Source organism: Rousettus aegyptiacus, unplaced genomic scaffold (assembly GCF_014176215.1).
Source record: "Rousettus aegyptiacus isolate mRouAeg1 unplaced genomic scaffold, mRouAeg1.p scaffold_m13_p_3, whole genome shotgun sequence".
NCBI lineage: Eukaryota > Metazoa > Chordata > Mammalia > Chiroptera > Pteropodidae > Rousettus > Rousettus aegyptiacus.
Genome location: NW_023416306.1, coordinates 167,226,037 through 167,367,562, shown reverse-complemented (window position 1 = coordinate 167,367,562; position 141,526 = coordinate 167,226,037). Strand labels below are relative to the sequence as shown.

General features: G+C 52.3%; 1 protein-coding gene, 1 long non-coding RNA gene and 1 pseudogene across 6 annotated transcripts in view; all 3 read left to right on the top strand.

The window, feature by feature from the left end:
* Nucleotides 1-7,630, top strand: part of LOC107516320 — a 14,781-nt gene extending 7,151 nt beyond the window's left edge. Inside the window, exon 3 of the long non-coding RNA XR_001598269.2 lies at nt 5,865-7,630. This is a non-coding gene — a long non-coding RNA (uncharacterized LOC107516320). The remainder of the gene's footprint in view (nt 1-5,864) is intronic.
* Nucleotides 7,631-17,444: 9,814 nt separating this feature from the next.
* LOC118600911 lies at nt 17,445-17,560 on the top strand (annotated as a pseudogene).
* Nucleotides 17,561-27,432: 9,872 nt separating this feature from the next.
* On the top strand, nt 27,433-126,540 carry CLMN (calmin). 5 transcript variants are annotated; one of them, XM_016155959.2, is made up of 14 exons: nt 27,433-27,582; nt 85,060-85,121; nt 90,108-90,203; nt 91,911-91,994; nt 95,776-95,868; nt 97,572-97,762; nt 99,390-99,583; nt 100,476-100,558; nt 104,504-106,168; nt 109,971-110,167; nt 114,339-114,399; nt 115,031-115,101; nt 115,494-115,590; nt 117,113-126,540. In XM_016155959.2, exons 1-14 carry the CDS (start codon nt 27,501-27,503, stop codon nt 117,275-117,277), a joined length of 3,141 nt encoding a protein of 1,046 aa, XP_016011445.2. In that variant the 5' UTR covers nt 27,433-27,500; the 3' UTR covers nt 117,278-126,540. The 5 variants fall into 5 exon arrangements, with proteins under 5 accessions (XP_016011445.2, XP_016011464.2, XP_016011463.2 ...); XM_016155977.2 differs by lacking the exon at nt 27,433-27,582 and adding an exon at nt 44,434-47,980; XM_016155968.2 differs by lacking the exon at nt 27,433-27,582 and adding an exon at nt 68,960-78,039.
* Nucleotides 126,541-141,526: the final 14,986 nt, after the last annotated feature.

The following is a 141,526-nucleotide window of genomic DNA, read 5'->3' as shown; positions in this document are numbered from 1 at the left end:
TATACTTCCATTTCCTCTCCCCTAGGCTTTGTACTAATTTGTCACACATTTTCACTTCTAAATATTTTATAAATCCCATAATATATTATATTTTCACCTTAAACATTTAATTATCTTTTAAAGAGATTTTTAAAAGAAAAAATATATGTCTTATATTTACTCACATATTTATAATTTCCAGTGTTCTTCATTCATTTAAAAATACTATGTCGACTATTGCCAAGGAGGTGGAGCAATTAGAATTCTCACGCACTGTTGGTGGGAATATAAAATAGGGTAACCTCTCTGGAAAACAGTTTGGGGGTTTCAAGCTAAAAGCACACCTACATATGATCCAACTATTCTGCTCCTAGGAATATACGCAAAACGGGTATCAGCATATTTTCCATATAAAGACCAATATAAGATTGTTCATGGCAACTTTGTTTGTAATATCCAAAACCGGAAATGGATAAACAAACCATGGTGTGTCTATATGACAGTACTTGGTGACAAATAGGAATGTTATTGACACCTGTGACAATATGGATGAAGCAGAAAATAATTACGCTCTAAGAAAAGAGCCAGAAAGGAAAACGGAGGACATTCTGTGAGATTCTAATTGTATGAAGTTCTAGAACATGCAAACTGTTCTACAGTGACAGAAAACAGATCAGGAGTTACCTGGGGATGGAGGGTGGGAGAGGAAAATGCATTTCAAAGTAGCATGAAAAAACTTTTAGGGGGTGATAAGTAACCCCATTATCTTAATTGGGGTGATTTTTTAATGGTTGTTTACATATATCAAAATTCTTCCAAGTTTACACTTTAAATATGTATAATTTACTGTAGCCAATTATATATCAATAAACTGTAAACATTTATTAAATGGACTTAAATCCAATTGGATATAGCAGAAAAAAATGATCAGTGAATTTGAACAATAGGAAATATCCAAACTGAGAAAATAACAAGGAAAAGAAAAAATAAAAACAGTGAAGAGAGCCTAAATGATCAGAGGTACAGATCCCACAAGCTAACATATGTTTAATCAGAGTCTCAAAAGACAAGGGTGAAAAAAGGGGACAGAAAAACTACAGGAGAGACAATGGGCACATTTTTTCTTTTCAAATTTTCAACAATCCACACATCCAAAAAAGGTCAACAAACCCCAAGCAGGAAAAATATGAAGAAATCCATATTACCATCAAATGTCTGAAGAACAAGAATAGAGAGAACATCTTAAGAGCATCTAGCATTTTTTGTGAAGATACATTAATTACGGGAAACAGTAATATAATAGAAGTGACAGCTGCCTTCTCAATAGAAACGTAAGAAGACAGAGGACGATGGAATTACATCTTTAAAATGCTAAAAGAAAATAACTGCCAACCTAGAATTCTATCTATCTTCCAAAAATACAGGGGAGTCAAGACATTTTCACTAGAATTCTATCTATATTCCAAAAATACAGGGGTGTCAAGACATTTTCAGATAAACAAACACCGAGAGAACTTGCCGCCAGCAGAGCCACACTGCGAGAAACGGTACAAGAAATTCTTCGGGCTCCAGGGAACGGACGCAGATGGAAACACAGATCTGAAGGAAGGGGAGGGCGTGCTGGGAACATTCGTCATGTGGTACATACGAATGACTTTTTTCTTGATTTCTTTAAAATGTGGTTAAGCATTTAAAGAAAAAAAATCACATGCGGGGTTTATAATTTATGCAGAAGTACAATATATGACAAGAAAAGCACGAAGGACAAGAGAATAGATTTATGGCACTGCTGTTCTTGCATTTTACATGAAATGGTAAAAGATTAATTTGAAGTAAACTGTAATCAGTTCAGAGTGCAGATTATGATACCTAAAGTGACCCCTAAAAGTAATGCAAACACTGAAATGGCAATAGAGGAGAGAAAATGGAATGCTATAATTACTCTATTTGCCCCAAAAGAAATCCTGAAAGAAGAAATAAAGAAGCAAAGAGGGAAAGAGAGAAAAAGAAAACAAATGGAAAATGGAGGCTTATACCCGATCACATCAACGATTCCTTTACATATAAAATAAACATTCCCATTAAAAGACAGTGGTTATCAGACTGGATCGAAGAGTAAACTATAAAAAATAAAAGCAGGACCCCAGCTCTATGCTGTTAACAGAAAACTTTATAATGAAGAAAATAGATCTGAAAGTCAAATGACAGAAAAATATGTAGAACATGAAAATACTGAGTATGAAAAAGCTAGTGTGAATGTACTAATACCAGATCAAGTAACTTTCACAAGAAAGGGATAATGCCAGAGAAAAAGAGGAACAGTCCACAATAGTCAAAGGATCAATTCATAAAAAGAAATCATAATAACCTAATTTATATTGTATGGATAAGAAAGCTTTGAAGCAGGTGAAACAAAAATTCACAGAATTAGAGGGAGAAATAGGCAAATCCATAACCATAGTCAGAAATCTTAACAGTTACCCTGTGAATAACCGATAGAACCAGGACCAAGACTCGGTAGAGTGAGGCACTCATCTTGGGTGCAAAATTTAAGGGGCACCTAGAAGGCTTATAACCAAAATAAATACTATTCTGAGGCAATGATTTTTTAAATCAAAATTAATGCCAAAAAAGTCCGTAAGGAACAAAATGTCAAATTTTTAAATAATTACAGAATCAGCATTCCTGATTTTTTTCTTTTGCCTCAGGCTACAGTATGGATGAAAACAGTGCTATTACTGACCCTTCTTTATTTAACACTTTCATATTTTCTTCAGTACTTTTACTCATGAGTCAGAAAAAATCAAGCAGGGAATTAGAAAATATTTTGAACTGAATAATAATGAAAATATGACAGTAAAATATGTGGGATGCAGCTAAAACACTTCTACCTTTCGATGCTTACCTTATTAAAAAAAAAACAAAGTTTTAAAATCAGTAAACTATGCTTTCATGTTAAAAAGCTAGGATAAAGGAGCATATTAAACTTTAGTCATAAACATGAGTAGAAATCAAGAAAATAGAAAATGAACAAGCAGTAGTAAAAATTAGCAACGCCAAAAGTTGTTTCTTTGAAAAGATTAATGAAATGCATAAATCCCCAGCTAGACTGACAAAGAAAAGAGAAAAAAAAAAAAAAACGAGAAAACCCCACAACTTACCAACACCAGGAACGGAAGAGGGAGCATTACTATAAATATTATAAACATTAAATGGGTGATAAAGAATAATTTTACGTGAAAAAATTTAACAACTTAGTTGAAATGGACCAATTACTTGAAAAACACAGCCTATTAAAGCTGACTCAGGAAGAAATAGAAAATCTGAAATTAATTAGTCCTGCTCTTGCACAAGCCCCCTGTCCCTCCAACTCAAGGCTTCAGGTAACTTTTCTAGACCCTGCACAGCTTATCTCTCAGGATTCCCTGGTACCCGGTCCCTGTCCTGGGATAGCTAGTAAACAAACATTATCGTTTGCTATATTTTACTTTATAGATTTATGTCAGTCACCCTTGGGATGTTTGAGGTTTGCAGGAGGGCTGCACTCAGACCTGTCCTGAGTGTGGCTCACGCTGGCCCAGCCACCTTCTCCTATCTGGCCCCTGGGGACTAGTACAGCTAGCCAGGAGGGTCCCAAGATTTATGTCATCTAGTATATATTTGTTCCTTCATCAATTCGGAAAAAGTTTATTGAGTATCTATTGGGTGCCAGGCACTGCGTTAGGTTTTAACACCTAATTACCTTAATTCAGTGATCCCCAACCTTTTGGCCCCAGGGATTAGTTCTCCTATGAGAATCTAATGCCCAATGATCTGAGGTGGAGCTGAGGCGGCGATGCTAGCGCTGGGGAGTGGCTGTAGATACAGACGAAACTTCGCTGGCTCACCCTCCCGCTCACCTCCTGCTGTGCGTTCCTAACAGGCTATGGATGGTACCTGTCCATGGCCCAGGGGTTGGGGACCCCTGCATTAATTAATGAGCAATTATTTGATCGTTTATGTTCATTCTTATTAAAAATAGGACCCTTGGTGAGGGACATAGTCCATCATTATGACATTGTTTCTATGGAGAAATCAGATTTGTTTGATGTCATTTCTATGCAGTATCTTTGCGCGGGGATTCAAGTTTATTAGAAACTTGAGGGATGTCTGTATTCTATTGAGGCAGTAGAGTCATGTATGATATGATTTAGAAAGCTTTTTAACTAAAAATGACTTTAAAAAATTGTCGAGATTTTAAAAGAACTGTCAGTTTTCCAAGAAATAAATATCTGTGGAGGCAGATTCTTGAACGGTAAGCTTCTAGACTGTCAGCAGCATGGGCTTCACCTGCCGTGGCGTCATCAATCGCACAATGCCTGGGGAGTGTGGATGCTGTTGATGCTGGACAGAGCCTGGATCGGCGTCAGGCGAGCAGGCTTTAAATGCCAGCTCTGCCAGACGAGGCATTTCACATGTGACAGCCGCCATCGGGCTGTTTGAGGCTTGCAGGAGGGCTGCACTCAGATCTGCCCTGAGTGTGGCTTACGCTGGCCCAGCCACCTTCTCTTACCTGGCCCCTGGGGACAGGTACAGCTGGCCGGGAGGGTCCCGAGAATACCTCCTGGTGCTCTGTGCCCTGGTCCCACACCCGCACATGGTGCAGAATCCACCCCTAGTGACTCGAGAACCATCGTAAACTTTTAAGAGGAGAGGGAGCTATTTGTAGGTTTAGAATAAGACCCATGTCTATACCTGCGTGTGCACTTCACCACTGGTAAAGGCCTACCTGTTGTCCCATTTAATCTTCACAACCACCTGCTAAGGGCCTTAGAAAGGTATGAGTCACATGCCCGTTTCTCAGAAGGAAAATGTGACTTGCCTGGGGGCCCACAGTCATCGGCACAGCTGGGACTGCAGAGCTGCCCAGGTCTGTGTCCCCCATGCCACCGGGCTATGCAGAATTCAGTTGTTCCTCTCTGGTCGGGGAGGCTGATGTGCAAAATTGCTGCAGTTGCTAGAGGCTCAGCCATGTAATGGGCATTTGTAAATATCACCGGAGCCAGGTGGGGCTAGTAAAATGTTAAACAAATAAGGGCTATCTCTGGGATAGGTTGTTCCTATAGATCGTTTCCTGGAGTCCCATCCAAGCAGGTGAGACGGCGGGGAGGGGTTGACCCTTCTGTAAAGAAGCACAAAGCAGCTCTGGGAGTGGCGAGATTTTACAGATGGGCCTCTGGTTTCCTCTCTAAACTTGTGTAAACATCTGAAAGGCGTTGTCGGAGGGCCGGAGTGCTATTTCCTGGGATGCCGGGGCTCTTACGCTCTTACCGTGAGGAGGGGGTGCGGGGCGGCTCTTCTGCACTGAGGTTTTGAGGTTTTCCCACCGGGCGCTGTCTCCTCCCGCCCCTGCCCCTGCTCCTCTGAGCCGTGCAGATGACCGAAACGCTCAAGCCCCATTTCCAGGGGCTCGTGTTTCTAGACGCCTTGTTTCACGTGTCTCCGGGGACTCCCGACCCGTGGGCGTTTGGCTTTTCCTCTCTACCTGCGTGGAATGTTTCCTTTTTGAAGCAGAAATCTGGGTGGGCGTCTTCCTGCCCTCTCTCTTCCCCTCAGCCACACTCTGGGGTACATTTCCGACCTTTCGCATCTCTTGAATTCCTCCTGGCATGTCCATCCCAAGGGCAAGGTCTAGGTAGCCAGACCCACCCCAGGACTGTTACATCACCTCAGCTCTCACCCCGTGGGGGCCCCAGATCCAGCTTTGTAGGGGAAGGGGGCCAAATTCCTACCGCCTCCTCCCTCCCAAGCCACTTCACGGGGACATAGTTCGGGGGTGGCGGGAGCAGCCTGCTTGTCCTGAGAGCCGCTCCAGTCGAGTCTCTTTTTCTGCCCTTCCACCCCAGGGAGGTCCATCAACCTGTCCTATATTGAAATTATGGAGCTGCCACAAGCCCCCTACCACTTCCAATCTATCCTCTCAACGCCATCGTGCCTCAGTTTCCTCATCTGTAAAATAGTAAGAAAAGAACTGACGTCATTGGAGTGCTTGCTGGGCAGCCTATAACTGCCCTGTCACGTGACAGAGCTTGAAGGTAAGTGCGAAGAGCTCCCCAACCCCTTCCACAGTCTTTCTCAAACCTGCCCTTTGGGGCCAGTCCCTGCCCGCTGTTGAAATCTTGGCCAGTCTTCATGGCTCATCTGCTCACTCTAGGATAATACCACTACTGATGATAATCCTACGGTCACAGTGGTCTCCTGACCTCATTTGAATAACTATTATGTTGATTCAGTGTAATAATAAAAACTCTTAATTTCGAAGTTAGAGCTTCTCTCCCCTTGGCCAGGGCCTGATGCAGGGAGCAGAGGGCGGGGGCATTGTGGTCCCTGGGGAATGTTCTTACACCCCTGTCCCATTATCAACACCAGGACGGTTGTGCTGCCAAAGCCACTCCTACAAGCCTCCAAAAGCCCTTGAAATTTTTTAAGGATGAGTCACGCACCTGCCCACTGTCTCTCTGACGCTATGGAAGCCACATGACACGTTCTCTGAGATCCTTTTGAAGCCTCTCCAACTAGCATTAGGTGAGAGAGAAGCTCCGCCCACCTTTCTCTGATTGGAGGAGGGGGCAGGGGCGGGAGGTAGGGCGGGGCGCAGCTTGCAGGGACCCTGTCGTGGAAGGAATCCTCAGGTCCCCCGGCTTCTTCTTGGGGTTCTGGTGGATGAGCAGAGCAGACAACGCTCATGAATCAGGGTCAGCCACCTCCTGGGAAGTTCCGCCTCGTGGTCTGGTGCCCACTCCGGAACGTGGGGGGTCTGTTCCTGAGCCATCATCTTGCGGCCTTGATAATGGGGAATGAAAGAGTTCCGCCTAAATGCTACAGGACACGGTATTCTCCTCGTTTAAAAGAGCCTAGCACACAGCAACCATGTCACAAATGTCACTATTCAACGGCCTGAACAAACGTTAGCTAGCGCTACCATTACCACTAATAATTACTATCCTTAGAGGCCCAGACTCAGCCCTTGACGGTCTTCCCTCCATTTGTGGTCTAAGCCCTCCAGATGCCTTGCGGTTTCCTGCTTTCGTCCATGCTCTTTCATCTGCCCTGGACGACTTCCCGTCCCACTTAAGTCTGGAGGACTTAACCAGTTCCTTCGCTCGCCGGTCAACCCGTGGCCATAGTGGCCGTGCGTTCCAACATCTCCAGAGGAAGCCGACCGCGCTCTCATTCTGACTCTCCTTGCAGCATCTAACCTGCCTCCATTTTGGCTCCAACCCCCCACTGCGTGGCCTTCCCGTACTGTCATGTCCCCCCACCCCCAAACACACCCCCCCACACACACACACACAACTTTGAACCAGGTCTTATGCTTTTCCATAGCCCTAATGTACTTGTACTCAGCAAGGATGGTTGAATGAATAAGCGATAAGTGAATGGACCCATCTGGGAATCAAAAAAACCAATCAATCAATCAATCAATGTGCTAAAAAAAAGAAGTGAAATTCTCCTTAGTGACTCTTGCCCTAAGTTACCACTCCCACTAAGCACTTCGATGAGGCTTTGGTAGCTAAAATGCAGCAAAGGGAATATAGTCAATAATGTTGTAATAACTTATGTATGGTATCAGGTGGGTACTAGATTTATTGGGGGAATCACTTTGTAAGTTATATAAACGTCCAACCATTCTGGTGTCTACCTGAAACTAATATATAATAGTGTATGTCAACCGTAATTGAAAAATAAATTTTGAAACATCCTCACCAACAGTAATAAAATACAATGAAGCTCAGGGATTTTCTCTGCATAAAAAAAATTTTCCCTGAGCCTCATTTTCTACCTCATTCACCTGAAAATATAGACCAGTGAGTGATAGCGAGAGTGTGGTTCACAGCGGGGCTTCATAGCGAAGCATCCAAGTACCATGACTGGCAAATCGCAGGATCGTGAGGCCGTTATAACTGGGCTGAGTGATGATGGTTTTTCCTTCATTTTTCTCTTGGGTCGTCACTTCTGTGATTCAAGAGGTATTAGGGGCCTCTTCCCTGTGGAGCACCAGTAACCAATGTGAGTGCTGCGTCTGACAGTGAGCATGCCCTGCGCTTGACAGTGTGTGAAGGGAATTCATCCACCCAACTCTCACGTTCAGTCAACAGCCTTTGGACGTCCAAATCGCCAAATCTAATGGTCCATTTTCGTCCTCATCTTCTTGGTAGCATTTAACATGGTGGATCACTGTTTTGTTCTCCACCTCGAAATACTTTCTTCATTCCGCTTTAGCCATACTGGACTGCGGCTGATACTCAAACACACAAAGCTAGTGAGTGCCCTCTTATGAAAAGTAGCATCCCTGTTCCCGGTGCTTACTCCTCTGCCGATTCATGCCCTTTGCCGTGTGACCTCGCAGTTGCTTTCACTAGCAGTCGAGTATACTCCTCTGGGTGCTGAGCTTGACCGTGTCTTGTGCTTTGGTCAATGGAACATGAGTAGAAGCTACAGTGCCAGTTCCAAACCTACGCCCTGAGGGAACACACCTCTTTCTGCCTGTCCTATTGCTCTCCTGTCTCCTACTTGAGACCATCCCCTCCCTCACCTGCTGATTCAAAGAGGTTGAGAGACACAGATATGCAGCTTGGAGCCAAGCCCAGCTGAGGCCACCCGAGTCCAGCCAACCACTAGCTGGCCTGCAGAGGCATCATCCAAAAGAAATCATTGTTGATTTAAATGACTGATTTTGGGGATGTTTGTTATACAACATCATTGCGGGAATAGCCGACTAATACAAAGTCATCACCTTCTGCCAGAAAACCTTCTCCCCGAATACTCGCATGGTTCACATCCTCCTTCCAGTTGTTGTTCACATGTAATCTCTTAAGAGCAGCCACCCCGAGGCACTCTGTCCAGACAGCCCCAGCTCAGGCCCTCACTCCACCCATCCTTTGCTCTTTGTGTTTCTTCGTAGCACTACGGCCGCCCTGCATTTTATTAACTATCTATCTATTTGTTCATTCAGCCTTCCATAAGAGAATGGAAGCTCTGTGAGGACGGCGTCTTCATCATTGGTCGTTACCTGTCCCCAGTGCCCGGCCCAGTGTCTGGCACTTACTGGGAACTTCAAAAATATTTGTCGATTAAACAGAGCAATCGGTGTCTTCTCCTTCGTCCCCGCCCTCCGCGTTTCCAGCACAGGGAGAAAATGAGCAGCTCGAAAGCCACGTCCCTGTCCCTGCTTGCCAAGGTGGGGCTGGCACAGAAGCACAAAGTGACCAGCCATCAGGCGAGGTGAGCGGAAGGGAGCAAACCGAAGCAAAGAATCCGCAAGCTCCACAAGCTGTCGCGCCAGCACCTGGGAAAACTGCTCTGTCAAGATGGCGATCGGGTGCGAGCCAGCGCGTGCCCATAAAAGCGCGTCCCCAGTTCATCCCTTCCTGATCCCTTTCTGGGGCCTCACTGCCGAGAACATGCCCCCGGCAGGAGCCAGCGACCCATCGGTGCCGCGCTGTGCGTTTGCCAAGCACCGCCCACAAGCCTGAGCTTCCCAGAGACTCAGCAAGGTCCACGAAGAGGGGGAGAGCCAGCTAGGTGTCTGGCTCCGGGTTGGCCCTTTGTGGGCTTTATGACATCAGTTTTCCCCAGATCTTGCCAGGTAAACATCGTCATCACTATTTACCGAGGAAATTGCAGCCAGGTTGGTTAAAGAGCCCTGAAAACTCGCCCAAGGCAACTGGGATTTGACCCCCGACCCTGCTGATGCTGAAGCCCACATGATTAACAGCACAATAGAAGTCCCTCTGCCCTGAGCAAGAAAGGGGGGACTGCTCACAGAGCTGGTGAGCCCCCACAGTCTTAGAGTGGGCACTTTCTCACCATGTGTTCCCGGGGCCAGAAGTTCATTTCGTGGAAGCGTCGCATTGAACCTGACCTGCTCACTGTGAATTATTTTTGAGGTCCTAGGTAGACAAACAGAGCACTCTTACTTGCAGCTTTAGATCCTAGCTTCCTCTCGAAATGCTTAGATAAAGGCGGGGGCATAGCACCCACATACACCTATAAATATAGGTATAGACATAGTTTAAAGATATATGATTCCAAAAAAGAAAGGAAGTGGCCATAGAGCTATTTAGGGGGACTTGTCATAGAAGGAAGAGAGAGAATAAAAATCACCTGGCTTCTGCAAGGAACTAGCACAGCAGTTTGCAGAGTTACTTACCCAGAAGCCTCTGTCTGGCAAGAGGAAAAACACACTGCAAACAGTTTCTTGTTAAATAACTTTCCTAACTTCAGTACAAAGGTCTCTGGGTGTGTGCCCAGCCACCTCAGCCCAGAGGGAGGGCAGCAGTGGGCAGTGCGGTGAGGGAGGGGCAGGATTACCTCCAGTTCAGGTCAGTGCTCACCCGCTCACCAGCCTGAGCTATAAGAGGCAGTGGGTCCTGAAGCAGCCCTGACATTGAAACCTGCTTGTGATTTTGTGTGGCTTTGCAAGCCTCCCGGGCTGGTGGCCCATTGCAGCGCTAAGAGCATGCGCTTTGGTGAACAGGCCTGGTTCGGATCTTGGCTCTGCCCTTCACTAGAGGTGACTGAGCAAAAGGGTTTTACCTCCCAGGGTCTGGAAAGTGCAGGTAATAGTGTCCACCTTGCAGGACTACGTGAGGAAGGAATGAATGAGAGCATGTACGTAACACGCAGGGACCCAGAGCTCAAAGCAACACGGAACATTGCGCTGACTTGCTGCCGATTTGGACTCTTGTAGTTGGATGTGGACCTTCTTTAGTTCAAGCTAATATTAAAAATGATTGCCTCTCTTGAACTTGACCCCAGGTCAGGAAGGGCCGGTGTCGCTGTTTGTTACTGCGTGCTAAATAACAATAATCCTCCTGCTGCTCCCGAAGCGCCTTCTCACTGGCGTAGCTGTTAATCGTGAGGATGTTGCGTCCTGGGCTGCGTCCTGAGAACCTGCCCAGAGCCGCCCGCAGGGGAGCAGGAAAGGTTTGGTGGCAGGAACATGTGTACGCCAGCAGCTGGGTCCGGCCCTCAGGGGACACTCTCGCCTGTGGCCCTGCAGACACTGTCATCGGCAAGGCTCCGGCCCCTAGAGCCACCATAGGTAGACTCAGGGTTTGAAGCATAACGCCAATGACGACTTCTCCAGGAAGCCCTCCCATCCCTCGGTCAGAATGAATCCCCCTGCCCTGTGCTTCCACGGCCCATGGGTTGGGCCCTAATCATTTCGCTGATGGTGGCAGTCCCCTTTCACGGATGTCAGGTACTGTAGCAATGGCCGCAGTGAACCTCCCCGTGGGGGAGGGAGGAGCCTCAGGACGGTCGCAGCTATAAAGCGGTGACATCTGACCTAGGTGTTAGCAGAGCCGTCCCGCTGCTGGCTGGGCCTAGACCGCGGCGGGAAGCAGGGCAGGCGCGAGGAGACTGTCAGGAAGCAGCTGGCACCATCTCTGTGAGACGATGGTGGCAGCGAAGGCGGGAAGACGTGGCTGGATTACGGATTGTCTTTTTAGGTAAAATCGACAGGGCGTCCTAGGCAAAGACTGAGTACCCACATACGAAGATCTGGAACACCTGGCGGGGGCTAGCGAGTGTGATAGACAAAGAAAGACCGAGGACCTGGTCCCTGGGGCTCGGAGACACGGGGCTGAGCCTTTGCACTGCGCCCGGCTCTCTGTATGATGCGCTGTGGGGGGCCACGGATTTGAATGAGACCCCATTCCCATCCTCAAGGAGCTAAGCGCCTCGTAGGGAAGGCGGCGCTGGATCTCACCCGCAGATCCTAGGAGCCGGGCGACATGGAAACAGCTCTGACCTTAAGCCAGGCAAACCTGGGCCGGACACCACTCACCACCACACACCTGCCACCTCCAAGCCGGCCATGCCTTTCCCCTGCTCTGCCACTCTCTTGAGCCTCCGTGTCCTCCTCTGTGAAACGGGGACAATTACACATCCTGGCAGAGAAGGTGCTGAGAGGTTTTAGGAAAAGAGCAGTGCTCAGTGACCTGTACTTTCTATAATTTGCTGGCATGTTCCCCCCGGCTCTCAGTTCTGGAGGCGCATTTTCACACGTCACATCAGTCGGGTTTCCAGGAACGGGCCTGGGGACCCCCCTTGCCCTTCGCCTGGCCGGCCTCCATGGCCGATGCTGCCTCGGGAGGGCTGGGGACGTCTGGTGGCAAGGTCAGGGCCACGCTACCCCTTGGAGTAATTGAAGATGACAATGGTATTTGTGCCTCTCAGAGACTGGTAGAGATCAAAGGCAGCACGAAGGGGCTGTTGCGACAGGCAGGAATTCCCTGGCAAATGCCACCAATTACGGAAAATTGGCTGCAGTTATGGCCATTACCAGGAAGGGCAGCCTGGCTTCTCCCAAATGGCTGCCAAGGTGCATTTCTGACAGCGGGAGTAAGAGCTGTCCCCTGCCAGGCTGGCAGCGGGGGCAGTGAGAATTCCAAGGGCTCCCACCTCCCACAGCTCAGGCCGCGGCATGGATGGCTGGCCCGGAGACAGGCGAAGGGTACTCTGGGAATGTTCTCTGGGCAAATAGGAAGCAGGGCTCCTGGAAAAATATGTGGGAAGAGTAACTGAGCTCTACAGACCAGCAGGGAACATCATGCTGGGCTCAGGGCTCTGTCCGCATCGGCTGTAGCTGGGCCTCAGCAGAACGGTGGGCATCGGCCCTCTGGCCTTCGGGTACTGACCAGGGGGCTCCGCTGAGGATGGCGTGTCAGGGGAAGGTTTCACTTCGGGCATGAGAATGAAACATAGGATCCCGAGCCAAGCGATAGGGCCCTGCTGGTGTCTGACCCCCACTCACCGCCTTCTTGTCCAGGCAGTGACTAGAGAGAGGGTCCTCAAGAACATGGACAGCCAGAAAGTGACCCTCAGAGCAACGTGGGGGGCACGTTTAGAATTCCAGGAGGTACCAAGGACAAGGGGCTGGTTATTCCTTCCAGAGAGACTAGATGTAATGAAAAGACCATTATCTTTCCACAAAAAAAAACACGTATACTGCTGTCTCCTGACTGGTAAGCAGCTGGTGCTCGGAAGTCTACTGCAGCATCCTGAAACAATAGCACGGCTCGGTGTCAGGATGCTTTTGGCTGCAAGTAACAAGACACCTATTTGATGGCGGCTTAAACGATGAAGGTAATGGTCCTCTCTGCGAACGGCTGAAAGGGACTGAAGGGGACTTTTCCAGGGCTGCGTCATCCCAACCTGTTTCTCGGCCGGGCCAGCTACGTAGTTCGCAAAGCCTGATGCAATGAAAATGCAGGGCTCTTGTTTAAAAAGCAAGCAAGAAAAAAAAAGCGCTGTAAAAGGTACTAAAGTACAAAATAGTTTCCTTCCTTCCGTAGTATCTTTCTCAAACTGCCATAGTGTTTTCAGTTGCTATGTAACGTCATGCTTCCTCACCACGGCACACAGTGAGTCGGGGGTCCCTGCTGCGAGACTGGCCGTGGTGGCTGCTGGGGTCCTCTCCCCCCAGCCATAGGACTGACACGCAGCGACATGGCTGGGGACTGGAGCACCAGGCGGGGAGCAGAGGGCCCAGACCCCTCCCAGGAAATGGGGGAGGCGGTGGGAGGCGGGGCCACGTGTGAACCCAGGCTCCGAGCCTCCAGCACGTGCCTCGCTGTCCCACCGGACTTCACTTACGGCACACAAATTCAAAGGTAAAATTATTTGGAATTTTAAGATGGCAACCACGGAGCATTAAACCCCAAGTTTGGGGCCCTTTAGAGGGGCTGCACGAGGCGCAGGCCCACGAGGCAAGTCCCCTGCCTCCTCTCTGCACATTGCACCTTCAGGTAATGACACCCACAGGTGGGAAGAAAGTGGGCTTTATTCACAGCCTCTTATTTTTTTTCCAGAGAAACACATATTTCCCCAAAGCCCCCAGAGAGGCCAATGAAATAAGAGAGACACTTTTTACTGTCATCTCATTGGCCAACCTGGGCCACACGGCCACTGATAGCCGCAAAGGAGTCTGGGAAAGTAAGTATCTAGAATTTGGAGCTTCTGTAGGGAGAGATGGGCTATGAAGAACGAGGCTGGCAATGGCTGCCGTGTAGACAATCAGGAGTGTAGGCCACGGGAATTGCTCATCAGAGCCGGTGCTCATGACCTTGATCTGCTTTAGGCTGGCGGATCATCGCAGTGAGGCGTTTAGACCCACAGACCTGCAAAGGGAGCAGCATGGGAAACGAAGCGTTCGCCAAAGGAACGCTGTGCGTCAGGTTCACGGACACAATGCGTTTCGCTCTCCCCGCGATCTGCGGGATGGACGGTACTAATCCCACTTTCTGTAGATTAGGAAACTGAGACTCGGCGCCAGGTAAATGGTCCCGTGTCACACAGTAAGTGAATCAAGTGAAAACGTGAGAACACGAACCCGAATTCATCTCAGGCCTTTGCCACAGGCCTCGTCTAGTCGATTACACGTTGAGGACGAGGAAGTTTGGGTGACTTGCCCAAGGGGCCAGAGTTTGGGGGAGGCACATGAGAGAAGCCAATCTGGTTAACTTGTGTGGGAAAGGGCAGGCCCGCGGGGGTCTCAGAACTGCAAGGAAAGCGAAGGACCAAATAGACAGATAAGGCTGCCTGGGGGTCGGCATGGGTCCGGGCAGAGGGGAGTCCAATCATTAGGAACAAAGAGGGTCTCCTTACACACTACCCCTGCCCCTTCCTCCGCCCGGGGAAATCGGCCTCAGCCATTTTTAGTGCTTTCCACCATTTGCTTGAGATAAAAACTCTGATTTTTGAGAGAGAAAGTGTCTGGTGGGCTGAGCTGGGTCTGGGACCCATTCCTCAGCCAGAGAATGAGGGTGCCTTGACTGGTAATCCTACCAGCCAGCCCATCACTGGGAAGAGGCACCTTCCCCAAAGAAATCAGGGTACTGTTATCGGGCGGAGTGGGGACCAGTGTTGAACAGGAGAAATGAACACACGTCTACTGCGCTTCCCCCTTCTGGAGGCCCGGTCTCCTCATCTGTGACGAGGACAAACAACGAACCAAACGGTGACGCTGATTCAGCAAATGCCTGGACTGGCACAGGACAAAGGCAGCTGCTCGTATTATAATCCAAGGGGCAGCTCGAGATGTGGAGACCATCCCTCACGTCGGTGACAGTTAACACTGGTTGGGCGGTCGTGTTGTTGGAACTGGGTAAGGACTGGATGTTCACGGCAGCTCGTCCGAGTCCCGAAGGCGTTTCCTTCCCTGAGAAAGGGTCGGTCATCCAGCGGTTCACTCTCATTGAATCCTCACAGCCAACCCCTTTTTCCAGATGGGAACGGAGCCTCAGAGAAGCTAAACAGCTCGCTCGTCGTGGGCGCCGCTGGGTACAACTCAGGTGCATGCGGTGCCGATTCCCGGTGACAGTCACAGTTCAGGGGCCATGCTGCATGTTCAAAGGGAGCGGCCTGACTCACCGGGTATCCCACCGGGAGGGCGGCCTCCTGCGGAATTTATCAATGAGTCTTAGGCTCCTGGAGGCCTCCAGATGGTTCTGCTTTTCCTCTGACAGTAGTATGTGGATTCACTTGGAGTCATTTTGGGGGTGAACAAGTTACCAGATGCTGGCACATTGCCTCCCCCTCACTCTTCCTGAAAGGTATGAAGCTTTAATTTTTGCTTTGCTTAAAAAATAATGGTTCTGGGGGCGGGAGGACATGTAAAAATCAAAAGAAAATCACAGGCAACTGTGCAGGGGATTCTCGGTTTCCAGATGCACGTCGACCAAGCTCAGGAAACGGCCCTCCTCGTAGCAGAGGCTGCCAGAAACGCTTTTCGACCATGGGACACACTGGCGGAGAATTGGCGAGGACTCTGCCTTCTCACCTGGGGCCAGTCACTGGATTTAGCAGCTTTTAAGAAACAAACCTCCATCACTGCCAATTAAAAAGGACATCAATTTTAAAGGAAAGATGTTACAGAAGTCTGGCCACATGGCCTCGCTGAAAAAGGTCACCCTTTCTCAAAAGTGTCTGCATGCCTTTCCCTCCCGAATTAGGCACAAGCGTGTGGGTGAGAGCCAGCCTTTGCTATCAAGTGGCTGGCCTCTGTCACTGCACAGGACCCAGAGTTCTCCTGGCGAAGACATCCATTGGCAAGACAAGTCCACTCATTTGCACACAGCTGTGGGTAGGGAGCAGGGTTACAGACTTTTCTGGTACTGGGGCCTCACTTAGAGAATGTGGAAAATGTGATCATCTCTCTCCCAACCACAAATCTCCTGCACATGCTATTTCATGACTGTGTGCATTTTCGACAGCCAAGCAAATTGGGGTGCATGCATATTGCAGCTTCTACAAGCAAAGAGAAGTTGGACATTGGAGTGGACGTCTACCATGCTCCACCTAGCCACCCCTCGCTCCCCACCAATCCCTGGAAACCACAGACATCTGCTGCCTGCATGGTTTTGACTTTTCCAGAATGTCATATAGTTGGAACCCGACAAGTATGTAGTCTTTTCAGATTGGCTTCTTTCACTTAACTTAGTAACATGCGTTTACGTTTCCTTCCTTGGTGTCTTTTCATGGCTTGATAGCTCGTTTCCTTTTTTTAGCGCTGGATAATATTCCATTGTCTGGATGTACCACTGTTTGTTTATCTACTCACAGTGGTATGTTTTCAACAAATACATATTAAGCATCGAGAATTGTTCCTGGCACATAGCAGGCACACAGCAAGGGCCACTTGCTGTCCTTCATGGCATCTGACAAGCATCTTTCAGGGCAATGTCACTCTGAGACAAGCGCAACCGTCTTCTGAAAACAGGACCCCTCGTAAGAGCAGGACCCTGAGTGAGGGCAGGGGCCGGAAGGCAGAGGGTGGCATGGGTCCAGTTGGAGCTGTGGCCTGAGCACTCCTCCAAAGGCGTGAAGCCCCTGGGTTCACAGGACTCTTAAACTTGGTTCACACAGACAGGGAGGTCCTACGAGGTCCCAGTTGGCCACCGCGTTTCTTACACACAGCTCATTTTACCGATGAGAATATTTGCAACATCTCCTATGCTAATTAAACCTGATGCCGATTTACCAAAGCCATATTTGACACCTGCTGTGATTCTTGATTGTGTTACTTCCAACACTGACCCTAAGGTGTAAGTTAAAGGAAACCAGGGCATCCGCACGCATCCGGACTGGCAGTTCTAAAGGCGGGCACAGATGCGTGGCAGGTTTATCATGGGATGGATCTCACGGTATGTCCCCTCCCTTGTGGGCCTCGGGAACTGGCTGTCTCCGTAAATGGTCTCATTACCCTGGGGTGGTCACAAGCCCTGGCTGGAAGGTGGGCAGGGAAATGAGAAGGAGGGGCTGGGCAGGCAGCGAGGAAGCACACTGCCTCATCCAGGAGTCCTGGGCTGCCCTGAGTTGTGTGACCTTAAAAGTCCCTTCTCGGATAGTGTAGCAGTTAGCACGTCTGCTTTACACATAGGCCCTGGGTTCACACCCCAGTGGAGCCATGGTCCGTGGTCTAAGGGCGTGCCACCTTGAATGAGCCCGACATCTGATCTCAGAAGCTAAGCAGGGTCGGGCCTGGTTAGTACTTGGATGGGAGACCACCTAGGAAGACCAGGTACTGTAGGCATAAATAATAAGAAATACATTTTTACAAAAAGTCCTTTCTCCTCTTGAGAATTAAGCTCATCTCTGTTCTGAACAAGTAGGCAGGGCTCGCCTGACATTCCATGGAAGATGTGGCCATTCGCTGCCCACAGGAGGGTAACCCGGTCACTTGCAAGTCTGCCCCAGAGCCCAGTCATTCTGGGTCAGACCCTTGCTCGCCAGGAGAAGGCAGGCTTCCCCTCCATCCTGTCAGCTGCACCCCGTCTGCCATGTCCAGAGGTCAGAACCCCAGGTCTTCCAGCTTCAGCCCCCAAGAGGGCAAGCTGCTAGCACCCCAAACCCCCAGCTCCAGGGCCTCTTCAGCTCCTGCTCCCCTCACAGAATCCACTTCCACCTTCAGGGGTGGGTGACAGTCTGGGGACTCCTGAGCCAGACTGACCTACACCAAGGCCAGTGCCACCTCTTCCTGTGGCTGGTCATGGACACAGAGCTTCCTTGAGCCCCAGGGTCTCATTTAATAGCAATAGCAATACAGCCGACTTGGATACCTCACAGCACTGGCGGGGCGTTCGAGAGTGTAAGGGGACCTGTGTTCATGACCATGGGGGCAGTGGGTGCCAGGGATGGCTCGAGCCAGGCGGATGTTCAGGAGGAAGAGATGGGGGAGACGGTTGCTTGAGATGAGATGGGGTGGGGGAACCTCAAAATGCCTGTTGAACACACTGAGAGCTGAGCAAGCAGAAGAACGAAGGTGGGGGGAACAGCATGAGCCGAGACACAGAGGCTAAAATAAGGACAGTAAGTTTGGGGGACACGGAGGGCACCCAGCCTCCCAGAGATGGTCCGGTCTGCTCTCTGCCAAAGCAGCGCCTCCATTTTTTCCAGGACTTCTTCCCTCCATCCCTCTCTTCCTTTTCTGCCTTTTCTTCTTTCTATTTCCTTCTCCAAATCCTTACTAGGGCACATTACGTCCCAGCCACTGTGCTGGGCACAGCGGAGACACACCTGTCCCTGCCAGTACAGAGTTACAGGGAAATGGGAGAGGAAGATAAGGAACGGCTCGCCGTAAACGGACCATTACAGCGGGGGAGGGCCGTGGAGGGCAAGTTCAGGGAGCACCGAGCAGAGCGGGAAGCTCCTCTCTGCGCGGGGCGGGGGCAGGGCGGGGTGCCGGATGTCTCAGCAGACGAGGCCATAATGATTCCTCCCATCCGGGGGCGGAGTTTATTTCTTCACCTCTTGAAGCGGAACCTAGTCACGTGACTTGCTTTGGCCAATGCACGTTAGCAAACGTGACACCAGCAGAGGCCTGAGAGGCTCGCCCTCTTGGGGGCCCTTGGAATCCTGACATCATGACGTGATGAGCTCCAGCTAGCCTGCTAGAGAGGCCACGTGGAGGGGGACCGAGGTGCCCCCACCCACAGTGTGCCACTGCCGCACGGAGGCGGCCACCCTCGAGCATCCAGCCAGCGAAGGTGCCTGCTAACTGCTGACACACGAAGCGAGCCCAGGGGAGACCAGCACCAGACCTACCCAGGCTGGCGGCCAGAGCGTTGTTGCTGGGAGTCACTACATTTTGGGGGGGCTGTTTGTTACACAGCCGAGACCGACTAATGCAGCAGGAAACGGGCTCCCTAACGAAGGAAGTCCGAGTTAGAGCCGAACACCGAGGGGGAGCCAGCCAGGGGAAGACAGAGAGAGGCCGGGGGGCTCCCGGTGGAGCAGGGTGCGTGGAAAGCCATCTGGCAGGAGGCAGGGGGGTGGGTCGGGAGGGGGGGCACTTCTATTTTTTTTTTAACACTTTCTTGAGCATACACCCAGAGCAACGTGCGACTTGATGGACTAGGACATAGTGAACGAACACTGTTTATGGCGTAACCAGATCCACATAAGAAGGAAACCATGACCAGCACCCCAGGGGACCCCCCGTAAGCCCCTTCCCATCTGCCACCTCCCTCCAAGGCGGACCATTGTCCCGACTTCTGTCACCGTAGGGAGAAGAGTCCTTAAACTTCCCGGGAGCTTCACGGACTTCGGGCTTGCACGCGCTGCGGTCCCGCGGGGCGCCCTCCCCCGCGTCCGGCTGCTCTCGCTCCGCGCTATGGTCCCGAGGTAAGCCCATCTCGTTCTTTCACTCTTGCCGACGAAGCCCGCTGTTTATCCGTCCTGACGAACACTGGGGTTGATTCGGCTGTCGATAGGGACGCCACGCCGCCGTGAGTCCTCCTGAGCACATCGTTTGAGGACTGTGTGCCTGTGCGTTTCTGTTTGGCATAGACTAGTGATGGAATTGTCGGGTGTGGGGTTCGCGTGGAAAGCAACGCTTCTGAGGAACTGAAGGGGACAGGTGGTTCGTGTGGGGGGAGGGGCGTCAGGGGTGAAGCGAACCCTGCTGAGGGCCGCGAACATGGTGAGGAGGCTGGTTTTTCGTGAAAAGCGCGATGGGAAGCCAAGGAGTGACAGGCTCTGATGACATTTAAGATTGTTCTATGGGCTGTGTGGGGTGTGAGGCTGGCGCTGTCGTGGGGTGGGGGGTGGGGTGGCGGGCAGGGAAACAGGCCGGCGGGGATGTGGGGAGCAGTGGTGAGAGACGGTGGTGGCCTGGACCAGGATACCCGCGCGGAGACCGCGACAAGGGGGCGGCATCCTGGTCATCTAGGACAGCGTGACACAGCATCGTGGCTTAAAACCGCAATGCACTTTCTCCCACAATGTTGGGATCAATTGGCCTCTGCTGAGAGGTTCTCACTTGGGGTCTCTCATGCAGGTACAGTCGAATGCAAGCCGGAGCCGGAGTCATTCAAAATCAGCTGGGCCGAAGATGGCCTCAGGCTCGAGATGGCTTTTCTAACCCAGGTGCTTGGTGCCTGGGACGGGCTGGCTGGAGCTGGCTGGAGCAAGCTGTTTCTCTCTCTCTCTCTCTCTCTCTCTCTCTCTCTCTCTCTCGCTCTCGCTCTCTCTCTCGCTCTCGCTCTCTCTCTCCCCCTCTGCCTCTCCTCGTCTCTCGCCCCAATACCTAGCTTGGCTTCCTCACAACATGGCAGTTTCAGATTAAATGGCATTAGATGCCAGCTGCTCCCCACCTCCCCAGGCAGAAGCTGCCAGGCTTCGTATGGCCCAGCCTCGGAGGCCCCAAGCATTGCTTCCGCCACGTCGTCTCGGTCGGCAAGTGGCGAAGTCGAGGCTGGAGGGAAGGGGAATGACACTGGACCTCTCTGTGTGGGGACAGCGCGCACGCATGTACCGGCAGGCAGGGCGGGGGCGTCCGTCTCTGGACACTGGCTAGCAAGGATGGATCTGGAGATCGGACGGCACGGACAGGACTTGTCACTGGCTTCAACGAAGGCCTCTGGCCTTTCTCCTTTGGAACCTCCAGGTTAAAATCCATTCGCGCAGCACGGAACATATGTACTTGTCCGGCACAGCCACTCTGAGGGTTCTTCACGAAGGTGTCGCTGCCCTTTGAGATGCTCAGGTGTCCGAAGTGGAATTGCGTCCCAGCATTTCCCACAGACATGAGAAACCTCCCTGCAGAGAGCAGTGGTGAGATTCTTCTGTTCCTGACCTAGCAGGGAAAACTCGTCCTCAACAGTCTTGTTCACCTGAGGTCGATGATTGGCTGGACTCGCTCACCGGTGTCTCTGCAACCTGAACTGCTCCACTTAGTACCTGCAGCCAGTTCCAAAAGGTCAAGGGCTACTGACGTGAGGCGAAAAGGTCAGACTTGGTTTCTGCACAATTTCTAGAGTCGAGTCCCTTCTCTGCTGACCTACGAGGGACCATGTTACCTTGGGGAACGTTATTGACTTTCTTTTCTGTCCTTAGTTTGGTTCATTAAGGAGATCGGGATGACAGCAGTACCTCCTTCAAAGCGTTGTTGAGAAGATTAAATGAGATAATGCAAAGTGCTTGACAGACTCCTCTGTGAACAGTGAGTTCTTGGTAACTGAGCTGCACGGCAGACACAAGATGTACAATAAAGTTGTTGAAATTGTTGTGCTTCTACGGGGAATGTCAGCTCAAGGGGCTGGCCCAAGGGGTTTTATTTGATTTTGTTTATTATTTTATATTTGATTTTATTATTATTATTATTATTATTATTTTATTTTACACAAAGCCGTGGCTTTTAAACTACCCTTCCTGGGGTTATCATCAGCAAAGTTTGCTTTCGGTTCCGAATTGTTTTAAAAATCATCCACGCGTTTCTGCAGCGTCATTGCAGACAGCTCTCAGAGGGCTGCTCCTCTCTCTGCAGTATCCTGCCTGGCCGCACATCTTCGCGTCGCTGATACCTCTCACTTTGTGGGGGAAAACTTTTTTATCATTTGCTTTATGGCAAAATGTACACTCCTTAAAGTGTTCTAATGCCTGCCAAAAAAAAAAAAAAAAAATGAGCAGAGCTGTCTCCAGGGAAGCAGCCTTTGACTATTCAAACCTGGAAGAAATGAAGGGTTTTATTTGTGGAAATTGGGACATCCGGTGCTGTCTACTTAGGGAAGCAGGACTTTTTTTTTTTAACCACCCATCAACACCTCCACACAGCAAAAAATTAATAAAATCCCAGGGAATACATTAATATTTTATATTTCAGGTAATCTCGCAAGTTCAGGGACAGTTGTTCTTCTGAGTGCGGTTCATTTTATGCTATAAAAATGATCCAAATCTTACTAAACTACCTCTTCTCTATTGGCATATCTTTGATCTCACAGCAATCCTGCCAGATAGGGACTCTGGCCTCATTTTACAGTTGAAAGCACAAAGGCCCAGAGAGGTTAAGAACTCGCCTAAGGTCACACAGCTCCAAGTTTCGCTGCCTGCCCACTACCCAACACACCACATGTCCTCCCTCCATCCTTTTGCTGGAACCTGGATTCCTTCCGTTTCTCAGCATCTTTCTCTGCCACAGCCTGTTTATCATGTCCTACAGTATTCCTGGAGGCAGGCAGCAATCCATGGAAATTTAGCAAGAAAAAAAAAATCAGCAGACAGCCAGACGCCTGGCATTCCTAAGGCAAGGAGGAGGCTCTGAGTCTGCTGAGAAGCTCGGGGCTCAACGAGTGTTGAGAGTCACTGCTTGGTGAACTTTAGATAGAATTTGTTTATTCACACATGCAACTAACATTTATTGGGCATCTTCTGTTATGTCCGGCATGGTGCTGAGCTTTGGTGATAGAGAAGAACGGGCAGCCCTGCTTGCAAGGCATTCTCAGGTTTACAGTGATGTGGGTATAAGAGTCACACACTCAAGTACTGGAAACAGCAGCATACGACAGCAGCTGCCAATTCCTTAGCTAGCCTCCAGGGACTGTCCACTCCACTGCCTAACTGACCGGAGAATCCAGCTCCATGGCCACTGCTCGGGTGTAAGCCACCACCATCTCACACCTGTGCCGCTGAGATTGGCAAGGTCTCCCGAGCGCCTGCCTACACCTCTGACCCTCTCTCCACACTATAAGGGACAATCTGACCCAAGTGAAGCCTCCAAAGCTTCCTCTCTGTCCTTACAACAAATTCCTAAGTCCCGAGCCAGGATCCCTCAGTATAAGTATATATTCTGGGTTGTCCACTCTTGGGTCTTAGCACAGTGCCAGGCCATGGGTGGGCATTCAATCAATGTTTGTTAAGTGAATATACCAGGCTGGGGTGGGTGCGTCTTTACACCTTGTGACATCATAATGCAAAACCCCTGCCCAGGAGACATTCTTGGTCTATTTGAAGAATAAACTCTTAACTGGATTTACTTTGAAATTCCTAGCAGTTTTTATATGCTAGTGACTGCTATGATTTTAATGTAGCTAATATATTTTTTTAAATGTTATATAAACATGACAATAGATAGGTAGATAAGGCTGCTACCAAATGGCCCTATTAGTCTGGTCCTTCGCATAAATCCAGTCATATTCGGGACTAATGTGGGTGGGTAGTAGAGGCTACAGGGCAAAGTCTGGTTTGGCTTTATTCTGTGACCTTGGGCAGTTTATTAAGCAGCTTTAAGCCTCAACTAAAAAGGATCCCTGCCTCATTGGCCTAACACGGTCACTGTGAAGACCAGCACTGGCTGAGGAAGGGCTGTGCACACGCGAGGGGTCACGGCAGCGACCAGAAGCGGCAGCTTCCCGCCATGGGAAGCCCCCACCCCCTCCTCTCCTGGAAATGGCTGGGAAGGTACGCTGAGGTCGCCTTCGTTCTTACTCTTTCCCAAAGGAGGTCCGGGATGTGAGATGCAAACCTTCTGTCCAGTGTATCTGCCTGCAGTCATCCGTCCCCACGGGCAGAGGCAGCAAGGACCAGACGTTTGAGAAGTCCTTACGTAGGGAGGGATGCTGAATCCAATGATCTCCAAGCTTCAGACCAGGAAAGCCCTGCGATTCTCTCCCTTTCCCTTGGCAGGGGCGCGTTTTAAACAATGACAAGGATCCTCGCAGAATTGGACGACTTCTGAAAAATCCAATTCTGGAAACTCCCAGGAAGCCAAGATTTCAGTCAGAGCACTTTTTCTTCCCCAAAATAGAAGCACAAAAGAAAAATAGTACTGTTAAGTCACGCAAGAGAGCAAATAACCTAACCCTGCCACTAGACAGAACTCCGGACCCAGGAGGCTGTAACTCACCCCAGGGAGAGGCATGTCGCAGCCTGGCACCTGCCCGGGGCCCAGCAGCATGTGCTTTGCCCAGTGCCAACACGCAAACTTTATTTTTGTTTTTATTACTCTTCAGTGACTGTGCGATACAAACATTCTTTTGATCGCCAACCTAGAATTTTACTTGGGCCTAGGACAGAGGGGTCAACTGTCACTTGGTCCCTGCTTTCAGATCTAGATTGAGAGTCTATCCATTCATCTATCCGTTCATTCAATATTGAGACCTCTCTCTGTGCCAGGCTGTGTGCTAAGTGCTCAGAGGAAGAAATCAATGATACAGAGCCCTTGTTCTCAAGCACCTCAGAGTGTATGGGGGAAACTATCAAGTAAATATAATTACAGTGCAACATGGACACAGGACAGCAGGGTTCCTGGGCTAGTATGGGAGTGTACTGAAAATTATGAAAATCGTATAAGACAGGGATCGGCTGGGCCTGGGATGTTAGAGATGGTTCTCTTAGGGACTTGACTGAGCAGGAGTAAGCTAGGTAAAGGTGAAGAGCAGGGAGAGAGGATGGGAAGGGCGTTTCAGAGAGAGCGGAATGAGCAGAGGCTTGGAGGTGACTGGGTGTGACCAGGACCTGCGCAGCAAGCAGTTCCATCTCTGTATCGAAAAATATACAACCAGGATCAATGGGCGAGGAGGTGGCACAGGACAGATCAATGACGGTAGAGCCCAGAGACACCGAAAGAAAAAAGGGGGTGATATTGACACGTAGCTCAATGAATATTCAAGTACTTTTGAGAGGCCGGCCTCACGCTTGGTGCTGGCCCAGGCTCTTACTCCATTTCAAAAACCACCTAAAATTCTCTTTCCGCGTTAATGAAAAGAAGTTATTTAGGCTGATAATCTAACATCTGGTACATGATTGGTGCTCAGTCCATGGTGGTCATGGTCCTTCCCTCCCTGGGAGTTGTGGCGGACAATGCAATGTTCCCCAAAGATGCAGTGCTCGTCACAGGAACCTCTGCCTCGTGAGAAAAGGCCCCTCCCTGCGGCTAACTCCCGCACCGCACTATTCCAGAGCCTTCTGTTCCCCCAAGCCCCGCCGACTGACGGAGTTAGGAAGGCTGGTCCTCTTGGCATTTTGCTTTAGAAAGAAAATGATTTTCAGCCCAACTTCGCCCCATAGCAATTACGGAAAATAAATGGCAGTGTAAAAACGGGAGATGACTAACAGATGGGGCAAAATCAGGTGACGCCTGGCTACCAGCTCCCTGCTCTGCGGGACACAGAAGCAGACCCTGCTCCCTGGAGTGTGAAATGACCACACGCTCTCCCATCAAACTGGGAGAAGGCGGCTCCCGCCTCAAGCCCGGGGGTGGGGGGCCTGTGTGCAGGCATCCATGAGGCCCCGTCGGCTCCATCAGGCCTCCAGACCTGCGAATGAGGACAGCAAAAGCAGGCTGGGGACTCCTGGAAAGGGCCTCAAGAGATTAAACAAGAACATATTGCTTTTCTGTCTGATTGCAAAAATATGTGTTCGTGGTGGGAAACACGAACAAAGGAAAGAAAAAGTAACCTGGAGCTCTGTACCTGGACATGACCCTCGTGTTCAGCCTCTGGATAAACGTCCCACCAGCGAGTCAGCTCTCCAAGCACTGACAGCCTGTCCCTGGCTGCGCCCCTGGTACCTAGCAGAGGTTAGCGCATTGGAGCCACCCAGGACCTGTTTCCACTGATCCACGTGTGTCCCTTTAACATTCCAGCTCAGTTCCAGGGCCAGTCCTGGGAGACCGCTCCTAGCCCCATCCAGGTCCCACTAATCCCAAGTTGACGTTCTCCTTTCTGGAATTCACTTGCGTCTGTAATTATCTTGTTTCCTTGTTTGCGGGATGTCCAGTTCTCTCTGGCCCCAGGAATGTACCTGAGGGTAGACTCGCTCACCTCAGGGCCCTGCCTCAAGGGCACAGGGTCTGCTCACTTGTGCCTCCCAGGGTTACTTGTGAGGGAGGAGCCTATCCAACCCCTTGGTAGTATTTCAGTAGGTGAACCCAGCAATGATGATCACCGTTCATGTTTAAATGCTCAGTGAACTCTGGCTATTTTTTCTCCACATATAAGCCACCGTGTGTGTGCGTGCACACGCGCGTGTGCATGTGCGTGTATACATGAGCTTTCGTGCTTTGCAAAGGGTCATAGTTCTGGGCTGGGGGCTGGGGCCCCATGCTCCCAAACTCATTTCTCGGCCTTGGGCAAATTCCAGAAATTCACTTTTTCCATGTTTATAAAACCAATAAAGAACTCTGCCTGAGGTAGGCTGTGAGCTCCAAACGAGATAAGATCCTGGAACTGTCAAGAGTCAAAAGAAATAGTACAGAAACACACGCGTGCGCGCACGCACACACAAACACACACAAACGCACACCCCATGGGAAAGACCCACACTCGTTTTCAGTAAAGCCTCAGAGGGCGACTTGGCGGCGACTCGTCGCGGCCCAAGACTCCATGGAGTATCCCAGCTCCCATGGAGGCTGCTGCTCCTCACTGTCCCCAGGACCTGGGCCACGTCTCAACGGGATCCCTGAGGAAAAGGTTCCCAATATCCAAACCCAGGAAAGAGGTCCTTCTCGCTATGGCCCCCCAATACGGAGACAGGGGAGGGCCTGTCCTAATTTAATTTCCACATTCGTTCGTCCCCTGCCCAGGCCCTCGCCGCTCCCCGAGGTGCCCTCAGCGTCGTAAGGACACGGCTCCGCCCCTCCCCTCCGCAGGGGGCTGCCTTTCCGACTGTCGCGGGGACACGGGTCCTTCTTCAAAGGATGTGTGTGTAGGAGAGGGTCATCCGCGGGACAGGAGGTGGCGGACGGCGTTGAGAGCAGGGGCGGGAGGGGACGCGCCCTCCTGGACCAGGTCCTGGGACCTGCGGGCTCACCCTCCACCCCCAGTTGCGTCACCCCGCCCACCGCCCCCTGAGACATCACAATCTGGGGCCGGGACCTCGCGCCTCATCACCGCCCGTTTGCAACCAAACAATCCACCCAACAAACACCCCAGAAAAAAAAAAAGGAAACCGACCTGAGCCCAGCCTCCCTCCCCGCCCCGCCCCTCCCCTCGCCCCCCGGGGCCCCCGCCCCCGGATGGGGGAGTGAGCGCGAGCCGGGCGCCCTGCACCCGCCGCCCCGCGCCCGCCTGCTGCCCGCCCGCGGCGGGGGCGGCCCGACCGCGCGCCCGCCCCGCCCGCGCCCCGCCCGCGCCCGCCGCTCCTCCCGCTCCGCGGCGCCCTCGCCGGGTGCGTGCCGCTCGCGCGCCCGCCCGCCTGGCTCCCCGCGCCCGCCGCCCGCGCCCGGCCCGGCGCCCCGGCGCTCCCGCCGGCGCTTCATGGCTGCGCAGGAATGGGACTGGTTCCAACGCGAGGAGCTCATCGGACAGATCAGCGACATCCGCGTCCAGAACCTGCAAGGTAACGCGCCCCAGCCTCTCCGGAGAGGACCGCCGGGTCGAGGTCGCCCCGGGAGCCGACTCCCACCCGCGCTGCCCCGCTGCCGAGACCTGACCCCCCCCCCCCGTCCCTGTCACCTCCCGTGTGGCGGGTGTTCGAGACACCCGCCCCCGAACCTCAGCATCGCCGGCCCTGGCCAGGTCGCCCAGGGGTTGGGAGGCACACGTGTGTGTGTATGTGTGTGTGTGTGTGTGTGTGTGTGTGTGTGGTGGGAGGTTCCCATTTTCTCTGCGGGGACGTCACGGCTCCCCTCCAGCCAGAGCTTCGAGTTTGGAGAAGTTTGTACGTGGGCTCTTGGGGGCGGTGGCCCAGGTCACGGCGGGGAGGAGAAAGTGCGTCTACGTGTGCGAGTGCGAGTTCGCACACTTGCGGAGTCCCTCGGAGGCGAGGGGCATTGAATGGGGGGCGGCGCCTCCGGGGGGGGGGGCAGGGGCGCGCATCTGCGGGGTCCGGAGGGCCCAGAGCGCAGGCCCGCGGCTTTCCTCGAGGACCTGCCGCTGGCCCGGGGCTAAGCCGGGCCGAACGCGCGAGGCCCCGCCCGCCGGGGCGCGGGGCGCTGGGACCCGCGTCTCCCTTGAGGCGAGGTGAAAGAGAAACTCCGGAGGCCGGCGCGTCTGGCAGGGCGACGAGTGGCTCCCACCATAGCCGAAGTGTATTTATCTTTCAGAGGGGCTTGTTCGTTGTGGAAACTTAGTACAAAAATATTTAAAGGGAAAAAGTCACCCACGATTGCCGCCTCACCCACCCACGCGCCCATGGAAAGCTGCTTTCCCTGGAGGTGTGTTTGCAGCCTCTCTCTTTTCACGTGTGAACTTCGCAGAACCGGACAGAGCTCCATTTCCGGCCTCTCTTCAGGCACCTGGACTTGGGCAGGGGAAGTTTCTGTAGCAGCTTCCCCTGCAGGCTTGAGTTTCTAGAGATTCCAGGATTCTGAGCTGGGAGGCGTGGAGGCGGGAACAGAGAGGTGACGGGGGCTGTGGGTGCCAACACCCTCAGCAGTTGCCATGCCTTTAACCGCTGGGGGTTGGGGAGCCCCAGCAGACAGGGGGCAGTCTGGGGGGTGGCGGGGCAATCAAGTTTAAACATTACATGATGGAATGTTTTCCTGGGCTTCCACGTGGACCTGCTCCACCCCTAGGCTGGGCAAGGACAATGCAGACAGAGGTGACCTGAAGTGGGGAGGGAGCCTAGTGCAGTGGCCGCTGGAAACTGAGTTTGCTCTGGGCTCCCCTCATCTCCTCTGCCCATGAATTGTGTAAAAGGGGGAGGATCGGGCTGGAGATGGTAAAAATGATCCCTTTTGGGAATAAGCCTCTTGCTTGGATCCTGTTGCCCAAGAAGTGACATCTTATTTGGGGGTGGGCATTAAACTGTCTTTTGCTGAAATGGCATTTGGTTTAGGCTGTCAGAGTGTGTGTGTGTGTGTGTGTGTGTGTGTGTGTGTGGCAGTCAGTGGGTGTTTAATAAACATATACTAACCATTTCTTGGTGCAAATTTTCATGCATTTTTCATGCATCAGCTCTCAGTGTAAAGATCGGCTCTTATGAAGGGACGCTCAGCAATGAGAGCAGTTGCTTACACCTAGAGCTTCACCAAGTGGGACCATCTGAGATGGGTCCCGAAGGCTGAGTAGGAGTTCACTGAGTGGGCCCCGGTCTCTCTGCTCCCAGTGAACTGTCTTCACTTTTAGGCGATGCCAGTTACAATCTGAGCACCAAAGGTTTTGCCATTTAAAATAATAAACACTTAAATGTATGCACATACATCACATATATATCTTCTATATGATTATGTATATGTATATAAAATGCATTCGTCGTAAGCGCAAGCCCCACACATGTTTACATTTTTACATCTGTGTAACCATCACCCAGATCAGGATGTAGATTTCCAGTGCCCTGGGCGGGTGCCCCATCTCTTTTCCCCATCAGTATGTATTCTTTTTAAATTGGCCTTTTTTGTTCCACTGTGTGTTGGAGCCATCGAGCCATAATCTTGCGTGTATCACTGCTTCCTTTTTGAGGGTGGGGGCGGGGTTCTAAAACTACTGAGGTATAATTTACGCATCATAAAATTCACCTGTTATACGTTTACGATTCAATAATTCTTAGTTAGCCTACAGAGTATTGCGAACATCATGCCAGTCCAGGCTGGAACATTTTCTTTACCTGGAAGAGACCCCTAGTGCCCCGCGTACACATCGGTCTCGGCTCCCAGCCCTGGGCCGGGGCGGTGCTGGTCGCTTGTGATTGCTGGGGACCGTGGCATGCTATGGACATACGTATCACGGTGAATCTGTTCATCGGGGAGGGACATTCGGGTTCTTCGCAGTTTGGGGCTATTGTGAATGAACGCAGCTGTAAGTCCTGGGGGTACCCCACCTCTGCAGAGGTGCTGGCTCTGGCTTTGCTGCCTTGCCTGTCATCGCTGAGAAGAGGCTGGGAGAGGAGGTGGGGCCAGGAATCTGTCTTCTTTTTCTCTCTCCATTTTCCTCTTTGCTTTCCTGTCTCTTGACTGGATGCTAAGCAGACGATTTTTTCCTCTCATCTCCGTGGTACTCAGGAAGTCTCAATCAAAGGACTAAGTCTAGAAGGCACCCCGTGCCATGCTTACAGCATCTGCTCAAACCAGCTGGTGGGTGTCAGCCAGCCCTGGACAGTCTGGATGATCAGCTCTTCGGGCCATGGGTGGGGGCCTTGTTCAGCTGAACTCAGCGTGGGTGGGGAGGCAGGAGGAGTCCAGGCAGAAGAATTGTTTTTCAAGCCGTGAGCTTACTTCAAGCACAGGTAATCACAGTTGTCGTGGTGATGGGAGGCAGAGTACAGAGGGATTTCACACATTTGTAATCATCAGCACTGAGTTGGAGCCCAGCTGCTTTTCAGAAAGCTTGACTCTCGTGGTCCTGGGACCAGGCGCTTCCAGGGTCAGCCAGGAGGACACTGCATTTCGGGGAGCAATGGTTCAGTAACATACCTATATCTTCACATCTTTCTCTATATCTGGATGTTTACATTAAATTGGAGGTATGTTGACCTCTGCTCAGTTGCTCATCCGAAGCCTTTATCTGTGGCCCTGAACGAACGGTGGAATTCTGGAATCCGCGCAGACATGATTGTGACAGCGCCAGCTCATCCTCAGGGAATGCTGGAATGAAAGCCTCCTGGCCTAGTCTCTGGGGTTAGGTAAGCAGAGCAGAAAGCGTGGTCTTTCTGGTCAGGTGTGTCACACACCTTGCTGCACTGGCACGTGGGCAGATGACATCCCTGTTGACATGTTCACTTCGGTGGCTCATAAAAGTGTTTGTCAATGAAGCATTCTGGCAGAGAGCATGGACGTCCCTCTGGGCAAAGGCTGCCTGTGCCGCCCTCACAGTGTCCCTTGCAAGGAAACGGGGTTGGACGAGCTGTTGACCTTTTCAGAGAGGAGAAACGGGAACTGCAGGATGTCGGCAGCCTCCACCTGGAGGCCCCTGCGTCCTTGGAGCCGCGTGGGGTAGAACTGAGCACAGGGGCAGGCTTTAATGGGTCTGCGCCGTGTTCTCTGCCTGCTGTGGGCGGCAGGGGCTCCCGCGCCTTTCCGAGGACAAGGCTACTTTGGCTGTCCCCTCTCCCTCTTTGACTTGGCCTTAGGGCCCAGCTGAATGTCCCACTAGTTCTAGGGTCACTCGACTGTTGGTCAAAGGGGGTGTTAAGCCAGGGTTCGGAAGATGCGCCTCTTCCTGTGAAAAGCCTCCACACCCCCCGCCCCCCAAATTCTCAGCCCTGTGCTGTGCGCTTTCGCAGACGTGTGCTGAGCGTACACAGCATCGTGCAGACGTCAGGGAATGGAGCGCTGGTTCGTGTGCCTGCCTCTGAGGAGCATGAAGCCATCATGGGCACCCAGCCAGACTGGAGCTCGACTTCTCTGCTTCCGGCAGCACAGATGTCACTTCAGTCTGGGGCTGTCTCTGTCGCCCCGGCGCCCGTTGGGTCTGATGCCGTGAACCTCGACCTCACTGCTCCGGAGCACGCAGAGCTGGAGGTGGATGGAGTTAGGAGGGGCCAGGCAGGCAGGAGGCTGAGTCCACCGCTGCTCTGGGGGAGCCAGGAGGGGGTGTCCTCCGCCGCCAGCTGCGCCCTGCTGGCTGGTGTCCCCTGAGCAGCTTCTCCCCTCCCACCTCAGCGTCACCGTTAGAGTTGGTTGGAAGCAGTACCGCCCCGGCTTAGCAGACAGGAGCTGCTCTTTGCGGCACTTGGAATTGACCACTGAACAGGCGGTGACAGTCAGCAGCCTTCGGCCTTCCAGCAGGTGCTGACCGCTTCCTCTCGTGCTTTCCGCAGTTGAAGTAGGGGCTGGTTTCAGAAGTGGAGCCGCGAAATGACTTGCCCGAGGTCAGGGCCTTGTAAGTGGAGCTGGGATTTGAACTCAGGTCAGACCAAGCCCAGGCATCCTGTGCGCCCGCTCTGCGAACCATGCGAGGGAGCTGGAGGTCTCAGGGCTCGGAGCGAGGAAGGCCTCTTGGAGGATGGCATGCCAGCGTTGGACCTTGAGGGCCGAGCAGAAACTCGACTGCATGAATTCGACATTGCATGGAACAGAGGAAAGTGGCCGGGCTGGCCCGAGGGCAGGCGCAGGGCAGAACAGAGTCAGCGTGGTTCAGATCTGCCCTCGTCCACTTCCTCCTCGCATTCCACTGCCTCTGACCCAGGCGCAGACCCTCCCCACGCCTGCCCAGACTCCCTAGTGGCCTCTGAAAGGCCCCGGGGCCTTGCATCACCTCTCCCAACACGCCCCCCACCCAGCCACCCAACACGTTCTGCTAGTCCTTTCATCAGGTCTGCACGGCCAGCCTGTGGACTTAGGGCGGCTCCTTGGGCCTCCCCAGGACTAACAGCATTGTGTTCCACGCAGGCAGAAAGGCCGGGCTGGGCTGGGCCAGCGGTGTAGGAGCTGAGCTGGGCGTGCCAGGCCCTCTGAGGTCAGGTGGGGGATGCCGCCCCAGCCTCCTCCCCCACAGCCGCCCACCCACCCGCTCACTGCGCCCAGCACCGTCTGCTCCCTCCAGACCTCCTGTGCGCACAGCGGTGGGACCGGGGTCTCCCCTGTGGTCAGAGTTATGCAGCACCAGAGAAGAGAAGGGGCTGGGGAGGGCTTTTTCCTGCTCCTGCCTCCTCTGGCTTCTGGAGGGCACAGCAAGTGTTTCTGGGGAAAAAAAAAAAGAAAGAAAGAAAGAAAATCAAAGGCAGAGCTTTCCCGTCTCCAGGAACCTGCTGCCTATTAGGGCCCTGCCCGGGGCGAGTGCTTGGTTCTCCGGGGCGAATGACTCATCAGCAGAATGCTTCTTTCGGGGCCCCCGCTGGAGGCAAACTGCAGGCTTCGCGTTCACTCAGGACTTTGCCCACAAAAGGCCACGTACCAGTCCCGTTGCATCCATAACCCGGGGTGTGGATTCCTCTCCAGGGGCCTCCGCAGGTGGAGCAGACCGTGCCACGGCTAGGACGAGGCAGCCGAAGGCCTGGGTCCGGGTCCTGGCTTCGTTGCTCACTTGCTGTGGGATCCTGGGAAACCTTTTTCCCTGGCTCTGCCTCAGTTTCCTCATCTTCAGGATGAGAGAGTTCGACTATCAGGCTCAGATGGGCCCCTCGGAAGGTAGCGTGAGAAGCGATATAAGGACGGCATGCCCACGGAAAGCCGCGGCGTTCCAGTCCCACACGTGTGGGTGGGTGGCCAGCGTGGGACTCCGGGCGCCACCGAGCACGGCCGGCTTTGCTCCTGGATGCCTTTCACCGGCAGGCGCTGGAGACTCACTCCCCCTAAGGATCCCGTGTAGAAAAGGTTGCAGTTCATAAGCTTCGCTTTAAATCTACACGTCGGCAAATGATGTGCATTCTTGGTTTATTGTGGCTGATCAGTTACGGCTTCTTGGAAAGGTGTGGGACCCCAGCCCTGAGCTACCTGGGTGGAGTGGTAGGTGCCCAGGGAGGTGGGGTTTGCGCCTTCACCTGCGCACCTTTGCGCCGAGGATCAAGAGAGCTCGGGGCTGGGGAAGACGGAAGCCCATCGCCGCACGTCTGTCGGTGGAGAGAGGGAGGCCCTCGGTCTGGCTGGCGGTGGACTTGGGAAGAGGTTTTGCCACAGAATCACTCGTTCGTGGCCCATGGTTGGCCTCGACTCCATCAGAGCAGGCCGGTGCAGTCTCGTGGGGCTCACGGAGCTTCTGGAAGCAGCCCTTTGCCGAAGAGGCCCAGATTACATTCAGTGCCCTCCGTGACCCGTGGAACACTCTGGCGTTTAATTTTTGACCGGAACAGCTGAGGCCCTGGGCAGAGTCCTCCTGCCTCAGAAGCTGTGGGTCACGCCTGCCCTGCTTCAGAGGGGAAAAGAGAAAAATAAAGTAATTGTCTTTCCGTGGTTGAACCATTAAAAGTAAACTCCCTGTTCCCATAGAAACCTTTTCTTATCCCCCCCACCCCCACCCCTCTCTGCGCCTCTTTGAAAAAAAAGAAAACTGGTGGATTGTGCCAGCTACAGAAGGAATTAGAGGCAGCATCAACAATCACAAGTATGGCTTCAAAGAATTTTTGCTGTTTTTTTTTCCCCCCTCGCTGGTCTGTCTCCTTTTCTTTTATTAATTTTTTTCTATTAGAGCAGGGAGTGGCAGATTCTGGCCTGTGGGCTAAATCTGGCCCGCTGCCTGCTTTTGTGAATAAAGTTTTATCGGAACACAGTCGTGTCCATTCGTTTGCACGTGGTCTGCGGCTGCTTCGCACTAGAGCGGCGGTTCAGTTGTGACGGGGAGATGAATACCTACAAAATGAAACATGTTTGCTGTCTGGCCCTTTCGGAATCCAGAGGGCTTCCTGCGGGATGGCCTCCCGGATGTTGTTTCCCACACCCCGACGCAGGGGACCTGACAAGTAGGAGAGGCTTGTGGTGGCAAGAGCAGGGAACGCTTGCTGCATGTGTGACAGCCCAGCCTCATTTCCAGGGGGCTGACACCTGCCTGGGGGGCGGCGGGGTCTGTCCCTGCTTTAGAAACGGACTCGCGCGCGAAGCTTGGCCGTTCCGTCAAATCACAGTTATCGAGTCCTCTCGAAATACTTGGCGCTGGGATGGAGGGATGAAGGGGGCGCTCCAGGAGGCCCCGGTACACAGAAGTCGCAGGCATCATGAGGCTGAGATAAGGCCGTTAGGACTGAGGGTGCAGGGGGTGGGTGCGGGGCGGGAGGAGGGAGGGGAGGCTCCCACCAGGTTTAAGGGAGGCGCGGGGGCGGGGCTGGGCGAGAAACCAGGGAGCAGGAGAGTGTGGCGGAGGCTGGGCGCGGGATCTTCATAGGGTTGTGGCCGTGGGTGGGGGGCGTAGTGCAGGGAGGTGGGTCCCAGAGGTAGCTGTGCAGGTGACCTTCTCCGTTTCTTCTCCGTCCTGAGCTGGGACCAGCGGCTTCTTGGAGATTATGCTCCAAAGCCCCGGAAGGCTTGGAAGGCTAGGAAAAGCCGGGGGGACTCGAGGCATTTGCAGAAGCCCTGGGGTCATTTTGGGGTCAGCCAGCAGGGACTTCGGCTCCTGCGGAACTGGGGGTCTAACTGGAAGGACGTTGAGGGCTCTGATGACGTGGTGCCCCGCCCCGGCTTCCTTCTCCTGGGGGGCTCTCCATGCGGCCAGGAGCCTTTGCGATATTTATATCCCTCTCCTCTTTTAAACTATTTATAATCCTCTACCGTATGACATACTTAAAAAATCAGCGTTCTGAGGTCTTCTCGCTGGGAACTGGGGCGCGGGGTGGGTGGGGAAGGGGGCACGGAAATGACCTACCAGTTTGGTGGTGAAATGACTAAACCCTCAGACGGCATGCTCCACCTGCTCCTCGCCCCACCTCCCGCACCCCGTCAGGCCTGGCCCTGGAGTCTCTCTTTTCTACGCCTTCCCGTTCTTGCCTGCTTTTGCGAGCATCCTTGTCGTCAGCCTCTGGGACCACCGTTCTCCTGCCTCTGGCACCTCCGGTCTTGCTTCGGCCTGCACCCTTTCTCTCTCCGTGTCCATCCTCTCCAGAGAAGCCTCTTTGCCACCTAGGAAGAAGCCCTGCTTCGCAGCCTGGCCCCTCACTTCTCCCGCCCCTCCTGGAATGAACCAGACCTGGATATACCCAGGCCTCTTCCTGTTTCCCCCGTAGGCCATGCCCTTTCTTGTCCCTGTTCCTTTGTCTGGAAGGCTCCTCCTGCAGAGAATGGCCATGACCATGCCTAGAATAGCGGCCTCTGGATTCTGTGGGGCCCGCCCCCTAGTAGGTCCCTGAGAGGAGTAGGTCTTCACAGCTGTTTGCCACATTGTTGTAGGCTGAACAGTGGCCCTGAAGAGGTCCGTATCCTGATCCTCAGAACTTGGGAATATGGTACCTGACTTGGTAAAAGAGACTTTGGGGATGCAGTTAAGTGAAGGATCTTGATTGACATGGAGCTGATCATGAGTTGGTAAAAGGTGTCCAGATAATCACAGCATCCTTATGAGAATGAGGCAGGAGGGGCGGAGGGGGTGGGGTGGAGAAGTGACGGTGGGGGCAGAGGTCAGAGTGGTACCACTGCTGGAAGGGGCCATGAGCTGAGGAATGCGGGCAGCTTCTAGAAGCTGGAAAAGAGAGGGAAATGGACGCCCCTTTGGAGTCTCCAGAAGGAACACAGCCCTGCCAATAACTTTGAACGTAGCCTGTCAAATCCATTCTAGACGCTCACCTCCAGAACTGGAAAATTATCAGTGTGTGTTGTTTTTAAGCCACTGAGTCTGTGGTAATTTTTCATACCAGCAAAAGGAAACTAATGCACGATTACGAGGGGCCCGCAAGCCTTGTCCTCGTCCTGTAGGAGATGCATCGGTGAGACAGTTTCCGTGACAGTTTGGCACACACCCAGGGTGGTGGCATCCGGCCCGAGCCGGAAGTGCAGAGACCCGGGCTGCCTGACGAAGGGCAGGAGAGCAGGACTCGGGGGACGTGAGAGCGGAGGGGCCCGGCCTCGGTCAGCAGAGCCTCTCTCCCCAGGAGCCCAGATGCGGCAGCGGTATCAGCTGAGGTACACGCAGGGCTGTGAGTAACCAGAGACCGTGTCCCAGGGCCTGGTCCACGCTCTGTAGCCCTGGAATTAACAGGGTGATGTCGCCGCGGCCTCTGGGTACTGTCCGGCGGTGTGGACCCTGGGACTCAACGCGTCCTGGCGGCAGTAACATCGCTGCTCTAATCCTTTTGTTCTTGCAGAGCTGAGATACGTGAACTCTGAAAATGCTTTTAACCGGGAACGGTCAAGTGCTGGATGTTTTGGGTAAAAAAATCTTCTACTCGAGTAACGTGAAATATCAAATTCTGTCTAGAAAACAAGAGAACATCGCAAGAGTATTGGCATCTAGACCATCCCCAGCTTCGGGTTACATGACATCAAGAGTTAAAAGGCTAGACATAGAAGTTGTGAGAAATTCAGATTCCCAGAGAATGGGAGAAAGATCCCAATCGTGCCTCGCCGTCTAAGTGTGGCGAGCACCACCATGCTGTACTGTATCATTTCACTTCGCTGTGCGACCTTCCCTCCCTCCTTAGTTGAAGGTCAACCCATAACCTTCGTCATTCTGGTTCCATGGTCGTCCAGATGGTATTGAGTTTATGAAACCAACAGTGATCACTGATAATGGTGCTTTCATTTTTTGTGTGGTTTTTACTTAATTTTATAAAGCAGGGGTGACATGCAGTCACACGTGCCACTAATTTCTCCAACGTGCAGTACAGTGAAGACGGCAGGATAACGACGAGCCTCCGCCGCGCTGTAGCCGGGCCCCTTCGTTGTCGGGATGACTTGGCGAAGACCCAGCTTGAGTGACAGAACATGATTTGATTGGGGGCATCGTCGTTGAAAAATGTATAACATAGAATACAGGTTGTATAAAAGTCGGTTAAGTTGGGATTGTCTTACTTGGTTCTAGGGCGTCGATGTGATCGTGGAGGGGGTGTGGTAGGATGAGGAGATGACCTTGTTGGACACAGTGTGAGGTGTTTCAAACAACCCCCCGTGGTAGGCGTTATTATCAATCCCCCCAAAACGGAGGCTGAGCGAGGGCGCCGCAGATGCCAAGCTCCTGCGCCAATGACGAGAAGAAGCGGGTATCAGAACGAAGTCTGGGAAGAGGGCGTTGGGGGAGGGGGGCTTGGAGAGGAGCTGGAGGGACTTGGACTTAGGGTCAGTGAGAGACTTGGTCGGCCCCGGATCAAGGCCTGGCAGGCTGCAGAAAGGGTAACTGACTCGGAACCCATGAGGAAAGCTGGACCGGGCTAAGGGGTGTTGGGCAAGAAGTCCGCTGGCCTTGGGTACCGGGCCTTACCAGAGCCCACTCAGTGACTCAGCCGTTTGTAATCACGCACATTCCAGGGTCCTCACTGGGCGACAAAAAGAAGTCTAAGTTCCTGACTGGTGGTTCCTGCCTAGTGATGAGTAGGAGGAAGATCCCATTCTAAGAGGTCGACGAGACAAAGTTCCTGTAACCTTGAGTTATGGCAGACGTGACAGCTGGCAGCCACGGGGACCCATCTTGTCGCCCTCGTCCCGGGTCGTATGGCGGCAATGGCGTACTCCGCAGCACGGTCGTCTCCGTTAGGTCGTTGAGTTGTGCTACAGCCCTCTGCGGTTGGTGTTGCGTCCGCGCTCTGCAGATGCAGACGCTGAGGCCGGGGGTGCGCAGCACCTGTTCCTGTCCCACAGCCAGCGGGCGGCACATCTGATGGCTCGTTCCACACTCCGGCCCCCTGTGCCCACCGGCACTTGCTGGAGGCTGGTCTCTACGAGGTATTCACTTTCATGTACACGGGGGACTGTCTGGCGCGCTCTCTTAGAGAGCTGGTCTCTAAGAGACCTTTGAGCCTGACTCTGATCTAAAGCAAAAGAAAACGTGATACCTTCCAAATCAAAGCCTTGGGCCTTGGCGTGGGCTGTTGGCAGGCCTGGGTGGTGGCCTGCTGAGTTCCCAGAAGTGCTGTGGGCAGGCGCCATGGAAGGGCATGTGATGGCTTACCTGTGGGGGGACAAAGGGGACAATGTCCCATGATGCCACGGGCTCGATGATGGGCTAGCAGAGGTGGCCAGGAATCAGGCAGGTGTAACCCTCGATGGGCAGTGACTGCCCAGGGAGGACACCGACTGCTACACTTGGACTTGTTATTTGTGATGGCTCGTTGACGTTTGGGTTGCCCTGGTGGACCAGAAGGCTCGCTGGGTTGGGCACAGGTGCCTTCCCTGTCCAGTGCTGTGCCCCAGGGTCTAGCCGCCTGTCCCAGGTTCAGTGTGTGCTCAGTTCGTATTTCCTGACTATATGAGCGTACGCTCAAAGGGAAAGGGTAGATTCTGGGGTCTGGCAGATCTGGGTTTTGTGTTTTAGCCTCTTTTCCGTATTGACTAGCTACGGATGTCTGAACCTGGCAACATCTTTTTTTTAGTGGAAAGGGGGACAGTTCCAACTTCTCTGGGTTGTTAAACATCCATCGATGTCACACGTCTTAACATCTGCTCCCTTCCCTTGCCTTTTCCATGTCATACATAACCATAGTTCTCCAAAGTTTGTGTGAAAAACCGTGATTCCCCTGTGTTACCCCCCTATCCCAGAGGCGATTGCAAATTATTTGGACTCATGAGTCTGATATTTTCTGCTATGTTTCTAAATAACATGCAAATATTACTTTGTCTTGCTTTTTTTGGTCCTAGACTCCGATTTCTTACTGTGGAGGGTAAAGACGTAGGTCTCTTATTCACCCGTGTTAACGCGAAGCTTCCCTGTCTCCCGAATTCCTGATCTATTTACATCCTATTTTTGGTCAACTCAGTACTTGGGGTTTGCACTGTTACTACCAGGGCAGGGCGGTCACATAGTCACTTATCGCGTTTCCTTTCCCGCTCTACCTTCTGGTTTCCATGGAGTTAATGTTGTTTGTTGATTGTGGCGCAGGAGCTCCTTGTTCATCTCCAAACTCTCTGGTACTGTTCCAGACATCCCCTCAGGTGGTTTGGCTGCACCTGGGCCTGGCTCTCACCTGGGCCCTCTGTCACTGTCACCTGTGGTTTTCCTATCCCTCCTCTCCTGGGTCCGATCTCCTCTTATGGCGCTCTAGAGAAAGGGAGCCTGGGTGGTACATTTTCTGAGAACTCACACACGGGAAAATGAATTTATCCTCCTTTGGTTCTGATTGCTAGATTAGCCGGGCATCACATTCAAGGCTGGGGATCATTTTTCTTCGGCGCGTTGAAGGCCTTGCTTCATCGTCTTCTGGCTTCCAGGACTGCGGTTTGAAGTTTGAAGACGTTCCTGATTCTCCGTGTGAGCTGCCTGGAACGTTATAGGGTCCTCTTTGTGTCCCCAGGGCTCTGAGACTTCAGGGTGACCTGCCTGGGTGCTGGTCTCTTCTCATCCATTCTGCTGAGCCCTTAGACCTTTCCAAGTGGACCCGAGTCATTCGGTTCTGGGGCATTTTCTTGGATTATTCCATCGTGACTTCTGCTCCTTGGTTTTCTCTAATCGTCTCGAACTCCTTGTTTCAGTCCTCATGGACTAATCCTCTAATTTCCATATCTTTTTCATTTTCCATCCCTTTTGCATTTTGTTATACTTTCTGGGAGATTTCGTCAATTTCATATTCCATATCTTTATCCACCCCATTTTTACTTGGCAAGAGCTCTTCTTTCTTATTCTTTAGAGCAGCCCAGTCTTGTTTCAGGGCTGCGGTACCTTTCCGTACACACTGGAGATATTAGTGATGGACAGCGATGGCCAGGCAGTGCTTTCGAGGGCCGTGGTGGAGAGCACGGAGCCAGATGGCCCCGTTCGAATCCCGGCTCCGCCACTTCGTGACTCTGGGCAAGTTACTTAACCTCTCTTATTCTGCAAACCCTTGGTCTATAAAATGAGAATAGTAATATTGAGATCCGCCTCAAGAGCTGCGTTGACTAATGAGCGCCTGGAGGGGATGGGCTCAGAGCCGAGCCGGCATACCTCGGGTGCGCCGTGTGTGCACATCCCTTACGCCTCTCTTCGTTCACGTGTGTGTGTGTCTGGAGCTTTCACGTTAGATGCTTCTTTCTTTATCTGTTTCATAGTCTTTGATTGCGTTCTCATATTTAAGAATCGGGGACTAAAAAGTATACTGCAAGCTCTAAGCACAGGGGTGAGGCTTCTTGACCAGGAGCTTCTTTGATGGGTGTCCTGCTGGGTTGTCGTGGGAACCCCAGGTCAGAATCTTTAAGTCTTTCCCTTTGGGCTGGTCAGACTCCCCAAGGGAGAGTCTTATAGTCTCCTCTTTGGAGAGTCAAGGCCAGGCTGCTCAAGTGCAGAGTGGAGGTCCGGGAGCTGAAAAACGGAAGAGGTTTGGGCTTAGCAGGCCCTCTGAAATCTCCCAGTCTGCCCATTTTCAGTCCAGTTAGCACCGAGACCTTCTGTTGTATTCCCCTTAGAGAATAAACTTCCCGTCTTGTGCCTGATGGAGGCGAGACAGTCACCCCTCCAGGAGACGTGGGGGAGGGGTCCCGGGGGCCAGCTGGTCCTTCCATCGCATCCTCTCACTGCATCCCTCCACTCAGCCGCCCTCCAGAGACACTGTCGCCACTCGCTTCAGAACCTTGGGGACTTCTGGGTTGTAAGTGGGTCGGCTTCTGTGCTCCTCGCTGCCACGTAAGACGCAGATTTCTTGAGTTGGCTCAGTTACCGCAGTCCGTCTTCTTTTCTCCCCACAAAATGCCGTCCTTCCTCCTTCTGGCCTTTCCTCAGGGTTCATTTTCTCAATGCGCAGTGCATATGACCAACGAGTTGCCTGTACTCTAGGTTTTGGTTGACTTTTCAGGTAGACTGATATTAGAAGCCCCGTGTGGAGTCCGTCCTCTTCTGAGAGGTCACTCCCTTGCCTTTCCAAGCATCTCAGGGCAGCCTGGCGGGAACCTGGCAGGCGATGCTGTGTTCACCCTGGCCTTGAAGATTCGAAGTGCGAGGATGCTTGCTTGGTTCCGTTCCTTCCCATTTTGACCATTTTGCAGAGACTGCTGCTGAATCCTGGTTGCCAGGAGAAATTGGGGAAATTGCAGAGGGGTTTTGGTCCCAGCAAATGGCCACACACTCTGGTTACCTGGGGCCGGGGGCTCAAGGCCTGGGGGTCAGGGGTCCAGGTGGGGCGCAGCTGTAGAGACAGAGGGGCTTCCTCTGACAAACCTGCCACCAAGGCCCTCCCAGGCCTCGAATCCCCAGTCAGTGGCCTGAAAGTTCCTCTCAGCTTGGCGGATGAGCTTTTAACTGGGTCCCCCGACGCTAACCATTGCCCATGTCCTCTCGTTGCTGTCCTGGTTTTGAAGCTGCAGCCTGCGCTGCCCGTGGGGTGCACTGGCTCCCCGGGAGAGGAAACCCGAACCTCTGAAGGAGCGGGCTCTTTGGTTCTGCACTGTTTGATGCCGCAGCCCCGCCCCAGCCCACAGCCACAGACTACCTGGGGGGGAGTCGGCTGGTTCCAGGCTTTTCAAGTTAAGCTATTCTTCATGGCCAGATGAAAGATTATCCTGCCGGAGCCGCCATCAGACCAGCCAGGCTGACTTTTCTAGATCTTCTAGATTTTTGAGTGGGTTGGATTACCTGGGAGGCTGGCTGTGGTGGACACGCCCTTCGGAGCTCCCAACACAAAAATGAATCCATCTGTGGCTCTCCAGGCCCCTAGAAATGGTGGCTTTTTACCCCGCAGCCCTTATCGGGCAAACACAGTTGGTTCATAAGAACGAAAGTGGACAAACGAGAGCCTACCTGGCTGCAGAGGTGAGCGAAGGTGTTCGAAGCCAGGTGTGGACTTGAATTTTAGCTTCTTCATTTCGCTCTGAAACTTTAGCCAAATTACATGTCCCCGTGGACCTTTGATCTCATCTGTCTGTAACGTGACTTTATAATGGCGGTGCCCTCCCAGGGTTGTTGGGAGGGTTCAGCGAAGTCGGAGATGCCAGATGCCTGCTACTAAGCGAGACTTTTTCAATAAATGTTTCTTCCTTTGTCTAAAGTAGAAGAGGACTTTTTTTTTGGTATGGTGGGGCTTCAACTGAATGACATGAATGAACCGATCACTTCGTCAGCATTTTGAGGCCAGGTTTGGGGTCCGCATGCGGGATCCTGTTGCGAGACTACAGGGCACGGTTGACAATCACTGCGTGTGTTGCCGTGGAGCAGGACCTGGTGTCGGGTGGCGACCTGGGCAGGTGGGGATGGCGGGAGGGGCCTCCAGGTGAAAGAGGAAGATGCTGCGTGCTGGAGTGTCCAGAAGGCGACTGGTCCCGCCTGGGTGGGGACAGGGTTAGCAGGGCCTCATTAGCTGCGATGTGACCTTTTTGACTCATTTTCACCCTGCTGCCACTTTGTTTTGGAGACATGACCTAGGCCGGCTTTCAGCCAGCATGCCTTGGTGTGTGAGTTCTCGGGGGACGCAGCTGGTTTTGGGAGCAGAGAAAGGAACGTCCTTGAGCGGGATGTTCCGCACGTTACAGGAAGTTTAGCCTCCTAGATTGAGCCCACAAAATGCTAATCACGTGACAGTCAGTCTCCCCAGCACGTCTGCCAGGGAGTGATACTGCCATTTGAGAGCTAGGAAAATTATGTGTATAGAAACGAGTGGGGGAAACTGCTCCCCTGAAGAGCTCGGTCCCCCCCTCACGCACAGAAGAGTCATCTTAACGACGCGCACCCCTCTCTCAAAAGGCTCTTTGATACGAAGCTCTGTCTAGCTTTGAGGCTCTTGGAAATCAATAGTTGATATAATAGTTGTTCTGTGGATTGTGTCCGTTATGACTGAATACGCTCCAGTTGTTGGAACAATCCAGCTAAGTGATGCAATAATGCGTGGCCCTTTGGGGTTATTCCACAAACATGACCTAATGTACCAGGTGCAGATGCTGCGAAGTTTATTTCTGTTTTCCAAAGTATTGCCTGTGTTCTCTCCGAGTCAGATCGACCAGAGCCTCCTGACTCTTTAGTTAACTTCACGCAACAGCAGCTTATTGAGGGTCCGCCTGGTGCCAGGCGCTGTCCCAGGCCCCAGCGAGAGGTAGACCTAGTCTCCGCTCCATGGCAGGGAGTCGGTCCCTGTGGTCCCATCAGGACACAGGGACAGCTGTGATGGGGGACCATCGCGAGAGTGTCTAATAAGGGACCCTCGGGTGCCATGGAAGGCTTTTCAGATGAGGCGACATTTTAAATTGAAACGAGAAGAGTAAGTGAGAGTCAGCCAGATGGAAGGGGGAGGAACATTCCGTACGGCGGGAACTGCTCATCCGGAGGCCGAGGCGGACACAGTGAGGTTCACGGCCCCGGCGACCGTGCCCACTTTGTTTGCTCCTGCCAACTCTTTCGTGGTTATAGACACACCTTTCCAAGCAGAGGAGTGCACGCTCGCCTGTTACGGGTCCTCCCGCTCTCACTGGGACCCAGTCTCAGGCCCAAGGCCTACTCAGCCTGGCGGAACGCTGCTTCCTCCCTTGTCCAGCTTGTGTTTGGGGGGAGGTGGCCCTCAGAGGCAGACCTTTCTGTCGGTAACGACGGGAGAGAAAACAGGCCTCCGTTCGTGCTTCGTGCTTGATGGGCCCGTGAAAACCGTCGTGGGGGAAGCGGGGGGAGGAAGACAGCGGGAGGCGGGAACCAGGGGCACAGGCGATGGTGGCGGTGGTCAGGGGGTCCTGGCTGGGGCGGTCACGGACGTCACGGGGGTGAGGAGAGTCGTGCGTGCTCTGACCGCACCATGGCCCTGTGCAAGCGCTGGCGAGGCCGTGGAGCCACCGCCGCGCGCACGCCCTGCCGGTGGGGTGCGCGGGGTGCGGCCGCTTCAGGAAAGGCTCGTCGTTTCTTTTTAGGGAGCGGAGCGCGTGCCGCCATTCTACCCAGCCGTTTCCCTCCCAGGTATTTACCAAAAGAAATGGAAACACACCCACACCGCTGTATAGGAAGGAACCTGATGTACGGCTTCATTCACAACAGCCCCAAACTGGACGCGATCCCGGTGTCCCCCGGCTGGTGGCTGGATGCACAGATTGTGGCGTGTCTCCGTACAGGGGGCTGTCGCTGGGCGGTGAGAACGAGAACCCCTAGCACGCACAGCACGGAGGGACCCCTAATGCTCGCCGAGCGAAGGGAGCCAGATTCTAATGGCGCTGTGTACGATTCCGTTTATATGACATCCTGGAAAAGGCAGAATTCTCAGAACCAAACAATGGATCTGTGCTTGTCAGGGACCAAGGAGTGGAACCAGAGGATTGGCTACCGGGGGGCACGAAGGAACTTTTTGGGGCGAAAGAATATTCTGTGTCTTCAATATGGTGGTTACGTAACTTTATTCATCAAAGCTCACAGAGCAGATGAATTACTATGTGTAAGTGATGCCTCAATTAATCTGACTTAGAGGTGGGGGGCACTAATGAGCTAAGACACTCCTTACCACGGTTGTTTTCATGATACTGGTGTGTCCGTTTAAACAGGGCTGCACAAAAGTGGCCTTTTTTTTTTTTTTGGTTCTGTGACTACTGATGCAAGTACGCACTTTCTAAACTGATCTTTGAAAAATCTTCCTCTTCAAAGCCACAGGACTCCCTCTGAGCCCCGGGCATAGATTTCCCTTGTAAATGAGACTTTACAGACTTCTTTCAAACCTAGTAAAGTGAGACCTGCAGTTAGAGCCGCAGGTAGGAGTCTGACGGCCTCCCTCTCACTCTGGCCCCCAGCAGGCACCAAGCCCAGAGCCCTTCCTGGGAAAAGGCTAGCTGGCCTACCTTTGCTTTCTCCGCCTCTGAGACAGACCTGGGGTAATTCTGAACCAGTCTGGATTAGGGTCGGCTATGAATTACAGTGCTGTAAACAGGTATGTGTTTCTGCACGGGCAATCCAGAGCTGGTATGGCAGCTGTGCACCACAAACTGTGAGGGATCCAGGCTCCCTCCAGCTCATCACACGGCCCTCTGTACCTCGTGACCACACAGTCCAAGATGGCTGCTAGAGCTCCAGCCATTGCATTAGGTTTCAGGCAGCAGGAATGAGGAAGGGACAATAAAGAAGGGTTGAGGGGTGAATGCTAGCTCTGTTAACAGACAAAAAATGCCTTTGACATTTCCGCTTAGATCTTCTTGGCCAGCCCTTGGCCACATACTTGCAATTAACTATGAGGGAGGCTAACAAATAGACTCTGTGGTGCCCACCTAAGAAGAGGGGGGTTTGCTTCCAGGAAGGAAAGAGAGAATGGATATTGGGGGTGTGGGGAAGGCAACCGATAGTCTTCCGCTACAGCTCCCAGTTTTGCCATGTGTTTGCTCTGGGGCCTTGGTCCAGTCTCTAAACTCTTTAGGTCTTGTTTTTCCTCTCTGTAGAATGGGCACAGTAACATCCTCTCTTGCTTGTTATGGGAATTAAACAAGATGATTACATACATATATATACATGTATATATACGTGTATATATATGTGTATATATATATGTATATCTATATATACACATATATATATAATCCCTGGGCCCCGAGTTCCCCGTAGCAACCATTTTCATTGCACCATGAAGAGAGGACATGCTTTGAAGGTACCCAAGACCCTGTCTTCCGACCATATTTCCTCAACACTGAACTCCGATGGGCCCATGGGACTGAGCGGCTAGAATGCTAGTATCGCCAGTGACTTTATTCGGTGGCAGGCACTGAGCTCAGTGCCTTTCTATGCACGGGGACGATGCCGTTGTCATCTCCATTAGGCAGAGGGGGAACCTGAAGCACTGAGAGGGTTAGGGGCTTGACAAGGTCACACGACCCGTGCGAGGTAGACTGGGGTTTGAGCCCAGGCAGTGCGGGGCAGGGCCCAGGCTTCCTTGGCCTGCCACAGACGCCCACAGCTTTGTGCAGGGACAGACCGTGCACATCGGGGCAGGTGGGCAGGTGTGTTGCATGGAGCCATGAGATCCCCAGGATTGATGCCCCTTTGAAAGAAAAGCCGCCCAGTAGAGAGCTGGGTGGGGGGCAGGGCAGAGGGCATCCAGGCAGAGGGAAAGAGCGGCGATGTTGGAGAGAGCGGGGTGTGCCCATTGGGGATGCTCAGGATGAGGTCGTGGTGACTTATCCCACTTTCCGTTCAACCGTCGGACTTGGGAATAACTGTGTGCCTAGGGGAGTGTCACTGACGGTGGGTTTTCAGGCCGGCGGGAGTCCCAGCCCTATCCCTTACCAGCCGTGCGACCTCTCCGAGCTTCTGTCTTGTCCCCCAACCCCACGTCGTGAGCTTGACGCTACGCCTGGTTGGGAGGGCTGGACAGACCCCCTGGGGAAGCACGTGGCACCCAGGGGCAGCAGCTTGTCCACCGTTTGGCCCATCCTGGCTGTGGCCCCTCACGGGCTCTGTGGCCGCCTCTGCCCCCAGGCCGGGGGTCTGCTCTGCCCTTAGCACCCACGGTATCCTTTTCCTTGAGTCCGAGCAAGATCCTGCCCTGCCTCCCAAAGGCCACCGTGCCCGCGTGGTGGCGCCCAGGTCCTCGGCCAGGTCCTCGGGGTGGGGGGAGGGCCGAGCCCTGTCACTGCCACGCCGTTTGCAGGCGGTGCAGCCCCCGCACTCAGCACTCACGGGAGGGCAGGGGGCATCGGCTGCACTCAAAGCCCCGGCCAGCCCTCGGGCTGCCCACAGCGGCTCCGTCCACGCGGTGCACCGTGGGTGTCTGGTGTTTTCCTCGTTTCACTTATGTGTATTTCCTAATTTGTCTACAAACAATATGTTGAGTTTTTACTAATAAGAAAAACGGTTTTGAAAGAATGAGCTGCCGGCTCTCTGCCTGGTGCGCGTGGAGCCCCAGGCCTGCCTTCCCCACAAACACGGCCACCAACTGGAGTTTTCTGTGTCTCCATCCTAACCTATTCAATGGAAACGGAGCTAATTAAAACTCATGAATAATTCACCTTGCAAAAGGAGCGCCGGCTTCCCAGCAGTGTGCTTTGCGAGTTCATTGTTTGACTGACAGAGGCTGCCTGGGACTCGGAAAAAGTTAGCCAACCGGAGGGTTGAGCTCTGTGCACTGTGTGGTCATCAGCAGATCACCCTGGGCCTGTTTCCTCATCCAGAAAGTGAAGGGCTGGACTTTTGCTACCTATTCTGATCGATTGGTTGGGGCTGCCTGGCCAAGTCTGTGGGACGGTGAGCTAGGTTTGATTAGCAATGCCTTCCATGGCACTGGATTGGCAGCACTTCACAGGAGTCGAGGATTTACAGTCCCAGGACTAGCTTATCTCAGAAGTCTCTCTGACAGTCTACCATTGAACCGCACCCGGGCTGGCTACGTAATTTGCGGTGTCCACGCAAAATGAAAATTGGGCCTTGGCTGGGAGCGGGTAAGTCGGGCTCCCCTTCCCAAGGGCTCTCTGCCCCGAGCCCTGGGACTGCAGTTCCCTCCAGCCCAGAACGGGGCCAGGGCCCTGCTTCCGGCTTGCCGAGAGCCCCTGCTTCTGTGCCTGCGCATGCCTGGGTCCCCAGCATCCCAGCTCCAATCTTTGATGCATCCTCCCTCCACGGTTGGGCCCAGAGCCACCGTGTCCTGGGCACCTGCCCTCTGCACCCACCTGGGCCCAGCCCTTACTCCCCAGCTGCCTCCTCATCCACTGACGCTGGACCTGGGCCTGGGCCGGCTCCTCCCTCTGCCCAGTGACCCCTGACTATGACCCTCCTCCTTTGGTTCAGAGGGTAACTGTCTAGGACCTGAACTTTGGCGTCCCCTCGGGGGGTCTGGATTCAGTGACTGACCCTGTGAGGTGAGAGCCAGAGAAGCTTCAGGCTTTTCACAGCCGCTGCCTCCTGGGGCGGGGGTGTGGGGGACAGGGTGGGAGGCCAGCGGGGGCTTGACTGTCGGGCGGCCTCGCCTCCCTGCCCCCACCCCTCAAGTCCATGGCACCTTTATTGGGCATCTACTACGTGCCAGACGCTGTTCCAGATTCTGGGAACACAAGGTGGGCCAGACGGACAAGATCGGCCCTCCCCAGGGGCTTCACACCCTCCAGGAGAAGATGAACCATAAGCAAGGGCACAAATAATCAAAGTCCAGGTGTGGGAAGTGCTTAGAAGAAAATAAAGGTGGGCAAAGGGAAGGGGAGTGATGGGTGAGGGTGAGGGAAGGTGGCAGTCGGAACACTCACCCTCCAAAATGTCCCCATTCTCATCCCTGGAACCTGCAAATATGTGACTTTACAGAGGGGGAAGTAAAGGTCTTCGCACATGTGATTAAGTATCTTCAGATGAGGAGATTGAGTAGCCTGGATTTTCCAGGTGGGCCCGGTGTAATCGCAAGGGTCCTTCTAAGCGAAGGAGGGAGGCAGAGGTCAGAGTCAGAGGGATGCAGCTTGAGAAGGACTTGCCCAGCTGTTGCTGGCTTTGCAGCTGGAAGGAGACTGCTGACCGCGGGGGCGGGGGCGGGCCCTGGAAGCTGGGAGAGGAACATAGGTGTTTCCACTAGACCCTCCGGAAAGGATAGAGCTTTGATTTTGGCCCGCAAGACTCATTTCAGACTTGTGAACTCCAGAACCGTAGGATACATTTATGTTGTTTTAAGCCGCGTGGTCAGGGGAAGCCTCCAAGGAGACGAACAGCGAGAAGTAGCCGCTAGGCCGGCATCTGAGTGACAAGCGCTGTGGGCGGGGGGAGCAGCGTGTGCAAAGGGCCTGAGGCAGGCTTGGTTTGCGGGCCGCTGTTCTGCGCTGGGCGGCTTTCGCTCTGAGTAACGTGGTCTCTTCGTCGAGGTGAGAACATCGACCTGCACCCCCACCAGATCTCTCTTCTCCTCGTCTTCGCTCGTGTTTTTCTCTCCGCCCCGAGTGCTCCTTCAGCCCGCGGACTCCTACGCATCCAGAGGGGCCCGGCCCAGTGTCACTTCTGAGAAGCCTCTCCTGACTCCACCCCTATGCAGAGCAGTAGTTCCCTCCCTTGCAATTCTGGGTTCTCATCCCATTGTGCCCCAGTCACTGGTCTGTTTACAGACGTCACCTCTGCTGGGCTGTTCCCAGGGGTGACGGCTGTCTCTTATTTACCCCCTACCTTATGGCCCAGTGCGTTTCATGCGGGAGGTGAAACGTTTGTTGAGTGAATGATAGCTCTGACCTCTCGAGTGACGTTCTGAAGCCGCCTGCATCCTTTCCACCCGCCGGCCTCTTAGGTGAGACTCAGCTAACCAGCCCGTGAGCATCGCAGCCTCGAGGGCAGCATCCTCCTCCCTGCAATCACGACCGAGTGGATTGAGTTCATCGAGGCGCCCTATCGGCAGGGTTTGATGAAGGGTTATTTACAGAGGTGGGGTCAGGAGGAGAAGGGCCCCCACAAAGGAGGTGCTACACTCAGGACTCACAGTAGTGGGGAGCTGTAACAGGAAAGGAGAGGGGGGGTGGAATTGTGGGAACCCCAAAAATCCAGAGGCTGGTGAGGGGTCCCCGGCAGGAGCTGTAGGCTGAGGTTGATGGATGCAGGCCTGGCCGAGACCACAGCCGGGGAGACGGGTTCAGCAGTCATCTGTCTGTCCCCCTCCGCCCCGCTGGCCTGCCGGCGTCTCCCATTAGCCGACCCAGCAGCTGGCCAAAGGACAAGGGTGCCCAGGGATGCAGCTTGTGGAGGAGTCAGCCCCCCGGATGAAGGGCGAATTGGTGGGAGGGGGTGTGCAGACGGAGACTACATAGCACAGGGACTCACATCCTAACCCTCAACCCCGCACTTTAAAATAAGTTGCATGTTGTAGAACAAGAAGTAACGTCAGGATCACACTGCTAGGAAGGGACCGGCCAGGGAGCAGGAGCTGGAACGTGGACGCAAGGCTGTCTCCTGGGGCTTTCTGCTCCTTCCACCGAGATGCCAGTGGGCCTGGGTCAACCTCCCGGATGACTCAGCAGGCGCCGCAGCCCCTCCCTCTCCGGAGGTGTCCTGGGCCTAATCTCCTAGAGCCGAGAGTGTTGCCTAGAGTTTGGGGTGGAGGTGGTGGGGAGCAGCCCTTCAGGGCCAGACTTCTTGCCTCGCCCTCCTCCTCGACATTTCACTCGCCTGTTCTCCATGAGGATGTGGGCAGCACCTGCCTTCTAGTCTGCAAGCCATGCCCGCCCCGAGCCAGGCTGGCACTCAGCAAGCTTTGCGCTGGATCCTTAGGTGAGAGACTGAAGCAGGGGATTGGGGGGGCGGGGTGGTGAGAGAAGTTGTCTTTTTTTCTTTTTTTTCTTTCCGCTGCCTCCTTCCTCATCATTTCGAACGCTCCGCCTGGTTTCTTGAGACCACGGATTTGCCTGCTGGTCCAAAGGAGCGGGGGGTGGGGAGGGGGCTGGACCCCATCCTCATCCTCACAGGGTCCACCCAGCCCGAGGATTTGTCATCGCCACAGATTTGTTCATTTCGGCTGCAGGACAGGCCTGCGTGGGGGACAGCGCTCCACCGGCCCTGCCCCTCTGCGCAGGTGCGGGCTTCTGCGCAGGCGCGGGGCTGGGCGGCTCACTCCTGCCCAGCCAGGCGCCCAGGGACAGCTGGAAATCGTTCCTGCCCCTGGGTGCAGAGAGACAGAGAAGAACGGAGTCTGGCCGACGCCCCAGGAGGGCGTCAGAAACATATATGCGTGTTTGATTTAATTTAAAAACAAATTAGAGAAAGCGTGGGGAATGGGGTGGGACCCATTCATTCTAACATAATTATTGTCGTTTTTATGGTTTTTCATTTCTAGTCATCCACCAAGGTCGTTTATACGTATTCTCGGGGACTCGAACAGCTGTGTGCACAGTGCGCGCTGCCCTGTGTCCGTTCCCTGCTGCTTCTCCCTGCTCCTCTTGCCGCCCTCCGACCATGTGCAATGGCCGGTTGGGCTGGGGTCGAATTAGCCATGTCCTCGGAGACGTGGAGACTCTGGGCCCTCCGTCCCCACGCCCCCACAGGCGTCCTGTGCTCCCACGGCCCCGCCCTTTCTGAGCTCCTTTGTGTTCATCCTTGAAGCTGTCTCTCGAGCTCCCCCAAATCCTGGCTCTTGAGAAAGCTGGTGTTTCGGGTCGGGGACGCAAGCGCCGGGATCGCCACCCGCACTGCCACAGAGAGCAGGTGCAGTCAGAGAGCTCCCTGTGCCCCCTGAGAGCGTGGGAGGCGAGAGCTGTTCCCAGGCCTTTGTCCTGAAGCTCTGTGAAGTCAAGGGCATGGTCTCCTAGGAAGGAAATCAATGTGTAAGACCGAAAGGCCCTGCGCACACCGCCGGGGGTGGGGGCGAAGGCGGGGCATCCCGGGAGGGCAGAGCTCTCCTTACTGGTCTTGTTTGTGTTGCTGTTATTTTAAACCATTCTCGGGGAGGTTATGAACTCTCTAGAGGCTTTTAAAAATAGCATCGTTTCTGGTTTTAAAAGCAGTCTGTGTCCACTGCATAAAATTGGAAAATACCCAAAGTAGAAAGTAAAAATCATCCTCACTGAAACCACCCAGAAATGACTGTCATTAACGTTTTGATACATTTGCTGTCCAAGCTTTTTACCTGTAAATGCATCCACAGTTTTAACACAAATGGTAGAACACAGTCATCTGGCCTTGCATTCTGGTCCCTATGTCACTGCTTATAGGCCTAGGGACATCGAATCAGCGCCTTATTCTCTCCACGCCTCGAACGTGTGAAGTGGGCCGGAAGTGGGACCTGCCTCGCCGGATTGCCGTGAAGCTTAAAGACATCTTGTGAATACACTCAAGCCCTGGCACAGTGCCAGGCACACAGTAAGCGCTCAATAAATGCTTGTTGCCATCAGCGATCTCAGTTGATCGTGTACATATAATTTTGAACCCTGCCTTTTTTTGTAGTATGAGCTCGGAATTTTCTCATGTCTTGAACGTTAGATAAACATCATTTGCGTGGCTGCATAAGAATTCTCCCTGTGATTTATTTAGCCACCGTGTACCACTCAAGTCTTCTCCAGTTTTTCACCATTTTTGATAGATCCCGCTGTGGTGAGCTCAGTGCATACTCATTCTCGTCTGTGTTTCTGGTGATCTTTTAAGACAAATACCAGGATGTAGACATATTGGGTCGCAGGCTGTGGGAATTTATTTCTGGGGCTGTGGGTAACGTGAGATCAGATTGCTTTTCGGGAGGGTGATATCGTTTTTCGCGTTTCCCGGCTGGATGTGCCCTCCAGTAAGCTGGTGGGGTTGATGTTTACCTGCAACAGTGATCAACCCTGGCCATGTCTGTCACTGGGAGCTTCCGGGGATGAGAGGCGGCCACTCTGGCCAATGACATCTCCAGGGAGGGTGCGGGTGTCTAGTTTTTGTTTGTTTGTTTGTTTTTTCTGGCGTAGGTAAAGTGCAGTCCCAGTTATTAGCTCTGAGAAGGGCAGGAGCTGTAGGATGCAAATTGCCGCAGGCGGGAGGTGGAATCTGTTTACAGAGCTATCGCTAGGCCACCGCGTAGCACAGGCCTGCCACAGGTGGTTGCTTGGCTGGCCGGCCAAGCCCCAGACAGGAAGTGCCGTGCCTCCAGCTCAGCGAGCACCTGTTGTTATCAGTAACCAAGCACATTGTTGTACCCCAGTTCTGCTCCACCCAGCTAAAACCTTTCCCAAGGTGGTTTCTTTTTCAATTGTTCTTGTTCTTTTGGAAATTAAGATTTCAACATAAGGGCTTGGTCAGGCCAGAGAACCTAGCAAGTGACTAGGAGGATGTTAATAGGAATGCTACCTGCAGCATCGATAGCCGGTAGTTCAGAGAGCCACGCTCTTTCCTGGCACGTTTCCGTGTGATTTCTGCTGCAGTCGTCCTTAGTCATCCCCATTTCTCTGCATCGTTATTTTGGGGGCCACTGAGACTTGCTTGGCCCTGTGCTGAACATCCCTTCCGTGAGCTTTTAGAATCTGAGCGAAATAAAACAGAACCAGTGCAGATACAACAGTACCTGTTCTACAGATGAGGACGCCAAGGCTCAGAGAGGTTAGCTTATCCGAGGTCACCCAGCTGAGAAGTGGCAGAGCCAGAATTGGACCCAGGTCTGTCTGTCTGTCTGTCTGTCTGTCTCAAAGACCTATGCTGCTAACCACCCCGCATGGTGTCTTGATACAAGTGGCGTTGAGGGAACATGTACCACATCCCCGACCGCCGGGGAGGGGCTGGGAATTCTACGAACAGCGGTGCTGTTCTGACGTTCAGCACCTCACAGCATCGTAAGGTTTCCCGTCGCCGCTGTGAACAGCTAGCACAGACCTAGTGGTTTCATACAGTATAGGTTTATTATTATCTTACAGTTCTGGAGGTCACAAGTCTGATGCGATCTCACTGCCCAGGTACCAGCAGGGCCACATTCCTTCTAGAAGCTTCAGGAGAAAAAAATCCGTTTCCTTGCCTTTTCCGGCTTCTAGAGGCCACCTGTGTCCCCTGGCTTGTGGCCTCAGAGCCAGCAGCATCTCATCATCTGTCTCTGACTCTGCTTCCCTGCATGGCCTCTTCTCTGTCTTCTGGGTCAACCATCCCTCTGTTTCCCTTTATAAAGACCCTTGTCGTTACAACCAGCCCGCCCAGAGAGTCCTGGAAAAATCTCTCAGATCCGTAACTTAATCACATCGGCAATGTCCCTTTTGCCATACAGAAGACACATTCACTGATTCTGGGATTAGGATCTGGCTTTCTTGGCAGATGGAGAGGGTGGCTACAAAAATGTGACAAGTTCCCAAATATAATCAACCGTGAGATATCTGTAAACTGGGCCAAATTAAGCACTATATACAATCTATCGTACATGAGACGCTTTGCAAACTGTAGAGAGCTCTACAGATGTTAAGGAGGAACTCTCTGCTAAAGCGATTTCTTTGCCAAGAGGCTGTCGTGATGTGCCAGGTTGATGAAAGGTGACGGTGGTCCCTGAGCACCTGGAATGTCTTGAAGACACCCCAGGGGGCCAGCAACAACTTCGGTGCTGGGAGCCCTCGGCCATCTAGCATACCCCCTCAGTGGAGTTTTCTCAGCTGTGAGAGCCGAGAAGAACCCTTGGATTTGAGGTAACTTCTCTTTGATGAGAGGATTAACTAGCATTTCTTTTCTGAAGGTTACATTATTTCGAAACTATAATCCCTGAAAGATATTCCCCCAAAGAATGGAAGCTGTGCCTCGAAGCGTTTCGTGGAGTATCCCTTCTGCGCCTGTAAACATGGACTCCGTGAGGGTTGCATGCGAGGCCACTAACCAACCCCACGCTGGCCCAGGCACTGCACACTGTCACCGCTCTCATGTTAGCTGTGTCGTTTTACTGATTTTACAAGTGAGATGGATAAACCGAAGCTCCTCCGTCTGGGTTAGACTCGGAGGTGGACTGTCCCCTCTTTAGCCTCCCGTCTCACTCCGGCTAACATCTTCCCTTTCAAACTTATCTTCGAGAAGCCTCCTCCGGTCCCGGAACTTTATGAGGTGCCCTCCTTGGGTCCTTGGCGCCCTAGAGCAGCCGGATTGTGGCTGTTGCTACTCTGGGTCGCGGCCATCCACGTGAGCCTTCTAAGCCTGGGGTCCTTGGGTGAGTAAGGCCCCCGCCTTAGAAGACAGGGCTTCTGTGAGGGTCGCTGCTTTGGTGGTGTCGAAATTGTACAGGGTTCAGAGGCCCTTCCTCCAGGCCCCACTACTCTTCAGTTGTGAGATCTTAGAAAAACGACTGCCTTCCTGAGCCTGATTTCTCTGCCACAAAATTAGCATCAAATCTGCCCTGAGTCACAGTGTCATTGAAAGGACCCTTAAGCTACGGGTCAGGAAACGCTTTTGTAAACTGGTAGATGATGTTTAAATGTGCACCGAGAATCTTGATGTTCACAAATTGTGGGTTGATCGAGAAGGGAAAATGCAGAGAGCTGGCTTGGAGGCCCTGTGTCCTCCAGAGCATGCAGGAGCAGGCGAAGGGAGGCTGCCGACTTTGGACTTATTGTGAGCTGTAGGATCCCATGAAAGACCCAGAATCCCAGAATTTCTTTGGGCTCTCCAGTGTTGTCTGAGCTTCATGGAAATCTTACTGTGCTAAGCGATTGAAGTCGTGGTCCTCAGCGTGGTCCGCAGGCCAGCAGCGTCAGCATCACCAGGGAAGGGAACTTGTTGGAAATGCAGGCTGTCGTCCCTCGCCCGGACTCCCCTGCTTCAGAACCTCTGGGCGTGGGGCCCGGCAGCGTGCACAGGCCTGCTGCCGATCCTGACACGAGCTGCCGATCCTGACACGTGCCCAGGTCTGACAGCGCCTGAGTTCCAGGAAGCGGGCACCTTGGATTTTCTTCTCTCCTCTTCTGAGTCAGTGAAGAATGCGGATCCAGCTGCTGCCCAGTGATGCATCCGGCACCCCAGGGGTGCTCAGGCCTCTCAGACCTGTGCCGAGGAGGGCAGGCAGGGGGAGGCAGGCCCAGCTCACCTGGTTGGTGTGATGCACACGCACAACTTCGATGCAGACTGACCGCAGGGGCACCGCTGGTCTGACAGAGTTTGTGGGCGGAGAAGAGAGATTTTTATTGATTTGTACAGACATGGACTTAGATGCTCAAGTTCACAGGGTTTTCCTGGTCTGTAATCAGCCCATCAGAACCACCTCCTCGCTTCTGCAGATTTGCGAGAGAACAGTGTCGGAGGAAAGGTGCGAGGAGGCAGTTTGGGCCAGGGCTGGGATTCCAGGAAGGATAACAGCAGCAACATTCAATAGCCCTGGGGACCATGACTTAAGAAAGGCCGCTGGCCTTTTTTATTATTGTTAGTGGCTCACTCTTCTTCCCAAATCATACGTGCACCATTTATGGTGGATATCTGTCTGTCTGTAAAATTGCGTGCAAACTTTCTGTGGGGTCACGTGGCAGGCAGAGGCTGATGCCCGGTGGGCAACACATGAAACCCTAATGACCCTTCAATGATCTGCCGTGAGGTCCGGCTCTTCGAACGTGCCGTTCCCTCTGTCTAGAGCCAGCGTCCATCTCTCCAGAGTCTCTGTCTTCACGTGTTTAACTCCTACGCATTTTATTTTATTACTATTTTTTATTTGGAAAAGCAGCCTTTTTATTTGAGAAGACAACTACTTTTATCATTATTATTATTATTATTATTATTATTATTATTATTATTTTGCTAAAGTGCAATAAAGGGAACTATATTAAAGTCTGTAATTCAGCGGGTTTAGCATGTCCACAGTGTTGCCCGGCCATCCCTTCTCTCTAGTTCCAGAACGTCTGCATCGCCCCGAGAGGAGACCCGCGGTTATGTGCCACACGCCCCGCGCCCCCTCTCTCCTGACCCCTGGCAACCTCTGGTCTGTTTGCTGTCTCCATGGATTCACCTGTTCTGGATATTTTATGGGAACGGAATCATGCACTCTGGGGCCCTTTGGGTCCGGCCTTTTTTCCTTTTGCATAGCGGTGTCCAGGTTCCTCCGTGGTGTAGGAGGGGTCAGGACTTCATTCATCTGTATGAACACTGAGTAGCGCTCTACAGTGTGGATACTGCATCTCCCCCTTCCTCCTCACACCTCCCTGTCTGGGACTTGCCGTTTTGAAGTAGGGACTTTCAGACACTGTGGCGTTTCATTTGTAAGTGTATTAGTATATTAAAAACAAAAAAAAAAAACCAATAAGGACTCTTTAGAAAGCACGGTCTCACGTAGAAGGATTAACATTAGTTGCTTAATAGCATCAGGGGGCGAGAGCAAGAACTGTTTCAGCCTGGCATTTGGCTCCGCTCCTGTCCTCCCACGGATCGGAGATTGTGAAGGTTTATCATGTGGTCCCACGTGGGTCAGTTGTTCGTGGCTGCCTGTCGTGCTCAGTGCGGAAGGATTTTAAGGTCAAGTCCGGGATTAGCGGGAGAGAGCGCAGTGGTTGATGAGCAGCGCTTCCCGTGGGCGTAGGTGGAGCGGGGGGCAGCACCGTGGGGCCCGTTCCTTAGCCACATGTCCCGGAGAGGCCAGGAAGCCAGTCGCCTGGACACTCTCCCCGACCCTCCGCCCACCCTCCCACCCACCCCAGATCTCGCCTGTTTAATACCCAGCTCATATGTCTGCTTTTCCAAGAGACCTCCTCAGAGCCTGCAGCCATAACTAAGCTTTTCCTCTCCTGGACTTTGTCACTGTGTCTTCAGAGAAGGAAGACACACCTGCTCCAGTCACTCAGTGTTTACCAAGCACTGTGTCAACAACACAAAACAAGTTACACTCTCGGTCCCGCCTTCCTGGGCTCAGATTCATTTCTCAGTTCTCACTCTGTCCATCTGTCCGTCCATCCGTCTGTCTGTCTCTCTCTCTCTCTCACACACACACACACACATGAACTTCACACTCATTCCCTGGGGAACATTCAGGGACGTACAGAAGTGGTTCTGATGAGTATAATTTCACCCGTGAGGATGGACGGTTTAGGGTTTAGTTTTTTGTCCTATTCAGAACCAAGCTTTGAAAGCCGTGGCATCACGCAATGGCTGAATCCCCAGGAATTGCTTCAGCCCCCGCTCTGCTCCGTGACCTCGGGCGTGTTGCTCTCGTACCCTGGCCCTCTGTGTCCAGCATACAAGAAGGGCGTGGTCTCCACCATCGATGGGCAGTCCCTCTGCCAGTCCCGCATCTGACAGCTCTCCACTGCTGCTCCGACGATGCACGGGCTAGTTCTGCTGAAGTGAGGGCTTTAAGCAAAGACAAAGCAGAAAGGTGGTTAGAAACCACCAGTTTGCTCCTTCAAGACCTGTGCCGGCCTTTCGCGTGCCTGGCCGCCGCTAATCAGGGGGAAGGTAAGAGCTCGCAGGGCTGAGGCAGGAAATGCCTTGGTAACCAGGTCGCTTCACTCTGCCCTTCTGGGATCCTGCCCACCCCAGATGCCCAGGGCCACTTCGGTGCCTGCTGGCCCTTACATACTAGACCCAGCTGCCCGACTCGCTCCCCACTGCCTTGTGGCCAACTCTGAACACATCTTTGGGTCTTTCCTCAGATATGACCATTCCCTCTTACCCTGCCCCCAGCTCCTGCTCCTGCCCAAGCCCCCATCATGCACGTCTGGACTAATGCAACATCCTCATTGGCTGCTTGACCTGTCCTTCCTTCCCACTCCCACCCCTGCTGCATGTGCTGCCAGAGTCATATCCTTAAGAATTATTCCACGGTTCTCCACAGCACCGGAAGTCTGAATTTCAGTGTAAGAAAAACTGTTCAAGATCTGGTGTTTGTCTTCTGCCCATCTTCCGCTCCCGCAAAACCAAGCCGATCTTGCTTTTTGCACATGCCGTCCTCTGGGCATTCTCTTCCCCAACAGCTCCCTGGGGCTCAGGACGTGCTCCCCTCCCAGCCAGTGGCCAGGGCTGTGTGCCCAGGAACATGACAGGACATGGCACCTGGCAGCTGTTGCCGGGCAGAGAGGCAGGCAGCTCCCCAGGGGCATTCGCTGCTGACCACATGATGACATAATGACAGCTAATCATGGGTCCGTGACTGCAAAGCCTGGGCAGGGCTGGCAATTAAAATGCCTGCTGACTCCGTGGTCCTAGATGCCACGTCGTCCTGGGAAGTTTATAAGTGTGGGGTCTGATGAGGGGAAAAGGAAGAAAACAGGCGTTTTCAAGCAGAGCGATGGGGGAAATGAGCAGAGGCGGGAGCGAGGGCTGTGGGTGTCAGCCATCTGACGATGGCTGCGCATTCGCGGGAGGACGCAGATTGGCGTAAGAACCCTTGCTTAAGAGGGGGCAGGGTCTAGACGGCAAATGCAGGGAAGAAAAACGATAATATTCGGGAAATATAAGAATCACAATAAAGGATGGCATGAAGCCAACTGGTAAGGCAGAACCCAGATAATGAAGCCGATACAGTAAAAGGGTGAGGCTCTTTCTTGCCTTTGCCACAAACAGGCACAGAGAACAGGAAGTAAAACTCCCAGGCGACGTGGGCCAATGATCTGTTCTCTGTTTAACAGTGAAAAGGGGTGAGGGTTCGAAACCGGACGGTCAAGGGCAGCGCGATCCAGTGGGCCTGAGATTCTGCGTGCGAGCTAGACTGGATGGAAGGTCTCGGAGAGGTCCGCAAGGGTCGTGAGCCGTCATTTTATTGTGGGATTGGCTCTGCAAACAGCGGGGACTTTCGAGATTGTAGCTGTCATTGTTATTACTGACCTGAAGTGTGTCATCAGAGTGGAGACAAGTAGATGAGGGCAGAGGGCAGAGTATTTATAGAACCACGGATCCAATCCGCGCTCTCATTGACCTGCTCTGCCTTCTCCACCCCGCCTCGTGGCAGGCTATTAAACTCCGAGGGGCAGCCACCTGCGTAGGGAGGGCAGCATTAGTGTGATTATTATTGATCCATCACAAGTGGGAGGGTGAATGGCCAGGCCGGAAGTGGCACATCCTTCTACCCCTTTCCATTGGCCAGAACTCTGTCACGTGACCGCAGCTAGATGCCGAGGCCAGGAGATGCAGTTGCTTCTCAGGGATGGCCCCACGCTTAGGAGCGGAGAGTGAACCTTCGGTGGGCAGGCAGCCAGGCTTGCGAATCCAGGAGGGGAGCCTGGCAGGGGCTCCGGATGACAGTCAAGAGGCCACATTATTGTCCAGTGGGACCATGAGGAAAAGCCCTTTGATAACTCGAAAGGCAAGGTGTGAACACGGAGCACTGTAACCTTTGTCATGGAGTCATGAGCTGGGACAAAGCCCTTTCAGTTCTGACTTGCGTCAGATCCACCTTCCTGTGGATCTACCCAGAGAGGGGAAGCGTATTTTTACACAAAAAAACCTATAAACTGCCGGATCGAAGGGCCGTAGCGCTTTTCGCTTATTCCCGCGTCGTTGTGGGCTAACGCCGAGGCCCAGAGGTGGCTGCCACACGCAAGGCTCCGGTGTCTCATGCATCGGTGGCAGCTTCTCCCACGGCCTGCACGTGAGATGGGTTGACCAGGACATGGTTGCTCATCGCTTACGGCTACCAAGAGTATTGTGCTGCTATAGAGAAAATCTCGTTATAGTCAGGCTCGAATTCAGGAAATCAGCACGTTCTTTGCTCTCGAGGCTGGAGAACGTTACGGGGAGGCCCTTCCTCCCACCACCTGCTTCAGGCTGTGGAAGGTCAAGGTTCAGCCATGCTGGGTCTGTGCATGAGAGGAATGCCTTGCTCTTCCTGGTCCCAGCCAGCTGCTCAAAACACGCTTCACGGGGAAGGGAGGGCCAGACCTGGGGAGGGTTGGAGCGATTGCAGATTATTGCAGACAGGTCCGATTCACAGGCCGTGCCTTTCTTCTCCCCTTTCCCATGCTCACACATGCCACAGTTCATCCCTGTGTGTATTAGGGTTCTGTACACACACACACACACACACACACACACAGACGGAGAGAGAGAGAGATTGATTGATTGATTGATTTAGTTAGTTAAAGAATCGGCTTGTATAATCAACAGCACTGGTGGGTCCAGAACGTGCAGGACGGGCTAGTAGGTTGGAGACTCAGGGAAGGGTTGCAGTTCAAGTCCAGAGACCATCTGCTTTCTTGCTTGATGGAGCTCAGCTTTTGTTTCGTGAAGGCCTTCAACTGATTGGATGAGGCCCACCCATATTTTGGAGGGCAGTCTGCTTTATTCAAAGTCCACTGATTTAAATATTATTCCCATTTTTGAAACCCCTTCTCAGAAACATTTAGAATAATGTTTGACTAAATGTCCGGGTGCCCGGCTTAGTCAAGTCGTCACATAAAATGAACCATCATGCCGTGTTTATTCCAAACACGCTCACCAAAGCGGGAAGCCTGGGTGTGAGTCTTTCCTCCTGAATTTTCTAGGAATGTAATTTCAACCTTTCTGAGCCTCTGTGGCCTTGTAAAAGTACTGGTTATTTGGTAAGGCCCTTCTCTGACCCAGCATGATAGATTTGTGATTCTCTCCAGGTTCAAAGACAGGGCATTTAAGGGACAGTCCCAGGGTTGTGCAGCTGCAGAGTGAAGAGTGGGACCCAGGATCTCCAGGTGTGGCCCAGAGGTCACAGTCTTCCCACCACTGCACAGCAGGCTGGGGTGAGGACGTGCTGACATAGGGTGCAGGTGCGTCAAATACCAATCCACCTGCCCAGCCGTTGCTTGGTAACAGGCGTTTTTCAAACGGCCCCCATGGGAATGGCGACTTTGAACCTGGACTAAGACCATAATGATGGTAGTGACAGTGGCAGCCAGCGCTGACGGGGTGTTTGCTGTGCCACCATTTGTCTGAGCTGTAACTCCTTCAGCCTCACGACAGCCCCGTGAGGTGGGCACTGCAGTGATCCCCGCTTTCCACATCGAGGCTCGGCTTATCCGACTTGCCCCCCTCCCGGGTCTCCTTCCTTCTCTCAGCACCGCACCCCCCCCCCACCTCATTGCCGTGGCTACTCCAGGTCCTGAGAAGCCGATCTGCTTTCGGCGGATCAGGCTGCTCTAATAAAGTGCTGTAGACGGGGCGGCTTATTAACAACAGACGCTTATTCCTCACAGTCCTGGAGGCCGGAAGTCCAAGTTCAAGGCTCCAGCAAATTGGGTGTCTGCTGAGGACCTGCCCCCAGTTCGCTGACCACACCTTCTGACTGTGTCCTCACGAGGAAGCTCTCTGGGCTCCCTTTCGTAAGGACGCTCACCCCATTCATGAGGACGCCACCCTCATGACCTAATCACCCCTCAGAGCTGTACCCCACACACCATCGCATGAGGACTTAGGTTTCAAAATACGAATTTTGGGGGGATATAAACATTCAGCCCGTAGCGCTGTCCCCTTCCTTCCAACTCAAATATTTTTCAGCTGTTCTAAATGCCAGGCGGATGCTGTGGCCTCACTGCTGAGATTCTGCATTCGGGGTGAAGTGAGCACATCCTTCCATCTCCTTCCCCTGGGCCGCGTCAGAGCCCTTTCTCCAATGACGGTGTCTGCTCCCTTCTCTCATCAGTATCAGCGTCATTCAGGACCTGCTAGGTGTCTGGCCCCAGGCACCACATGTCCACCAGGCAGTTGGCTCAGCTGCCACCGCAGACCGAGCCCAGAGCGGCACTCAGTGCATGGGGGTTAAGAGCAGGACTTGAGACCCAGCCCTGGCTTTGCATTCTGCCTCCCAGAAGGACAAGCCGTGTGGCCTGTGGCGTGTTCCCTGAGTCCTCGCCCCGGACTGTCTCATCAGTGGGGAATGGGAACACAATGGCTCACACCTCAAACTTAGCACGATTCGATAAGATAATATCCCTGAAGCACAAGCCTGTAGCATGGTGCCTGCCTGGCACACAGAAAGTGCACGAGAAACGGTCTCTATTTTTATTAGGCATTTAATAAACGCCAGGCAGATATCTCTTGGCTGACTCTCTGCCTGTTCTAGATTATCTTTCAGGTCACAGCTTGCCGAGCTGTCCTCCGGCCACTGGAATGCATGTTTGTTTGGCTTTTCTGGACGGAGGCAGGGCTGGTCTTCTGATGAGCAGAACAGCTGGGGAGAAGCTGAGTATTCAGTAGCCAGGCCCAAATGCGGGTGAACCACACGCAGGGCCAGTACGAGAACCTGTCAAGCTCAAGAGAGTCCCCAGGGCCTGGCTCTGGGAACGGCTGTAATGCTTTCGAGCAGGTGATGACACTTGATTGCCCACGCCCCCACACGGTGCGGGGAGATTCGGGTCAATGTCCCGGGACATGATCGTAAGCGCAGACGCGGACGCTGGCCCAGCCCCAGCCCCTGTCATCCCGGCTTCTGGGGCCAGCTCTCGTGAGCGCTGAGCCGAGCTGCCGCGCAGAGGCAGCATTCCCGGCGAAGCACCTGGGAGTGGGGGCTGCTCGCAGGTTGTCAGGGCTCATTCCTTCTATGAGCAAAGTTGACGGATGCTCTCGGAGGCCAGGGCAGTGGGAGGATGGTGATGACTTCCAGGTTTTGCTGCGGTGGAAGATGAGCCGTAGGGATCCCCGTGTAGTCTGGGGCGCACATGCCTTCGGGAGGCGGGGATAGGAGGAGCCAGCGCACCTGCAGGCTGCTTAGGATGGCCAGGGGTGAGAGAGCTACCCTGCCCAACAGCAGTTGCGTGCTCTCCCGGGTCCCACTGCGTGGGCGCAGGCCCCCAACACCTTGGCGACTCTCAGACTTCGGAAAGCGAGCTAGAGGATGCCGTCAGCTGCGGTCAGTGCTCGTTATTCCCGGATTCCATGGCTGTAGTGCACCTACTCGCTGGACTTAGTGACAGCCCCCAAACCAAAACGCGAGGTGCCGTCCCGGCATTCACAGACGTGAACAGAGCGGTAAATGACTTGAGTCATCGAGTGTACATGTCCCCAGCCGAGGTGGAGGGAGCCAAGCGACGGTCTGTGCTCTTGTTTCAGCTCTCAAACTGTAAACCGGTGCCCTCTTTGCGGTTAGTGAGTGCCGCGTTTTTAGCAATTTTTGTTTGTTTGTTTGTTTTTTGTTGGCGAGTTTGCTTTTTAAAGTGGCCCCTCACATAGTGCTCGAGAGGCTGCCTCATACCTTACAGAGGAAATACATGCGTCAGATAAGCTTCGTCCAGGCACGAGTTGCAGTGCTATTGAGCATGAGTTCAATGTCAACGAGTCAACAATAGATATTAAGTAAATCGTCTTTAGACAGAAACACACATAAAACAAGGTACATGTTGATCGGTTGACAAAGATATGACCAGAGGTTCTCAGGAACCTAACCTTGTGGCTCAGTATTTGCTAATTCAGTCTTCACGGTGACTTTCTAGAACATAACTACTGTGAATAAGAATCAACTGTATTGCCTTTAGTCAGTAGGGATAAATTGGGTCATATCGTCACTCAAGATCTGACTCAAAGCCGCCTCCTCCAGGAAGCCGCCTGTGTCTCTCCAGCCTCCAAAGATTTTTCCCTTAGCCCATCTCACTCCACAGTGTGTATTATGTTTACCATTGATTTGACCCATGACAGAAACTACAAGATATTAGTCATTTTGTCTTATGTGACCCTTGAAGGCTGGTACTATGTCTAATTTTTTGGATCCTGCTTATAGTAGACAGTATAGTAAGTGTTTGATTCTGTCCACAGACATGTGATTGGTTGGTTTGATTTGTGTGTTGGATTCCTTCTTTTAATGAACAAATGAATGCAAGACTGAACGAAGGAAGGAAGGATGTGCTCAGTTCAACAAAGCCGGGATGGTGAGGAAGTCATTAGACACAGAACCTGGGGTGCAGCAGTAGTGGGGGCAGAGAGCAGGCCCCTCCCCCGCTTAGGGTGTGCAGGGTGGGCCCCGGGGGAATTGGGCAGTCCTGGAGAAGTCCAGGGACGGTGTGACCAGCGTGTGCGGGGGCTTGGAGGCATGGCCGGCGCAGCCTGGGGAGCTGCGAGATGGGCAGCGGCAGAAGGCACGGTGGTCCGCGGTGGGAGTGGGGAGGGCCGGGAAGGGGCAGCTGGCTGGACGGCGGGTGGGGCCAGGCCCTGGGGGCCACACGTCTGCCTGTTGGAGGAGTCCCCAGTTTTGAAGAGACTGTGGTTTGCGGTTGGACTCTGCTTCTGCCCTTAATTAGGTCAACAATTAGCAGTCAGTTTGGAAGAGCTCTGCACCTCAGGGCCTCAAAGGAATAAAGCAACCTCCCCCCTAGTCCTCGGGGGAACTCACACCCCGGGGGTGGGGGCCTCGGCCAGACCTGGTCCAGCAACTCCTTCCTCAGCCCCAGCGGCAAGGCATCAAAACAGGATCCCAAAGAGATCAGGTTCGCCTTGTTTCTGGCCTGCGCCCAGCGCCTCTGTGGGAACTGCAGCCTTGCGCTTCCTCCCACATGTTTCTTGAAACCCCAGGAGGGCCTAGGCAGAGCCGGGGGTGTGGTGTCCTCCCATGTCCTCGTTGAGTACGCGATCTGGCACCCACCACGCTTGTCCACAAGGCATTTCCTCCCCGCTCCTGCGCCCGAGGTCAAGCCCGGTTTGGGGCGGGGGTGGGGCGTGGCCGGCGGGTGGCCAGGGTCCAGCCAGCATCCCAGCTCTCCAGCTTTGTCCCCTTGTCACATCAAACACACACACACATGGGGCGGCTCTCCATTCCTGCCCACAGGAGGCGCTGTCCGGCCAGCTCCCTCTCCTCTCCCAGCATCCGGGTCTAGCGGCTGCGCCCCAGAACCCACGCATGCGCACACACACGTACCAGGCACACCGCATGTACACATGCCGCACGCACGCACGCGGCAGGTGCGCTCGGTTACCTGGGACTGCAGCAGCCCCACACGCGCTGTTTCCTCAGAGATGTTCCCTTCCAGCACTTTCTCTTTCGTCTCTGGCCGTCTTTACTACAGGCTCCTCCGTGACGTCACTGGCAACATCAGCCACGTGGCACCACGCCGTGCTTGAGGCCACCCCTTCCCGCCCCACGGGGCTCCCTGGGGGCATCTGTGGACTGGACACACTTCCACTCCCTCTTCCCTTGGGACGAGCCCATCCCCAGAAGCGTCTGAGTCCCTCGCGCGTAGGCCCAGCTGGCTTTTGCCGCCAGCCCTCTTGATTGGGGCAGTCTGCTAGTGGAGATGGAAATGCGTCACCTCCTTTCAGAACGTTGTTGTCAAGGAAACCCGAGTAAGGAAGGACCGAGAACCTTCCAGAGCTCTTGGGGCAGCGTACTTATTAGGACGCAGAGAGCAGCCACCACGAAGGCATGCCGATGGCCCCCTGATGGCCCGGCTGCCTTTTAGTCTGATGTTTAAATTCTTATTACAGCGCCCCTCCCCCCACGCCCCGGGCCACAGGTATTGCTTTAGTAATTCTGCAGGTGGGAAGAGTGAATTTAGAAAGTCCATTAGTTTGCTAAGGCCATGAGGAAGTATTGCAGAATGGTATTTTAACAATAGAAATGGATTTTCTCTCAGTGCTGGAGGCGAGGTCCAAGATCAAGGTATCTATCATCAGGGTTGCGTCCCAAGGAGGCTGTGAAGGCAGGCTGCACTCAGGTCGCTCTCCTTGGCTTCTAGCTGGCAGTTCCCCACCCCCTCCTGTCCACCCTCCCCAGTGTCTTCACATGCTCTTCCCTTTGTGTGTGTTTAGGGACACCGGTCATATTGGATTAGGGCCCACCCTCATGACCTCATTTTAACTTAAGGACCCCTATAGAGACTCTGTAGGGCCAGTTTCTAAGGAGTGGGTATCAGGATGTCAACATACAGATTTTTGAGGGAACAAGGTTCAGGCCATCCGGAACAGTTAAGCAGTCTGTCCTTGACCGTACAGCGAGGTGACGATGCCAAGACAGGGACCACCTTCTGCTGGGCTCGGAAGGCCGTGTGCGGCCAGGGCAGCAGCTGACAGCGGCCAGCTCGGAGAGGGCTGTCTCCTGGGCCCATTGCTCTTTGGAGGTGGTCAGGGGTGGGGGGCCGAAGATCCCCTCTCTGCAGAAGCCTTTATATCCTCAACTCAGGGGACACTTCCTAGCAGTGTGGCCTTGGGCAAGTGCCCCCGGCCTCCTTTTCTCATTGGTTAGATGGTGATCACAATAACTACCTGTTAGGACTCTTGGTGGCAAGTGACAGAAACTTAACTGGAGCTAACCTAAGCACCAAAGGGGACGAATCTATGGATTTCGAGGAAGAGATGCTGAACAGGCCGCTGGCAGAGCAAGGACGCAGCTGAGTCCTAGAGGTCAGGGAACCAGGCAGGGCTCAAGCTTCGCCTGCTGCCTGGCCCCGCTCCGCATTTTATCTCATTCTCCTATTCTCCAGACCAGCCTTCTCCACCGAGCGGGAAATGTGGCCGCCATTATTAGCCCCCAAGTTCAAATCGCAGCCTCATTCACACCCCTGATGGCCTCATTGGTTCAGCTGGCATCCCGTGTCCTCTGAGCCAGTCCAGCTGTGACCGGAATGGGCAGGCTCCTGAGATGGGGGCGGGATCCCGGCCTAGGACGTGGGGTCGTGTTAGCGCGTGGCAGCTCCGAACCCCTCATAGCCACGTGGCGGGGACAGGGGGGCAAGGAGGCAGTCTCCGAAAGAGGGAGTTTGCCTCCTTGTTGCAAGACCTGAACAGGATGGCACTCCCCAGCGCTCGGCGCCGACTGCTAGCCCCCGGAAGTGTTGGCTCCTGTCTCCCCTACCCACCCCCTTTATGTGCTGCAAGTTAATTGAAAGAGATGGATTCGAATTAATGAGGTGCAGTTAAAACATTTTTAACACTTAGCTTCGTCAGTATTCTATTAAGCGGCTGCTGCCATGTCTTTGGCAATGGAGAGATACCTTCATTTACAGCTGGCATCCTTCACATCCAAGAGAATGACTGACTGCACATCCATTATTTATAGAGGATTAAGAGGGAAAACGAATTAGAACAGTAACAGGTAGTTCCTCTCCTAGATGGCTGGCAGCAGGGACCGAGGACGGCTGGATGAACAAAGTATAAATCCTGTTTTTCTCTCTCCTTCGCCTTAGGTTTACTTCTCAAATTCTAACTTGCTGAAGCTGTAACCCGAGGTTAAAGGTCACAACTGCTAATTTAAGGAGTCCATGTGAATGAGGGGCTCATGTTCGGTCAGAAGGAGCCCCTGGGTGGCCCCTCTCCCCCTCTTCCTTTGTATGTCCCCTTTTCCCCTGCCTAGGAGCTGGGGCTTAATGAGTCTTGGGACGTACTGTTTATTACTAGTCACCCTCCAGACTTTGCCGTCACCGTCCCTTGGCGTGGAATGCTCTGTCCTTCTTCCTTGTCTACTGACGTCCGACAGATCTTCAAGTTCCTCCTCCAGCTCTGCCCCCCACCCAGGAAGTTCCTGAGGCTGGCATCCAGGGCCTGGCAGGTGTGGCCTGGGACCCCGTATTTTGCAATTTCTCTCCCAAACCGGCGCAGATACTGTGTGTCCAGTGCATTGTTCAGATTCCTTTCTAAATGAATAAATTGAAGGACTTTGAGTCCGGGAGCCACTTGGTCTTCTCTCCGGTCATTTAAGGGTCCCCAGTGAACATCTGAGAGATGGTTGAGAAGGGGGGCCGGGGCCTTACCCGAATAGTCGTCAGCAAGCACAGGGGCGCAGCTGGCGGGAGGGCTCCAGGAGGCCGGCCTTTCCAGGGGAGGAGAGGTGTTCATAAAGAAAGCCTCTTCTAGGAGTTAAGCTCTGCAATTATCTGTTGAACCACAAAGCCCCTGGTTACAGTTTCCTCAGGCAAGATCCATTGTCGCTGACCAAACTGGGAGAGTTCCTTGCTATGAAACGCTCTTGGCCTGATCAGATTGTGCTCTTTTGTGAATAGAATTGGGTTTAAAATGATGCGGGTGTGCCCTGAAGTCCCTCCTAACGGGGCAGTGGGACTCAGTGGAGGGCCGTGGGGAAGAAAGCGTGGGGGCACCGTTCCCCGGCGCCCCCCCCCCCCCCCGTGACCACAGTACATCCGTGGGCAAGAGCCTGGGCTCTGGAGCCTGACCGCCTGGGCTCAAACTGCAGTTACGCCCACTTGTAGCCGTGTGACCGTAGGCAAGTTACATAACCTCTCCTGCGCAGTTTCTTCATTTATAAAATGGGGATAATAGTATCCGCCTCGTAGGGTTAAGAGGATTAAGAGTCAAAGACTTCATTTAAGCGAAGTGCTTAGAATGGTACAGGCAGTTCCGCCGTCACATGACATATGCACTCCCCAAAATCACTGCACTAATAAAAAAAAAAAATGGGACTAGGGAAAAATAGGGCCAGGGCCATGTTTTATCACAGTTCCGGAGGCCAGAGGTCCAAGGTCAAAGGGCCGGCAGGTCTGGTTTCTCCTGAGGCCTCTCCCCTTGGCGTGCGGACAGCCGCCTTCTCGCTGTGTCCTCACGCTGGCCTTCCGCTGTGCACACGCTCCTCTGGTGTCCTTCCGTGTGTCCAAATGTCTTCCTGTGAGGACACGAGTCATATCAGAGTCGGGCCCACCCAAACAGCCTCGTTTTCACTTAACCACCTGATCATTTCCAAATACAGTCACATTCTGAGGTACTAGGGATTTGGGCTTCAACTTATGAGTGTGGGGAGGGGACAGAAGTCGGCCCATAGCAAGTTGTCACATTAGACGCGGGTGAGCGTGGCTCCCGTCCCGCGCTGCGAGCCGCGGTGGCTGGTAGCCGTGTGAGGCGCACCCAGACGCACGCACGCAGTCCAGGGTGCTCGTGTACTCCGTGTGGCTCCGTTTAGCTCGGATCGGCTCGGGGCAGCCTTCTGTGCATGTCTGGTGTTCCTCGAAGAAGGAACTGTGCGTCAGCAAATGCAAAATTTGCGTGGTGCTGAAAGTGTCCCCGGGTATATCGATTGCATCGGTACCCGCTTGTGTCTCCTGACAAGCGCGTGGCAGAACCGGCCGCCCTCCTGCACGCACAGCGGGTGCTGTATGCGGCCATGCCCCGGGGGTGACCGGCTCCTGGGCCACGGCGCTGAGCCTGTTCCAAGCCTGTCGTCCTCGCGACCAAACCACGAGTGAGACAGTCATGCTCATCGCCTCCAGAACACAGGTGGGGAAACCAAGGCCCGGAACCTTGGCCGCCGGGGGGAACCCTGGCCTCCCCGATGATCCGAACAGCAGTTCTTCCCCCTGCCCCGTGAGACACCCAGCGGCAGCGGGAGGTCGAGCACCCAGCTTCCCTGGCATCTCGTCGGCCGGGCCTGGTCTAGGGAGCCGTGGTAACAGGCATTCCAGGTGATTCTTACGACATGGCCAGGCAAGTTAGGTGACACTGTCCCACGTGTGTCCAGAGGGTAGGCAAGACTTGATCCGCACTTGTAATTGGGATGCTTGATATGTGTAGCATGGCATCTTTCCACGTGTGTGAGACCTCCGTCTGAAGGTCGGCCCGCCTCAGCCCACAGTGGCCTCCGCCCCCGGGAGGTAGCGCGGCTGTGTGCAGAGGCCGTAGGCTGTGGCGTGGAGCCCTGCGCTCTTAAACCCTTGTGTGAGGCCTCGGGCAGCTCACAACCGTGAGGAGTAAGCATCGTGGGCCCCGTTTTACAGATGTGTGAACCGAAGCCCCCATGCGGTCACATCCGGAAAGCTCTCTACTCAGAGTGGGCCCTGACTGCCTCCTGTCCTCTGTCCCCTCATCCTTCCCAGTTTGGGTGGTTGGGGGGATCTCAGGGGGCACGAAGCTCAGGAGCGTTTCTGTCGGGGAAATTGCCTGGAGTTCCCGAAACTGCCAAAGTTGAAGGAACTGTCCCTGCATAAGACACCCTCATTTCCGGCACCAACTGCGAGTGCGAGGGGTTCCCAAACCACCCTCAGGGCGGATCATTCATGAGAAAGACACAGTACTCACTGAAAGCTGTCACACGTTGCCCTCCTGATACTGACTTGTGACAGTACACACAGCACCCACTGCAGTAGCTCACTTGAGCTTCAGCGCCCAGAGATTTTACTGGGGCTTCGTTGCGTAGGCATGATTGACGGATGGGTAGATTGCCCACGTGCTTAAACTCAGTCTCCCGGCTGATGGATCCTGGGTGGCTCACAGCCCCCGCCCTGAATCACGCTAACTTAAAAATAAAAAAGCCTTTCAAAGTGCGAGGCAAGAAGCATTTATTGAGATCAATAAAAATAGCTATTCGGGAAGCCCCGGTTCAGGCAGGAACCCAAATAGTGTTCCAGTTAGGAGGGAAAAGCAAGGGGCATCGATGAGAAGGGCAAGGGAACAATGCCGCCGGCAGGAGGACATTTCCGTGGGTGCAGGCGACGTAAGCCAGTGATGCTAATTCTAAACTGTGTTTCTCATTTTCAGTTCAATAGCCATCAATCCGGTAGTCGTAATAACTGCTGTCTTGTTATCTTTGCAAACGGTTCTTTCGCGAGGCACAAGTTGCTTAGGCCCAGTCGAAGGTTATTTTGCCCTGTTTTAAGATTCCAAAGGTTTGAGGCATAAGACGTGCAAGGCAGTTCCTCCGGGGTGGCAGCTCAGGCTCCGTTTTACGTGGCTCTGTTTATAGTACTGTTTACGGTCACGTGGTTGGTGTCTCTGGAGTAGACAGCCCCATGCTAAGATCTGGTGCGGTCAGCTCCTGCCCTAAACAAAGACACTCCTATTAGGTATGACATAGATCAGGGGTCCCCGACCTCTAGGCCAGAGACAGGTACCAGTCCATGGCCGGTTAGGAACTGGGCCGTGCTGCAGGAGGTGAGCGGGGAGCAGGCAAGCGAAGCTTTGTCTGCATTCGCAGCCGCTCCCCAGCGCTAGCATCACCGCCTCAGCTCCACCTCAGGTCATCGGGCGTTAGATTCTCATGGGAGCACCAGCCCTTGGTGCCAAAAAGTTTGGGGACCGCAGACATAGATGACCTCCCACAGGCCGAGGGCAAAGGCCGGACTTCTCTTTGGGCAACACCCAAATCTCTGCCTCTCAGAAGAGATGGCGGGAGGTGGCTTTGGCTGGTCCGATGAATATAAATGTGCCCGTTGAAGCATAGGGCGGGGGTGGGCCGTCTGCTGTCACCACCCTGTATCAGATTCTAAGCGCTTCGGAACACGTCAGTCATTTCGTCTTCATGTCAACCCTGTACTGTTGTGTTCCCCCCCCCCCCCCCACACACACCTTACAGACGGGGACAGTGAGAGGAAGCATCTTGCCACTAACACAGAGCTCGAATGCCCTGACCCCGTACCGCTGACTGCATCCGTTTTTAGACTTTATGATTAGCAAGCGGCTGCCCATCTTCAGACGGCCTGCTCAGCACCACCTGACGCTCCTCTGGGCTCTTCGGCCCCTTGGAGAGAGGGACGCCCCTGAGTCCACCGGTCTTGGTCCCAGACTCGGAGAGAAATGGAAGGAAGAGGAGCGAAGCTGTAAAGCATCCTGGAGGGAGGCTATTTTTCAACCAAGTTGGGCTTCGCCTCACTGATCCTTCTGCTCTTCAGGGGCCGGGGCAGAACACTTTCCTCTGCGTGACGAGCCCCGATGCCTGGCTCAGGCCCTTGGACCCGCGTGTAGAACCTTAGCCTGCAGCTTTGAGGAAAAACAAAAGTAAAAGGAAGTGTCTCAGAGAAACGCCAGGCCCGAAAGGGTTCCAACTGCTGCTCGTGAAAAAAAGCACTCGGATGATGGAAGTAGGGGCTGGTCACCAACGAAGGCCCAGCGGTTCTGTCCGTGACACTGGCCGCTCCGGGAAGTAGAGCGAATCGGCCGAGACGTTTGGAATTCCTTGTTTTTTTCCTGTGTGATCCTGACCCCCGCGAGCCTCAGTGTCCTCATCCTTAAAACAGAGACACTGAGACCGACCTCACCAGCGCCCAGCCCTGAATAACTATAGATCCCTAATTTTCACAGTCAAGGAGAAGCGATGCCCTTTCTCATCTCAACACCAACTCTTCCTTGCTCTGTCATAAATGAGTCGTATTTATAAAATTAAAGACATTCAAAATCGGGTCAGAAACAAATGCGTTTAAACGTGTGCAGAGACCACGTGCCTGGGAGACGAATCTCTTTTGCTATGATTCTGATTTTATAGGGTCAGCCAGCAAGAATGTGAGATTCATTTTACAGCCAGAACGATTGGACCCCATCCGCGACACCGGCGTCGAGTGCCGAGGCACCAAGCTTTTTCAGAGTGCAGGATGCCGGGCGGTGGTTTTTCCCGTCATTCTCTGAGAACTAAGGAGATGGACATCGTCTTTGGGCCCGTTCGGTCTCTCCCCTCCCCCTCCCGCATCGGAACGCTGCGTGCAGACGCCGAAAGCACAGACCACATGGGAAATAAAAAGTGCACTCAGGAACCTAGGGGTTAGAGAGGGCGACGTTTGGTTCCAGGTGGTCCCTGCAGCAGATTTCCGGTACTGTCGTTAAGAGCCAGCCCTCCCTTAATGCCTTTTCAAGATCTCACAGCCTCTGCCACCTTTTCTAATACGTCTCTCCCAATCTCCCTGCCTCTCCGCCAGCACCATCCCCCCGCACCCCCCGCCCCCCAACATGGGCAGACATTTGTCTCATTATCTCCGCGGCTTTCGTGTGATCCGCCGTGTTGTCCAGAGGCTCCAAACAACATACGGAGTTTGCGAATCCTCGCTCAGGCCTGCGCCTCTTGCGTTCATTGTTCTGTGCACCGCGCAGTTAGAGGTGGGCCTCCTGGCCTCGCAGGTGACTCCACGGCTAATCCGCAGAGTTTTAGAACCGGGGTGATACACCCGAGCTCCTCATGATGTGTGGCTGTTTCTCATTTCTTGCTTGGGCTCCACAGCCAGCATTTACCGAAATCGGATGGATTTCTAGCAGAATTGAGGTGTCAAAGGAACGTAAAAGGGAGAGAGGACATCACGGAGAGTTCATTGCCTGTAATTTGGCTGCCGAGCCATCTTGTCTTGAATCATTTTCTTCTGGTTTGATGAGAAAATAGAGGTGAAAGACTTTCGCAAACTGTAAAGTGCTATAGAGATGTTAGGGCCCATGGGTCTGTGCATGAAAGTACTTACACCAAAGTATTCACAGCAGGGGAAAAATCGGAACTAGCTCAACTCTCCAGCGATAGGGGTACGGTTGAGTGAGTGTTCTGCTCACTAACACAAATGGGGGATGTTTGATGGGTTTATAATCACGAGGACATGCGTCAGCGGAGATTGTATTGAGCTGCAAGTAACAAAAACCCACCTTACAGTGGCTTCATCACAGAGGACGTATTTATCTCATCCAATGACGCCTGGAGGGAAGCAGCCCAGGGGCCAGTCCTGGGGCTCAGCTGGACGGCGGGGGACCAGCTACTTCTGTCCACTGCTCCATATGCACTGCTCCACCATTCTTAGCTGTGGCCGTTGGGTTTTCCAGACACACAGCTCCGTCGCAGGAAGCCAGAAGGTGAAAGGAACAGGAAAGGGAGACACGCCAGTGTTCCCCCCTTTTCAGGGTACTCCTGGAAACCCCGCCCCCGAACTCCTACTTCTGCTTCGTTGGCCAAGCTTCGTCACAGGACTTCCCAACTGCAGCGGAGCCTGCGAAATGATCATTTTTAAACTTAGCAGATTGCCGACTCCAAATTAGGATCCCGTCAGTCAAGAAGGGAAGAATGGCCACCGGGTGGGCCACCAGCAGTGTCTGGCATCACCCGCCCCAACACCCACGCACGCCTCTCATCACGTCAGAACTCACTCACCTTCTCAAGGGGAAAGTCGCAAAGTTTCACTCTGAGCACTGAGCCGATTTCTCCATCAGACTTGACTGTCTGGTTTCTTGTGCCTATAAACCGGAAAACAAGACATCTGCCCCCCTGACCCAACACAGCTAAGGTACAGCGATGGAGAAGGAGCAAGATTCGTAGTAAGAGTGACAATGATAATAATAACCTACTACCACTTAGGAAAGGTGAGAGAAGGTATTGGGCAGGGGCCCAACAGTGCTCACCACACAGAATACCACGTTACATACATAACGTGGTCAGAACCGTGTTAAAACGAGCAAGTAAAACGTTTTTAAAACACGTAACGGAATGGAAGGAAGTAAACTGTCTTGGGATGATTTAATTCATGTGACTTTTTCTCTTGTATGTTCTCATTTTTTCAGTTATAGGTATTAATTTTATAAACAGAAAACGTTTTTGTTAGACATTATATTCCCCAACGGTATTGAGATAATCAGAAATATGGCACTGTGAACAAAGTTGAGTACCTAGACATTTTTTTTAAATTAAAACTTAAAATTTCTATCAAATATATGCACGTTGTTTTAAAAAATAAAACATACTGACCAGCTGAGAGTAAAATAGTGATTCCCCCGCTTCAGGCCTGGTCCGCCTGGATGCCTCTTATAGCTTTTAGACTATGAAGATAGAGCTCTTCCCTTCAGAGTTATAGTTTAGAGGTGACGAACTGAATAAAATATGTGAAATTGCTAATAACGCAACTGTGGAAAGTACGCGTCTACCTGCGGAGGGACCCGCCAGGGTGGCAGGCAGTGTTACAGAAGATAGTGACCTAAATTGGAAGGAGTAAGAATAGTTTTGCTGATGATTTCTGTCCTGGTTTACTGGGACATCTGTGAGTTAGCCACGGTGTGTAGCGTCCGTTCTAGAGTTTCCACCCAGGTGACAGTGATCTGACCTTGACCTCAATGTCAGAGTGCAGCCCTTGAGGCAGGCATGGCCGTGGCATAAGGGAGACCTCGTAATGATAAATCTGGTGACCCCTCAGGATTCGATGTCCCTGACGAGGGTTGGAGGTAAACCACATTAAGGTGAGAGCTGTGTGTGTATGTAATGGTTTGCGTAAGTAGGTAACTTTTGTCTGTTTTCAAACAAATGCATTTCACAAAGGAACCGGTGATGCGTGAAGCATTCATATTTGTCACCTTGGAACAGCTCGGTCCCTGGGTGCTGGCTTAGGCAACCTCTGGTTTCTTGTGCTAATTAATATGAAATGTTGGTGACACTTCAAGCTCCAGGAGAATTTGACACCTCTTGCCTTTCCCCATCACAGTTTCCAGTCATTACTTCTCCTGAGCAGGGAGGAATTTAAATTCACACGGTGTCACTTTTTGTTGGCAGGTAGGAGTTGTAAATGGGAATTTCACAGTTTGTTTTATCCCTTGCAAATATGAACCGCCTTGCCTTTCACTCTTCCAGGTGGACCCCAGGCCTTCTGGCCGTCCCAGCTGCTGCCCCCTTGGGGCCTGGTCTCCTGGACACTCCTCGGTGTGCTAGCTAGAATGGCCACCTCATCCCAGTTTGCATGTGGCTGTCCCAGTATTGGCACTGAATGTCCTGTGTCCTCGGAGCCTCCTCAGTCCTCAGTCCTGAGCCAACTCGGGCAGCTGGTCTCTGATACTGGAGGTTCTGGCAGCTGATTGGCCTTTGTGTGCACGTAAAAAGATTGGTATTCGAAGGGCGAGTGTGGGGTTTTTTTAGATAGATGTACTTCAAAATACAAATCAAGGTCATTTGTATGAAGGTGAGTGTTTTTAATGCCCTTTAAAAAAAGAAAAAGAAATAGCTGAACCCAAGAGGTCAGGCTACTTCCTCCTGTTAAGCCCTGTTCCTAACAGGCAAAACATCAGGTCAGCCTTTATTCTGCAATTGCTCTAACCTGGGCATGAGACAGGTTTCTTCATGAAGGTTCTTCAATAAGATTTGCTTTGCAGGGCTTCAGCCAGCCCAGTGTGGTGTCGTGGGGAGGGTCCGGCCCACAGTGACTAGGCTAGATTCTTCTCTGAGCTGGGGCCAGTCCCTTCCTCTCTGACACTGTTACCTCATCCACACAGGAAACACTGTTTCTTGCTTGTCGAGGTTGCCGTGAGGATTAAATGGTGCATGTCAGATGATTCTCACCGCCTGGAAGAGGCTTCACTAATGTTGACTTCCTCCCTCTCTTCCTTCCTTGCACTGGGGCCTGGTTCCCACTCAAGACAGGTACTAGCCCGGGTGGGCAACTGCTGTAGCAACAGCCCCGACATGACTGTGGCTTAACTCAGTGAGGCTGTGCGTCTCTCCTGGGCGATCCTTGTCCAAGGGAAGACTCGGAGTCCGGACTCCTTCCCTCTCGTGGCTCTGTCTTCCCGTACGACCTTTGAGTTGCCTCTTTGTAGTGGTCACAAGGCATGGAGGAGTGCACGGGCTGTGTCCGAAAGTGGCTCCCCTCATGCCCATTCATGTTCCGTCGGCACCCGCTACCTGCAAGGGAGGCTGGGAAATGTGGTGTGGCTGCATGTCCAACAGGAAAAGGAAACGGTTTGGTGAATGTGTGGTAGTCTCTGTCCTAGGAAGTGTGGCTGCCTAATTCACTGGCTGTGAAGACCCAGTGGGGACATCTTTCCCCATTAGGGGATCTTTGTATTTCCAAAGCAGGATTCTATAAGGCAGCTGTGATGAGCTTTACATAGAAAAGGAGTCTGGCATCAAACGAGCTTAGACCAAGTTAAGTTAAATCAACTTCGTTACTGCAGGACTTATCAGAGCCTCCACTATCCTGATGATAAATATGCATGACCGGAATAATATGAATATTTTCCAGATATATGAGCTCCTCTTTTGAAAGGTGTTTTAGAACTAATACTCTGTAGGATATGGTTTGGAAAACAGTGCTTTATAAGAATAAGTTTGTATTCAGAGGCCAGAATACTTTCACAAAAACACAAGTCTAAAAAAAATCACCAGCTCTGTGGTCCCCAAAAGGAAGTTCAATCCCCCAGGGATCATGGTGTCATGAGCCCACGAGATGAGACTTCACGGTACATGAAAAAAATTTGTTATCTTCCTTCCTTTCCTTCTTTCCTTCCTTCCTTCCCTCTTTCTCTCCCTCTCTCCACCATTCCTTCTGGAACCTGGCAAAGAAAGCCCATGAGGACAGGGTCCACATCCTACTATCCATGGGTGAGCACAGTCATCGGCGTCTGCTGCCTGGGTGGGCGTGAGACTCGCCCGTGTGACGCCGCGTGAATCCCCGTCTCTGCCTCAGCTGTTCACATCGGGGCCGTCTGCCCGGACGGGTCATGTCACCCTGCTCTGCCCGTCGGGGTGGACGTTAAAGTCGCTTTTCCTAAGCTCGGGTTTTTATGGCTGGCTGGCTGGCGTCATCCGTCGTAAATCAAGGTGAGCTGAGGTTTAGCTCTGAGGTTAGACAGAATCACTCTCAGAAAAAACTAGAGCAGGTTTATTTTTTATTTTAGTTACAGGCACCAGCCCTGTACATATATATATATATAGCTTAAAACTTAATTTGGTGTGTAATTGGGACTAGCCCTTTGGAGCCCTGGGTTATGTGTTTTGGAGCGGCTGAGAAGCAGGGGCACAGCAGTGCAGAACGCGGTATGTTGATTGGTGGCCTCTGGGACCTGTGAGAGAATTGGATTTAAGTCCCCAGTTAGAATGAGCTTGGCAGTTTTATTTGCGCCTCTACGGGCGTGAATCGGGGAGACCACCAATCTACGCTGCCTCGGGCAGCGAGGGTGCTTACTCCCTCCCTGCCCGATGCCCGTCGTAGTCATGTTCCCAGCCTGCACAAGGGACAAAGGAGAGAAGGCTGCGGGGCCGCCGGACAGGGCGCGAGGGCCCTGCCAGCCCCGGCCCGCCGCTCGTCTGCACACTTACGTGTGGCAGTTGCGTGCTGCTCGGCCTGTGGTCCCAGGGAGGGTTTTGCATTTTATTACCGAAGTCTCGATAAAAGGGACTTGGGTCAGAGCAAACATTCGGGGAGGAAAAACAAAGGAAATTAAATGCAAACTCACCGCTGGTGCGAATCACATGGAGGCCTCAGCCTTAATACCACCAGAGCCGGTGGGGGGAAGTGGGCCCCAGGAGTCGGAACCGAAGGACGTCGGCCTGGTGTTCCCGAAACCTGGCCCCTCTCCTGTTTGAAACGAAATTGCCGTTTAATTTGTTTCTGAGTTTTATTTCTCAAGCGAACCAGCATGGGGCCATGTAATGAGGCTGTGTTTCTGGGAGGTGTTGAAAGACGGGAAAGGAGCGGAACCTCTGGGCGGGGGCCCGGTGGCGTCCAGACGGGGTAGGCCCCTTCTCGGAGCGGCCTCGGCTCCCAGGAGTCAGCAGCCCTGGCGGCTGGAGGGACAGGCAGGGGCTGCCCAGGTGCCGGCTGCCCTGGGCACTGTCCGTGGCCCGGTAGGGGCCCAGGTAGGGGCCGGAGACAGTCCAGCCGGTGGGCTCTTTGCCACCTGCCTGTGTGTGGCATGGTAAGGACAGCTCGTGGGCATTCGAGCCTCATAACCCCATGAAATTCGTGCAAGGATTCCCACTGAGCAGCCAGGTGAACCAAGGCCCTGCGAACAGAAGCTCCGGTGGTCAGGGTCACTCAGAAGAGAGCCCTCTTGTTTGTTGGAAGATTCCTCTGATTTCTGTCGGGGGGAAGGCCAAGACGGGGCCACCTGGGGTGGTCACACAGGCCCCCGGAGGGTTTCTCCCCCCTGGCACTGATGTTCTGTGTTGTGACAGGGGTTGTCTTGGGTCGGTGGTTGAGCAGTGTCCCTGGCCTCTACCCACCGGATGCCAGTAGAACGTCCTTTCAGTCATGACATTCGGAAATGTTCCAGCCACTGCCAAATGTCACCCCTGGTTAAGCACCAGTGGCCGAGACCTAGGCCTTGAGGGCTGTGACCTGTGCAGGGTGTTCTCAGCCCGGACACCCTGGTCAGGGCAGCTGGGAGGCAGGAGTGTTTTCTGGAGGTGGGTTTGGGGCCCTGAGACCACCAGCCTGGCTGAGGCACAGAGCTCCCAGGGCATCTGTGAGAGAAGCCGACCGGGCACCAGGAGGACCCTGTGACGTGTGGCAGGCACGTCGGGCAAGGTCACCGCGGAGCCTGGCTCCACATCCCGATCTTCCACGGAGCAGTCGACTTCATCCACCTCGCTGTGCCTCAGGCCCCTCCCCGGTGACCTGGGGACAGTGCCGGACCCGCTTACGGGAATGTCTGTGGGCTTACGGCCGAGATAGTCCTGTGACCCCTGCGGTGCTTGAGCACAGGAAGTGGCGGCCACTGCTGTCGCGTCCCCAACTGCTCCTTTCGAGGCCTTCGCAGCTGCTCGACGGGGCGGGCGCCCTAAGTTTCACCTCTCCTCCTGTACATCGGCTTCGGTGGCGGAGCAGAAGTGAGCGTTTTGTCCCCAAGCAATGCTGTGGCTTCCTGGAGTCCTCGTCTAGGTGACAAGTTCAGGTGGGCCGCCTGGGGGTCAGCACCAGCCCAGCTGGCGCCCCTCGGCCTCCCGTGCGGGTGGCTTAGAGGAATGCAGGAGGACATGGGGCCGCAGAGGGGGCTGCTCCATCGGCCTCCTGCCTGGGCGGCGCCTCTGAAGCTGGAAACGATGCTCCCCACTGAGCCACCGGGATGGACAGCACAGGATAGTTCCCCTGGGGGAAATCGGCCCTCCTAGGTGAATGCCGATTCATCTCAGGAGGGTCAGAGACCTCCCAGCTGTGTGAACTCAATGACTAAAGGCCTTATCAGGAAGAGCCCTTTGGACAAAGAAGGCAAAGAAGTGACTTTGTCTTGCCCGGTGCCAGTCAGTGATAGCGCACATAACGGGAGCAGGTCTGGGAGTCACGTTCACGTCCCCGCCCTGCGGTCTGGGGCGGAGCCCACGGGCCGGCTCCAGACTGTCCACTCTCCCTTCTGAGCCGGGTGACGTTCCCATCGCATTCTCTACTCTGCTTAAACATTACTGAGGAATTGTACTCTTTGTCCCTCCTTAGTGGAGACCCGGGTTCCCAAACCACACACCGTCGCCACCTGCCTAGCTGGTTAAAATGCCTTAGTCTCAGAGACTATAAGTCATTAGGTCATGGATGGGGCCCAGGATTCGCATGTTAACTGCTACCCCAGAAGCTCTCGATGGTCGTGATCCGTGGGCCCAACTTTGAGAAACGCCGAGTTGTTTACCGATCAGGTTAAAATTGTGCCCAGTCGTATCTGTCTACATGCATTTAGCTCTGCACATGTGTGTGTGTGTGTGTGTGTGTGTGTGTGTGTGTGTGCGTGCGTGCGTGCGTGTGTGTGTACTTCTGGAAGGATGGTCTGTAAAATGTCATTAGTGGTGACATTGGGGTATAACAAGCTTTCAAGAGATTTTAGATATATTTCTCTATGCTTTCCTGTATGGTTTTAATGATTTATAAGGAGTGTACAATTTTTATAAACAGATAAAGCCATCAGGGCTTTCCCATGGGTGGAGAAGGGCAAAAATATTATAGAGGAAGTATTACGTGGGCTGTAGGTTTGAGGGAAAGAAGGCCGCAATGTAAATGCATCTGTTTGAGCCCCTGAGCCGTGTCCCTCTCTCTGTGGCTCCCAGCTCCTGAGCTGGCCACCGGTGGCCTGGAAAAGAGAGGAATGTCCCACCTTTCATTTTCGCATTGTCTGTTTGGGGCAGAGCAGAGGCCGGAGTCCTGCCTGGGGCTTGAGAAGGTAGAGTTGAGCCCCAAAGCTGAGCCTCCCTTCCGGTCCCTGCCCTTGGTGTTCTGGGCCCTTCTCCTCCCGAGGTCTGCAGAGCCGGGGATGGGGGTTTTACAGCATTGTTATTACCCTGTTGTTGCCCAGTAAACCCACCCCGGGCCCCACAAACGCCGTGTGAGAAGTCCAGACCCTTCCAGAGAATTGGTTTCCTGTGCCTTTACAACGTGATAGGTGCGGTGGAAAAAAGGGGCCATCGGATTTATGGAAACTATATAAAGTTTATGGAGTCTTGGCAGGCCAGAAGTAGAAAAGGCCTGCGGGGTGGGGGTGGGCATTTCGGAATGGAGAAAGCCATGAAAGCGTCAGACCTTTGTGTCCAGACACCAGACAAAATAGCCCAAGTTCAGGAGATGCCGTGGGACCGTGGCAGCCGGGGAAGGCAGGCCTCGTGGCAGCAGCCACTGGGGATGCCTCTCGTGGCGACCCCACTGAATCTGCACAGCATGCCTGTGAGGGATGCGGAGTTAGTTCAGGGGAGACTGAGGCAAAGGTATTTTGAAAGTCACGAACTTGCCCAAGGTCACCCAGCTAATGTGTGGCCATCACGTGGAGTTCTGGGCCAGGCTAAAAATGCGCAGCCTCTCTCTCCTGTGTATTGTGTGATGTGTCCCACTTTCGAGCCCAGGAAATGTGGCGTCCACACCTGACGTTAGTTTGGGACTCGTCTGCCATCCGTGATTTCGTCTCACGGTCCCCTGGGACCTTCAGCCCCCGCCTTCCCTCCTGTGGCCCGGCTCTGCTTTCGAAGCTTGTCTGTGCTCAGATTCGCCCGCCGGCCGCGGCCGGTATGGAAGTGAGGCCTCTCAGGAATTGGCTCCGAATCAGGGCAGGGTTGGAACGCTGTCCTTGCCTTCGAGAGCCCCTTCATGTCCCACTCCTCCCGTGGGATCCTCTGAGGGCCGTCGGAGGAATACTCTCACAGGGTCTGAAGATCGCCTTCTCCCATCTCATCGGCCCTGGAAATATTTAACTCATTTCTCTTTGCATATGTGCTCTGCGATGTCCACGTTTTCTCTTATTTGGCTGTGAATTCTCGGCGTGCAGAGTCTGTGGATGCTTAATTCTTTATCTCTGACTTTGTCCACAGGGTCTGGCATAGTTCCTGGCATGTAATAATCACTGAATAAGTATCAGCTGGGAAGATGATGGATGAATGGATGGACGGATGGATGGATGGATGAGGCATACATAGACTAAGAGACACCCGGTTCCTCATTTACACCTTTCCGCCCAGTTAAACCAACAGCCTAACTCAGGTTCTCACAGGCTTTCGCTGAATGCACCTCTGTTTCGTACTTTGCTCTCTCTGAAGCCATATGGAGAAACCAGCCTGAGTGTTTGAATGTGTGTGTAAATACTTTACAATCCCCCATAAACTTGTTTAAAGACAAGTGGGGGGTGAAAGTATAAACTGGGGCAGCCTTTTGGGAGGGCAATTTGGAAGTAGCTATTAAAATTTTAAATGTGCCTACCACTACGACCCGGCAGTTCCACTCTTAGTTGTCAAGCCTGAGAAAAGGATGCGTACGCTTGTGCACAAAGGACCACGTGCCGGGATGCTTGCGCAAGGATGCTCGGTGCTGGACCGCTCGGAACGCTGAAAGCCTGGAACGTGTCCGTCAACGGAGGGACGGGGACTAAACTTTTGCCATAACTACGGCAGAAGTTGCAGAAGCAGAAATATCTCAAGCGGGGCTTGGGGCAGGGCGCCCTCTCTCCAGTCTTCTCGAAAGCTCCGAGACTCCGCAGCTCACGGCCCTCAGCCAGTGCTCCACCCCCCCACCTCATTTCTCTCGACTTCTTTCCCTTCTCCCTCCGCTCCCTACCCACAAAACCATTTACTGGAATTAGATATTTAATCCTTATGCCTACTTGCCAGTGACCTTCCTTTACAGAAAAGGGGGAAAATGAGAGAAAAGCAGTCATATAAAGCATAATTACTGTCCGCTGGCTCTTCAATTAAAAAAGATTGAAAGGCACAATATTAAAATTTGATTTATGGGCACCACTATCTACCCAATAATGAGGCTGAGAGGAAAAAAAGAACCACAGTCGTTACAGAAAACTGTAGCCTTTTTTCTCCCCCAGGAGATAAATTGCCTCTCATTTTCTTATTGCTAAAGAAATGTGAAATGATTTTAAGCATCTGTGATGTGTTCTTCCAACATGTTGAAATCCAGAACTTGGTAATTCGGGAGTCATCTGGCGCCGACATTTCTTTCTCAGAGGCGTAGCTGCGGCTCGAGCTGTGGGGGCTGCTGCCAGGTCCCCCCAGCACCCGACCCCGGTGCTGGCACCGCCACCCATCACGGAAGCTCCCTGCGGGCCCCAGGGCACCAAGCCAGCTCATGCCGCAGAGCTCAGGAGGGAGTGGGGAAAGCACAGAATCCGAGACTGAAATGTACTGCTTACTCGCCGTCCGGCCCTCGGTTTCTCCATCCGTACATTGGAGCGATAACCTCAGCACTGTGGGACCTTGGGCAGGTGCCCCAGTTTCCCATCCGAGGGTGGCAGCAAGGATGAAATTAGTGAATGCAGGTAGCGTGCCTAGGTGGGCGCCTGCCACACAGAGTGCTCGGTGCCTGTGTTTGACGCATTATCAGTTCTACTGCAGGTGTCTTTGCCGTAATTGGAAGAACTCCGATTCAAACCCGAACGCTCGCTTTCCAGGACAGTGACGCGGGGTGGGGCATGGGTGGGCAGACAGACCTCTGCCTCTCTCTGGCAGGTGCCCTGGGCAAGTCATGGTACCTCTCTGAGCCCCATTTTGTTCATCCGTAGAGTAATAATTTCTACTCCGCAAGTGATGTTGTCGGGTTTCAAGATTAATGGAAACAAAGCGTCTGAGACGCAAATTAGTGCCGGGTAGATGGCCGTTCCCTTGAAAAGGAAAAATCTTTCCTAAGAAAGCTGTTTGGGAAGTGCCGTCCCCTGAGAGAAGGGATCCGTGTCTGGTTTATGTCCTGGGTCACGGTGGCTTTGGGGCATGACACCCACAGATCTCTCCCTTCCTGGAGGGGGTCAAGTGCCTCCTGACTGTAAAAATAATAGCGGCCAAGGGGAAAAAAAAGTGATCAAGCATTGTGCTGAGCTGACGTGCAGGACGGCAGGTATCTGGCGGCAGCCCGGAAGTGACCACGCCAGACATGGGGACGGGGACCGGCCCCAAGGACAGGAAGCTGGGAGACGACAGGGTTGAATCCGACCCCAGAGTTGGTCAAACCCTTGCCACCACGTTCTGGCACATTCCGGAGGCTCCTTCCCAATTCCAGTCGCCACGCCTCGGCCCCACCACTGCTGCCGGCAGGTGCCGCACCTGCGCCTGCGGTTCTGCTGGGTTATCTTCCCGTTTGACTCACCTTAGGCTGGAGAGTCAAATGCCCAAATGCTCACATTAGGTGTGTACAACATTTCGTTCGATGTGCCTGAATGCGTGGGTGTTTAATCTATTTCGGGTGCCCGGGAGTGGGGAAGACGGGCTCCGGGTGCCCCGCAGCCCCGCGCCCTCCCTTCTCCTGTTCACCTGTGGGACCCTCCGTGGCTCTGTCTCCATCTCCAGAATTCCCCTTGGCAAGCGGGATTGTGCACGTTTCTTTTTCGCCTAGCTGATAGCGTTTGTTTGTTTGTCTGTTTGTTTGTTTGTTTTCAGTCGAGAGGGAAAATGTGCAGAAGAGGACCTTCACGCGATGGATAAATCTACACCTGGAGAAGGTAAGCAGGGCCCGAGGGTGTGTGGTAGCTGCTGGGCTCATCGTAACTGAGGCAGTGCGCTGAGGGGAAGTTCCGGCTCTGTTGTTGTTGTGGTTGTGTGTTCATTCATTCGTTTACACATCCATTGAGTGCCTTCTCACTGCCGGTTCTCAAGCTCAGTGCCAGAGATGCAGAGGTGAGTAAGGCACAGTTATATCCCCTTGGGGTCGTCAGTCCATTTGGGGATGGAGAAGTCTATCTTTAAACAGGAATGATGAACAAGAGTTCGAAGACATTCATCATTGAACAGCCCAAACACTTCTGTGGGCAGGGGCCAGGGGGAATCTTGACTTCCAGAAGGGGGTAGGGGCAGCTCTCCTTAAGAGCCATTTGTAGGTATTTATACTGATTTATGCAAGAACTCTTGCAGCCTTGACAAAGCCAGATCCCCTTGTGAATCACATAATGATGCTATTGATCAGCAACATTACCGGCCTGTTCTGGTGCACCGGGCATCCTGCTTAATGCATCACATGCCTCCTTTAATCCCCGTGATGACATCATTACCCGGCCCCTCCTGCTGTGAATAAGGAAATAGGCTTAATGGCTTCCTGCATCCCACAACCAACAAGGAAGCTCTTCCCGTGGCTGCTCCTGCAGAGTTAACTTTGTGGCCCTTCTTTTCCCCTTTTTCTTTCTGTCTAACATTCTCTGGCCAGGTAGTTTTGAATAGCATTTTGTCTGCAAGCTTCTCAGGCAGGCACCCTCTGAAACAAAAGCAGCCTCACCAGCTCCTCCAGGGGAGCCGACCAAAGGATGAGCGGCAGAGGGGCAGGGATGCGGGCAGGGATGCAAAGTGATGGATAGCTCAAGTGCGACCTCCCAGGCCTCTTTATCTGCCAGGTTAACCCTTGACCTGCAGTGGAACATTCTGCATTGCCTGGGGCTGCAGGTGTGGGGTGGGGCGGGCGGGATTCTTTTTCTCTTTATAAGAAAGCTGATTTACCAAGATTTCATTTTACTCACTTCAATTCTCACTTCTGAAATTCCACTGCATGGTTCTCCAAATAGACCCGGCCAGCCTTCTCATTTCATTTTAAACCTTGAGGTAATCAAGTACCCCACTTTAGTTAGTGTAGGCATATCGTCTCCTGTCCTCTTAAAAGTTACAGGGCCACTATTGACTGTTCTTATGGTTAACCCAAAAGAAGGTTCTTAGAGGAAATCGTTGAAATAACTCGAAAGCAGAGAAAATAAATGTGGTTTTTAGGAAGGGGAAATCTGGACCGACATTCGAATTCACGTAGTTGACTGTTAGGCCTGTGGTATTTCCCGAGCAGAACTCGGCCACCCACACCTCTGTCCCCCACCTGTAGAATGGGTTACACTTGGCCCAGGAGTCTCCTCGACCCCTTGGGGGAGACTGCACGTCATGGATGAAGTGTTATAAATCATTTGCCAGTTGTTTTGACTAGGGATGCATTTTCGGCAGGGCTCATAAAGTGAAGTGTTTTTTTCTGGAGGAGAAAAAAAAAAGGAAAGCCGTTTCCCAAACCTGAGTTCACCGAACTCCTAAATTAATGCCCGATGTGTGTCAAGGTATCTGGAAATCCCTCCTGGTGGACGGAACATAGACATGGCGTCTGTCTGTCTGTCTTTCTTTCTTTTTCTTTCTTTCTCTCTCTCTCTCTCTTTCTTTCTCTCTTTCTCTTTCTTTCTTTCTTTTCTTTCTTTCTCTTTCTCTCTCTCTCTCTCTCTCTCTCTCTCTCTCTCTCTCTCTTTCTCTCTTTCTCTCTTTTTTAATTAAAAAATAAATACTGGAAGTACAGTGGATAACACAGCAAATACCCACGCACTCACCCACCTCCCCACAGGAGCCTCTCTCAGCATTTATCACCTCAGGCTTTTCTCCTCAGCCGGGCTCCGGGCTCCTTCTGCCGGGCAGGTGGGTGGGTAGCGCCCACTCTGCAGATAAATCAGACAGCACCTGAATCTGATGCCTAATAAACGGGGCAAAATTAACGGCCACGTTTCCAACCTCGAGACTTTCAAGAACAACCTTTCATGTAAAGGAAACCCTGGAACTCCTCCGGGAATCGGGCTTAACTGCAATTTGAAGGCTGTCAGAAATATTTACTGAGGCTCTGGCTTCTGGAAGAATTCCTTAATTTACCGAAGGAGTTACATCATGAAGAAAGCCCTGGGGGGGCTGTTTACCCGGCCATACCAGTCTCCCGAAGCCCACGGCACGGCCGGGGCCCCTGGAGTGTTTTCACTGGCGCGGTTTCAATTTCTCCTCCTGCCGTCTCAGGATGGAGTGAGGCCAAGGCCCCTGCTTCCCGCCCACGCCCCGTCCTCCCCCCGCCCCCCCCAAGTGCCGCCGCTGCAACAGACACTGGCAGTGGAAACTCTGCTCCAGGTTCAAGTCCAATGCCGGGCTTGGCCACGTCGGGGCTGGCGACCAGAAGTTCCTCCGTCGGGGTGTTTCGTTTGGGTCTCATGATTTCTGCCTCCTGCCCCCGCAATGAGCAGGGATAAGAGTCTCCATCCGTAACCCGATGCCCTCGAGCTCGGCCTGGAATGTGCCCCGGGAGCTGTGGGACTTTGCGAAGAAAATACAATTTGCCTTTTGGTTCAGAGTCCCTGTGGCCCTTGAAGCAGAGCCCTTTTCTGTGCTCCTGTGGGTAGGATCGTCCTGTATTTTGACTCTCTGGGGCTCAGGGGGGCTCATACAAGAGCTAAGGAAATGCCTTCTTTCTTGCTAAAGAAAGAAAACACAGGCCCTCTGAGGCTGTCCTGGGAGCAAGGCCTTCCCCAAGAAAAAGAGTGCCTGGGCCTCGGCCCCAGACCCAGCGGCCTCTCCTTACCTGGGTCCCTGGCTGGTTCTGCCACCCCCAGCTCCCCCTTCTAATTCTGCCTCTTCCGTGAACACCCCCTTTCATTATACGCAGGAGCCGAGAGCACCCAGCCTAACTGTTCTACTGTTACCCCAGGCCCCTATCCCAAAAGGTAAACAGAATTCGTGCTGGGGTGGGGGCCTATTTAAAACTCACATTTCTAGACCCCATTCCCCTAGATCCTGTTGCAGTAACTCCTAACCATATGCACTAAAAGACTTATTATCAAGCTTTAGTCAATAGAAACCTTCTTCAGGCAAATTCTTACGGGAACCCTAAACAAAGGCCTCAGTGACAAAGGAAGTTCAGTGGATCAGCCCTTTACCTGACTGTCCCTCGGCCCCCCTGGGCCACCCTGCAGCTGCTCTGCTGAAGCCCAGGGGTCTGTGAAGCCCAGTTTGCAGGTCCCCACACTGGAGCCTCTGACTGACGAGTTGCAGCTGACCCCGTGGGCTCCAGGCCACGCCCAGCTAACCCTGGTGGACATGGCCCAGCGTCAGCTCCTCTAGGCCGCTGGGCTCTCCAGGTCTGGGCTCAGGGAGGAAACCTGGTGTGGTTCCAGCCCTTCCCATCCGGGTCCTGGGTGGAGAGCTGCCTTTTCCCCAGGGAGTGGGAAGAACCTGGGGGGACTGGGGCTGAGGGTGCCATTTACTGACCCAGGGAGCCCGGGAAGAGCAGGGAGTGAGGCGGAGAGAGAGCGCTTCGGGGGGCCGTCCCCCGCGGAGAGCCACCAGCTCCAGACACCTCCCTTTCAGCTTGACAGCCATGAGGCGTGCACCCCCTGGATGAAATGCCCGACGACAGAGGGCACCCCAAGACTCTGCAGGAAAGAAGCCGCTTAATAGTAAAGCGGTTTAACTGGAAGGCAGGTGCTATGCCTGCATGATCTCAAGTCATTTCAGGTCCCATCCTCTGAGGTGGGTCAGGTTCCTAACCTGACCTTGGAGCTGAGGACACTCAAACTCAGGGGGGTTAAGGAAAATGCCCAAGGCCAAGTCCGTTGAGGGGAGAGCCTGGATCTCAGCTCAAGTGTGACTCACCCCTTTGCTTCCTAGTGGCACAGGTGAAAAGTGCATCTTGAAATATCGTTGGTTTATCTCAGCAAGCGTGGCCTTTTTGGGGGGAAAGAGGCAGTAACAGTCCATTGATTCACTTTTTCTGTACAATTTTAACTAGTGTGATTTGGTGTGATGAATCTGTATTAATTTGTACTTAAATGTATAAATATACATCAACATATACATATAAATCAGCCTCTCTGATTTGAGTTCCTGATAGATCTGCAAACTCGGAGGTGGGAGAAAAGATCCTCTCGCCCTCAGGCCACCACCCAGCGTTCAGCAGGCCAGCCGTGTGCCCATGCCCCTCTGCTCCCTCCCCGCCAGCTGGCACATGCAGGTCACCTTTCCGGCTTCCTCTGCCAAGGGTGCCTCTTCTCCACAGCTGGACTAAACGTTGACGAAGTGACAGCCGGCACCTCAGGAAGGTGCACACCTGGAGACTGAGCAGTGTTGGAGTGGGGGAGCCCTGCCGACCCCTGGAGCCAGGCCCAGGGGTAGCTGGCCCAAGGTCGTGCCATCGCGATGTGAATCCACGCTGGGCTCGTGGTCAGCCAGTGTGTCCTGTTGGGGATATGGGACTGTACCAGAGGGCTGACTCATCCCAACGCGGAGCTCTTTGAGCCTCAGCGTCCCGAAGTCTGACGCGAGGGGCTTGCGCCAGTGAGCCCTCCTTCTAGACCAATTGTATCCTGTGGAAGGCTGTAACCAAGGCATGCTGTTTCTCTCTCCCCTCAAGGAGACACACGATGTAACGTGGTTTTGGGATCTGAGATCTCAAGTTAGAAGGGTCCCCAAGGGTCATTTGTTCGACGGGGCCTAGGACACTGTGTCCTCCACAGCTCCCCAGGGCACCCGCTGTCTGGGCATCACCCCCAGGCGTTGCTGGGCTTGCTCCCTCCCTGGATGGACCTTGCCGCCTGTGGACAGATGGGGGTGTCCGGAAGTTTTCTCCTGAGTGACGCCTGCAGCTCGGAGGCAGTTCTGTAGGTTACACAGGCCACTGGCCGGCTGGTCGCTAATCAGCTGGTTTCTTTCTCCTGCTTCCACAGTGCCACCCGCCTCTAGAAGTTAATGATTTATTCATCGATATACAAGATGGCAAAATCCTAATGGCTCTGTTAGAAGTCCTGTCGGGGAAGAATCTGGTACGTACGTCACAGAAGGGTCGGGAAGAAGTCAAACACAAAGAAAAACCGTGCCGACGGTTTCCTTTCAGTGCGGAGCTGTATGCGTGCGTACGTACCTGGCTGCGCGTAAGTCCTGTGACGAGAAACTTCGAAGGGCGACATTCCTTTCTCAGTGACTGAGCCTGATACAATCATGCATCACTCAGCAGGATTTTTTTTTTTTTTTTTTTTAGAAAATATGCTCTAGTAAGTAAATGGATGCACGACCAGTGTTTTCTGCGAGTCTGTTAGGCTACAGGTGGGAACTGGAACATTAGTGTTTAGCTGGCCAGCCATCGTAGTAACCAGAACGGTAGCTGAGAGTCAGGAAGGTGCAGGAGAAAGGCACCTCACAACCGCATCCTGTCATCCATCCTGGGGCTGACACTAGACCTGGCGACTTCTAGAAACTTCTTATAAGTATGATGGGAGTCGAATGGAACCAGTCACTCCCGAGGTTCGTTCCACTCGGCCAGACCTCGTCACGTGGCACGTGTGTTTGCGGTGCGCGGCTCGTCCTCCCGCAGAGCCGGGCTTCTGGGCCGGGGGCTTCTTTGGGGTGCGGGCCGTCCCGTGCACTGCCGGGTGTTTTCCAGCGTCCTTGGTCTCCACCCGCTGGATGCCAGGGGTTCCCCCAGGCGTGACACCCAAACATATCTCTAGACATTGCCAGACGTCCCCTGGGCGGTGCAGTGATCTGGCCACAATGCCAGCCGTGCCGCCGTTGAGAAAGCCTGCTCCGGAGGCAGTGTCCGACTTGCCTGAGGGACCCGTGAGCCTGGCCGGCAGCTCACACCAGGTGGGAGTGACGCCCGCTGGTTCGCCGTGCGGTGTGAGCCGCCCACCCAGAGGGGCACCGCGAGCTTCGGTTCAGGATGTTCATTCTGAGGGTGCCCCCAGGGTGTCCAGCTGACAGTGTCAGGGTGTAGCTTCTGCAAGCACGTCCCGCTCTGCCCTCTGTCTGTCTGTCTGTCTGTCTGTCTGTCTGTGTTAATATCTCTGTCCCTCTCTGGGTCTGTCTCTCTGTCTCTCTGTGTCTGTCTCTGTCTGTCTGTCTGTCTGTGTTAATATCTCTGTCCCTCTCTGGGTCTGTCTCTCTGTCTCTGTATCTCTGTGTCTGTCTCTGTCTCTCTGTCTGTCTCTTCCTCTGTCTGTCTTAATATCTCTGTCCCTCTCTGGGTCTGTCTCTCTGTATCTCCGTGTCTGTCTCTCTGCCTGTCGGTGTCTGTCCGTCTCTCTCTCTCTCTCTGGGATGACTGTTCACAGAGCTTTTGCACGGCAGGAGCATCTGCTGCCCCAGGGAGGGCCTAGACAGATGATTTAGCAGCTGTGCGGTGATGCTTCCAGCCGGGGCTCCCTGCCCTGACAGAAACCATCAGCGCAGCGAGGAGAACATGTCACTGAGGGCTCTGGAGGAGGGAGGAATTATCAAACGCCAGGAGCTGGGTCAGAGAGAAAAACCTGACAAATCTGTCCCTTGTTTAACCCCTGGGTCCCCCGTTCACCAGCTCAACTGAGTGAAGTCCCAGGAACCATAAATAAGGGGCGGGTTTCAGCTGTGAGCCCCTTTCTCTGGAGATTAATGTGAAAATGGGAAAGAAGAAGATAAGCCAACCTGCAGCACCCCGGGGAGTTTGAGGGCCTGTGTCGGTTTAACTTCTCGCTTTGCTCTGTTTTATGTCACAGCTGCATGAGTACAAATCCTCGTCCCACCGCATCTTTCGGCTGAACAACATAGCGAAAGCACTCAAGTTTCTGGAAGATAGCAATGTGAGTATCCGAAGCGCATCTCGTTCACGCAGGCCTTTCCTGTGACGGCACAGGTGTCATTGGAAGTTCAGTGCTGGCCACAGGACAGGCGTGTAAAGCGGGCCCTGCTAAAATGGTCAAATTAAACTAAGTTTAAACTTAACGCAAGTCGCTCCGCTAATCCATCAGTTGGGAGCACAGCCCCTGACCCCGTCCCTGCCTCCATCTCCATCAGGACAAAAAAAAAAACCCAGGGGACACCCAGTCGTGAGAAAGGCGGGACGGTCGACTGGCTGTCAGATCTTTAGGATCCGCCAAGTCAGAGTGTGAAACTTCCTCTTAGGATTCAGAATGTGGGAGAAGCAAAGCAGAAAAGGGGGTTAAATGAGTCGGGGAAAATTACTCTTTGCCGTCACTCTCTAGGCTTAAATTAGCTTTTTTCTGTGTTTTGAACTCTGCTTCATGTCCTTCAGAGATAGGAATGGACGGCCCTACAGGGAGGGGCGCGATGTCCAGCTCGCCCCTTTCGTTAAGCGTCGCCGGTCAATCTGGGTGGGAACGCGGCCGCTCGCCTGGCGCGTCAGCACATACGGGAAAACTTTGCTGTAAAATGAGATTCTTTTGGGGGTCTTGGTGGTAAGCAACAGAGGCTGATTGGCCGACCGAAGCAGAAAAAGGATCTGTCGAAAGCCTGCTGAGTAGCCCACAGGGTGACTTAAAAGCTGGGAATCGGGGTTGGAACCCAGAGATGCCAGGATCACCACAGAGCACCCCACACTCCTAATCCAAGGATCCGTGTGGGCATAGCTACCACTGCACTGTCCCCACTGCCTCCGAGAGAAGGACACCCCTGTCCCCACCCACAGCCCCTGGAATGAACTCAGTGTTGCCTGTTTAGATTCAGTGGTCTGGGCTGCCAAGCCTGGGTCCCCGCCCACATCTCACCTGCGGGAGGTCAGGGGAGCACTTTGGGGTTTTGAAGAGGGAGCTGGGCTCTGCCTCCCATGTGTGGGGGAAGCTCCAGACGTAGGAAGGACTTCAGATGGTGGTGGCCAAAAAGGATAAAATGGTTCCTAGCAGTGTCGTTTATAACAGCCAAAGGGTAGAAGCAACCCAGATGGAGAACCCGCATGCAGTGTGTTTATAAAATGGAATGTTATTCAGCCCTTAACAAGGAGGAAGTGTGGCCTATAGCACGGATAAGCCTCGCCAACATCATCCAAGATGCCAGACACTAGGGACCATTTAATCTACGGTTCTTTTCCTGTGAGATGACCAGGATGAGGAGCTCTCTGGAGTCTGACAGTGAATTGGTGGAGGCTTAGGGCTGCGGGGGTGGGGAATCGGGGGGAGTCATAGCCACAGAGTCTGGCGTCTCTTTGTGAGGTGAAATTGACTGAGGTGACACTTGTGCGTATCCATGAATACAGTAAAGACCCCTGAGTTGTACACTTTACGTGGGAAACAGGAGGAAACACATGTTTCAGATGTGGTCTCTGTCCTTCTCCCTGCTGGTCCCTTCGTGTCCCCTGACCCAGTTCGAGGGTGGAGAGATCACAGATGCTGTGCGGAGCCAAAGAAGTGCCCAGAACTAGGTGATCACTGCCAAGCAGGCTCCAGGAGGGGCGGGCGTCCAGGTCCCGTTTGCTCCAGGATTCGGGTGCTGTTAGGTACGGCCGGCCATGTGCATCCCAGCACAGCGTTCCGTCCATCCTCAGAGACTGGCCGCCGCACAGGACCAACGCTGTGACCTCCCACCTCTGAGCCTCCGCATCCTCATCTGTGAAATGGATGTGTTATGAGCATTAAACGAACTAACGCTGTGAAAACCACTCGGCAGGAAGTCAGGCTCCGCAGACATTACTGCGATGACCATTATCACTGCCCCACGCTCGATGTGGCAGCCAGAGGGGGAGAAGGACCACTCCCCTGAGCCACGTGGTCCACTCGCCATCAGTGTGACAAAAACAGCCAGGTTAGGAGCAAGAGGAGGAGGAGTACAGTGTCCCTGAAACTTCTGGCCGATGTCTGGCTGTTCGTTGTCTCTTCGCCGTGAAGAGCCCCACGGTGGCTGGGCACCCCAGGCAAGGTCCCCGGGAATACCTGCTCCCTGGCGACCTGGAGCACCTGCAGTCACCGCCTCCCCTCCGCCAGGCACTGCGTCCCTCTGCTCTCCCGGGACAGTGCTGCCTCCTGCTCATGGCATCTCTGCAAGGCGGCTCTGTCATTTCATTCTCTCCCTTCGGGACGCTTTCTGTGGACCCGGCTCAGGGGGCTGCGCTGGGCTTCCCCTCCAGGGGCAATCAGCGTGGCTCACTGCTCCAGTGCCCCGCGCTGTGATGTGTCCAGCGAGCCACAGAGACGGAGGGGCTGTCAGAGCAGAGGCCAGCAGGGCACACGTCACAGGTGACTCGTTACTGGGACATGTGGCTATGAGGAACGTGGGCAGAACATGGGACCTAAACGTGATCGGCCACGTCGTTCGCAGTACCGACGGCATCCTCCCTCGCTCCGGCCTGCCTGCGATGAGCTCCGCTGTCTGAATTACACTCTCGGCATCAGCCTGCAAACACTGCGCGCCAGGGAACGTCTCTCACTCTCTCCCTCCCTTAGAAAAGCCCAGGCTCTGCTGAATCCTGTTGTCAGAAACCGATAGGACCGATGGGATCAGAGACCGGCGTCAAACGTTTTTAAAAGCCCTTACGGAGAGGGAGAGGCGGGCGTTCGTGTGAGGCCTGCAGTTTTCTGTCCCAAGTTTCCCTGCCCAGTTCCGCAGGGTGAATTTGAAAGCTTACTGGAACTAACTGTTTTTCTCCTCTTTTCTCCCTGAAAAATGGATTTTATATTTGTAAATGGTTGTAAAGAACAAAGAAGAAGAAAATGCAGCCCAGACAGCTGTGGCCTGCAAAGTCTTAAATATTTACTCTCTGTCCCTTTATAGGAGATTGCAGACCCTGGATCTCTGTACTCTGTACAGATTTTGTTTGCAGAATAAAATGACTTAGGGCAATGGTCCTCAAACCTGAGTGCTCCTTAAAATGCAGATTATGGCTCCACTCCCAGAGTTGCTGATGTAGTTGTTCTGGGGGTGAATTTGCTTTTCTAAAGAGTTCCCAGGAGATCAATCCAGAGACCACACTTTGAGAGCTAGTGCCTTAGGGATTTGCTCAGAGCATCATCCTGTAGTCAGAACCTAGTTAAATAAGTAGATAATCTCCTAAGGAGGTTTCTCAAATGGGCACATTTTAACCAATCAGTGGGATATTTTGTAATGATGCAGAAACTCCGGTATCAGCCTTCTCCCATCACGGCATTTCTTAACAGCAACGGATAATTATCTTTCTCATCACGGTCCACGATTGCTGATATCGGGCTCTGTGTTCGTCCAAAGACATGTTAAATCCGCAGGTTGGGTGGCGTTAGTGCAGTGTGCAGGCGGACTTGGTGGGCACTTATAACCCGTCTTTGGAAAAGAATGCCTGAGACCCGACCGGGCATGGTACCTTTGACTCCTCTGGCACTTCCTCACCTGAATCATACACCTGCTAGAAGTTCTGACACTGTGGGTTCTTGTGAGGACAGACTGAGTTAGTCCTTGTAGGGAGCTCAGCCTGGTGTCTGTGTGGTAGGTGCTATGTATGTGCTTATTAAAAACACTTTTGCATGCTAAGAGCCCCCGAGAGGTGGCTTTGGGCAGCACCGACCGGCACAGGTGAGAAAGAGGAACGTGAGGGCGTCGGAAAACGGGCTGTTCCAACCTGCTCGGCTGCCCCCACTAAGCTCGTCAATTGCATCTCTGCAGGTAAAGCTGGTTAGCATCGACGCGGCGGAAATAGCAGACGGCAACCCCTCCTTGGTTCTTGGGCTGATATGGAACATAATCCTCTTTTTCCAGGTAAAATCACTTCCTTTCCGTGACGCGGTAACGATCTCTCTTTCGTCTGCGTAGGGCCGGCAGAACAGAGTGGGGCCAGATCAAGGGAAACAGTGAGATTTCGTTTCTGACCAATTTTGACTTCTCTGTTTTGTGAAAAAGAACGTGAGGACTCTGGTTGCTAGAGATTTGAGTCTCTGTGATTTAAAACATGGTGGGAGCTCTGTTCTCCAGAAGAGTCTGTCCATCCTCTCGGGACTTAAAGAGTTAAACGTTTACTTGGAAAAATTATTTTATTCTGAAGTGTCACCAGAACTGGGGAAATACTTCCATGAAAAATTGAACTCGGTAGAGTTACTTTCCTAAAATGACTCATGTTCTCCAGAGACAGTTGAAGAGTCTGTGCAAAAGATAGCTCTAGGAAGAGGCATTTGTGACAGGTGAGACCTTCTTTTTCCATCCTCAGCAACTTCAGCCTCTATTTGGAAATGCAGATTTTACAGAGGAAGGACAGGATCCGTGGCTGGCATATGAAGGTGGCATTTAAAATTGCATTCCAGTTATTTTCCTCGAATGAGAGGGAGTGAGCTGACATTCATCCTCTAAAACCCCCTTCTTTTGAAATAGAACATTGTGGCTCATTATTTCATTGTCGAGGATGAAAACGGTCTTTGTGGACGTGATGTGCCAGGGTTTAGGGCTCAGTGCCTGTGTTTCAGAGAAGAATGAGCACAAACAAGGGTCAGACACAACAGATCAAGTCCTACAGGAGCCTTGAACTTAAGAAACCAAAGGCTCTCTGAGCCTCGGTTCCTACATCTGTGCGGAATGTGCAGTGATCACCAGGAGGTGCCATGTGGGAAAGCCTTTGTCGACTGGACTGTGACAGGCAGGCTTCAGTTCCCGATGTTTATCGTTGAAGTCCCTGATAGATGCTGGAAATGTATACAAAGTCAAGGCCTGAAACCCACCCCAAATCTTCATTCATTCGCTTAGCAAATGTCTGCCGAGTTTCTGCCCATGTTACAGAACTCTGGCACAGGCCGTGATCCAGGCGTGAGCAGAGTGTTGTAACAGCACCACGCAGGCAACTCCCTCTGGGGATGGGGAGAGTGAGGAGAACTTCCTGCAGGAAGTGACTCCAGAGCTGGGTTTTGAAGGATGAGTAGGAGTGTGCGACAGCAGTGCTTCTCAGACTTGACCATGCATACGAATCGCCCGGGGGTGGTACTGAAATGCAGATTCTGATTCCAGGAGGTCTGGGGCGGTGCCCGGGCTTCTGCATTTCTCCCAAGCGCCGCATGAGAGGAGCTACGTTTTGAGTAGCCAGGCATCCAGCGATGGAGGGGCGTGACATCCAGGCAGCAGGACCAGGCTGAACATAGGCAGTGGGACTTGAACAGTGCGATGCATCCTGGGAGGATAGGGAGAGAGGAAGGGCAGGCGCGATCGGGTTGCGAAGACCTTGTCTGGCTAGAGCTAGAGAGACTCCTGGAAGAGATGACCTTCCCTGTGAAGGGTCAAGCTGCGTAACGCAGTCAGGCCATCGTGGGCACCGCCCCGTCCCCCTGACACACGGCCATGGGGAAGTGGATTCTCCCTATCCGCAGAACCAGTTCTACATGAGTTGGTCCCTCCAGCCAGGCTCCATGTGGCCGCGGGTCAGATGCGTCTGTCTCTGGGATCTGAAAGGCCGTTTTGTTTTGTTTTGTTTTGTTTTCCAGATTAAGGAGCTCACGGTCAACCTCAGCAGAAACTCGCCGTCTTCCAGCCTGTCACCCGGCTCGGGGGGCACGGACTCCGACTCCTCCTTCCCCCCCACGCCCACCGCAGAGCGGAGCGCGGCAGTGTCTGTGAAAGACCAGAGGAGGGCCATCAGGACCCTGCTGGCGTGGGTGCAGAGGAAAACGCGGAAGTAAGGCACAGCGCCCGTCGGTCGCCGTAGCCCCATCCGGCCGCCGGGAGGAGGGCGGAGGGCGGAGGTGAAGGAAGGGGGCCTTGACACTTGCTGAGGCGCGTGCCGGCTATGTGCCTGTCACTCCGTGTAGACTATCAGGACGGGGAACATTATACTTTTCAATGTTCATGCACAGAAAACTGTATTCACACAACGTTTGGTTTGGAGAAAGCCGATGAGGGGATCTGAGTACGCATCGTAGGGGCTGCCACCGTGTGAACCCTGCAGCAGGCTGTCTCTTGGATCCTAGTAACATATACATATTTGTCATGAAGGCTCGGGGTTTCTTTTAGCCTGCACCTACTTAAAAACGAACAACAACGAAGCCTGGGACGTATCAGAGTCAGGCCTTCGCCTAACAGACGGTTGAACTGCGGCGAAGTTTCTGGCCGCCCGTCTGAGCCCGTGCCAGCGGGCGAGGCCTCTCAGCATTTTGGTCCCAGGCCCCTTACGGGCAGCGGCTGACAGCCCCTGGGGAGAAAGCCAGGCCATCGGTGGTGAGAGCCACACACACTCAGGGCCACCTCAGCTCTGCCACGTACAGACTGCGCGAGGTCCTGGGACCCACGTTCCCTGCTGGCCACACCTGCGAGATGGTAACTTACCATTCGCTGCCTCACGGGGTGGTTGGGATGCGATGCCACGAACCCCGCGAAAGTGCCCGGCCCGGTGCCAGCGCGCGGAAAGCACTTAGGGAACATCAGATCCCTTCTCCCTAGTAGATGGGAGTGAAAGATGGAAGAGAGGCCGGGTCTTTGGGGTTTCGACTGAGGGGTGGAGCCTGATAGAATCGATTAACCTGAAGGGTCATCGTGCATTGTTTAAGAGAAATTGACCAAGAGAGAGCTCGTTGCCAGGAGTGAGGGTCCCTAAGGAAGAGGAGGTGTCTTTGGGGTGATGCAGCCGTTCTTCTGGTTGTCTGTTTATGGTGGCTACAGGATTCTGTACTGGTGATAAAACGTCCCGGTACCACGCCCCCTCCCACCCCATGAAAATGGAACTGGTACGATCCGAATCAGGTCTGCGGCTGAATTACTGGCCCTATGCCAACGTCAGAGCTGTCTACGTTGCACATTAGTTGTTCTCGTGGGTTTAACCTAATACTTCTCCATAACGGCCTCTGAGAGGTCCCAGCGAGAGGATTCCCGTTGTGTCGTTGAGGAGTCTGAGGCGTGGAGGGGTGCGTGACTTGCCCAAGGCCTCAGGGCCAGAGTACAGAGGGGGCAGCCGGCTGTGAACCCAGGTCTCCTGGCTCCATTGCATTGCACGGCACATCCTAGTTTGCTATGTTCTGAGTATCACTGATAAGAGGAACAATGTGAAAAATTGCTCCTTTCTATATCTGGGAATTGGGGAAGACAGAGTCCTATTTTGCCTCCTTGGACAATGCAGACCTTCCTCTTCTGTCTGTCCAGAAATACAAATATGATGGTTCAATGTAGCTCTCCTCGGTCTCAGGGCCCAGGGTGTCCTCGCCCTGCGAGGTCAGCAGCCCCGGCCCCGTGCGGAGGCCCGCGAGGCTGCTCCCCGCCGACGTCCTTATCACCGAGTGTCGTCACCGAGCGGCATTGCTGCTTTTCCTCAGGTATGGCGTGGCGGTGCAGGACTTCGCGGGCAGCTGGAGGAGCGGGCTGGCGTTCCTGGCTGTGATCAAGGCCATTGACCCCAGCCTGGTGGACATGAAGCAGGCCCTGCAGGACTCCATGCGGGAGAACCTCGAGAAGGCGTTCAGCATTGCGCGCGACGCCCTTCACATTCCCAGGCTGCTAGAACCAGAAGGTAGCGTGAGTCTCCCTCTTTCTTCCTTGTTAATAATTACTATTACGTGTGTAACACATGCCATCCAGGTAGAAAATTTGGAAAATTGAGAAAAATCCAATGAAGACGTTTTTATAGCTCCTACATTCCTACCACTGAGATCATTTTTCCGTTCATCTAATTACAAATTTTTTACATTTGGGATCATTTGGTGTATGTATGGTTTTGTCGCTTACTTTTTTTTTAAACTTAATATTATAATTATGAGATACGTATTCTGCATGTTGCTATAATGTTTTCATTAGATATTTTTATTGGCCGCATAATGGCCCATCTCGTGGGCATACCAAGATTTAGTTAGCTCTTCTACTAGTAGTGGACCTTGAGGTTGTTTCTGAAATAATCATGTTCATATATAACATCACACTGACCATCTTATTGAATAAATATCAGCATGCCTTCGAGACCAGGTCCCATCAGCGGAATGACAGAGTTGGAAAGGACACACCTTTTGAAGGCACTTGTCTGTCTCTGTTTGCTTTCACATGGATTAGGCTAGTTTGGGACTCCCTCCAGCAGTGAGTAAGGGTCCTGGTTCACCCGTCTTGCCGATGGAGCTGACAGGCAGCTAGCTGGCCGCTAGCAGTGGAGGGACTTAGACAGAGTAATGAACCATCTCGAGCAGCAGGGGTTTGGATTCTACATCCCGATATCCCAGCTCCTCTATTCATCAGCCAGCTGTGAGCCCTCAGTCAAATGATTCCCCTCTCTGGGCCTCAATGTCCTCAAGTATAATAAATAAAGAGAAAAAATCTCAGTGGCCCGTGGACTCCTTCCCCATCGAGCGTCCCGCGATCCCACTTCAGGAGGGCGTGTTTGTGTGCTCTTCTAATGCCTGCGTCTCTCTTAACAGACATCATGGTCGACACGCCGGACGAGCAATCCATCGTGACCTACGTGGCACAGTTTCTAGAACATTTCCCGGAGGTGGAAGCCGTATGTCTCTTTTTCTTGCCTTTCATTCAGAAACTGTACATTTTCATTAGCTGGCCATCAGACAAAGCTGGGCTTGGACTGTGTCGCTCCATGTGATGAGCACTAAGTATCAAAACTTATCTCAAGTGCCTTAAGCGTTGCCACAGGTTAGTTTCAGAATCGTGTACAACATGTATTACATTTAAAAGCACGGGAAATTGGACAGTCACATTTCTGGCAAACTTTATTAAGATTGGAAAAGAAGCTCACGTGTGATACGGACAGGCTGCATGATTTTTTAGATGTTAGATAGAACCTTTTAGTAGTTTACTGGATTTTATCAGAGTGCAAAAAAAGATAAGAGATGACGACCTTTCAAAACACACCTTTTTATTTTTGGAATCCCACACTGTACTTGGAGACAGGTTTTGTTTTTGTTTTGTTTTGTTTTGTTTTGTTGGCAGAATCAGACCTTTCGAGGGGTTGTCATGGCTTCGTCGAACCTCCACCCAACCCATGCACACCCCTGAGATGATAATAGTGATAACAGGAACAACAATAAGAAAAGCCCTTCGCTAGATTCGTAGGTAATTTATTGAACACCTACTGCTGGCTGGGGCAGGTCTCAGCAGTGAACTAGAGGGATGAGTTCCTTACCCTGTGCAGCTTTGTCCTAAGAGAGAGAACGGTTAAGAACCGGCAAACACATTATAACTTCAAGTAGTTATGAGTAATAGACAGAAAAAAAGTAAGCGTAAGAGCTAATGCTCACTGAGGGAGCGGGGCTGCTCTTTCAGCTGGAGGTGGTCGGGTACCTGCCCTGCGTGTGTCCCCAGGGCGACCGCCACTCCTACGGTCCGATGTGGCTCAGCGTTGTGGTCCGCATTTTATAGATGAGAATACAGGCACTCGGAGGCGTAAAGCTCTCAGCTCTCTCCAGGGTCACACAGCCACCGAGGACAGAGCTCTGTGACCCCAGGTCTCTGTGGTTCCAAAGTTCCAGCTCTTAGATCCCTTACAAACATGAGGCTGAAACCGAGACCCCATGTAAAACTGAGAGAGACTCAGGCTGGGTCCTCTCATGCCGTGGTTTCATTCCAGTCCCTACCCGCGTGTGTGCGTATGCATGTGTGTGTGTGTGTGTGTGCGTGTGTGTGTGCGTGCGTGCGTGTGTGTGTGTGTGCACGTGTGTGTCTGTGTGTGTTCCATCGGTCCCTGTACCACAGATCACTTCCCAGGGCGATTTAGAAGCAGGAATTCCATGGGCTGGGATGTCAGTTCTGCTGCTTGGAGCTGTGGGACCCCGAGCGGCTTGCTTAATCTCTCTGATACATGTCTAATATGAGTTGTCATCTGTAAAAGGTAAATAGTACCCACACTTCAGAGTTGTATGAAGAATAAATAGATGTGTAAAGTAGCTACTCCTGTGCCTGGTACAATAGCTATGCTCAGCAAATGGTGGTGATTGTTATTATTTTGAAATAATAATATGTATGTTTTATATAATATTATGTGATATTATATGAAATAATATTTTTAATTTTCCTAGCTCAGTACTAAATTCTGAGCTACTAGGTACCATGGCTTTTATTAGCCCTAAGCCCTTAAAACGAAGGCAGAGTTTGAAGTCAACTAAAACTTATGGTATGTAAGTCAAGGTCACAGCCAGGATTCAGCAAATCTGACACTTGGATCTCCCCCATACTGAGATCAGAGACTAGGGCAGGGCAATGGGAGGGTGAGCAAGGTGTGATACCTGGAGAAAGGCATCCTGATGCACAGGACGCAGGGTGTCACTGCAGAACAGTCTGTTCGCATCCCCAGGGGACTACAGATGACACGTAATCTAGACACCCATTGAACTGTTCCTTAACAATTTAGCTGAACCGAGTTCATTTCAATAAACAGCCATTAAGCCCTGGACATCTGTGTACCAGACATTGTGCCTAGTCTTATGGCCCGACATATGGCTTATTTTGGTTAAATGCACCATGTGCACTTGAAAAGAATGTCTCTTGTGCAATGAAGGAATTAACATTCTTTAAATATCAATTAAGTTGAGTTGGTTAATATGCTGTTCTCATATTCTATAAACATACTGGGTTTTTTTTCTGCTTTTCTTATTAATTAGTGTGAGGGAGAAATGTTAAAGATCTTCAACTTATGACTGCGGATTTATTTCTCAGTTCTGTTGGTTTTCCGTATATTGAAGCTATGCCGTAAATGCATTAACATTTAGGACTGTTGTACCTTTCTGATGACTTGTTTTATTTTTTTGCAATTTCTTTCTTTGTCTTGCCATGTGCTTCGTCTGATAGGAATGTAGCCATACTATAAGCTTCCTCATGATGTTTGCATGATATGTCTTTTTTCATCTTTTTCCTCTCAGTATGCATGTGCTAATATTTAAACACGTCTGTTACATACAGCGTCTAGTCAGGTCATGTTTTTTATCCATTCTGACAAGAATTAGTGTATCATTTAATTAGTGTGTTTTTCATCCATTTATAGAGATTCAATTTACCATCTTGATTATTATTTTCCATTGGTCCTCTCTATGCTGTGCTTCCTTTGTCCTTCCTAACTTTTTTTGGATTATTCGATTATTCTTTGGTTTCCATTTTAGCTCTTCTACTGACTTCGTAGCCACATCTCCTTGTTTTATCTTTTCAGTAGTTGTTCTAGGGATTATAATACTCGTCTTGAACATACTGCCATCTACCTTGAATTACTGTAATATCATTTCAAGTAAAATGCAAATTTTTTATATTTTTATATATGCAATAATTTAATTCTACTAATTTCCTTTCCATTCTTTTGTTCTATTATTGTCATTTAATTTACTCCTATATATGTTTTAATCTCCAACATTTTGGTATTATTTAGGCTTTAAACAGTCAGGAGGCTTTTTAAGAAAACTTTGAAGTATTTTATATTGACCATATATTGACCATTTCAGGTACTTTTCATTTCCTCCTTCAGATCCAGGCTTACATCTGTGATCATTTCCCTTCAGCCCAAAGTACCTTTATATTTCTTGTAATGTGGGTTAAATAGGTATTTTAGAGTCTTTGTTTGGTTGTTCTAACCCTGGGTCTTAGTTGGATCTACTTCTAATGACTATTGTTTCTCTTGATTATGGGGCTCATCGTTCTCCTGTTTCTTGATATCTTGAAATTTTTGTTTGTTTGTTTTATGCCACACCTGGTGTACAAAGGAACAGTAGAGACTGAGGTAGATGACATTTTTTCCTCCGAGAATGTAGCCCTTTGTGAAACAGGGACTTACAATGAGGAGCTAATCATTTTGGCCTTCTCAGGAGTTAATAAGGGATATGTTGCAGCTTTTTTAAATTTCAGCTTTCTGGTTTCAAGTAATATTCAGATAAGATCAACCCACTCTCTTCACCTATGCGTTGGGAGCTAACTACTGCAATCCCACCGAGATCACTCTCTGCTTTACAGCCCTGCCCACAGCTGCTTCTAACTCAACAGAAGTCCCCATAGGGGAGGTTTAGCATATAAGGAGAATTGGTTTTGCATTTGGGGCCCTTCTAGATTCAACCTCCTACCAGCCCACACAATCAATACAGATTTGGCCGGTTTTTCCTCATTTCAGGTAGGTCAGCTCTCATGCCACCCACACCCACACGAGGCAGTGCCCTGCAGGGATGAAGTGGCTGCCAATCTCTGCTCACTTAGGAAGGGCTTGACCTTCTCTAGAGTTTAGTTCATTGAGACTTTTTTGCATCCATAGTTTTTTTTTTAAACCCTATTTTTAATTTATCTGGTGTTTTCATGCCTCGGCAGGAGCGATAGTCATTTCAACCATCTACACCTTAATCAGAACACTTGGCGTTAGTTCTGAAATGGCTCTTTCTTCTTCAGTTTTTGTTTTTTGAGGAGGAGAATACATGTTCTACTTAAACGTTCTTCCGATCTTGCGTTTCCCTGTGTTTCTGTGCAGGAGGATTTTGCGGATTCGGATAAAGAAGTCCCGATCGAATCCACCTTTGTACGCATCAAAGAAACACCTTCTGAACAGGAGAGCACGGTCTTCTTTCTCACTGAGAGCGGGGAGCGTGCCTACACCGTTAGCCACGACACCAGCCACCACCCGCCACCCTCCAAAGTCTTTGTCTGTGACAAATCTGAGAGCATGAAGGAATCCCATCTGGGTGGCGTTTCGAGCCATGCGCTGTCAGACAGTTCCACCGAGGTCATCCACCAGGTCATCGACCATGTCCTTCAGGGGGTCTCAGGTAAGACCAGCAGCATCAGTGAGCCGTCTCCAGAATATTCCATCTTATCATCCAGAAAAGACAGCCGGAGGTCCAACTCCCTGCCAATCAAGAAGACCGTGCACTTTGAGTCTGACACGTACAAGGATGCTTCCTGCAGTAAAGACCCTTTCTATAGTCCAGACTTCGGCTTTGAAGGGAGTCCGAGACAAACAAAGGAGTTGTTGAAGCAAGATGAACATGATCTGGCTGTCACGATTGCCGAGGAAAAGCCAAAAGAGGAAGCCCCAAAGATGCCGGAAGTAGCCTCTGACGAGGCCTTAGGTGATGTTTCCTTGGCTGATGGTAAGATCAATAATTCTCAGACTTCCCAGAGTTCTCCCTCCTGGGATGGGACATTGGAGAAATTGGAGAAGGCAGCCATCCAGGAGGAAGAAAGTCGTCCCCTTTCACCCCTTGGGGAGGACACCGTTATGGCCGAGTCCTTAGAGATCAAGGTTAAGTTGCTGACTGTAGAAGTTATGGATAAAGAAGACTATTTTGAATGCATACCATTAAAAGCCTCTAAACTTAGCAGCGACCTGGTAGACTTTGCCTCGACCAGCCAGGCTTTCAATGAGGTTTCTTCACCTCCCAAGAAAAAACCTGCTGAGGATGAGGTTGTGGAGGAACCCGCTGAGAAACTGGGTAAAAGGAGGAGTAAATCTACCCACAAAAAGGAAGAGCCAGACGAGCCCCCAGCGACACCTGGCAGGCACGGGCCTTCCGTGGGTCTGGAACAAGAAGACCAAGGCTATTCTTTGGCCCCAGAGGATGCACCAGTGAATAAAAAGCCAGAGGTATATGAGAAGGCAAAGCGGAAGTCCCCGCGTCGCCGGGCTGGCGAGGAAGATGCGGAGGCCGAAAGCCCCCAGGGGCTTGGCCGAGAGTTGCCTTCCAGCCCGCCAAGCAGCAGTGTCAGCTTGGAGACCCTGAGGAGTCACAGCGAAGAAGGCCTGGACTTCAGACCCTCCCCACCCCTCTCCAAGATTTCCGTCATCCCGCACGACCTTTTCTACTACCCGCATTACGAGGTTCCCCTGGCCGCCGTGTTGGAGGCTTACGCAGAAGGCTCAGAGGATTTGAAAAACGAAGAGTTGGAGCTCGAAGAAGCAGAGGGCTACCTGTGTGACCGGGGGCCCGGAGAGGGGCAGGAGGAGGCCGAGGCCTCCCAGAGCAGCTGCAGCTTCTCGGGGCCCAGCAAGGAGCTCCCGCAGGCCACTGTCCATGAGCTCTATGTGCACGGGGGTGCGGAGGGGGCCCACCCAGCCTCGGAACCCGCTGCACCAGCCGCCCCAGAGGACCCCCGGCAGAGGGAGGCCGAAGACGGCATCCCTGGGGAGAGCCACCAGGTACTCGATTGTCCTACCCTGGGGATCCTGCCCTTCTCTGAAGCTCAGCTTCTTCCTTCCTACATGAGGGAACCGGAAGCTCCCCTCACTGGCGTCCCAGGGGCCCAGTCGTGCTCGGGCAAGGGGCAGGGCTGGCACCCAAGGGTGATCGCGCCTTCAATTTTGCACCCTGGACGCCTCACTGGCCTCCCCCTAGTCCTGGCTGTCGAGAAGATCAAACGAGGCCATTTTTGAGGGTCCAGCAGAGTAGTAACAGTAATAATTTTTTAAAAATCGTAGCTGCGTTTGGGGTGAACTTAGTGAGTCATAGCCCCCCCGCCCCTGCAGCAGCCCGGGCGGCGGGGGAGGGGGTAACCTCACGCTGGAATCCACCTTGATATTTAAAGGCCTTTTGCCTGTTCTTTATTATTATCTGGCCGCTGTGGTTTGAAGCGGGTTGTGTAAACACAGCAAGAGGGGCATGTGCACCCCTGAGCTGGAGCAGCTGGGTACCCACTTATCTGCTACTTGGGGTTCCCATGTCATCTGGCCCAGCAGCTCAAGAGGAGCCATTGCAGTGAGCAGTACTGGGGCCCTGGTGCGATGCTGCAGGGGTGCCACGGCGGGGGGTGCCCCCCCACAAGCACCCTGTTAATAAGACCTGCCACTGCAGCACTGGGAATCCAGGAGTGGATCGGAAGCCACACCGCCCGGGCCCCTGTGCAGACAGGGCGCCCCGATGAGACAGCCTGGGAGGGGAAGGGGCCCCACGCAAGCTCCCCGGCCCACGCGGTCCAGCCCGTGGAAGGCGGTGTGCAGGTCCTGGCAGGGAGGACAGAGAGGAAAGGAGAGCCCGCCTCCGGCGTCGGACGCTCCGGAGACCCCACCCCCAGTAGCTGTGCTACGAGGGAGGCTGGCATCAGACGTAAGACACGGGCCCCAGCGAAGGCATCCCGGCGTTCGCCAGAGAGAGACCCCCTGCCCCGCCGCCCGGATCCGGAAAGGCTGCCTGCGTCGGGGCCTCCGGAGCGGGGGAGGGAGTTCCAGGCGGAGGGCACAGCCTGAGCGCAGGGACGGGGTGGGAAGGTGCAGGCCCCGCTGAGGACGTCGCTCGGCTGGCTCCTCCGGGTCCCCTCGACGACCTCCGCGATGGCTCCTGAAGCCGTCGCATGGTCTCTTCCCTGGCCTTTCCCCTCTCTGCTTCCCAGGCCAGCCCCCGCCACGGTCGGCACACACTTCTCATCTCCTCACTCCCCTGCCCCTCCCTCCAGGAGAGAGTCCACATTCCTTAGCTTGACCTTTGAGACCCTTGCGTCTCCAGCCTGGCCATCCATCCACCCCTCTGGATCCCCCTCCAGCCATGCCAGCCTCCTCCCTGGCCCCCAGTTGCAGCGTCTCCTCCACCTCCAGGCTGTGCTCGGTCTGGCCACACCACCTGCAGTGCCCTTCCCCACCCTTCCTCGGCGAGCACTCACCCACCTCCGAAGCCCCACACACAAGTGGCCGGCTCCTCCCCGCGCAGAACGGTTCTCTCATCTCCCCCTGATAATGAAAGCGCTCCCAGTCTGCTCTGCTGGAGTGCTTGGCCCAGTTACATGGACTGTGATTTTCTCTCCCAGTGTGAGCGTATTATTCTTTGGACTCTAGAGACCAGCCTGTGAGGAGGGCCTGCAGTGCAGGAAGCAGAGGTGTATTACATGATGATTTGGGGGCGAAGGTTGGGTAAATGATGATGCTCGAGGGAGGGGCCCAAAGGTGCTCAGAGGAATGAGAGGGCTTGCAGCCCGGGAGGCACAGGAGAAAGGGGAACCTGAGTGGCCTTGCAGGGGACACCTAGAACCTGGATGGGCGGGAAGTGGTAGCTTGGTTTCTTCGGTTTGCCAACTCCGGACAGTGGGGAACAGATACCTGGAGCACTACAGGGGCAGAATTCTCAGGGGGTGATGACCTAGAAGGCAAACGTGGCAGGACCAATTGGCCCTTTGGGGTGGGGGCGAGGGAGCCACTCACCCTCTGTTCATATTTGGATGGAAAGAGGCTGGGCCGGTTCCGCAGGTGCCAGAGACCTGCCTGCCATCTTCCCCCGGGCCCCTCGGTCCCCTCCCGCCTGCTGTCTGCTGACTTGCCGGAAGCCAGCCCTGCCCCAGAAGGCTCTTCCTGCGGGAGATCCCAAGATCCAGCAGGGTTAGAAATGTCGCTCGCTGAGATCCGGCCTTGGGATCCCCAGGTTGGGGGACCATGACAGCAACTGGAGTGATCCTCTGGATTGTTATGGGCTCACAAGCTCTTTTATGACAAAAAAAGGAAAACAGTGGCAGAGGCTGGGCGGTGGGAAGAAAACCCAGTTGCCTCTCTGCCCTTCTCTGTCACAGCTCATTAGGGGCTCGTCCCTCCCCCCGACTGACTGAGCGCAGCCTTCGGAATTGCCAACGTGGCATTCATGCCCTTCGCTTGCCCTCCAGGCATTGCCAAAAGCAGGGTGTGCACCTGCGTGTGTCCAGCATGTGGGCGGGTGACTTGGGATGGGGCTAAAAGAGCCCCGGGCTGGGAAGGGAGCTGGGAGACCGAGGTTTGAATCTATGTCACACTGAGCCGGGGTGAAAGCCGGATCCCCGGTACAGGTGGAAGCGATACCAGTGCCTGCTCTGCTCTGGCCCTCACCTGTCCAGTGAGCAGGTGCCCACTGCGCTCAAGCCCACCCTGTAATTGGCTCTCCTCGGCTGTAGCCCTGGCCTTGATCCCTGCGGTTGAGCGGAGAGAGGGAGGGAGGGCAGCTCGGGATGACAGGTGGGGTCTGTGAGTCTTGCCTCCCGGTAGACGATGCGACACAGGACGGAGCATCACTCTGATTCTTGGCCCTCCTTTAAAGAAGAAAAAGGGAAAAGAGACTGGAGAATGGCAAGTTGTTCTTCCAGTCTTTGAAAAATGTCCCCTCTTCGTTCCACCTTTCCGAGAAGTTGCATTGACGAGGGAGGAGGGGCTGGAGTCTCAAACTGCCGAGGGAGCGTTTGATTTCTGCACGGAGCTTTGTTCTGTGGGGTCCACAGGCCTGGCCCCGTCATCCTCTTATTCCGACACCTGTGGAGCAGCTTCTCGAGAGGTGGCTCCGACAATTGCCACGCTTCTCGGTTTCACTCCGGAGCGTTTGCCAATGGGTTTCACGGTGCCTGGTGGGACAGTAGTCACATTATCTTATCACACAAATGCTAGAGGCACACGATGGTCCCCCTTCCTCATGAGGCATGGAGGATGTCATCCCCCCAGCTCTACCTTTGCCTCTGCGTACACCTCGCCAAACGCCGGGGCCACCTTGGTACCCTTTGGCTCACCTGGCTTCCAGGACTCGTGTCTCTGTTTAAGCGGGTCAGGGCTGTGTGAAGGGGTCCAGCTGTTGCCCGCCGTAGGCGACGTCCTTTGTAGGAAGCGCTGTGGTATCGTGGGAGGATGCTGGTAATTATCCAACCCATTTGACAGGCAAGGGAGCTGAGGCTCTGAGAGATGAAGTCTCAAGGTCAGATGGCTCGAGGTCAGATGGCTGACTGATCGAGAATTTTAAAACAGATCCTACCGACCCTAAGCCCCTCGCCACTTTCACCGCACGAGTCTGGAGCATTCGAACAGTGTACGAGAGAGGGGAGGTGTTGGGGTAGGCTCCCCGTCCAAGGCAGGCTGTGCTGGAGTTCCCGGGGGGGAGGGGTGCGGAGTTAGAGGGTCGCTCCAGCTGGCCCTTGGGATCAAGGTGGAACAGCGCTGCTGGGCGGCGTTCCTCTCTCGACCTCTCAGCGTGAGATGCTGACTTGTATTTGGTTGTCTTGTCCTTAAGTCCCAGGAATCCCCACATTCGGAAAACTTGGCAAAGCCTCCAGAAGAAAAGGTAATGGAGGAATCAATCAGCAGTAAAAAAAAGGAAAAACGGAAACACGTGGACCACGTAGAAAGTTCAGTATTCGTAACACCTGGAGGTGTTCGCTCCTCAGATGACCTGGAAGACGACACCGGTGATTACAGAGTCCTTTCCAGGTATGTCATGATGCCATTACCATCGTCTCGCCCTGGAGACCCAGCTAGGGGGTCACCACTGTCAGGCTCTGACGTACGGGGCGGGGGGGGGGGGTCGCCAGGGTGGGACCGACAGCAAGAGAATCGCAGATTCATACAAAATTCACCTGGCAAGTTGGTCATCTGCCAGACTCAGAAACACGGCTTCGTTCTCATCCTCGAATCTGGGTTCCCTGACCCACCTCGCCGTTACCAGACCTGCTGATAAGCAGCACAACGAGAAGCCCCAAAGTTTACCTTCTGTCCTCACTCCAAGCACCCTTGGGTGGAAACTAGCAGCGAGCGGAGAAGTGGCTGGACCGTGGGTGGGTGTGGGGTGTGAAGAGCAGCACCTCGGGGTCCCTGCCGGTCCCCCCAGCGCCTCGGTAACTGCCCGTGGGGCTGGTTAGAGATCAAAGTCGGCCATGTGTAAGCTGCTTACAGAATTCAAAAAGACATGCTGTGTATGTGCTCAGGGGACCCTTAATTACTGTCACACGGAAGTGGACTTTAATATCATGGCTTCACCTATGAATTTGGTTTCAAAGCAGTAAGGATGGTTCGTGTATCTCAGGGAGGATAATGTACCGGAAGCTTGTAGCACACGACTGCTCTGTCGCTCGAAGGCCACCGGATGAGCCGGATTTGTCCCAGGGAAAATATTTAACTGCTGAAGTTCAGAGCACCCTGGTCACTCCCCTTATCACTCGTCGTTACAGTAGTCACTGATTACATGCCCTCTGAGTTCTGGCGTTTTCCTTACATTTCCTCATGAATTCTCCTGAGCACGTGTCGTGGGCAGGCGGGTGGGATTGTATATCATTATGGCAGACACGGAAGCTCGGGGACACCTCGCGGGAGATGGCAGAGCTGGGGTCTTGGACTCAGGCCTGTCGGACTCCACAGCCCACGTTCTTTCTGTGACCCCTCACTGCCGGTGGCGGGTGCGCCGTACTGGCTGCAAGTGGAAATCGTCGAGATATGCGTTTGCGGAGAAGCCGAGAAGGTTCTGGCGGCGCCTGGCTTGCCACCCGCGCTCTGCCCTGCTTCCCTGGCTGGGCTGTGGCGGACAAAGGGAGAGCAGTTGGGAGCCGGGCGAGGAGGGGCAAGGCACAACAGAAGGCCACTGTCAACGGAGTCCCTCTCCTGCCCTGGCCGGGAGGGACCGTCCAGCAGACATTGATGTGTTGGCGTGTAGCCGGACCCTGCTCTGGGTGCCCGTGCTCATTTACAATGACCCAAGCCTGTCATCTACTCCCTCACAACCTGGGGAGGGGCCATCGGTCATTTGCCAGTCTGCTCAGCTTCTCCTAAGCAGGTCAGTTCTCAGCGATCTCTGAGCAGCCACTGTGTGGTAGAATCTTCTAGAGTTGGGGACTTCAGAAGAGTTCAGCCACAGAGGTGACTCAGGCACAGCTCTGTCGTCCTCCAGGGGGTCCTAGCTGGAGACAGATAAGACGTGCCCCATCTGGTCTCCTAGGACTGGGTGGAGTTCATGGTTTGGACCTCAGAGGCAGGCGGAGAGGGTCGGGACCGCCTGGGGACTGAGATGTCATTTAGCGAGTGTCTAGGACTAAGTGGTATTTTGATTCGGGAGAGGGGGAGGGAAGGCATTCCGGGTGAATGAAGCAGCCTGAGCGAGCTGCTGGCACGTAGCAGGCGCCTCAGGAAATATTTGTGGGGTGTGAGGGGGCGGGGGAAGAAACCGGAGCCTTGGGGGAGAGCGAGCATCTTGGCCGTGCGCTCCGTCGGAGGTACCAGCAAGCGCGTCTCCGTGAAGATGAGGCAGGTACTGAAGAGTAGTCCGTTATTGTGGCACGTGCAGGAAGGACGCCTGGTTGACTTTTCAGTGCAAAGGTTTTACTCTGATGTCTCTGCAAAGAGTGGGCAGCGGTTACCGGCCCAGCTCCTCCTCCCCCTCTCGCCTCAGGAAAAGCCGGAATTATCGGAATTATCGTGAAGCAGGTCAGCCGAGGCGACAGCTCCACGCCAGCCGGCGGCAGCCGGCGCCGAGCGGTGCTCGCGGGAATGAGTGAGGACCCTTGGAGCCCTCCGGTGTGCCGGGCCATCTCACCTCCCACTTCCGCACTCGAGAAAACTGAGTTTAAAGTCAGCACCTGGCTAAAGGCTATTGAATGGGACAGAGCCGTGAGCATCTCTCTTCCCGGGATGTTTTCTTGGCTGTGCCTTGACTCAGTCACCACCTTCAGCGTCCTATTGATCTAGGCAGAAAGGCCCATTGTTCTGGAGCCTGCTGGACCCCTGGTGACCCGTCTCCCAGCTTCGTCTATCTACTCTCGAGGCTCCTCCCGCCTTACCCTCAGCACACCAGGCCCCCTGGCCTTGATTGAGGTCCTCGAAAGTCCCCACCCCCCACCACACAAGCTCCTTCACCTCTGAGAACCCTCCGTCCCCTGCCTGCCTCCTGCTTTACCCCTGTGGGTCTCGGCTTCACTGCCACTTCCTCCAAGGAGCCTTCTCGGATTCCTCCAGGCTATTTTTGATGCACCTTTATACGTTCTCATAGCCTCCACTCTTACTGCATCGCTCCCCCTAGATGGCGAGCCAGCCCCCCGGAGGCGGGGAGGGCACACCAGCATCGCCCCAGCATTTAGCACAGCACCCAGCTTGCCGTTGGCCTCAGTACAGATTCTTCGAGTGAGCGAATAAATGAATGAATGTGTGCTGTCAGCCTGCGATCGGCTCCCGGGGCAGCTGGATCCTGGGCTCCTAGCCCAGTGCCTGGCACACAGTAGGCTCTTAAGAGTGCTTGCTGAGAGAGAATGAACTTCAGGATAGAAACCAGAGTCAGTCTCATGTTGATTACACAGTGAAACAAAAACCACCTAAAAGAAAACATGCTGGAAAGGAAGGGAGAGGAAGGAGCCAGAGTCGCCTTCCCACAGGGATGCGCTTTTTCCTAGGAAACATTTCAAGCGCAGGGGAAAGAGTGCCCCGGCTGGGAACTCAGGCGTGCTGAGTCAGCGCTGCCGGGCGCCACGGGCTGTGGCTTCCGGCGCCCAGGGCTCTTTCTTCTCCATGGGTCCATTTTGTTTTATTTCTGTGCTGCGATGCCGGCCAGGGAAAGCTATCACAGGCTTTGGACTGAGGACAAGGACTGAAGTTTGCCCTGGGCCTAGCCCAGCCCCTGGCACATAGTCGGTGCCCAAGAGCTGTTAGTTGGAAGCATGCGAAATTCAAGAGAAGGTTTCGGGACAGCGGTGAGCAGGAAAACCAAGGCTGCCAATGATGAATTCCTTGGGGCTATCTTGCGTCAAACGCCTTTTTTCTGGACCCCAGGGTGCCGCGTAGCAGTTTTCCTTGGAGGAAACCCGGATGGCCGTTTCTGCACCAGGCCATATCAACAGCCAACTCCTTGTTCTCCTATTGGGCAGCAAGACAGGCCGCTTCGATCTACAGTGCACCGCCATCCTCACCAGCTCCCTGAAGTCGGCGGCGTGGGGCGGGGGGGAGACGTTGATCCATTTTACAAAGGAGGAAAGAAAGCTGATCAGAGACGAAGTACGTGGCTAAGGTTGCCAGTTAATCAACCAGGAGCCAGGACGGCAGCCCCCGCCTCTGGCTGGGTCTCGTTCTCCTTAGCCCTGGGCAAACCAGCTTTATTAGAAAGTCGGAGATCCATTCCACACCTGCCTAAAAGACGTGGTCGTAAAGTTAGCCTCCTCGTGCATGAAAGCAGAAGAGTTGGTATATCCGAGAGCTAGGTGAGCGGAGAGCAGCATCGGATACAGGACAGAGCCCTGGAAAAGGAGTCCAGAGCACCGTGCCTCAGCCCTGGCCTGACCTTACTTAGAGGACGCCCGGCAAGGCCCCGGGCTTAGGGGTGCTCAGAGAAAGAGGTCCCTTCCTCGCGCTAAATCTCACACGGTCTGCTTTCTATCTAAAGTCCCTTCTGTTTTTTCTTGTTGACGAGGGCCTAGTGTGTCTCTTTAACATCCAGACTACTTTTTTGTAAGCACAGTCCAGCCGAAGCGGCCGTATCGGGTAAAACATCTTATTTCCCGCCCCTGGGTCTGAAATCATAGTTTGCCTAAGTAAGTCCACACGTGGACACCTCAGGAGGGCGGCGAGTCCAGCCGAGCCATGAGGAGCTCTCGGTGGCACCAATTCAAAACGTGTGTTTGTTTTTTAGGACAAGCCACAGTGACTCCAGCATTTACATTCGACGGCATTCTAATAGGTCTTTGGAATCGGTTAGTATGTGAATTTCTTCTTCTTCCGGGCACCCCCGCTAATCGATTTCTTTCGTCCTTCCTCCTCCCTGGCCCAGAACTTTGAGATCACTGATGCATAGCGACTGTACTTTTGGATGGAAGACAAGCGAGTCGGAACCTTGTCATTAAGCATAGGCCAATCTGATGTCCAGTTTGGGGCAATAGGGGATATAAATAAAGTGATGATTTTAAAGCCGGAAGGCCTCTATGTTATTAAAAAAAAAAAAAAATTAAAACCCAAGACACCATCCCCTCCCCTGCACACCCACCCAGAAAGATCACATTCAAAGATGGGTGCAAAGAAAGTAGAGAGTTGGCTTCACGTTCATAACCACCTAACTCTGGATGTGTTGGGCCCAGAGCGCAATGGTCCCCAGCCCTGATTTAGGTGGGCGGGTAGTGGGGCCTCCAGAGGGGGCAGTGGTGGGGAGGGTAGATCAATGTAGAATACTGTTTAGCAGTTTGACTTAGTAACTAGATGTTTGCAGTATTGAAAAAAAAAGCGTGGCATGCTCGGCTTTGTATATTTAAAATCATTTTATTTTCTGTTTCAGAGATTTCATCTTTACTAATTGGGTTGCGGGGGTTTTGTTTATAAATTTCACTGTAGGACCATTTTAGCTATGTTCAAACGAGGAACGCAGCCGATCTGGATGACAGAAGAAACCGAGTGCTAACCAGGTCAGTGGCCTTACTCGCCTCCGCGCTCGGTGGGGTTCAAAAAGTGTCGTTTTTTTAAAGTATATGGACGACCTTCTAGGGGTGGCTGCTCTCCAAACCTGCTTTGTTGATAACGAGATTAAGAGTCTGAGATAACGCAAGAAAATACCTGTTTCAGAGAAAGCTGATGTCAATGAACTCCGAGTGGGAGGGAAAAGTGAATATTCATTAACGGAAAATGACTCAGTTGAGACGGGTGGGTCTGGGTCGTGTAGCTGCGTTTGACGAATGCGGCGGCGTAAGCTGGCTGTCTGGGGACCAGCCGGGCGGGAGGAGTCGTGTGCCGTGTGGCCGAGCGCGTGCCGGACGCTGCGCTGCCTGACAACCCTGTCCGCTCTGTGTCGCCCCTGCAGGTACAATACTCAGAAGCTCACTGAGCTGATTTTACAGTTTTATGGCATCAGAGCAGACATGAAGCGGGAGTGCAAACATGCCAGGATGTCTATGAAAGTATCTCTTCCCGTTGGAGCCCTAGAGGACCTAGTCTGAGACGGCCGAATCTCTGTAAAACTGCGTCCGCAGGACATAGGAACCCAGAGGAATCTCTCAAACTGACAAGTCTGAGATGCCCCCGTCCCTCTTACAGTTATTGAATCATTTAATTTTATTGATATATATATATATCAATAAAATTGATTTGAATTGGCTTGGCAGGACTTAAATTATTGGAATGGAAACCCCGTGACTATTGCTCAACGCCCAGCAGTGTAATCCTTATAACTCTCCCTCTCCGGCTCCTTAAAAAGAAGCAAGACCTAGTCCCCTCCCCTGCTATAAAATGGAAATATTAATTCAAGTTTTCCATTAGGCTTGACAGACGCGTAGGGAAACAGTACTTTCAGCTTTTATGAGATAGAGACTTCAGAAATTGAACCTGCAAGGTTGAAGAAGCTGTCATGTTTTCCATGTTTTTGAGCATGTATTACCTTTTCAATAATATATATAAAAAAAAAAGTAGTTTAAATTTTCTCTAGAACAGTTTTACGAAAGAGAAAGAAATTCTGTCGGTTGTGCATTATCCGCATATGAATCACTCAGTTTCCAGACCGAGGCGCACGTTTACTCCCCTCTCGGCCTGGCCTGTCACTGTGTCGGGAGGTATGGTTCAGGGGTGAAGTGAGTTTCTCTTCCCATCTCCATCACACGCCCCTAATTACCCTGAGAAGCGTGCGCTCTAGGCTTCTCTATAAACGCAGCTCTAAGCGGAGGCCCCCTAACCCCGCTCCAATCACATTATGGCCCCCTAACCCTTTCCTGGGTGGAAATTTGGAGCTGTGGTCGATGTCCACCCCACAGCACACCTCTGGGCTTTATCTGCCAGGCAAAAGCTACATGTCACTTTTTAACACTACCTTCTGTAAAATAAAAGACAACAAATCTGACCAGAACCAAGTCTAGTAATTATTTTAAAGGTTCTGTTCCACAGCCAGGACCCAAAGTTGGAGATGGTGGGATGTGTCTTCGTTTCTGAGGCTGGTTTTTAAATTATCTGTAGTCTGGGAACTCTCTGTTCCTTTCAATTACGTAGGAAGTCCCTTAGGAAGTTACTTGCTGATGACAGAGCTGTCAGCCTCTAACTCTGATAAGGGCACTGTGGTGGAAAGGAAGGTGTACCAGACTGGACCGGGCATTAGACCTGGCCCGGGGTCCAGCTCTGTCACAAAGTAGTTAATGGGGCAAGCCCCTGCACCCTGTGAGTCTCAGTATGCCCATCCGTGGAAGGGGCTGACAGCTGCTCCCTCTTTGTGTTGTGGAGCTGAACTAAGGATGTGCAGAAGCTCAGGGGGCGGCCTAGACCACAACCCCCCGCTTTGGGTCTGCACACAGGACGCGGGCGCCCTTGGACGCTGCCCTGGGCAGCCCTCCACTCTGCAGTTGGGCAGTGAGGTTGAAGTAAGGGGTGCGAGTGGGGGCCCCCTAAACTGGGGACCTGCTTGTAACTTCCTCGCCTGTGTCTTCCTTCTGCAGGAAGGCCACCCACTCTGGAGAAGCCATACTGCGGGAGAGCAGTGGCCTGCAGAGCGACTCGCTGACCCAGTTAGTGCAGCAGCCGGACATGATGTATTTCATCCTTTTCCTCTGGCTCCTGGTATACTGCCTGCTGCTCTTCCCACAGCTGGACATCAACAGACTCTGATGCGTGTGTCTGCGTAATAAAGACAGGACCCCGACGGGGTGGGACTTCTTGACACTTCGTTTTATTTCGGGTCTGGACAGGGCGCCTCTGCAGGTAGTTGAGAACCTCCCAAGAAACCTGGACGCCCTGCTTTTTCCTTCGTGTTTCCTTTTCGTCCCGTGCGGCCTATGCATGCTTTCTCTCTGGCTGTGTCCTCGACACTCAGGGGTGTGCCGGATCCCCGGGTGGGCTTCGTCCTTGCGTGCCTTGCTGTGTCCATTACTGCTATTTAGCCATAACCCGGGTCCTAGGTCTCCCACATGCAGGTTTTCAAGGTCTTGGGTGGACTCAGGTTCCTTACCTCTTAGATGAGCATCCTCCTGATGAGAGAGAGAGTCGATGCCCCAGGCAGAGCCTCCAGGGGGAAGAAAACCACCCTGTTTTCACCCAGGAGGGAGTGTTTGCGTAAAGGTACCTGGTGTCCACGCACCTGCGTGGTCTGGCGATTGAGGGACCTCTGAGCAGCACACAGCTGCCAGCTCCAGGACAGGGCGTCCAGGAATGGCAGAATCCAGCGAGGGCAGGAGAGGCTGTTTCGTGAGCTGCAGTGCACTCTTTTTTAACCCCCAATTTTTTTGTTTTGTTTTGTTTTTGAATGAGAGGGCGAGGGGATGCATTTTTAAATTTACTCTTGCATTGATCGAATTGAGGTAAAGCTGTGATTTTCAAATCTTTTCCATCAAAGGAACCCTCCTTTGAAGTGAATTCTCGGGGGAGGGGGCAGGCCAGATGATAGATTCAGAAATTCAGAGCCACGCTCCGGCTGACACAGGGCAGGCCTGGGGTCCCTCCCATTTCCCCCTGGCTTCCATCAGTGACTCCTGAGGCATCCGCGCCAGTCCTCAAGGCCCCGCCATGCGCTGCAAAAAGCCCTTAAAAGCCTGAGGCATGCAGAAGAGGATGGGCTAGGCACGAGCTCCCACTGATGCTGAGGCTGGACGAGGTCCAGCAGGTTCCTGCCCGAGGCCGAGTGCACACCTGCCTCGGCTCAGGCAGCCTTTGCGGCCCTTCGCGACGCGTTTCTGGAAAAGGCCCTCTGGAAAGCACCCTGGGAAGCAGACCGAATGGGCGGACGGCTCGCGAGAGGACAGAGGCCCCCCGCCCCTCCTTTTCGTGTTCCACACCGGGCTCCCTTCGCTCCACGTTTCCCGGGGAGACGCAGGTCACTGCGACTCTGCGTATTGCTTCCTCCGCCTGTTATCTTCTCCCAGAGGATAATCACACACTGTGAGGTCAGGAGGGGCCCTCAGACCGCGTCTCGTCCCGTTGAACCCAGAGAGGCTGAGCGGGTTGTCCAAGGTCACCCGGCCCACCAGGAGCAGACTTGTAAGCACACCCAGGCCACCCAGGGCCCAATCCAGAGCTGTCCCTTCTTTCAGGGAATTTCCATTGTGCCCATGAGTGTCTTGAAAAAAAAGATAAAGTGATTAGATACAAATGATCTCATTTAAACAAAACCAGAACTCTCAGGCCAACTTTCAGCCTTCGTTTTGTTCTCGTATTTTTCTTTCGAGGAAGTTTTCTTCACTTTCAAGCTCGTGCCCTGTTACTTCTGGGGGACCCTTGACAGCTCTCACAGCTTGTCAGTTGACATGCCAGCATTGTTCTCACTCCAGGAATCACGTTTCTCTCTTAGCAAGCCAACGAGTCACTTATATCAAGCAGCGAGGTTCAAGTTTACAGAATTCCAGCGTGGCCAAAAGAATTCACATAGCACATTGGAGTCGATGACAGCCAAAATCTGGCCTCTAGCCCACTCTGTTTACAGCCCGCCTTCCCTCCACGAATGAATCGAAGCCCTCTCAGCCGAAAGCTGTTGGGAGCTGGAGTGATTCCGTCTTGAAGGCTGAGTGTCCCCTGGAAAAATGAGCTAATTAATGAGCACCCTGGCGTCATTCAAAGCTCAAAGGTACAGATAATAAAGATTATGTGTGCGATATTTTAGAGCCCTGGACACCATGCTGTGCTCGTCTAAATTAGAGGCTTGAAGAGCTGACCCACATGTTAAATCATTTCATTTATGGGTCTAGACTTGGTTCAGAGAAACCTCGGCAGGCTTCTTCTCTCACCCATTACAACTTGTAATATTGTTTAAAACTGTCTACTGGCAAAATGCCTAGAAGTCATTTGGTTCAGGTTGGCAGCAAACTGACTTTTTTTTTTTTTTTAGGAAAAAAATCTCTCATTTGAGTATAGGCTTATATGGAAGGAGCTAGATATAGAGGAAGACGGATGTAGAGGCCTGCAGGACAAGTCACCCCATGGCTTGTAATTTTTTTTTTTTAAAGAAGGATTTGTTTTAAACTCGTATCCAAGTAATACATGTTCGCAGTTTAAAGAGAAACAAGCACTATAAGGTGTTTAATGAAAACTGGCAGCCTCCCGAGTCTTCCTCCTCGGCTGTAACGCCGTCGACTCTTTCTGCCGTTTCTTCTAATAGTTACCTTTGCATTCGTGTGTAACATACATATCCTTTTGTTTTTTAAATTAGTTTAGAAGCATCTAGTGACTTGCTGTTTTGGCAGATGAGGCTCTCGCTCTCGCCCTTCCCCCGCTTTGTTTTTTTTTTTTTTTTTTTAGTATTGTTGGATTATGTTGTTTGGTGCATCGCTCTTCAGTGTAGGTGTAGAAAGACTGTTTACTCCTGAGCCGAGGAGTGTCTGTGGTTACACATCTTTTTTTTGTTAGATTTCCCCATGCTTAGTTTGATTTTTTTTGGGGGGGGGCGTGACACATTCTTTAGTAACTTCCATAGAAAAAGAACACGAGTAGTAAATATTGTAACTATTTTGAGATTTTTGCGTAACTTAAAATGTCTTTATTCTGCCCTTACCCAGGTGTGGCTTGGTATAGAATTACAGGTGGAAAATGATCCCCTCTCCCCACGCCCAACGTGGTTTTTGAGATTCCAACGCCGTCCTGATTCCCAGGCCGTTAAGCCTGGCTCTCGTGTCTCCCCATGCCAGGAAACGTTTACGATGCCTTCGCCGTTGGTGTTCTGAACTGTGCGGATGGTGTGCCGGACCCCATGCCGGGGTCTCATGGGAAATGTCCTGAGTTTTCTTGCAGCCGTCCGCCTTCTCTCTTTCCGGATCATCTGCCGTTCCAATGTTGGCCTTCCCAGGTTAACCCTCTGATATTGTTCATCTTTTCTGTCTTTTTCTCTTTGTCGTTTCGATCTGCTTTCAGGGAGAGTTACTCAGCTTTATCGTCTCCGTATACCCGGTGAATATTTTATTTCATTTCGGTTTCCAAATCTTGTCGTTCTCTTGTCTCTCGTTTCCTTTGCATAGTGTCCTGTTCTTGTTTCACGGGTGCAGATCGTGTGTCTCTGGGTGTTCGCAGTCATGGGGTTTGGAAGTTATTTCCTCCCCCCGCCCCGCCCAGATCGCCTTTGCCTCTTCTCAGTTTCCTTCCTCTCAGCCTCGGCCGCTATCTTTCGTGTTACTAGTCTTTTTTTTTTTTTCAAATATCTGATGACCCTGGGGATCTGGTCATGTTTGAGTCACGCATCAAAAACAAAAACAAAAAACAAATTGGAAGCTCTGTGTGCCAACTCGTTGGCTTTTCTGTAGGGTCACCAGGTGGGCACCCGGACTCTTCATGGGAGGACCCCAAATCTTCAGTATAGGCAGTTCTTTCTCTGGGGCTCACTTCGTTTCTGTAGAGCTATGTCCGCTTCTCCCCTGCCCGAGGAAGGGGAATGTGCCCGAGGCGGCTTCAAGCCCATGCTCTGCGTCCGTGCAGCTTCGGAAGGGGCGTCCCCTCTGAGCGGATGACTTAGGAAGCGGCGCCACCCCTGAGTCACAGCCACCCGTGGACTCTTAGCATGACTGGCACAGGGTACCTATCGCCATTCCTGCAGGAAGATGCGAGCCCTGAGCGCGGGCAAGGCTTGAGGCACAGAGCACGGGCGACTTCAACTCCTAATTGCCCCCTTAGCCAAGCGCCTTTGTGCAGCCACCGACCGGCGGTCCTGACCTCTGAGCAGTCAGTGTTTAGGGTAGTCATTGCTCCCGCCTGGCTGGGGCCCGTGTCTCTGGGGTGCAGCCCCCCTTGTTTCTCCGGGGGGCGGGCCTGCGGCCGCTGGCTGCTCCATAGCACCTCTGCACGGTGCAGTGTTAAGATTCCTCCACCCCGCTCACTTCTCTGATGGCTCCGCCCCTGCCGGACCATGGTTGGCAATCTTTGTCCGCTTGTCTTCAAGATCGCTCAACTTCCATTCCTTTGCTTTTGTTTTCACGGGATCTTAGGAGGGAAGAAATGAGCCCTGTGTTCACTGTGCCATCTTGAACCACAGACCCCATTTGGGCTTCCTCGCCACTGTTAGCTGGCTCAGTGCTCTGTGGACTTGTCTGTGAACGTGTCCTGAGTCCAGCTGGGGCTGTGGCCACGTCCACCCTCTGAGCTGTGGTCCGCTGAGCACCTCCTCACCATGCTGTGCAGGAAAGGGTGAACTCGCACGCGGAAGCTCTGCTCGAATCCCACAGAAGAGTGATTCTCCTTCCCACTTTCTTTCTCTCCTGCCTCCATGAAACTTAGATCCTCCACCTCCCCACAAGCTCCCGTCTGCGGAGTCATACATGTCTAGGTTTTCTCTGCCACCCTCACTTTATTTGTAAACCAGTAGTCCACAGTGGTGTTTGCCGGAGAACGAACAGGGTGGTCGCCCTGTCGCTGGTGGGGTTTTGGACTTGGCGAGCACTTCCTCTGTCCACACCTGGTCCGTGTGGGAAGACGGGCTCCCACCAGGACTGGGAACCAGAAAGTGCACCCTTAGTGCCCCCTGGACAGCTGCTCAGGACACATGCCGCGCCTGTCTCCCCGTCTGGAGTTCAGCGTAGTCCCCTGACTCTTCCCGTGCGGTACTTGACTCCTCTTCGTAAGGAGGCGGGAGCGTATAGAGGCTGCCCGTGCGGTCTGTCTTCATGGATTACTATATAGACTATTTTTATTTGATAGCCTTAGGGCCCGTCACCCCTTACGTGGGAAGTGAGAAAACCGAAGATCAGGAGGGAGCGAGGACTAGTCGCCCAGCCGGTCAGTGGCCTCGGGATGGATATCTTGATCCCCAGTTAGGTTTTCTCCAAAACTGCAGCCTCCGGCCAACCGGCGCTAATCCGTGCTGCCCTCCCCGCCAAGGACTCAGCGTTGCGGCGCTCGTTTCTCCAACACACGTCAGAGTAAACAAGGGAAGAATGTGTCTTGCTCGCTGTCAGAATTTGTCATGGCTTCTTTGGCGAGAAATGTTCCCTCTGTGGTTGTCTCATTGGAGCGTGGTCATGTGACATGAACTCATTCACACAAGCCCGGTTTTTCTCAGATGTCCAAAAGGACTCCGGAAATCCCACTGGAGTTTCGAGACCTTGCTCAGGGACCTCTCTGGCAGACGGCCCGCCTGTCCTCGGCTTCCTAATCTGAAGTTGCAGAGGGGGCCGTGTCGGAGCCGCGAGCCAGCGTGGCTTCTCGGAACCTTCTCTGTGATGCCCTTGCCAGGAACCCGAGCGCGGGTCCAGATGTGCTGTGTCTCCTCCCTCGACGCTGCATAATCTCCACCGGAACCGCCTTGGGGGAGATTGAATGTCTGGAGCCCCCCGCTGAATAGCTGGTTGCTGTTCTGGCCCATCCCGCTGGTGAGCAGGGCTCCTCTGGTGACAAGACCCAGGTGCTGGGGTGGGCGGTTAAAGGCTGAGAGCTGGCACGGGTGATATCATGCTCGTTTGCAGAAAATTGCCATGGAGTTTGCCTTAATGGTGAGTCAAGGAAAGAGACATAACTTCTTTGCTGGGCACTGAGTTCCTCAGCTCTGTTTAACTCTCGCCGGGCACTTTCTTGAGGAATGACTGTCAGCATCAGGGGAGTGAGCCCAACGCATGAGAAGCAGGGGCCTTACGTGAGACGCGCCCCAAATTTCTCATTCCTGTCATGTGCAGACCGTGTCTTCAGGCTCCGCGTGAGCACCCAGCCCCCCGGCTCTGATTTTTAAGAGCTCCGCAGTGACCTTCTGGCCTTGTCACTTCTCTGCCTCCACCATTGTGCACGGGACCGGGCTTGGGGTGAGCCCGGTTGAGTAACGGGATGAAGGCCTGGAGACTCGGAGCTCCCCCGCTGCACCGCCAGACCCCGCAGTGCTGGGAAGACTGACCTGTCTGTGGTTACAGCTTTTTCTCAGAACCGTGATGAAAACACATCAGGTGAGCAGCCCTTCCCAGCGCACGCCACAAAACGGGGATGGCCAGTATTGTGTGCAGTTTGCCCACATCGTCCTGTTTAAATACACACACAACTCAACAGTCGACGGCCCTGACCCCCACGGCTAACTTCGAAAAATCTCTGACACACAGATGCCGAGTCTCGTCTTCATCCAGCAGGCCTCTCTTACATCGAACCCATTTTTTAAAAATTCACCCCCTCCTCCTCTGGGGTACACTGCGGGGTAGGGAAAGAGGCCAGGGTTAGAAATCCACCGAATCTGGGTTCGAGTCCCAGGTTCGTCACCAGGTATCTGGGTGACCTTGGGCGGATTACGCTCTCTGAGCATCTTCGGTGCAGAGTGGACACTCGGTACGTCTTTGTTGAATGAATTCTAGCTTCCTTGCAGGTTCGTTAGGGTGATGCCAAGTGCAGATCCTCGTTTTCCAGTTCCCTCCTTTCTCGGCATTCAGTTTCCCGCGGCTTCCTCCAGCCTCTTTCCAGTCCGCCCTCATCTGGCCAGCTGCTCGGCCTCATGTCTAACTCATGCCTTTCACAAGAGGAAGCCGAAGCCGCCGTGCACCCTTAACTCGTCTGACCCCTGCAACAGTCGCGGAAGGAGGTTATTCCAGCGAGGAAGCTGCAGCACGGGCAGGAAAAAGAACAAGGCCACGGCGGTCGTACGTGGCAGACCGGGAACTCGGGACGCATATTCAGACGCTGATTTTCAGCCTAGACTTCGCCGCCTGGAAAGTACAGTTACACCCTAATGAGATTGATTCTTGGTGACGGGCCTGGTGGGCGCGGTGTGGGTGGAAACTCTCGGAGTTGGGAAGGCGGCAAACTTCGTTCATCACCTCGCGGTCCCCCACCTTCCCCTCCCCATGTTGCCGTAGACCGACGCCCCACCCCGTATCAAAACTGCTTAAACGGTCACGTAAAAGTGACATGTTTTAGCGGTAGTTGCCAATTTGCAACCAAAACGCCGCCAAAGCAGTGGTCCCCAACTTTTTTGGCACCTCCTAGGAACTGGTGCTCCTGTGAGACTCTAATGCCTGAGGATCTGAGGCGGAGCTGAGGCGGTGACGCCAGCCCTGGGGAGCGGCTGCAGATACAGATGAAGCTTCACTGGCTCGCCTGCTGCTCACCTCCTGCTGTGAGGCCTGGACCGGTATCAGGCTGTGGTCTGTGGCCCAGGGGTTGGGGACCCCTGCTCTAAAGGGCCTTTGGCAGTAAAATTGCTACCTAACATTGAGATTCCACGGACTTCAATTAACTCTGCATCTCCTCCCTCCCCTTGATCACCTCTCCACCACTTGACACATGCTTTTCAGTGTAGGAAGTTAGGCTTTCTCCTTCAGGAAACAAATTAATGTCATTGTTTTGGGCCGAAGCATGATTAAAATGGAGATGGAGAACATGGATTACTTGGATGAAGTCATAATTGGTTGGTTTTGAGATAAGGATCGTTATTTTTCCTTTGTTTTGAGTCTAAAAGCCATGATTTTCGCATTAATGCAAAACGAATAGGAAAAAAAGTAATAGCTTTATTCCTTTTGCAGTGGCTGTGACTCATCGTAGTCCCACCAAAAGTCAATGAGAATATAGTCCCTGCACTGTTATGCTATGAGAAAGGACGGCCACAGAATGCCAGTGTCCTGAAGTGTCACGCGAAGGTGGAAACACTTGTTTAAAGTTTAGAAACTCTGGGAACGCCTTTGACCGAGAGAGCTGACTTTGTTTCAAAGTAGGACAGGCTGTCCTAGGAATCAGGAACCCACCTCCTAGCCGAGGCTCCCTGCCGTCACACCTTGAATAATTCATTTACCTCTCTGGGTTGGACGTTGGATGACATCTTTTGAAAAGTCCTCGATTTTAAAATCCAAAGGTTAGCAAGTTGGATTATTTATTTTTTTTAAATTTCAGTAACTGGCCTATTTGCTTAAAATAAATGTGCCTCTATATTCTATATGAACCCCCATTGCTTAGAGCATTGCTTCCGGCTTTCGTATCAGAGAAAGGTGCCTTCATTTCAGGAAAGTTTTGATAAAATAAAAAGTAGGTGGTTAAGGTGTGGAAAGGAAAGTTTGACACGGAATGTGGATGATTTGCTTCCTGGGACTCCCAGAACCAAACCGGGTTTGGTCTTAAGTCAGCATGGGGGTGGGGGGGGGGCGTAGTTTCCCAGGGGAATTTCTTTCAAATTGAGAAACTGAGTGGCAGAAATAAATAGCTGTCACCACCTGGACCTGTCTACTCCTCCCATCTCGTTCCCCTCCCCCTAGCCGACTCAAAATACACAGGCGCAGAAATTCCACTTGGAATCAGAGGCCCTCGGCATTTTTGCATTAGATCCCTTGAGCCAAAGGCCGGCGCATTTATGCGGAATGTCCCCGAGGTGGGCGTAGTGGGGTAGGGGTCCCGGGGGAAAAGGAGACCAGCCCTTTGCCCTTGAAATTGCACCAGAAAATAGTGTCCGCATCACTCGTGTTGGTGCTGGTAATGTCAGCCAAAGACGAATAGTACAGGTAGAAAAATGGCTGCTCCCTACTGTGCATCGTCAGGACAAATGACTGAACCTGGAAACAGGAGTTTGCTCAGATCACATTGTATTGGATCATGATGGGCGTTTATTTTTTCAAGATCTGTAATACGTTTATCAGATTTAATGCTATAGTTTCTTTTAATGTCATGGCAAGACAAAGACTTAATGGACGATGTGTGAAAATTTTTACTGAGAGGTCTAAGAGAACTATTGAGAAAACAGCGAAATGTTATTTTGTAGTACAAGGATTATTTTGTCTAGTATATACATAGCTGTAGCTTTGTTAAAAGGGATCTTTGTAAACAAAATTGTATGAATGTGCACTCTTATTTATTATTATAAATGACGATATAAATGAGTATTTGCATAATTTATACCTGTGGGACGTTAACTGGAGTATTTGTTATTTGACTGTTTTCTATTAAGGAATTTTAGGCTTGGTGCTACGATGAATGGTCTTGTAAAATTACATGTATTCCTAAGAAAACTTTTGAGTGTAAATTTCATGAACCGACCGTCTCATTGACAATTCTTATTTCCATTTGCGTTTGTGCCTCTGCCAGCCAGAAATGACGCTCTCCTTTGTCCCAGCAAAGAGTACCGTTGCCAGGTAAAAGTGAAGCCACCTGGTTGTAGAGATTGTGGGGAATGTGCCCTTTTTAACCGTTAACTTGCCTTGAGCCTTTTGCACATGAAGCTCCAAGAAGCAGCAACAATAGTATTATTAGTAGCAGACGTGGTAATGGCAATGCAGCCGCATGATAGCACTGCTAAGAGCCGACGTGGCAGTGATGGTAGTCGTTAGTAGTCATTGTCATCATAGTTATGTGACTCTGGAGTTAAACCACCTGCCCGGGTCCAAATCCTGGATCTGGCTCTTACCAGCTGCGTGACCTGCAGCAAGTTCCTGGAGTCCCGTGGCTTCCCGGGAAAACAGCCTGAGTCGCGCTTCTGCGCTAAGGCGTCACCGGGCGGTGAGTGCAGTCCCAGGGCAGCAGGAGGGAGGCAAGGAAGGAGGGAAAGCAATAGCCGTTACGCGTCTGCTGGGTACCAGACACCGGTCCGGTTGCTGAGGATGGAGCAATAAATGGAACCAAAGTCCTCGTTCTCAGAGAGCGAGAGGGGAGGTAAACGAACTAAGTGAAATGTACAGTGTGTCGAATGCTATCAACAGGTACTGTAAGAAAGATCGGGGAAGGAGGGTCAGATTGCGGGCAGCTGGGGAGGAGACACAGTGTTACCGGATAGTGGGGCGGGGGTGGGGCGTGGAGACCTCTTTGAGGAGATACTTGACTAAAGCCCTGAGACACAGAGGCAATCACTCGACTATCTGGGGGGCAGCTTTCCAAGCAGAGGGAGCAGCAAGCGCAAAGGCACTGTGGCGGGCCCACGGCTGGTGTTTTTAAGGACGACGGAGGGTCCAGTGTGGCTAAAGCCCCGCGGATGAGGAAGGGAGGAGTAGGGAGGAGCCGCGAGGCAGGCAGGTCTGGTCTCGGAGGGCCCTGGGGGCACTTTGGCGTTGATCCGGAGTGAGCCGGGATCCACGGGAGGGTTTGGAGCACGTGCTGACCTGCAGGTTGGCAGGCGAACCCCGGCTGCCACGGGGAGCGCAGACTGCGGGGAACAGGGGCGGGGCACGGAGGCCAGTTAGGCGGCCATCTCGACAAGGCGGGGGGCGGGGGAGATGGCACAGACCGGGGTGCGGGTGGAGACGGGGTGAGCAGTGGTCCCCTCTGGATTCACTAATGGTGTGGGTGTGGGGTGTGAGGAAGAGAAGGGTCAGGAAAGGCTCCAAGGTTTGGCCTGAGCAGCTGGAAGGATGGAGGGCTGACATGGGGGAGACGTGGGAAGGGTAACTGGGAGTTCGAGCTTGAGCATGTTAAGCTGGGATGCTGTTAGTTGCCGCCTTTCCCTCTCTAAGCCCAAGGGTACAGGGTCCCATGGTATGGCAATGCCTCGGGGACGACTGGTCACCTGTCAACACTGGGAATGGCCCAGCCGGGATGGCCCCTTAGCTGCTCTGCTGCTGGGTCATAGTCGAGGTTCTGGTGGGCTTGGAATCTATGTCCCCGGTGCACCATAAGGCCATTCCCGCCGGCACCCCGCAGAGCCCCCGATGGTCTATGACCACTGTCACCTCGGCTCGCCGCCCCGGCTCGGCCTGCCCTCCTCTCACTCTGCTCTTTGCATCTTTTCTCTTTTGAACGCAGATGCCAAGGGGCCCTCCCTGGTTGTTGGACAGAGCCTGCCCCCTGCTTGAATGGGGGAAAGGAGAAAATACGGGGTGAAAACACATCAAACTATCAAATACATTGGCGGGGGGTGGGGGGGGTAGGAAGATAACATTATAGGAAGACAGAGCCTGAGCTCGCCTCCCCGAAGCCTGTAACCAGCTGTGCATGATCGTGTTTAAACTTGGTGGCTCGAGCCTTCTCTTGGACAGGGTGGCCATGCCGTATAAAGCTCAAATGTGAAGATGGGCCACTTTCTTCTTCCCAGTAGTTGTCATAACATTTAGGATTAGTTTCAGCTGCCTCTGACAGAAAACTCACAAAAGCAAGGGCTTAGACGCAATAAAAGTTTTAGTTTTTCTCTCGAGAGAGAAGCCATCTATCTACCTGGGGTGGGGTTGGCAGCTTCCCTGTCCTTCCCGCTGCTCCCGGTGTCATTCTAGCTGCATCGTCCCTAGATGGCCGTCCTCGGCCTCAGGGTCCAGCGTGGTTTCTGTCCACGCAAACCACATGTCAGTGCACAGTGCTGCAGGAAGAGGCAGGAATGGGCTGCCGTGCCTTTAAGGCTTCTCGAGAACTACACAGCACGTCAGCTTGCATCTCGTCACCCAAGCTGCATCGCTGACCACAGCCGCTCAGGGGTCAGGAAACGTGTCCTTTGGCTGAACTACTAATGGCGAGGGATGTAGGTGGGACAGGCAGCAAGGAGCTGCAGTGACACTTGCCTAAGTCCTGGCTGTCAGGCTGGGCTGGACATGGGCAGCTTGTGCATCGAACACTTATATGGAAGACCTGCTGGGTGCCTGGGGCTAGGTGTCGGTGACAGAGGAGTAAGATGAAGTCCGTCCCCTGAAGGAGCTCATGAGTAGCCAGAGAGGAAAGCGGTGTCTGTGGAACATAGCGACCACTTCTGTGGCATTCTCCCAGATGCTAGACTAGAGCCCCGACACGTGACCATAAAACTCTTCCAACATCGCAGGAGGCAGGCGGCCTTGTCCTGCCCACGAGAAGGTTAACGGTGGAAAAAATGAATGCATTCACATGGTGCCCAGCAGACTAGAATAAGAACCCGGGGCCACCAGACCTTTCCTGTCACTTCGGCCTGCCCCCAGAAGAGCCCCCACCCCCACACCGCCCACCAAGAGAACATGAACGGGGCCCTGGGATTCATGGCTGCTCCCCAGGCAGGGCTCACGGAGACCCACGTGGAGGGAGGGGCTGCCAGGGCTCTGGTCCGAGGCCCTCTCCTGCCATCGGGAAGAAAGCCAGACAGGAACGCTCCCCCCGCCACCTGCATCCCGGAGGTGGATCCCCTAGGGACCTCAGGTAAGTCTCCACTTTCCCACGCCTCGGTTCCCTCACACGTGAGCTGGAAATAACAATAGCCTCACTGTGAGGATTGAGATGAGTGGCCGCCTGTGAAACACCCAAGAAATAACCCAACGACAAATGTCCGTAGGATTAGACCACCATCTGCATTTCTTTTAAACAACAGAGTCTTAAGGCTCCAATTATTATTTTTTTAGAATCCAACCCCCTCCTACCCAATATCCCTCATTTGCAGACTTTTTTGCTGCCAATGTCATACCCCTTGAAATGTCCTGACAGCCTCGAATGTTCTAGAAAGACGGCAGCATTTCGACACTACAGCTCTCTCTGGTCGTGGACAGCAACGACTGAGGTTTGACATGAAGGGGCAGAATTAATTCATGGATTGGGGTCTTGACGATGTTATTGCATCTCTGCCTCTTTTTTCCTTAAGATTTTATTTTTTTTAGAGCAGTTTTACACCCACAGCAAAAGTGAAGGGGAACGTACTGAGGTGTCCCGCACCCCGCCCCTCGGGCCCCGCACAGGCATACCCTTCCCCATTATCAATATTTGTTAACATTCGCCACAACCGGTGAACCTACATTGACACGTCACCATCACCAAAGTAGGGTTTACCTCTGGCTCTTAATAACGTCTATTATTTGTACTAATTGATTTGAACCACAGTATCGTCATCTTCGAGGAAATTTCCTAATATCATTTTCTAGCAACTTAGAAGTAATAAGCCTAAAAAGGGCAAGTGAGTCCCGTGGCTTTTAACATATTTACGCAAAAAGTATAATAACGGCCAAAATGTTAATAATTTCCCATGATGTATGAAATAGAGGAGATCTCAGTGCAATACAGAGCTCCATCTACTGTGAATACTTTGAACTGGGCATCTCTGCGTTTGGTGCTTCATGGATCCGTCTATTTCTACAATGGATTTAATTCAGGGGTTTTGTAAGCGATGTCATGCTCAGAGCATTTCTGCTAGACTCTGAGGACTAGAAACATAATTAACATGAGGATGCCGCCCCCAGGATATCCTACCTACACGGTGAAGGAAACTAGAATATGTCCCCTGGAAATAAGCCACTTTGGCATATTCATTTTTTCGAATTAAAAGAACTTAAAAAAACAGCAGGCACAAGAAAAACATACCCTGCCCCTCCATTTTCTTCCTGAAAGCAGGAGATAAAATTCCCACGAGAAAGGTGCTCTCCCTGTACCGGGAGGAAAGAAGACATTCTTATCAGCCCAGAGTTAGCACAGAGGAATCCGGAAACAGACCTTGCCCTGTGAATTTCCTCCCAGATGTTTGCTTTCCCGCCTTCCAAGTCAGCCTGCCTCAGAACCCGAAAACCGCTTCCCCGTGTCCCGTCATTTCTCTATAAATGTATTGTTCCTTGTTGAAAACGTGATGTAGCTGGAATGCTAAGCCGCCGTTTTGAGTTTCTTTTGGTTTAGGGTTTCTCCCACGTGATGTGTGCTGCACGTGTTAATAAACTGTTTGTTTCTCTGTCATTTTTTTTTTTATTACAGGGATAACAGCCAAGAACTCAGAAGGTAAAAAGAAAATTGTTTTTCCTTCTCTACAAATGCCAGCCTGGGCACTGCGGAAGCCACCAGCACTGTGACAGGGGGCCGTTGGGGGACCTGCCAGCGCTGCTGTAACTGGTGATGCTCTAAGCTCGATGGCTGTTTTTGATCACCAATTTGATATTTTCCTCCATACTCCAGCTTTGTTTGCCAAAACTATGGTTCTGGGCTTCTTCCCAAGTTCTTGGCTGTCCCCTAGTTCCCTGGGCGAAGATTCAAGAACAGCCCTGAACCCTGCTGGTGAGGCCAAAGCTTGGATATTTTGCTCAGCCTGTTCTAGCTCATTCCTTGGAGCCCAAAACTATTATCCAAATATCTTCACTTATCAGTTAGACTCTTATCACCAACTGAAAAATTATGTCAAGTCATGATGCCTTCTGAGAACCTCATTGCTACCGGGCCCTACCCAACAGACCAAGTGTTCTGGGACCAAGCCCAGACCCACCCATCTCTTTTGGATCCTGGGAACCTTGCTGATTCTCGCTTGCAAGGGCAGTGGTCTCCCCAACCCTGACCACTTCTCGTTCCTATTTTCTGCCCTTTCCTTCTGGTCTGCTGCTGGGATCCATGACAACTCACAGCTAAGGCCATCAGACAACCGACAGCAAAAGTGGGAAGGCCTAAGACTCACCTTAGGGACAGGCCTAGGTGGTCTCCACTGATGCGGAGTTTTCTATGGGAAGTCTAGAAAGCCTGAAATATTCCTATTTCCTTCTGTTGTAGCCGCCGACCCCCAAAAGACACACGGACCACCAGAACTCAGTGAGTTATAGGAAACTCTCTTTATTCAGCCAGCTGGGTCTGCCGGGGGTACGCAGATGCGAAATTAAGCAGCCCCGAAATGTAGAGGTACAGGGTTTTTAAGCCCCAAATCCCATTCTTCAGTCTGTCTGAACACAAAGGTCTATTTTTCTTCTATTCACTACCTGTCAACTCACAGGTCAGGTACATAAGCAGGGGTACAGAAGCAGAAAGCTCATTGTTGGAATGTTATGTTCCTGTGGGTGACAGCCTATGTTCCCATGGACCTAGCCATGTTCCCATGGACACAGCCAAGCAGTAATTTTCCTGCAAGTAATAAATTTCTAGCAGTCATTTTTCAGCCACTACACTTCTTCTAGTCCCCCACCTCCAACACACACCTTGCCCCAGGCTGTCTCCATTCTATGATTTTTCATTTTGGAGTTAAATCATTGCGATGCTAGAAATCTCTTTCAGAATACTAATACATACCCCTGAGAGGGATGACAAGTCATGACCGTCTAGTACCACCTTACAGTGTCGTACTTACCCTTTGCTTTCAATAAGCAGTCTGCAAATGGAGCCGCAAGGAGGTAAGGTGCAGAACTCATAGACGTGGGATGTCTAGACATCCGGCTTGCCCAGGTTACGTGTGTTCGGACAATAAATTAAATGGTCACTTTTCCTGAGGGCGATGGGTCTGGAGCACGTATTTTTATCTGGGGAAGGGAAATTTGGGAGAAGGACAGAATTTACCAGGAAGCTGCGTGAAGTATTGAAGAAAGGTTGTCAGAGAGGAGAAATCGCCACAGAGTGCCTAAGGAGACTCTGCCAGCGTCAGAATCTGCCTCGACCACCTCCCTGCACCCATCAGGCCTCGTCCAGTCAGGGGACTTGGAATCAGGCAGCCTGGCTTTTTGGAATCATCTCCTCCTGATGAAAAGCCTGGTGACGCAGGCCCGGAAGTCAGTCGTAGGTTTAAATCCCAAATCCCATGTGGCTGTGCCCCTTGTTTATTGAGTCTTCCCCTGATAATCTGTGTCCCTTATCTATTGAGTCTTTATTTTTATGGATGAAATTGAGATAACGTTAACCACCAGTCTTAAAGCAGCACTGAAGATGAGATGAATTAATGCAGGCAGGGTATTTAGCATAACGCTGGGGCACAGCAGTCACTGGATGTCAATCGCTATCACAGAACCGGGTATCCTCGGATATCTTTGGGATTTTTTGTCCACTTGTCTTTAGGTGAAAACTTCCTACCCCACTGTGGGAGGCTGGATAATGGTCCCCAAAGATATCCAAGTCCTAATCCCTGGAACCTATAAAGGTTACTTTATGTGGCAAAAGGGACTTTGCAGATGAGATTAAGTTAAGGATCCTGAGATGGAGAGATTATCCTAGATTAGCCAAGTGAACACTAATGGTGCTTACCAGTGTCCGTTAAGAGCTGGGGGGGGGGGGAGGGAGTCGGCGGGGTTGGGGGTGTTACAGAGAGAGGTTCCTCTGCAGAAGAAGTGATGGAATGCTGGAAGCAGAATAATATGCTTCAAAGATGGAGACGAGGCCATGAACCCAAGAATACAGGCAGCCACTAGAAGTGAGAAAAAGCAAGGAAATGGATTCTCCCTCCCAGGCTCCAGAAGGAACCGGCCCAATGAAACTGAGTTCAGACTTCTGACCTCTAAAACTGTAAAAGAATCCATTTCTATTGTTTGAAGCCACTAGGCTTATGGTAATTTTTTTTTTTTTTTTTTTACAGCAGACACAGGAAACTAAGACATTCACCCATAATGGGAGACTCTCAGCTGGGCCAATCAGATTCTTTCTGGCGCTTGGAAGTTTGAACCTGGACTCGCGGGTGCTGAGCTGTAGAAGGCGGAGATGGAACGCGAGCTTCCGATGCTGAGGCTCTCACACGCATCCTGCTCCCTGGCCTCCCCCTAGGGTTTCCAGCTCTCCCTTTCAGAGAACAGGGCTATAATGTGAGAGTCAATGGCATCCTTCCAACAAAGTCCCTCGGTCAATTTAGGTTGCTAGCGGGGGTTTTTGTTCATTGCCGCCCCCCAGCATTGATCGCTCCAGACGAGGCTTAATGAACAGATACCTAAGAAAACGGCTTGACTGCAACAAGCCACAGGGCCGCGGCCCCGCTGGCGGCACCAGTCCAGGCTCGTGTGGCTTTAACGCAGGCGGCAGTGGTCCCTACGAAGATGAAATGCAATTTTCCCACTTATTGGCTGTCTAAACTTGGGGAGACTAAAGAGTCATCTCCAGATTTCAAATACCTCTTCTGTGCAATGGGATGATGATAGTTGTAACAGCCGGGGTTTTTCTGCAGACGCAGTGGAATAAGGCAACTGAAGTGTGGAGCCAAAGCACTTAGCCTTGATCACGCGTGGCCAGGAGAGGAGATGCAATCTACTCTTCCAAACCAGCTTTGTGACTTTCCAGTGAATTCCTCCACACTCAGGTCTCATCCTTACCTCCTGCTCCTTGCCACACAAGGCTTTTCTGCAGAAGTCATTGAGATGGTTGCTTCTGGTGTACACTCGGTCTGCTCACCGGGGTCTCTAGTTTAAAAAAAGCGTTCCTTCTCCCATGGCCACTGGGAATCACTGTCGTGGTTACAGGTTCTTTCTTAGACGGCCTCCCTCGGTCTGCCCAGCAGCTCTGTTCACATAGGTGGTGGCATCCAGCCCTTCACGGACCTTCTGCTAAGGCCAAACTCGTCCGCCTGTCTCCCCACAGATGCCTGGTGCTTTCCAGCTCCTTAATTTTTTTTTTTACTTGTGGTAAAATATATATAACGTAAAATTTACCCTTTTTAAGTGTACGGTCCTCTCCAGAACTTCATCATCATCTCAAACAGAAAATATACCCATGCGATAATGACTCCCCATTTCTCTCTTCCCACCCCCGTCCCAGTACCCTCGATTCTACCTTCAGTCTTTTTGTCCTTTGAACTATTATGTAAGAGGGAAGGTCCTAACTGGGAGTGAGCAAACAAGGGAGGTGGCTTCCACCGGTGATGAGACTGGGTTGGCGTTCCAGGGGTCAGTTACATGTGACCTGTGGCCCCATCGATGATAGGAGCATTGTATAGTGCTATGTGCTGGATTACATCTTTGCAAATTCCTATGCTGAATCCTGACCCTAGTACTTTGGAAGCCGACTGTATTTGGAGACAGAGCTCTTAAAGAGGCGATTAAGGTAAAACTCGTAAACGTGGGTGGGTCCTAATCCGATACGATTGGTGCCATCATCAGAAGGGGAAATGTGGACACGCAGAAAGAGGCACGAGGGGAGGGGTGTACAGAGGAAAGCCCGTGTGAAAACACAGGGAGAAGGCGATGCCCCCCCCCCAGGGCCTCAGAAGAAACCAACCCTGCCGACACCCCAATCCTGGACTTCCGATCCTGGACTTCCGGCCCTCCGAACTGTGAGAAAATAAACTTCCCTTGCTTAAAGCACCCAGTCTGTAGTATTTTGCTGCGACAGCCCAGCCGAGAGCTCACACATACAGGATGGCGAAGCGCTCCCAGGTTCTAGATGTGCACAGAGTGTCTCAGTCCCTGCAGGCTGCTGTAACGAGATGCCGCAGGCTGGTGTTAATCAAACCAATTTATTCCTCACAGTTTCTGGAGGTTGGAAGTCCAAATCAGGGCGTCAGCGGGGTCAGGTTCTGGGGAAGGCCCTCTCTGGGTTGCAGACTGCTGACTTCTCACCATGCCCTAACACAGTGGAAGGGGCAAACGAGCTCCTTATTCTCAAATGTCCCAGAAAGTTTTTCTATACTCTACTTCTAAGTCTTCTGTGAGTTCGTGACTTTAAATTTGTTTTAAAAGTGAACGGCTGGCGTTCGTGGAGCACTCGTTCTGTACGAGGCATTGGGGTTAGTGCTTTGCACATAAGCAGATCCGGTTCCCCAGGAAGCTTGCTTCTGACTTGCATCTCTACCAACCGGGGAGTCCTGCACCCCGCCCCTGCCCGCTCCCTGCCCCCCCTGTAGCAGCCCAAACCCCTCCCACTAGAACAGCTGTAGTAACTGCTTGTTGTTTGTAACACCTTTCCCCTCCCTCCTCCCGCCCCCCCCATCATGGACAATAAGCTCTGTAAGGGCAAGGACAGTACCCCACTCTCCACTGTACCCACATCTCCTAACAAAGCTTCCAGTAAATCGTAAGTGCCCAACGCATGCTTGGCGAATGGAGCACTGAGGCTTGGCCACCGTGGTGACTGTGGTCGAAAAAGAGGCAATGGACTTGGGATGCATCTCTGATCCCTGGCTTCTTTTCCAGGTGGCCGTGGCTCTGGCAAAGGCATGCAGCGTGGAAAGCGGGTGGGGAATATGGATTGTTACATCTCTCCACTGGCGAGCTCCTGCAGGACGAGCTGCAATCAGAATCTGAAAGAAGCACGTTGATCAGAGACATTCTGGAACCGGAAACCGGTGCCCTGGGTAAGTGCAGCTTCCTTCCCTGCCTGGGGAGATATTTCGGAGTGCTGCTATTAGTCTAAGCTGTGGCAGCAAAGAAACCCAAAAGGACAACGGCTGTGTTTTATTTCTCGCCACATACCAGTCCAGAGGCAGGCAGGGGGTCCATGCCATGCAGGCCCAGGTTCCTTCTGTCCTGTTGCTCTGCCTATTTCATATTTTCCTCCCAAAGGGTCCCCAGTTGAGAGTTAAAATCTTTAAAACAGAGACGAGGATGGTACCACAGAGCCTAGAACTAGAACCCTCTGAAAAACAAAAAATAACATTTCTGTTCTTTTGGGGAGGTATGATAGCATTATCTTGAAATTTGGCGTGCCGTTAAGTAATGAATATGTATCTTTTTTATGTTAAAAGGGCACTAAATTCATGAGGGAATCACTTCACCAAAGCCCCACCTCCTAATACCATCACCTTGGGATTTCGATATGTTTTCAGCAGACTTTAAGGGTGCCACAAATGTTCAGGCCATAGCCAGGAGCTATTTGGATTTTCTTGGCTCAGACCACATGGGGAAGATGTCAGAGAATTGGATGGAAGAAAATTTGGAGTGTGAGAACTAAGAGAAAAAAAATCATTAGTTTCGTTTGTCTAGGAAAGCGGGCTGGTGAATGCAGCGAAGAGAGAAGGAATGGATGATAAACCCACCTAACGTCATTTTAAAAGTCTATCGTTCTGTTTAACCGCATTAAAAAAATCTGGAAAACTTGATTTTTAATTCCAAGCTTCTTTAGAAATTTGTTTGGCAGACGTACTAATTATACCCGAATATTGTTTACTGAGTAACGATTCAATATAAATTAAGATCACGCGATTTCTTTTTCCAAATGAAAAAGAGCCCATGATAAATGACAAGAAAATTGCTTTATTCTGACTAGGGGCGGGAGGAAAGTCGGTCAACTACTGTGACACCGATGTGGTTACCACACGGCTGTGATCGCTCTGTTGTTTTATTTTCCCCTGTAGGAGTGAAAAGATACCGAAGCTCCAAAAGGGAGCGATTCAGGGTCCTGGGAAAAACAGAAAGCAGGTTTAGATAACGTCCCCTGGTAAAATACCGCATGATCTGAAGGTCAGGATTCTTTAGCTCTAAATTAAACAAGCTTCAGGGGTTCAGTGCTGTTGTGAGGGCGAAAGACATGATTGAATTAAAAAGTCACTACCCCCTCCGCCACACACACACACACACACACACACACACACACACACACACACGAGACACCAAGAAATACCGACTTAATTTTACTCAAGTCTAAAGAGAGACGTGATATATCCTGGGACAGTGATAAAGGTTGAATGTGCATGATTGGCGTATTTTTTTTTCCCCTTCATTTTACTCTAACTGAAAATGCTATTTGAAAAGATTTAGATTCATGTTGAGCTGCGTTCATTATTTTGTTACAAACAGGGCACATTAAGAACAGAAGAAGTGTCACCCTGTGGTAAAGACACTTGATCTTAATCTCATGTAACATGGCCCTTCGGTCAGACAGCAAAGCTCTAGCGCCTGTTCTACCCTAACTGCACCCCCTGTCTTCCAGAAAATAGAGCCTGGGTCGCCTTGAACCCACAATCATCAAAGAGGAGAGTGAAAGTCGCACGTTTACCTCCCGAATATCTCACATTCGCTACATCTCTCCCCCGTTAAGACTATTCTCATCAAAGCTACCACAGCATTTATACTATGGCCAATGAACAGCTGAATTTTGTTCCTCTCCATTTTCTACAATGGCTGGAGTTAACGTTTCAAAATGTTTATCTGATCCTATGACCTCTGGCTTACAAACCTTTGCGCGGCTTCTCTGTCTCCGAGATGGAACAGCGAATCCTTAACGTGACACACGTGTCTGTTCCGGTGAAGCATTTCCTGTCTCTCCTCACCTCTTGCTCTACGGTCGGGTCAGTACTGGGCTTCTTCCATCTCCTTCAGTGAGCCGCACTTGAGCCTCTGGGCTTGGGCATCCTGCTCTTTTACCTGGTACGTTCCCTCCCCTTTCTCTGGTTACTAGTACTTCAGGTCTCAGCGTATGTAGGCTCCTTGCTTAGGAAGAACTTCCTTACTTCCCTGACCCTGTGGACTAAGTGAGGCTCCCCTTCTTTGATGGTCCAATATCCATCCATACGCGTCTGCCATCACAGCAGTCATCAAACTTTATCGATATTGGCATTCTCTCCTTGCTGGACTGGCATCTCCGATCTGCTGAGGGAACAAAAAAGCAGAGAAGGGTAAATTCTCTTTCTTGTCTTGAGTTGGGATGTCCATCTTCTCCTGTCCTTGAACACCGCAGCTCCTGGTCACTGGGTCTTTGGCCACTTACGCAAATGGCCTCCTCGTTCTTAGGCTTTTGACCTCAGGCTAAAAGTTACGCCATCGGGTAGCCAGGTTCTCAGGCCTGTGACTAAGGCTGAATTCTACACCCAACTTTCCTATTCTCTGCCTTGCAGATGGAGAGTGTGGGAATTTTCAGCCTCCATTATGGCATAAGCCAATTCCTATCACAAATCTCTTTTATTTAACTATACACACCCTATTGGTTCTGTTTCTCTGGAGACCCCCCAAGACACAAAGTACACAAAGAAGTCTCAAACTCCTTTCAATTGTCACCAATTATACCAATAATATCTTTTAGGGCAAAAAGCTCCTAACCAGGATTACACATGTACTAGTCATGTACCTTTAGTTTCCTTCATTCGGAAACTATTTTCAGTCCTCCTTTGAATTTCATAATCTTAAAAACTTAGGAGATTATAGGCCAGGCATTTTGTAGACTGTCCCTTCATTTAGGTTTGTCTGATGTTTCCTCATAGTATTCAAGATAAGCATTTTGAGGAGAAAGTGATGCTGTAGCACCTAACATTGATTTAGCCCATCACCGGTGATACCAATGACCAGAGTCAAACCTGAATGGCCCCGGAAGCCCATCTCCTTCCTTCTTTGCATAGCGAAGCTGAGAGGCTGCAGAGCTGGACTGTGCAGGCCTGAGGAAAGATAAAACCTCGGGCCAGTTAATCTTCCTGGTGAACCGCTGAGCAGACCTCTGGCCTTGGTGTGCTTGGTACTTCCTAGCGCTGTGCCTGAAGGTTTTCTTGATGTAGTCATTACTACTTAGAGGAACTAGGGATTCTCTAACCCCAATTAGGCCAACATGTAAATATGTAATGCAGCGTGGGGATGGGGCTCACTTCTGACTTCAGCTCTGGCTGGCTGTCGTACACCTGGCTCCTGGCCCTTGTCCTGCTGGGACCTTGACCATGGTGCACATACAATAGCTGTGCTTGGCCTATGCTGTGTAATAAGAAAAGTTCAAGGGACAGCATGCACTTTGCCATTTTTCTGCAGGCAAGTTTCCCCCACTAAAACTCATGTTATAGCTGGACCCTGTGGCCTTAGGGAGTGTGTGTCTGTGACCCCTTGTATGACAGTTGACTTTGAATACTTGAGTAAGGTAGTGCATCTGCTACATTCTCTTTTATAAAGTACTCATTTTTAAAATAAAAATTTTATGAGGAGATGCTTTGAACCTGTTAATATCTCATTCCTTGTCCAACTTTTACCCACTAGATTTAGTAAACATTGATATTTCTTGTCTGATTGCCAAATAGTGATTTTCTAATTCCATTATTCCTTCCAAATTCATTAGTTTCATTCTACTCTAAGGAAGAGCTATCTCTTTTTTCCCATTTATTCATTAAAAAAATCAGTGTGGACCATTGGGTATATCCATGGGATATAATCTCTTACTATCGTAATTTATTTTGATGCTCAAAAATTATCCCAGATTTGGCCAATAGGAGCCCTTTCAAGATGATTGCTTTATCATCTTGAAATGTCTTCATCATTCTTTGAGCATTTTTATACTTTCTGGCACAGGATATTCTAGGCTCATCTATGTGATACTTTTATATTTATATTTATAGCTATGTATATTAAAAACCTTGAATTCACATCAATACCTCTAATTCCAATCCAATTACACTGCCTTCTTACTTTTCTCCTTTCTGTATTTTTAACTCCTCCAAAGAAATCTGGGTCCTCTTATCCTCAATTTTTTTTTTCTTTGTGTAGTCTCCTGTGTACAATCAGCCACCTGACCTTACAGGACAGCCACCCTATTTCTTCTTGGGGCTCTCACCCTCACAATGGCCTGACTTTCTAGCTTAATATGGGGTGGCTATATTCTCCTATCGATAGAAAAGCAGAGAGAACAAGTTAGTGGAGAGAGATACACAGATGAAGCAGATACACAGCAAAAAGTCATGAAAGAAGGACACAGAGTATCTTTTGGGTTCCTGGAAGCTTCCAAACTCCTGGTTCTAGTCCTTTGCTAAGATGCAACTGTTTTCTTGCTCCTGGCTTTTGTGAGGAACTCCAACACCCTTATTATAAGGACTTTCCTTTTGGTTAAGCTACTTCAGGAAGGTTTCTGTTACTTGCAAACGGAGACTTAAACAAAGGTATATTTATATCCTGGCTTGTTCGACAAAAAATAAAACAAATTGTGGAATATAATCAGGGCAAAGGAAAAATAAAAATTAGCCCGCAGGAAATGCATACCACATGGTACTATCCCGTTGCTTAATATGGGCTGAAATATTAGCTCTAAGGTTTCTAGTGATCTAAACAAAGCATGAAACACTATCCCTTACAAGATTTTATGTCTCCAGATTTAAAACAAACTAGTGACTGGAGAATGAATAGATACACCATTGGAACAAAATAGTCTAAAAGTGAATTCTTCAATAAAAGCCAACAACTGATAAACTGTGCAGCCCTCTGAAAAAAAAATATGAATTTGGATCCATATCTCACCTTATGTACTGAATCTATTCTAAAAGGATCAATGTTTAATTGCAAAAGACTGGAAGTCTAAATGCCCATCAATAAAGAATTGGTTAAATAAATTCTGGCATATCTCTGCAATAAAATGTTACAGGAATTGAAAAAAAATAGCGAGAAGCTCTGTATATATTTTTATAGACATATCTTCTTGATGTATTATGTAATAAAAAGCAGGATGTAGTAAATGTGTATGGCATGCTACCATTTTTGTAAATTGAGCGAAGTCTTGGCTTGCACATGCATAAAAAATTCT

What these genes read in the sequence shown, in the direction of transcription:
- CLMN (XM_016155959.2), top strand. Translation starts at nt 27,501, where the DNA reads ATGGCTGCGCAGGAATGGGACTGGTTCCAACGCGAGGAGCTCATCGGA. An exon ending in CCGCGTCCAGAACCTGCAAG is followed by an intron (nt 27,583 to 85,059) that starts GTAACGCGCCCC and finishes GTTTGTTTTCAG; the next exon opens with TCGAGAGGGAAAATGTGCAG. An exon ending in AGTTTCTGGAAGATAGCAAT is followed by an intron (nt 91,995 to 95,775) that starts GTGAGTATCCGA and finishes GCATCTCTGCAG; the next exon opens with GTAAAGCTGGTTAGCATCGA.